Here is a 144,179-nt window from a genome sequence, read left to right on the forward strand (position 1 = left end):
ACAAAAGGCTAATAATTATAAAATGGTAGATTTTATTTATTTAATTAATTATTTATTTATAAATGTTCATTTATCTATTTAGAGAGAGAGCATGAGCATAGGAGAGGCAGAGAGAATCCCAAGCATGCTTCACTCTGACAGCATGGAGTCCGACTCAGGGCTCAATCTCATGAATGATGAGATCACGACCTGAGCTGAAATCCAGAGTCGGATGCTTAACCGACTGAGCTACCCAGGCTCCCCTAGAACAGTAGATTTTAAATAGCATATGAAAGCATTTTTTTGGTGCTTCTAATTCTCTAAAAAAAAATAATGATTTCTTCATTGGAAGAGGTGAAACACAGGCTAGATTATCACCTATAGAAAAATGCAGTACAGAAAAATCCTGGGCTAAAATGTTGGATAAACTTTGCAAAATGGTTCGAAGGCTGCTTTCCTACCTTATCTAAAATACATTTGTTCAGTTACCTGCAATAAATAACAGATTTTTAGTAATTCCCTTACATGAACCTCCAAAGTCTTACAGAAGTTTTGTCACAGATGACACAGTGGGCATGTTGCAGATCCGTGAAAAGTAATTAGTGTTTTCCCAATTACATGACCATCTAGAAACAAAGCAGAAAGACAATGTAAGAGCAAAGATACCTCTTGTTCTCCTTATTTTGTGTGAAGATTAAAAAAAAAAAAAGACTTCTCTGGGATAGATTTATTATCTGAAACTAAGGTTCAGATCCAGGGGCACCTAGGTGGCTCGGTTGGTTAAGCGACTTTTGGCTTGGGCTCAGGTCATGATCTCATGGTTTCATTAGTTCGGACCCCTAATCGGGCTCTGTGCTGATCGTGTGGGACCTGCTTGGGATTCTCCCTCTCTCTCTCTCTCTCTCTCTCTCTCTCTCTGCCTCTCCTCTGCTCACACTGTCTCTGTCTCTCTCAAAATGAATAAACTTAAAAAAAAAGTTCAGATCCAGCTTTGGCCTCATTTTAAATGAGATTAGAATGATTTATAAGATTTAAAGTCAACTTGCGTATCATAAAATAAAAAGAATTAGATAAGCATAAATCATTTTCTCCACTGGGAGTCATTTCATTGTGTGTTGTTTGAGATTCACCTAGAGGGTCCATTACATGCCATACATGTAAGGGTTAAGCTTTTAATCAGCTAAACAAAGTCTTATAATTGCTGATGACAGAGTTGGGGGAAAAAATGGAGATTTCTTAATTCTTTTTTTTTTTTTTTACCACAATTTATTGTCAAATTGGCCAACATACAGTGTGTAAAGTGTGCTCTTGGTTTTTGGGGTAGATTCCCGTGGTTCATTGCTTACATACAACACCCAGTGCTCATCCCAAAGAGTGCCCTCCTCAATGCCTGAGGTTTCTTAATTCTTAATGTAATACTCACAGAGCTATATTATTATTTTTTCTTGAAAAATAAAAATACAATTACACAGAAGATGAACTAGTGTCCTCATCCTTAAAAATATCTTAGGAATTATTGCTATGATAATATTCACAATTATAAAAACAATATGTCTGTAATACTTTACTAACTAGATAATTGTGTCTAATGTAATAATATTTTTGAATAGAAATGTGGAAAACAAAACCATAATATTTTACCAATTATTTCTGAAGTTATGAAAGAAGTCTTTCTCAGTTTTACCATCTACAAATTGGGATTGATACTTATGAACAACATATAAGAATGTTATACAAACATTGATTTATCTATTGTGCTTTGAAGATGAAGATTCTCATAATGGTGAAATATTCTTAAAGAACAGTTTCATTTCTCAGATGTATTAACACAGTAACCACATTTCTACTAGAATAATGTATATATATATATATATATTTTTTTTTTTTAATGTTTTTATTTATTTTTGGGACAGAGAGAGACAGAGCATGAACGGGGGAGGGGCAGAGAGAGAGGGAGACACAGAATCGGAAACAGGCTCCAGGCTCCGAGCCATCAGCCCAGAGCCTGACGCGGGGCTCGAACTCACGGACCGCGAGATCGTGACCTGGCTGAAGTCGGACGCTTAACCGACTGCGCCACCCAGGCGCCCCTAGAATAATGTATATTAAAATGCCAACCTTAAGTCTGAAATAAACTTTTTTTTTTTTTTATGTTACACAGACTCAGTGTTCTGAGCTCTTTCCCAAGAATGTAAAAGCCCATTTGTAAGTTGCTGTCTTAGAAAAATCTTATGTTCAAGGTCTTTTCTTATCATTGTTCTCCCAGGCTAAGCCTCCTAAGTTATTTTTCTACCATCATTATTTTCATATTATGGTACCAGTTAGATTAAACAGAAAAATATATAAGGCAAAGTAGTCATAAATACATCAACATTCACACATGAATACTTGCCTTTCAAAATGTTAGTTAATATGCCAAGAGTTTTAGATTGTAGTTTAAAGTTATTAAGTTCTTCACTTTATAACTGAGGGGGAATGACTGCTTTTTTCACTTCTTACAAAATATGTCCCCAGTCTATGAGTCTTCACCAGTCCCGGGGATTCTCTGGGATTAACATTTATCAACTGAAAAATATACAAAAAGCAAAGGGCCAACTCTTTCCAAATAGGTATAAATTTGTTTTCCTTGCATTGGTAAAATGAAGTAATCTTAATTATTATTAAGGAGAAGGGAGAACACTCATTTTCAACACATGCTGCAATTAAATTCAGTTTCCTGAAAAACTGAATTGGTCTGGGTTTAGAATCTGGAAAAGGTATAAGAAAGTATATTTCCGGTAATGATAGGAGTATCCACTTTTAATATTGGATGGCTATTTATATGTGTCAATATTAAATATTTAAAATTCTGAAAGTTTAATGTATTTGGTTTCACTCTCAGAAAGGCTGATGGCTTTTTATTTCTAAAGCCACTGTTAAACTATGTTGAAGGTTTAGTTTTAAGGAAATTATGGCTTGGTCAGATGTCTCAGAATATGGAGTATAATTTTTTATTGATATTTTCTTATTTTCTATAATGGGAGCTAACCTCATATAACTTTAAAAAGAAAATTAATTTCACTTATTTTTGATGAAATTAATTCTAAAATGTAGAATGAATGGATTCCTACTTTCTCAGCTCTCTATAAATTATATGCCAATAACAAAATATCTCATTGCTATTGGGATATAGAATATTTATGAAAGTTCAATATTCCTGTTCTTTAAGTCATAGCTTAAAGTGAATTTTTCACAGTGTTTGACTTCAAAAAAAATTAATCCATTCTCAACTTGTGTCATCCTTAGCCATAATCTATTTCAATTATCATTCTTCCTTAGTGACTCTGATATTTACACTTTCATTTATTGCATGATAATATTTGAAATGATGCCATCAGTACACCTTCATATTTTAGAATATAATTTCATACATACTTTGACACATTATTATAGTTCATAAAAGCCTATGGTTAACCCAGTACATTATAACACTGTAGAAACACACTATTTTAGATGGTGCGGTGGGAAAGAGAGATTCAGTGTGGAAAACACTGATCATTACCAGGAATTCATTCATCACCTATCCTTTTTCTTTATTCTTAAGTAGAAACAAGATCAAAATCATCAACTCAACAGCACAAGTATTAGGATGGCATTTTTGGGGAGAAGTGTTTTAAGGAAAAGAGTTCAGGGAATGCAGTTTGGAACATCTGGCCCATCTGCATACAAATAAATAGTAGTAAATACTTGACTTGGAGCTGCCAGAGTTGACAATTTATATTCTAAACATGCCTTACATGTTGGAAGACTCTAAAACTTTTCTTTAAACTTTGAGCTCCTATGATGGTTTTCCAGAGATTTAAAAAGAAAAAAAAAAAAAAAAAAAAAAAAGGAAGACATGCCACTCCTTTCAGTAAAAGACTTTAGCTTTTTAAATACATAGTTTTCATTTGAAACATAAATATAATTAAATTATTGTGGAAATTTTTATTTTAAAAGGATCAGTATTTGCGAGCTAACTTGGATCTTAATTCTTACTTACGTTTGTATCCCCAATCCTAACAGTATTCAGTACCAGGTAGAAATTCACTAAATAGTATTGAATGAAATATTTCAAAAATAAAACTACATTTTAAGAATATAGCATCTTTGATATTATTAAAATACGGAATTCAATGATAACAGTAAAGTTTATCTTATCTTCAAGGGGCAAATCTATATCATTAAAAATCAACATTTAACAGGCAATCAAGACGAAAACACTTAGGCACAATTGTATAAATACTATTTGTTAATTCCATATTAATTGTTGCTTAAAGATGCTTTTCTGGCTAAAATCCAAAGTATTAAATATAGCAAATAGGAAGCAAATCTAAATGAATTGAGGTTAAGTCACAAATAGCCAAACTATAGAAATGTGTAGCAGAAGTGTGAATTGGTCTCAACATCTGTCACTTGTGTTGCTAACTAGAATAAGTTAGCTTTATTTCATGGACTCTGGAGTTTATTTGCATTTATACCAGACACTTGGAAACCAGCTCTTAAACTGTGATTGGTGATAATGGTTAAGATACTGTGCCAATTTAGTAGGCAGTAATTTCTTGTCTAAAAGTATAAATGTGTGAAAATTAAAACAGAATGGGGATGCTGATAGATGTTCAGCTTCCGTATTACTATCTTGGACTTAGTCTGTTTCCAAATCCTCTTTTCTTCTCAGATGTTTGAAAAAAACTTCCAAATAACCCTTGAAATGACAGTACGTCTTTACTGAGATCTCTCTCCTGAATTCAGCATATTTTTATTCTCAAGTTATGTTGAGTATCCAGATCCACTCTAGGACCACTGACTATATAGAGCTAAGTAATACTAATTTACTAAAAAGAATTGCTCCCTCTAGTGAATTCACAATATTACTTCACTTTTTGGCACTGCTGCTCCGTGTAATTTAATAAATGATATAAATGATGATGACTATTAGGTTGATGATAGTGGTCTGGCCTTCTTTTGTGATATTAAATCTTCATGTTTTCTGTGCTTGAATATAAGGAAGTTTTATAACGATTGATTGGAGCTGCTGGCTGGATATTTTAGAACATGACATTAAAAAAAACGTGTATTGAAAGAAACAATTTTCTTCTAAAACTCTTCAGATTACTTTTGAAACACATTTGGTACCATGTTATTTGATGGCTATGGCCCTGTTGGCATTAGCAAAGTGAAGAGGGGGAATTAAAGCAGTTGTCCTAATAATTAAAAGTTGGTCCTGGTGGAAAAAAGTTTAACTGGAAATCTAAGTCTAGATACAATGCTTATCTTTGCTCTGGTTGTCGTATACCTCAGAAAAGTAATACACTATTAACCTTATTTCTCTCTACTAGTCAGATATGCTGTGTAAGTAATGATACAGATATTAAAATATTTGAAATTTTTTGGAGTGTCATTTAAATTTCCATTACAGTACCTGAATATAAAGTAAGTTAGCTGCGCGGCTATGAACGGAAAAACATTCTTTAACTCCCAATCTGTTAATGCAGACCTTGCTTTCAGGAAGGAGGAATTAAAATAGAGAAGGTGTCCAAAAGTGACTATATGTATACAACTGATTCATTTAAATGTAACAATAATGATTGAACAAAACAAACGAAATCAGTCAAGACTCACTTTTTTCTTCAAAAGCAGGGTTCCATCTGCTGGGGAATTTGAGTTACCTGGATAATTATTTCTGTACTGGACCACTTTGCCTTTGCAAAGCCTTTTCACAATGTAATTTCGGGTAAGATAGCAGATGGCATGGGTTACCAATCCCACCGAGTTATTATCTTTTTTTCTGTATCAGTAAGAGTAACTCCATCAAGTTTTATGTAGTTTTCACCTTTCAAGTGCTTAGCAAATACGAATTCAGCATTGCAGCACTCCTATGAGGAGGTAGCAATTTTTAATAAATAAAAGATAATAAAATATACCCTAGATTAATTAATTTACTTGAAAGCACCTGTGAGAGGCAAGCAGAGCAACTCTAAAAAAATTAAATGATTATTTTAACTATAGGAAAGAAGGTAATATTGTTTTCTGATTCACTCTCCCTTGAAGTAATTTCAGGAGGAACTCATGGGAGTTAGGGGCCTGCCAAGGTTTAGAACATTTTGTCTCCACTCCCCTTTCTCAAGTGAAGGAACAATTAGCAGTATTTCCACGGGGCCGTGACTAAGTGCAGGCAGAGGGCAACCCTCGCCTCACGCAGCACCGGGCCGCCCCTTCCACTTCCCCTTCCCCTTCCTCGGGGTCCCGGGCCCGCCGAGAGCAGAAGCCCCGCCCCGAACACCTGGCGCGCGCCTGCGGCCCCCCCACCCCCCCCACCCCTCGCTTCGTGGGCGAGGCGGGGATTCCGGTCCGGGAAGTCCAGTTCGGTCCCGGCCAGGGTTTCGGTCACCTCTGCGTCTTTCCCGAAGCTTCCTTCTTCCTTTCCACGACCAAGCGGGCCTTTTATTTTGAGAAACCTGGAGCTTCGTCCTCGTGCTCTGGGCCTCGGCGCGCACCTCTCGCTCCCGGTTGCCAGGTGGAGCGGCGCTCTGGCCCGGAGAAGCGGGGCCGGAAGCCGGAGGCCCGCAGTCCCGCGGCAGAGGCCCGCCTCGAGGAACGGGGCCGGTGGAGGCGGCTGCAGCCTGCCGGGCGCGGGCAGGCGGAGGCGCGGGGCCCGCGCTGGGGCCGGACCTCGCAGGCGCGGCCCTGCTGGCGCGTCGCGACCCCAGCGGGGCCGGGCGGAGGAGGGAGCGAAAGAAGGCAGTCATCTGAGGCCGCTGAGACCGAGGAGGTCGAGTCACACGCCGGGAAGACGTGCGAGGCTCCCCACGTTCCCAGAAGTGGAGCCTGATGACAGTCCGGGGAGGCGATGAGATGTGAAGCTGCGTGCGTGGCCTCTCTCGGGGAACGACTTGTGTCTTCCTCGCAGCCCCCAGTTTGTGTTAACGGCTCTCGGTGATTTTCCCAATTCCCTGGCGATGTCTTTCGTGGGAATTTAAAAAGTGCCTACCGCTGGATGTTCGCAGGGTTTCTGACGGTTCCTGTAGACAGTGCGCGGTGTTGAGCGTTGTTAACCCCAAAGCAGTAAAGCTAGCCACAGGGGCAAAACCTCACATCCCAGCACCACTCCAAAGGTAGTATTTCCTCCAAAGGTAATATCGGTGTCTTTGTAGCAGTAACTGATGAGGAAGTACAGTTTATTCGTTCGTTTATTTTTTAACTTTAGAAGTGGTGAGAAACCAAGGCTTGGATGAGTAGATTCGAGTTCCAAGGACAGAGAGGTGCAGGGAAGAAAACATTTATTTGGCCCATTCCCAGCCTTTCTCTTGCACTGTTGGAGAGAGGGGTCCCCTTTGAGAAGATGACATGAGATTTGTTTCTCAGGTGGAAGACATACTTCTCTTTTCCTCTGAGAGTATTTCTGTTTGGGGTGACTCCTGACGTGGAGAGAGAAGGCTAAGTGAGAACTGGACTGCAGTTCATCAAACCTCTCTGTCTTCGTTCAGGTTTTTGTCCGTGGTTTCATTCCTTACAATAAAATACTGCCTTAGATAATTGCTAAAGCAGCTTAACAAACTTTGGCTATGAACTCCCGCAGGTTCCTTGGATGAAATGTATTTTCTGCTCGGAGCAAATAGTAAAAGAAATAGATATTTGGTTTCTGCAAGGTCACTTTGTAAAATCCTTAACCTGCCACTAGAGGCTGCTCTTCATTCTTATTATGTGAGGATTAACGTAGTGAAGAGGTTATTTTTTTCCCCACAGCAAGTGAGAAAACTGGAAATTACTTTGGAAATTGCATTGTTTTCCCATTCACATTTTGAGGTCTTCCCCCCCCCCCCCCCCCCCCGCCCATCACAGTTCTTTTCTTTCTTTGAAAAACTTTATTATTGTTACTAGGTTTGGTTCCTATCAGTTGTGTTTGATGGTTTATTTTTGGTATCCAAATAGAGGATGAAGGCACTCTTGCTTTTGGCTTATGCTTCTGTATTTCAGCACAGTATGTGGTCCTGGGCTGCCTTAGGTCGCTGTCACTGAATTCCCTTTTTGCAATTAGAAAACTCACTTTTATTAAGGCACAATTCATGACTAAAATGCATTGTGTCTATTGCTTTTCTTATTAGCCGTTATAGTGAATTAAATAGTTGTTCTCTTTACCTACTCTCTTTTTAATAAAATAAGGGATGTTCAGAAAGGACTTTTCAAATAGGCAAGATATAATTAGATCTCAAGCAAATACTGAATGAGTACAAGGAGAAGATTTATGAAAAGTTCTAACAGCTGATACAGGCTTTATCCCTCATCAAAGGCATATTGCGTCAAAAATATTTTAATTTCTGACAAGTGATACCAACCCCTTAAGTTCAGATGGCAAAGTATTAATCTGCAACATGAGACTCAAAGTAAACATTCAGCCTTCCTACATAATATACAAGACCTGCCCTTTTTGACTTCCAAATATTGTAATTTGCAAAAGGGACAAATTTTAGTGTTTATTGAGCTCCTGCTATGTGCCAGTACTTTGCCAGGTATCTTATGTGTCATTATCTCATTTATCCTTACAACAGTCTTATGAAGAGATATTAGCACCTTTTTTTTAAAATGAGGAAATAGGCTTAGTGAGAAGTAACTTGTTCAGAATTCAACAGCTATCCAGGGGTGAAGCTGAGATCAGATCTGGTCTGATGCCAAAGCCCATCCTCTTTCAACTCATCACAGTCCAAGAAGTGGAGCAAGAACAAAGGTGGTATTAAGAAATCACTCACAGTTTTCATAAATAATTACAGAATTTTATTTTCATTAGCTAACTTCCATACTTTATTCAGATATCCTTAGTTTTTATCCAATGCCCTTTTCCTGTTCCATGATCCCATCCAGGATACCACATTACATTTAGTTGTTGTATGTCCTCAGACTCCTCTCGATTGTAACAATTTCTCAGACTCTCATTGTTTTTGAATTTTTAAATTCATTTTTTGTCATTATTTTTGACAGTTTTGAGTACTGGTCAGGTATTTTGTAGAATGTCCTTCTATTACAACTTGATGTTTTTCTCATGATTAGCCTGGGATTACAGGTTTTGGGAGGATGACCACAGAGGTGAAGTGCCGTCTCATCACATCATGTCAAGAGTACATACTATCAGTATGACTTATCACTGATGTTGACTGGGAACACCTGGCTGAGATAGTGTTTGTCAAGTTCGCCCCTTAAAGTTGCCTTTTCTCTACCTTAACCTGCTGTACTCTTTGGAAGGAAGCCATTGTGCATAGCCTGCATTTAAGGAGGTGGGGAGCGATGCACCACTTCCCTGAGGGCAGAGTATCCACATCAATTATGTTGGCTTCTGCACAGGAGATTTGTTACTCTTCCCCCGTTGTCAATTTATTTAATCAGTTATTCATATCAGTGTGGATTTGTGGATATTACTTTTATACTTTCGGTTATAATTCATTATGGCTTCATTTATCAAATTAGTACATCTTTAGCCATTGGGAGGCCTTCCACTTGGCTCCTGTGTCCCTCTGACATTCCCACACGCCGTGAGGTTTTTTGTTTTGTTTTTGAGCATCTCTTTACTTGCTGGCACTATAAAATTCTCCATGCTAATCTTGTATATTTTCTGCCCTAGGCCTAAAATCAACCATTTTTCCAAGAAGCCCTGGTTTCTTTTATTAGAAAATAGTATTAGAAACCAAGATATGGATGCTAAGGTGCTCAGTACCACTGAGCTGTCATCGCTTCTAGTCTTTGTCAGCTGACAGGTAAAAGAAAGAATGTGTATATACTGACTTTTCTATATACACACATCTATAAATATCTTTATTTGTAACCATCTGTATCTATATTAAGCTAAACATGAGTTCATACTGATGCCTGAAACTCTTATTCCTTATTGCCTCAAAATAAAGACCTTCCCTTCCCCAACACCAACATGAAATATGAAAATAAAAATATCCATGTGAGAAAATCTAAGTACGACAGAACCTGAATTTAGGGTAGATTCTGGGGCATAGTTACATGAAGCATGAATTTGGTGAATACGAATAGATCAGATACCAGTTGACCACTGAGACTTTTCTCAGCTTTGTGAATCAAGGCCAGCCGCTCTAAATCTACATTTCATGTTGATCCATTCTACTCTTGTTTTATGACTACATATTTGATTTAAAAGTTTAAACTATGATACCTTATATACAGTCATTGACTAATCCTAGCTGGGTCCAGAGTATATTCTATCACTTCATATTTCTTAAAAAGGAGGAAAAAAAGCATAGTGCTTTACTTACCCCAAATTAAGCATTTATTAGTTTACCAGACATTTTTGTCCAATTTTTTATAGCTTTCTTCTTGATGAACTTTATGTTTAGACTTTTCTAAAAAATCAGAACTTATATTCTCTTTATTATTATGTTGTGGATAAATCTTTTAGGAAAAGCATACATTTATTTGAGTTTTTATTGATCCTTAGACCTAGACCATTAATTCCTTAGATAGTAATCAGTTGCACCCCTCAGGGATAATATTCGTTATAATGTTGACATCTATCCTTCCAATTATAATACATCTTCAATTTATCTTAAAGTGTTAATTGCAAAGGTATATTGATTAAAACTATAGATTTTACAATGCTTTATCAAGAGTTGGGTGTTTTTTGTTTTTTGTTTTTTGTTTTTCCTCCCTAAAAGGACATTGCTGAGGAGGAAGCTTGCCAGTATTTTCTTTAAACCTTTTACAGGCTGAAACAGCTGGAGCTATGTTCTACATCCTGTAATTTGGGGACCTTAATAATTAGCCTAGGTATAGAGTAGATAGATGCAAAATTATTTATTTGGGAAAATCTCATCTTTGCACAATGGTTCTAATTTTAGAGTAGACTTCTATTCAGACAGTTGGTTCTCAGCTATCATAAGAATATGTCACCATTTCCTTCAGTTCATCTGACAAAGTAACAAAAGAAAAATCTGTACTCAGACTCAGTACTGTTTTTTTTCAGACTCACTACTATTTTGGTAAAACATCAAAACTCAGTTGAAAATAGTATTTCTGAAATTAAGTGAAGAATATGGCCCATTTCATTTGTCTAGAAGTTCTAAAATTCCAGATTAAGCCAGATATAAATTAGCTGTCTACTGTATGGACACTATTATTTCTGCTTTCTGTAGAATAGAATTGTTTTAATTGAGAATTGACTTTTGAGTTTAGCAAGATGACCTCAACAAGCACAGTTTTAGTGGAAAGCCCTACTAGAATGGGCTCAAGGGAGAAATTTTAGATGAACCTACATAACTCTGTTTTGTTTTTGTCTTTTATTCTCTGATGAAAGAAACCATGCCAGTTTTTAGCACAGACCTTGGACATAAGAAATGTTCTATAATATTGGTTGAACCAATAAAATATCTCTAAGAGAACAAGTATAAGGATTTATCTAAACGGGACCCTAGTAGTACAATTGCTAGGTCTATGGCATAGCCATTTAAAATCCAATACTTTCTGCTAACTTCTCTAAAATAGCTAGCATAGACAATCTTCAGAGAAATTTTGCAATAAATAGGAGATATCTGGAAAGAGAAATGGGGTCAATGTATATATATATTTTTTAACTTTTTGGGAAATATTAGCATGTTTTTCTGCTAATGTAAAGAGCCCATTAGAGAAGAAAACACTGATGGTGTGAAAAAGAAAATGGAGATTTAGTAGTGCAATGCTTTATAAAGTTGAGACCTAGTGCATTGTCCCTGGCCCTGGCCCTAGCTAGGAGTTCATCCATAATAGAAGATATGTTCTATCTTCTTTATTTGGGGGGGGGTTATTTTTTAAAGTTTTTATTTGAATTCCAGTTAGTTAACATACAGTGTTATATTAGTTTCAGGTGTACAGTACGGTGATTTATCACTTACATACAATGCTTGGTGCTCATCACAACAAGTGCCTTCCTTAATCCCATCACCATTTAACCCATGGATATACTGTAATTTATATGAGTTGTTTCCATATTTTGACTATTATGAATACTACTACTATCAACATTTGTGTACAAGTGTTTGTGTGGGCATATGTTTTCATTTCTTTTGGATATATACCTAGGAGTAAAATTGCTGGGTCATATAATAACTCTATGTCTAATATTTTGAAGAACTGCCAAACTGCTTTCCAAAGCAGCTGCAACATTTTACGTTCCCACTAGTGAGGTATGAAGGTTCCAATTTCTCCATATACTTGCCAACAGTTGTTATTGTCTGTCTTTTTTATTAGTGCCATCCTAGTGGGTGTGAAGTGGTATCTCATCATGGTTGTAATTTGTATTTCACTAGTGGCATATGATGTTGAGTATCTTTTCATGTGCTTATTGGATATCTGTATATTTTTAGAGAAATGTCTATTCAAATCTTCAGCCCATTTTTAATTGGGTGATTTGTCTTTTTATTATTGAGTTGTAAGAGTTCTTTATACATTCTGTATGCCAGTCCCTAATCAGATATATAATTTGCAAATATCTTCCTTAATGCTGTAGGTTGTCTTTTCACTTTCTTGATGGTATCATTTGCAGCAGAAATTTTTGAATTTTGATGCAGTCCAATTTATTTTTTCTTTTACTACTTGTGCTTCTGGTGTCATATCTAAGAAATCATTGCCAATCCAAAATCACAAAGATTTACTCCTATGTGTTCTTCTAGCAGTTTTGTAGTTTTAGCGCTTAGGTCCGTGATGCTTTTTGAGTTAATTTTTGTATATGATGGAAGAAATGGGTCCTACTTCATTTTTTAATGTATATCCAGTTATCCCAACACCATTTTTTGAGGAGGCTGTTTTTTTCCCCATTGAGGTGTCTTGGCACCCTTCTCAAAAATCAAATGGCCATAAATGTAAGGATTTATTTCTGGACTGTCAATTCTATTCTGTTGACCTATATTTCTATCTTTATGGCAGTACCACGTTGTATTGATACTGTAGCTATGTATTAAGTTTTAAAATTGAGAAATCTGGGGCAGCCGGCTGGCTCAGTAAGAAGAGCGTCTGACTCTTAATCTCAGGGTTGTAGTTCAAACCGCACAATGGGTGTAGAGATTGCTTAAAAATAAAATCTTTAAAAAAATAAGATTGAGAAATGTGAGCTCTTCAAATTTCTTTTTATTTTTGAGGATTATTTTGGCTATTTTGTGTCCTTTGTATTTCCATACGAATTTTATGATCATGTTGTTAATTTCTGCCAAAAAAAAAAAAAATAAGCTGGGATTTAATAGAGATCATGTTGAATCTGTAGGTCAGTTTGAGGAGGATTGCCGTTGTAACAATATTAAGTCTTCTGGTTTATGAGCCTGAGATGTCTTTCCATTCATTTAGATCTTTAGTTTTTTTCAACAGTGTTTTATAGTTTTAGGCGTAAAAGTTTTAGACCTCTGTTACCAAATTTATTCCCAAGTGTTTTATCCTTTTAGATGGTCTTAGAATGACATTGATTTTAATTTCATTTTCAGATTTTTATTGCTAGTATATAAAAATGCAATTAATTTTTATATATTTACCTTGGATCCTGCAGGCTCTCTGAACTCATTTAGCAGTAAATGTGTGTGCATGTGTATTCCTTACAATTTTTATAAGCATTTCTTTTTTTTTTTTTTTTCAACGTTTATTTATTTTTGGGACAGAGAGAGACAGAGCATGAACGGGGGAGGGGCAGAGAGAGAGGGAGACACAGAATCGGAAACAGGCTCCAGGCTCTGAGCCATCAGCCCAGAGCCTGACGCGGGGCTCGAACTCCCGGACTGCCAGATCGTGACCTGGCTGAAGTCGGATGCTTAACCGACTGCGCCACCCAGGCGCCCCCCTTACAATTTTTTATATACAAGACCATGTCATCTGATAATGGAGATCATTTTAGTTTTTCCCTTTCCAACCTGAATGCTTTTTATTTCTTTTTCTTTCTCAATTCCACTTGCTAGAACCTCCACTACAATGTTAAGTAAAGTAGCAAAAGAGAACATTTTGGCACTGCTACTGACCATTGGGGGAAAGCATTTAGTCTTTTACCTGTGTGATGGTAGCTGTGATGTTTCACAGATGCCTTATATCAGGTGGGGGAAGTTCCCTTTAATTCCTAGCTTGTTGAATATTTTATTATGAAGGGGTGTTGGATTTTGTCAAATGTTTCTTTGGTGTCTGTGGAGATGATTATGTGTATTTTGTTAACATGGCATGTTACACTGATTGATTTTCATAAGTCGGAACAACCTTACTTTCCTGGATAAGGTTCACTTGGCACTGGTCATGATCTTTAATTTTTTTATGTTGCTGCTAGATTTGGTTTGCTAGTAGTTTGTTGAGAATCTTTGTGTCTAGACTCAAAAGGGATATTGATTGGTCTGTAGTTTGGGGGGTTTTTTCTTGTCAGGTCTTTGCCTGGTTTTAATGTCGGAGTAATAATGATGTCATAGAATGATTTGAGAAGTGTTCCCTCCTCTTCTATTTTTTTGCAAGAGTTTGTGAAGGATTGGTGCTAATCTTTCTTTAAAATGTTTGGTAGAATTCACTAGGAAACCATCTTATACTGGGCTTTTTTTTCGTGGAAACTGTTTTATTGCTAAATCAATCTCTTGTTATAGGTCTATTCAGATTTTCTATTTCTTCTTGAGTCAGTTTCATAGTTTGTGTTTTTCTGGGAATTTTTATATTTCATCTAAGTTATCTGATTTGTTGGCACACAGTCGTGTATAGTGTTCTCTTCAATCCTTTTTATCTCTGCAAAATTGGTAAGTAGTGTGGCCCCTCTTTCATTCCTGATTTTGGTCATTTAAGTGTTCTCACTTTTTTTCTTGGTCAGTCTGGCTAAAGATTGTCAATTTTGTTCTTTTCAAAGAATCAACTTTTTGTTTTATTGATTTCTTCTATTGTTTTCTATTCTTTGTTTTGTCAAACATAAATAGCTGAAGTAAAACCGGTGAATCACCAAGGTATTAATTACAATGTATTGTGTGTCTACCAAAAGACAGTTTACAAACTGGGCCACTGAAACCAAAGCATGGAATGAGGTTCACGGGTGTATTGTTACAAAGCAGCTTATATAATAAGAAAACAGTGGCTGTTTATTCTTCACAGTGATTGGTTATAATATTAGAATTTTTTTAAATGATAGGGGGTTGGTCAGTAGTTACCTTATATGAACCTTGGGAAACAGTTTAAATTTTGCTTATGATTTTCAGAGGCATAGGCAAGAAATGGCCCAGGTCAAGTTAGTCTTTTAAAATAAGCTAAATTAAGCTTTATTTGTACAACTTAACTGGTTTTGTCTGCTCAGGGAATTTTCAAGGCTGCTCTGTTTGTTTTTCATTTTAACAACCGCCTGCTTTTGGTCATTCTATCCACAGGCTGAGGGTATGACCAAGCAGTATAGTGTTATTCCCATTTACCACCAGTCAGGCCGGAGAATCACATATCTCCTATTTCTGTTAGTTGAGTTGTCAGGCTGGAGGACCATGTAGTGATCATTTATGTGGCTGTTATTGATTTCATCCAGTTGTCTGATCCTAATGGATACCATTTGGCATGTAAAGGACTGCCAACAGACTTTTAAAAACCTCAAGAGTATACACATTAGAGAAGTTAATATGGTAAGTACACAAAAAACAATAGCCAAGGTTTGAAAAATTTCCTGAAGCACAGATTTCCAGGAGCCAAGATTTAACCAATTAAATAACTCAAATTGGTTCTAATTTTTTAAAGTTGGCATTTTTATGGAAACAAAAGAAAAACAAAGCTAACAGCTTGAGCAAATTATAAATTCAGTTTCTGAATTTAGAGAGTGGTCAGTTGAGAAAACTTCTAGGTGTCAGGTTCTCTAAGCATCTTCAGATGGAGTGACGTCAAGCAGTGACAATCTGATAGGTTTTTCTGGTTTGCAGTTTGAATTGCCCTGGTGATCTTTCTTTTTCTTTCTTTATTTCTTTTTAAGTTTATTTATTTATTTTGAGAGAGAGAAAGAACAAACCAGTGGGGAGGGGGAGAGAAAGGGAGAGAGAGAGAATCCCAAGCAGACTCCTGGCCATCAGCACAGAACAGGGTTCAAACTCACAAACCTAACTGTGAGATCATGACCTGAGCCAAAGTCAAGAGTCAGATGCTTAACCAACTGAGCCACCTGGGTGCCCATTCCCTGGTGATCTTTCTGAGTGCTACTAGCAACAGACATGAAGTTTGTCCACACATGAGCTATTGTGATGATTTTTCTGAAGGTTGTATCAAGTGTCCAGCATTAATTGCATGGCTTTGAGAAAAGAGCAGTTTTAGTTTCCTGGAGGTTCCAAATGGAAAGAGTGGGAGAAAATGGGAAATGTTAGTTTGCAGAGTTCTAGCCTATTATCCAGTCCAGTTTTCCAGTTACAAAACAAAACCTCAATTAACAGCACTAGAATCTGATATCAACAAAGGTGTATGACTGAAACCTAATTTTTCTATAATCATTCCCATTTCTTTCAAAGGCAACCATAGTAAGACTAATTTGTTTACAAATTGAGTCTGGTTTCAATAAACTTGGCCTTATTACTTATATTAGTACAACAAATAAAGTGATAAACTGTAAGCTCTTTTAAATCTGTGTTGCTGGAATTTTTCATAAGGAATTTCAGATTGGACTTTTTAAAGCCTCCTGAGGCTAGGAATCCAAGCCAAGGACTTGTCTAGTTGTGTCCTGTTGCAAAGAGAACAAATTCTTACTGAACTTATGCAAATACATATATTGTCATGAAAAATAATATTTATTTAAAAAATTTTTAATTTAAATTCTAATTAGTTAATATACAGTGCAATATTGGTTTCAGGAGTATAATTTAGTGATTTATCACTTACATACAACATCCAGTGCTCATCACAAGTGCCCTCCTTAGTACCAATCACCCATCTAGCCCATCCCCCACCCACCTGCCTCCATCAAGCCTCAGTTTGGTCTCTATTGTTAAGAGTCTCTCCCTCTCTCTCTTTTGAAAAATAAGAATGTTTAATAGAGTTTCTAAATACTCTATTAGAATAGAATCAGGCAGGGAGAAAAGGATAAATATTTCAACCTTCGTTGCAAAGATCCACTTTCCCAAATTTCTATGAGTTACACATAACTTAAAAGAGAGGAGTAAAGAGAGTCCTTTAAATCTGGAAAACAGAACATTTAAAAATTAGCAACATTTTAAATAAAGTCATAAAAATTATAATTATCTTTCTCAGTTCATTCAGTCTTATTAATTCTTGTTTTGCTCAGTCTTGGGTTAGCAGCTTTATGAGTCAATCAGTTTTCCATTAAAGTTTTAGAAATTCTTACCCAGCTTCAGTGTTACAATCTTCAAGTTATCAGAAACCTGCATTTTAGAGTGCCTGTCTGGGTCTTTTCCATGAATCTCTTTGAAGATAAAGCATTTTTGCTGGAACCCTTTTGCAAAAACATCAGAGTAAAACAATAACTGTATGTAAATGACAAAAGACTTAAATAGCCGTGGTTAAAGATATGGTGAGGGCTCACATACACATACACACAAAAAATGATGCAGTTGATAAGTAAATTTGGTTATTTTTGTGATATACAATATTTTAAGACGATTAGAATTATGACTGATAAGATTTACCAAGACATATCAAATTTTTAAGAATTTCATGTAATTTCTAAAACATTTATATTAATGATATATACTTATGTTACTATAACCCACGAAAGTTAAACATTACTTTTTATTTGACAGTGTTTCCCATTCAATTTAACATATCAAATACACCTAAATAAACATTTCTGTTTCTACTTCATTCAGAATTTGATTTGGGGAAGTTAAAAACGTCGAAAGATTAAAAACACTTAGTCAAATAGGATATAAACAGGTCATCATGAAACAATACTAAGTAATCCATTCAACCAAAGTGACAATAAAAGATTTCAAAGGCAAGTGTAGAAAGCTACATAGTTGTAAAAAAGCATAGTTCTTTTAATAGAGAAGAATCGGTTATTTTTTTAAGGGATCACAGACTTGATAAAAACAATATGAAGCACAGGAAATATTTTCATAAGACACAGAATCTTTGTTTCCTAGGCAGATTATATTAAAGGTAAAGAATTTCTTATTAACAGCAGACCAATAATCTAAAAAAACCTGTGATTTTTTTTTTTAATTTTTTTTCAACGTTTATTTATTTTTGGGACAGAGAGAGACAGAGCATGAATGGGGGAGGGGCAGAGAGAGAGGGAGACACAGAATCGGAAACAGGCTCCAGGCTCTGAGCCATCAGCCCAGAGCCCGACGCGGGGCTCGAACTCACGGACCGGGAGATCGTGACCTGGCTGAAGTCGGACGCTTAACCGACTGCGCCACCCAGGCGCCCCAAAAAACCTGGGTTTTAACAGAGAGAACACCAAATTCTAATTTTGCCCTAGTGTAATTTTAATATTAAAACTCTCCTTTTTTAAAAAAACTTAAATAAATCTATTACAATTTTATTTAGCTTGACTACACATAAAGTTCCTTTTTCACAAACCATCTGCAAATTACTATGTCCATTCAGGTTTTGTCCTTTTTCTTTCTTCTTCTGGAACAACCATTTTACCTTTACCAAAACAAAAACAAACACAAAAACACCTGGAACAAAAAACTATGTCCTTCATACCTTTACGTATCCGAAAACACATTCTATTTTCCTGACCCATGTCTTTTATTCAGTTATTTTCTTTCACCCTTATTATTTCTAGTAGCTTTAATTACATTTATTAATTAGAATTTTTAACCCTTAGAATCCTTAATTCCTAATGAAAACTAAGAAATAAGAAACTGCAAACTGACAAATTTATAAACATATTTTATAATTTCTAAAAGTATACTCTTCCTCATAGTACATTTTCCAGTGTAGTACAAAACATGTTTAGTTATAGACCCAAATATCTTTTGTTTCTCTGAAAAAATTAAAAAGTCAGAAGTAGATACACTTATGTTTAGCATTTAATGTTTATCTCATTTGCAAATTATTTAGTTATGCAAGGAATATCCATTATTCAAAATCTTTATTTTACTTACATTTATTTAAATTACTTGTAGGGCACATGGGTGGCTCAGTGGGTTCAGCATCCCACTTCTGTTGGGGTCATAATCTCACAGTTGGTGGGTTCAAGCCCCATATAGTGCTCTGTGCTGACAGCTGGGAGCCTGGAGCCTGCTTCGGATTCTGTGTCTCCCTCTCTGCCCCTCTCCCACTCATGCTCAGTCTCTCTCTCAAAAATAAATAAACATTAGAAAACTTAAATTACTTGCTTTTAGCAATTATTCCTGGATTAGACATTAACCAGCTAATCATTATCTTAAGTTATTTTTCTTGTTGACAAATTTTGAAGGTATAGAGACAGGATGAGCTTATTTGATTAGTAAACCTAGGTAGAAAAAGTTGTATGTGTGCATTACATTTTAATATTGACAACTTTAAACACATTCCTGTTTTTATTAAACCAACAAACTTATACTAGCTTTTATTTATCAAAGATTATCCCAGATCATGTAAACTTGAAAAACATTTGGGTTAGTTTCTATGTTTCTGAGACTATACTTGATTTATGTAAACGCTTAACTTTTCTTTAAGCCAATTAAGTAGAGCTCTTTACAAATTAATTTTGGCAGTACTATTCAGAAGTAGAAAAATATCACGTATCTGTAACATACATACATAGACATACATAAACATATAGACAAACAGAGATCTTAATAGCTTTTGTTTTAAAATTTCTAGCCATGTCTCAAGTACAAAACTCAAAAGAATAGTTGGATCCAAATTGTGTTTCTGGTGGATGGACTAAATTAAGGTTATGCTCAGATGGCCAAAGAGTTTTTACTAAAGATTTTTTATTTGCATGCTGTAAGGATCCTTTTAGAGATGTTTTTTGAAATCATTTTGTTTTTTAGAAGCTTCCGCATACCAAAGAATGCATTCCATTGTCTCTGAGATGTTTGGTATCCTCTCTTTTAAGGGTGCCCTTTAAGGTGGACTTACCTAAGTTAAAGATTCCCCATAGCGGCCACTACAATTCCACAAGTTCACCCATTTTCCAAAAAGGCCCAAGATCCTGGTCCATAGACCAGGTAGAATCCAACTTTGCCTTCAGATTCCCTAAGACCTTTTAACTATGAGTGGCTCTGTTTACCAACAACTGTTCTAAAACACATAGAATCACACGTTTTCCCCTCTTTTGAACAAAATAGGGGGACTTACCAAGAAGCTTCAACAAACAAAACATAGGCATGCATAATAAAGTTGGAATGCTCAAAATGCAGAGAGAACAGAGCTCAGATCCAAGAGAGATCCTCAGATTCCAGAGTCAGCGAGAAAGTAGTGAGAGTTCAGCGGCTCTGTGGGTACCAGCACTCTTTGCTCACTGGGCTTGGAGTCATTTGGGGTCTTCTTTGTGTCTCACTTCTGATGCCATGAAATGTCCAAAATTTATAAGTAGCAGAAATAAAACCAATGAATTACTGAAGTAGCAATTAGTAAAAGTTTATTGTGCACACATCAATAAGACAATTTGTAAACCGGGAGCACTCAAGTCAAAACGTAGAATGAGACTTGGGTACAGTATTATAAAGCAGCTTACATAGAAAGCAGTAACTGTTTATTCTGCACAGTGATTGATTATAATATTAGAATTTTCTTAAGTGATAGGCAATTGGTCAATGGTTACCTCATATCAACTTTGGGAAGCAATTTAAATTTTACTTTTCATGATTTTCAGAGGCATAGGCAAGAAATGACCCAGGTCAAGTTAGTCTGGCAAAATAAGCTTTGTCTGACTAAATTGGTTTTGTCTGTTCACAGAATTTTCAAGGCTGGTCTTTGTTCTTGTTTTTGTTTTTTTTTTATTTTTTTTTAAATTTTAATAGTTTCGTTTATTACTGCTGTAATTTTTACTATTTCCTTTCCTCTAGTGGCTTTAGTTTACTCTTTTTTTTCTAGTTTTTCAAAGTGGAAGCTTGAGTTACTGATTTGAGAGCTTTCTTGTTTTTAATATACATGTTCATAGTTATGAATTTCTTTCTGAGAACCTCCTATACTGCATCCCGTAAGTTTTAGTGTGTTGTGTTTTTGCTTTCATTCACCTCAAGGTATCTTTTAATTTCTTTTGTGATTTCTCTTTTGATCTATGTTATTTAGGAGGTGTGCTGTTTAATTTCCGCATACTTCTGAATTCCCCAAATTTCCTTTTGTTTTTGATTTCCAAGATAATTTCATTGTGATTGGAGAACACACTTTCTGTGATTTCAGTTCTTCTAGATTTATTGAAGCTTGTTTTATGTCCTCACATGTGGTCAGTCCTCGAGAATGTTGCCTATGCACTTATGAAGAATGTATATTAAACAGTAGTTGGGTGCAATGTTCTATCCATGTCTGTTAGGCGCATTCGTTTTTAATAACTACCATTTTTGTTGTAGGACAGGAAGCTTTAGACTGAGAAAAATAAAGACAGCAGCTCTTTGGTTGAGAGGAACACTGACTATATAAGTTAACATGTATAGAAAATAAGAAAAGCATTATGAGTTACTCTCTAAAAAATATGTTCCCTTCATTTCCATTTCTGGGCTTTATCCCTTCTTAGGGTATAGGATCACATTCTTTTAATTAGACAAGTAGGCAAGGATTCAAAGATACAGAACGAGGCTTTGCAGTTGACAACTCTTTTCCTTCTTATAGAAAAATAACACACTATAAAATTTAAAAAAAATTAAATTGATATCTGTCATAAAAATTAAAATTCTCCCTAGGCATTTGAAAACATATAATATGAGGGGCACCCTGGGTAGCTCAGTCGGTTAAATGCCCGACTTCAGCTCAGGTCATGATCTCACAGTTCCTGAGGTCAAGCCCCACTTCCAGCTTTGTGCTGACAGCTCAGAGGCTGGGACCTGTTTCAGATTCTGTCTCCGTGTCTCTCTGATGCTCCCCAGCTTGCATGCACTCTCTCTCTCTCTCTCTCTCTCTCTCTTTCTCAAAAAATAAACATTAAAAAAATATTAAAAAAATAAAACACGTAACATGACACATGCTTGAATTAACAAACAAGTATCTTATAAGCTGTAGGCTTTATCCTGCTTCATTAAACAGTTTTTTTCCTTCTTCATGTATTTTTTTAGCTTTTTCCCTCAGTTTCTCCTCTCCTCTCAGTTTTTTTCTCCTCTCCTCCTTGCAGGAAGGGGAAGTGGTTATTTTACTTGTTTTTCTCATGACCTTGGAAGTTCAATGATTGATTGCTTTTGTTTTCATGATAATAAGTATAACATTGGTCTTAGTTAATAGGGCTGTTATTTAATTTTTCTAACTCTGAGTTTTCAAGTGGAGAAAAAAATCGTTATGGGAATATCAGAAAACAAATTAGAGACTTTCTTCCATTTACATGCTGATATGTGATGATAATTTATGACAGTTTTCTTACTTTCCCTTCCTTTTCAATTAAAGTGCTTCCTTCCTCTCTCTATACCTCCCTTCTTCCCTTAATTTTGCCTCCCTCCTTCCCTTCCTTCTTTTCTTGCTTTCTTCCATCCTGTAACAATTGTTGACCCTTTCTATTAGGCTTAACAATGTTTATTTCCTTAACATTCTCTTGTAGCTATATAACTTTTCTTGAGAGAATGTGAGGGAACTCTTTTCATTGAAAGTGAGAGAAACTCAATTTAAACTAGTTCAAATGTAGAGAAAATTTATAGGTTCATTTTTTTTCTTCAGAGAACTAGGGGATGCCTAAATACAGACAGATTCAGAGGCTCAAATAATGTAGGCAGGATTCTGTCTCTTTCCTCTCCTGCTCTGCTGTTTCTGCTTGGCTTCTCTCCATGTGGTAGCAAGATGGCCAAGAATGGCCAGGAATCTTCTGGCTTGGAAACCCCAGCAGAAAGAGGACCTCTCTGATATTCACGTATCATAACCCCAGAATATGTTAATCTGCTCTGCTTTGGTCAAGTGGCCACTCCTGAGCTTACCATTGATCGTTGGGATGGGGCACCAAGGTGGGAGGGGTGGCAGGTGGGGGAAATGAGGCACTGTGATTTTTAGTGCTGTCAAGATCACGTGGAATCCTGATGATGAAAAATGCAACTTAAGAACCAGCTTCATCTTTGAATGAAAATATAAGGATCTTTTGGAATTAACGATGCAAATTCTTGAATCTGGAAATAGAAGCAATTTTAAGGAGACAAAAGCACTTGGTGGAATGAGCATTGTCAGTATCCATTGCAGAGAATATAGGACTTTCTCATGAGCCAGTACTACTGTTTAGTGAGTTTTACTGAAGCTCCAAAAGGGGAAGACAGCTTTTTTGGTAAAGCATTATTGAGATATAATTCATATATCATAAAATTCAACCTTGTAAATAGTATTACAACTCAGTGGTTTTCAGTATATTCACAGACTTGGGCACCCATCACTTTATCTAATTCTATTTATTTTAAATTTTTAAGTAGGCTCCACACCCTACGTGGGACTTGACCCTGAGACTAAGAGTCCCATACTCTGTCGATGAGCTAGCCAGGTGCCCCACCATTATCTAATTTTGGAACATCCTCATCATCTCAAAACAAACAAACAAACAAACAACAACAAAAAAAAAACATTACCAATCACTTCCCATGTCCTCCTCCTGAGCCCCTGGCAACTACTTATCTACTTTCTTTCTCTACAGATTTACCTATTTAGGACATTTCATAAAAATAGAATTATACAACATGTGGCGTTCTGTGACTAGCTTCTCTCATTTAGCATAAAGTTTTCAAGTTTCATCCTTGTTAAGGTATATATCATAATACTTCATCCCTCCTTGTGGTATAGTCACACCACCGTTTGTTTTATCCATTCCTTATGAATGATTCTGTGAATATTCACGTATCAGTTTTTGTGTGGACATACATCGTCAGTGCTCTTGGGGTGTTATTAGTAGTGGAATTGTTGGAACATTTGGTAACTCTATGTTTAACATTTGAGGAATGTTTGATGCTTTCTCAGTGATGCATTCTAATATGCCTATGTATCCCAACACAAAAGGAAAATACACTGCTCCAATTTTTTCCCCCTTTATTACAGATATGAATCTGTTTCAAATACTGCCTATCATGATTTTTTCCATGTTCTAAAACTCATCAAGGCTAGAGTGGTCTCTTACAGGGTCAATCCAGTCCACTAGTCTGTGTCAAACAAAGGACCCAGCTTGGAGCTTTTTATATATGAAGGACAGTGGGCAGAAAAAAGAACACTGGGTAAAATGGAAATACAAACCAAAACAAAATCTGTAGTCCACTCGTATCACTCAGGGCTCAGTTCAGAAAGCAGAAAAAGATTGAACACCAAGAATTAGACACTCATACATCACTAAAAGGGCAGGAGGAATAGAAGTTAGAGGGTCAGTGCTAGGCTTCTGGTTTCAGGGTTGCATATCACCACCTCTCTGACCCAGAGATCAGAAACTGCTAGTATCACCCAGAAGTGAGAAAACTATGAATGTCTCATCAGTGTTTCCCTGCATCACAGCGATGGTAAATACACAGGGACATGGAGTTCAGAAGCTGCCAACTCACATCTACCCCAGAAACTTCTTTCCCCTGCACTCTCTTGGAAACAGCCTCTTCTCTCTTTTCCTTCCAAGTCTCATAGAAGTATATATCACTGGCAGAACGTAAATCACGCAGAAGCCAGGGAAGTACAATTTTTGGCATCCCAGCTTGGTAATAGAGGGGGATGAGGACGGAAAAGATGATAGAAATGAAGGCACAGTGACAATAGACAATGTCTTTTTCTTCCAGTTGTCTTCTAAATCCATTCCTGAACCTAGGACAACCAGTACCTAAAACAAGGCTTCTCATACAATAGATATTTTATAAATATTAGTTATTTTTTAAATGTTTTTATTTATTTTTGAGAGAAACAGAGTATGAGTGGGGGAGGGGCAGAGAGAGAGAGGGAGACATAGAATTGGAAGCAAGCTCCAGGCTCCCAGCTGTCAGCACAGAGCCTGACGTAGGGCTTGAACCCATGAACTGCGAGATCATGACCGGAATCGAAGTTTGATGCTTAACCAACTGAGCCACCCAGGCGCCCCTAAATATTAGTTATTTGAATGAATATATGAATGAATGCTTTATTCAGCCTTCTCTTCATCATCAAGCCTTTCCTCTTAACGGTCTTTGAATGTCTGTAGTCTCCTTACCTGTCATTTAAGGTGGCTAAATAATGCCCATAGCATTTATTCGCAAGTTTAATGTTAGGCAGTAATTCTCAACTGGGGAGATTTGGCCTCCTACAGGACATTTGGTCATGTCTAGAGACATGTGGGCTTGGGGGATACACTACTGGCAACTAGAGGATAAAGGCCAGGGATGCTGCTAAACATTTCACGGAGTACAGATCTCCCTCTGCAACAAAGTATTAACAGGCTCAAAAAGGCAATAGTGCTAGTGTTGAGAAACACTGGGTTGGAGTACAGAATAGAGGGGAGAAAGGGGGAAAATAATTGAATGCAAAAGGAGGGAAGAACTAAATATAAGATTAGGGGCCAGCAAACTTTTTTTGGTAAGGGACACAGAGGTAACTATTTTAGGCTTTTTGTGGGCCATAAGATCTCTGGTGGCAACCACTCAGCACTGCGGTTGCAACAGGAAAGCAGCCATACTCAATATGTAAATGAATGCCTGAACTTCTGTTTCAATAAAACTTTAAGGGCACTGACATTTAAACTTCATACAATGTTCACATACCACAAACTATTATTTGTATTTTTCCCAACCATTTAAAAATGTAAAAACTATTTTTGGGGCGCCTGGGTGGCTCAGTCGGTTGAGCGTCCGACTTCGCTCAGGTCACGATCTCACGGTCCGTGAGTTCGAGTCCCGCATCAGGCTCTGTGCTGACAGCTCAGAGCCTGGAGCCTGCTTCAGATTCTGTGTCTCCCTCTCTCTCTGGCCCTCCCCCCGTTCATGCTCTGTCTCTCTCTGTCTCAAAAATAAATAAATGTTAAAAAAAAAAATTTAAAAATGTAAAAACTATTTTTAACTGTAAGTCTTATAAAGATGAGCAGGCAGAAGTTTTCTAACCCCTGATAGAGGAAGGACAAGGTGAGAGAACTGGAACAAAAATAACTATGGGAGAGTATCACATTAGTTTAGTGTTCATACTAGACAGATTAGGCTAGCTTATGCTGAGGTACAGACAACCTTAAAATCTTAATGGTTTACAATAACAAAGGGCATTTCTCACTCACAATGCAGGTGCACTGTGTGCCGGCTACATTCTGCTCCGTGTTGTTTTCATTCTGGAATTCAGACTAATAGAGGTGCCTTTATCTGGGACATCACTGGATCTAGTGGCAGAAGAGAAATGGAGGAGGTGGGAAACCATGTGCCAGCTTTGGACATTTTTGACTAAAATCAACATCGTTCTTACTCATATTTCAGCCAAAGTAGGTCACACACCCATGCTGGACCATGCTAGAGATAATGAGATCCTCATAAGGGAGGGGCAGTGACTGTGAACGACAGCATAGTTTGACACACTGCGTCTCCTTAGTGCCTTCAGTTGCTTAGGTTTGCTTATTCTTGAACCCAAGTTTACTGTGTTATGCAAACTAGTGTCTTAAGTGGGGACTAGGAGATACCATAATAACGACAACAAAAGTGTCTAGTGTTTGTTTATCCAGTGATTATTTCCCATACATTCATCCTTTACATGCATTTTTGCATTTAATCCTCACAATAACCCGTTGAGATAGTCATTTTTATCCCCACTTTATAGATGAGGAAACTGAGCAATAGAGAGATTGAAGGTACTTGACTACCAAGTAGCTGAAATTCAAATCCGGAGCACTCCAATTATAAAGCACATGTTGCTGTTCTAACACTGGGGTTGAGGACAAAGGTTCTGATGATAAATGGCCAAGATTCAAATTCTGGCTGGTGCCAGACACTACTTTAATGACTTGAGCAGGTTCTCCAACTTCTCTTACTGTTTCCGTCTATAACATAAGACATTAACAGTATCTACCTCATGGGGTTTTTATAAATTTAAATATAGAAATTAATGTATGTGGAGTGCTAGTATTTAAAACAGTGCTTGGTTAAAAGAAAAACTTTGCTACTGTTATTAGTAATGTTTTGAAAAGCTCCACTGGTCATTCTATTCCCCTACTTCTGTTCCCTCCTTATTCTCAATTTCCTTTGAGAATTGTGGCACTAAATTTTTGTTGCCACCTTATTATTTTTCGACTTACACTTTACCAACATGGAGGGTAAACTATAGGAATACCATTGCCATCAACCTAGCTGTACATCTCTGCTTCCCAGACCTTCTCCATCTATCACTTTTATGTTTATTATTTGAATTCCTAGTTTATATTCATGTGGGTACATAGCAGTGATCTGGGATACAGTAGACTGCCTAAGTCAAAGGTACTAATACCGGCCCTGCCCCTTGCTACATGACTGTGCCGATCATTTCTTCCAGTTAATTTTTTAAAGTTGATGGTTTACTGTGTTTTAATTTTGGAAACAACATACTAATTTTCCTCCCTTGTGAAAATCATGACAAACCAAGCAAGCAGAGTAGTAAATTGTTCTTGGCATAGGTCTATCGGTCGTCAGCCTTTTAAAAACCAGATGCTTATTGGAAGGGCCCAAAGGGCTAGTGGAGTTATTATGACAGAGGTGTACACATTTCTTTTTCACGTGGGGTAAAGAAAGCTAAGCAATTGATTCTCCATTGTGGTGCTTAAAGTGGAAGGACACAGAATAACTTCTAGGCAAGTTGGAATTTCTTTATTTACCATCGCCCTCAAACTTACATTTTTCTTTAAAAAATTATTTATTACATAAAGCAGGAGGATAAACCATTCCACTCCTTATTTATCCACTTGAAACAATACATAGACTTGAACTGCTGGTTTTGATTATGATTAATCTGAAGTTAGGGTGTTAAGCCTCATGAGGATAGTGGGACTTTCCTGATGATTTATGGTGTTAATGTGTCTTTTCTTCTTTTCTTCTTCTTTAAATATTTTTAAAGTTCTGGTCTGGAAATTTCTTTTTTTTTTTTTTAAATCTTTTTTCCCCCCAGTCCACATTTGAATTTGCCAGTTTAGCAGCGTAGATGGAGAAGCAATAATTATGAAAGAGCAGTAGGAAAGTTTACAAAATTTGGGAGTATTAATGGAGGCACATTATTATGTAAGTAAAGTCAAAGCTAAGATTTTCATTGTTCTTATATGCTTGAATTATCATCAGACCAATCTTAAATTATTTTATACTTCTGAAGGTCCCAAATAAATTTAGATTTTCTAGATATAGCAGACTGGAACATAGTCATTTACCTTCTTTTCTGCCTATTGGACTTACATTGTGGGTCCACTGGGCACCAAATGCCATATTAAACATATTCTTGCCACCGGCTTCTACAAAATTGATGTCTTTAATCAAGTCACGAACATAAATTTGATCGGTGCTATTCTGTATGGATTAGGATCTAAGGGCTTATACATAAAAGTTGTCTGTAAGAAGAAATATCCTCAGATATGCAGAGTCATGCTGGAGACATACATGGGTTTCCTCATTTTCACACTTAGATTGCTAGGTTAGATCAAAGCTAAATTCTAATTCCATTTAGTTTTATGGAATAATCAGCCTTCTCTCTTTCCTGACCAGTTTCCAATTATTTAGCCTTTTTCCTCTAAAATCCATGGAGCAAAGTTAAGCACTATCTTCCCTCTAATTTCATAGCATATTTGAAGGAGCTTTGTAGGGAATGGAACAGGATGACAGAGTACCAAGCATGAAAAAGGCTAGGTTCTTGAATCATATTTGCCTCATGCTAAATTATTTGGGGAACGCTACAGTCATTATTATTCGAGAGTAAAGTGACACTGGAAAACAATACATTTTTTCAAGTTAATCATTCAGATTTATTTTAGAAAGGCAAAGAGAGTTCACTTGTTGATTTTATAGTGAAGGCAAAAGCCATTTATTTGGCTAATTCATGCAATCCTTGAGTAAAATTTAAACCTGGGTTACTTTTTTGGATTTAAAGGAGTAGGACACATGTGAATATAATGATATTAGATATGTGTAATTCTGAATAATAAAATAAAGATTAAGATGGTAATTTTGGTCCCTCAAGTACTGGTATTTAAACTTTAAAAATCAATCAAGAGAGAAGATTAAGTGGTGTTTCTTTGGTACTAAAAATGTAAAGCTAAGACCAAATTGTTCTATTTTCACAGATTTAAGATATAAAGAATGATATTTAAAGACATTAAAATGGCTATTAAATTCTCTTCAGTTTGCAAAGAATCTCCTATGAAGTACACTTAGAAGAAATCCCTGAGTACATTAACTACTCTATTAGTATCTTCCTTCATAAACAAAGAAGAACAATTTAAAAGTTTTGCAAGACATATAAACACACTACTTAGCAAAAGCAGTATCTGGGTATAAGACTCCCTCCATGGTGCTTCTAAATTAGGCCACCAAATGTTTAACAGGAGAAACAACAGATTCACAAAATTAAAACATGATATTTGAACACATTAACCATTCTTAGGTAAATCCAAAAACCATTGTCTTATGGTGTTTCTATTTTGTTTTAACCACTCAATATTGTTCTTCACTGTTTCCAGCACTTGCTGCCTAGGTTTTTCTCCTGCTCCAGCTTCTGGATATTTTTTGAAAAAGCTTTCCATCTAGAAAAGAAAGGGAAATAATGAAGAAAGTCATTTTAAGCCCAACTAGTCTTCCAGACTTTTACTTACAAACTGGATTGGTTTCTTTCTTCCCTGGAAACTCATTATTATTGTACAACACCGAGGTACAGTCTTGGTGCATCGTTTAGATTAAGCCCATCTCTTACATTAGCAGTCATTACTGGACTTCTGGCACCATGTCAAGTCAAAGGAGGCTCTGCCATATTGGAGAAGGAGAAGCACACTAAATTGCTGGCATGGCCTGCTGTGCTTCTGGGGCTTTCTCTGTTTCCTATGCATTCCCCAGGCATTCCCTGGAAAACCTGGTCTGTGGAATGATGGCTTTCCTTATTAGCCTTTCACTTCGGGAGTCTGGAATATGTTAATATACTCTCAATTCACTTATTAAGGACTTCCAATAACATCTCTTTTAACCTTCGTTCTATTTTCCCTCTTCCTTCCAAAGTCTTTCCCCAAATTCAATTATAGTGTTGTTTGCTACTTACAAAAATGAGAATTCTTTTGTTTCTTTCTAAATTAATTAATTAATTAACTAATTAGTTTTTGAGGTGGGGAAGGTGCAGAGAGAGAGGGAGCAGGCTCTGCACTGGTCCATGAACCATGAGATCATGACCTAAGCCGAAATCAAGGGCTGGACACCCAAATGACTAAGCCATCCAGGTACCTGAATTTTGTTTCTTAATACACAGAATATTATCATTCCAACATATAATATGCAGATACTGAAAATTCATATGATCTCTATTTGTCCAACATTGATAAATGTTTTTCCTTCTGGGAACTGAGATAATTTGAAACTGAGATAATTTGAAAGTCTTTAAATTCCAAAACTATAAAGGGGTGCCTGGGTGGCTCAGTTAAGTGTTGGACTTCAGCTCAGGTCATGATCTCAGGGTTTGTGGGTTCAAGCCCCATGATGGGCTCTGCGCTGACAGCCTGGAGCCTGCTTCAGGTTCTGTGTCTCCCTCTCTCTCTGGCCCTCCCCCACTCACACACATTCTCTCCCTCTCTAAAAAATAAATAAACACTAAAAAAATTTAATTCCAAAACTATGAATTTTAAGACGAATCAAATCTTGACCATCTTATTCCAGGCTACATTTACCGGGGGACACATACTATCCAAGCTTTGGTAAGGCAAAAGGTAGCCTTCTAAGCCTCCCAAGGCCTCAGCTTTCTCCACTTTTAAACTTTGTTTCTTGATTATTTGAATGTTTTTCAGTTTAGAAAAAAATAGGTACACATTTAATTAGATATAAGAATTATTTCTTTCTCCCTGTCTTCTGCGACCCGAATAGAGAAAATGCCATTTCTGTTTGAAACAAAGAAAACAGTTAAATTCTTTCTTCCTAGACAAGTCCAGAGGGATTTATGTTCATACCTGCCAGAGCTGCAGTTCGGTGTTGAATGGTTCTGCTATGGTGACAATTCTGCCAAGGTTTCTGTCATTGAGTGTATATCTAAAGAGAAGTTTAAGGAAGTAAAAGGGAATATAAGTGCCTAGAACTTTAAATCATTTCTCTAGATGTAGACATCTGCTTTTGATTTGTGTGTGTGTGTGTGTGTGTGTGCGTGTGTGTGTGTTAAAGTAATTTGCAGAGTAAAACATAGAAACACATTTAATTTAATATTTCTATTCAGGAAACATTCTTAGTAAATCCTTCACTTTTTTTGTAGACAGATCCACAACACTATCCCGGATGTGGTAGACTGCTTGCTGTATTCCCCAAATCTGTTCTTCTTTCCTGCATTGTGAGAACCCGGATAGAGATTACATTTGTCAGCCTCCCTCATAGCGAGGTGCAGATGGGTGGCTCAGTTCGTATCAGTGGAACACGGGCAGAAGCGGTATGTTCAACCACTGCCTCCTTGCTTCGGTAAAGGAAAATCGCTTGCCTCGGACTTCTTTTTCTCCCCTCCCTCCAACCTTCAACCACACCAATCGGATAAGGTCCTATGTCTCATAGAGTAGAACTACTTCAACAACTTAGAATGCTCACTTCAGCAGACTAACGTGAGTGAGAAATAATTACGCACATCCTTTAAGCTGCTGCATGTCTGTATTTTCGATACAGCAGGGTAGCTCTAGTCACCTTTATTCTGACAAATACTCTGTGCATCTTCCCGCAGGTGCAGAAATTTGAATATAAGCTATTCATTCTTCTTTCAAAAAGCTCTATTAGCTACTTGCATACCATATTGGTCTATATTAGTCTATATGATCTATATTAGACTAAGCAAAGACACAGCTCAGTGCAAAGATAGGATTTTAGAGATGATACTCGATTCCTTTCCCTTTTGCACTTTTTCTCTTATAGAGCAAGGATCAGAAATTTCCTTACAGACCGTAATATGAATAATTATGATACAGGTAAAAATCTCATCACAACTAGTCACAGTGTAAGAAAAACAACCACAAGAATTATGTATTAACTTTGAACCACTGGAATGCCAGAAAAGAATAAAAGAAAATATATCACTATATAGAGAGGTAAACAAATGGTAGGAGAAATTCTACACTTAAAAATTGTCACATAACAGAAGCAGAAACCATGGAGATAAAAACTAAGATTATTACACACATCTTAAAAATTGTTTATACTAAAATTCAACCTCATAAAATTAAGTCAAAATTTGTTGTTTTGATGTGAAAACAGCAAATATTTTCACTATGTAAATATTTCACTATACGGTTCTTCACTATACAAATACATTTCACTATATAAATTGGTAAAAGGGAGAAATATGCCAACGTGAAATTATCAAGGAAATGAATCCACAGTTTGCAGAAGAAACATAAAGACAAAATATGCCAATGGGAAAAAACATGAAATGTTCTAATAACTAACCATTGTCAGTGTACCAGGTCCAGTGCCACCAGACCATCAGATCTTCCTTTTCCTTGCACTTATTTTCTTATATAGTTTTGATTCCTTGGTCTACCATTTTCAACATTTTTTTTTCCTAAGCCCTAAACTCCCTTATAGTTTAATAATTTGTTTCCAGCAGAAATCCAGCTTTGGAGAAAATCAACTGCCCATTTCCTCTGTGTTTGCACCAGGTGGCTAATCTGTCAAGGACGGTCACCCAACTTTCTTCATAATGTTTCACTAAAAATTCATGAATATCAATCTTAAATGGACCCTCCACATTGACAGTCCTCCTACATTACCCTGGTCAATTCATTCTCTTTATCCTTGAATTACTTTTTTCAAGTGTTGTCACTCTCTTCCAACCTCCAGACGTTCTCCTGCTTTCCTCCCTCTCCAACAAAAATGACCTTGTCTTCTAATCCACAGAGAAAATATATAGTAACTCCTACACCTTTTAGTTTGCAAATATACAAAGATACCTAGTTTTCTTCTATCATCTGTGCATTGGCTCCGACTTCTCTCCACTTAAAAACTTTATTTTTGAAAGAATCTTTTCTGGGGGCGCCTGGGTGGCTCAGTCAGTTAAGTGTCCGACTTCGGCTCAGGTCATGATCTCGCGGTCCGTGAGTTCGAGCCCCGCGTTGGGCTCTGTGCTGACAGCTCAGAGCCTGGAGCCTGTTTCAGATTCTGTGTCTCCCTCTCTCTCTGGCCTTCCCCCGTTCATGCTCTGTCTCTCTCTGTCTCAAAAATAAATAAATGTTAAAAAAAATTTTTAAAGAATCTTTTCTGTACTACATGTTAAAGCTCTCATTCTTCACTGGGTCTTTCTCATCAGTTTTAAAATATATTAAACATATTAAAATGATCTTCCACATAAAGAAAGAAAAAACTCCTCTTCCTTGATCTGGCATGTCTCTCTTAATATATTTTTTCTCACCTTGACATCCAGAGTTAACTTATTTTTTTAAAGAATTTATTGTTATTTTTGATAAATTTTTTAATGTCTATTTATTTTTGAGAGACAGAGAGAGACAGAGAGAGACAGAGTGGGGGAGGGGCAGAGAGAGAGGGAGACACAGAATCTGAAGCAGGCTCCAGGCTCCGAGCTCCGAGCTATCAGCACAGAGCCCGATGCAAGGTTTGAACCTGTGAACTGTGAGATCATGACTTGAGCCAAAGTCGGACGCTTAACTGACTAGGCCACCCAGGCGCCCCCCAGAGTCAAATTTTTCAGAGTCCTCTACATTTCTTGTCTTCATTTTTTCACCATTGACTGTTTTATTAACTTGCTTCAATTTAGGTTCTGCCCCCATCACTCCACTGAGAAACTAGATCTCTAGAGATATTAATAGCTCTTATGCCAGTAAATATAATGGGCATTTTTTGACCCTGGATTTACTTTAAACTTAAATATTTAAGCATTTGACAAGGGACTATAACTTCCTTGAAACCATCGCTACTTCAACATCTCAAAAGAGACTCAAAGGCATCATAAATCGCAAACTGAAGCCATTGTTCTCCTTCTACAAGCCTTATGTTTTCTAGAAATCTAGGCACTATCCGTGTCCCCTCACGACGGTCCTGTTTCTAATTCACCAAGTTCTAAATGCTGTTCCTATCTCTTCATCTTCATCATTACATCCATCGTCCAATCTGCCACTATCTTTTGCTGGGACTGTTCTAGTAGCTCTCTGACTGCTTCTCTCAAACCCACTCTGGCCCCTATCTAGGTCTGTGACTTACTACCAGAGCTTTCTTTTTAAAGTAAAATCAATCATTTCACTTTCTTACTTAAAACCCTTTAGTGGCTTATCATTGCTCTTATAACAACAGCCCAAATACTAACCTGACCCTGCAAAGGTTGGCCATTATCTTTTTACTTTTCTGATAGTAGGCATTCAGCCAAGAGTGCTTCACCTCCTGTTCACATAAGTCACTCCCACTTTTCCTTTAGAATTCAGCTCAATTGTCACTTCCTTGGGGAAGCCCTTAAAGTCCAACTTCTCCTGACTTGGTCAGTTTCCCTTTTACATTCTTTCAGTGTACATAGAACCTCTTCTATTTGTAGTTATTACAGGTTTAAGTATACATGTATTAGTGTGGTTCTTTAATTAATATTGGACTCCATCACCAGATTCTCAGCTCCATGAGGACAGAGAACCAGGTATGTTTCTACTATCGTATCTTCAATGCCAGGCACGGTGCCTAGCACATAATGGATGTTACACAATATTTACTGGGTGAAAGAATTATATTTAAAATGAGATATCAGTTTTTATATACTCAATTAGCAAGGATAGGAGTAATTTTTTTTCTGGGTGACAGTTCTGCCACATTCATCACAAAGTTTGGAACAATTTTATGATCCAACATATGGAGATTGGCCAAATAAACTAAGATGTATCTACACATTGAAATATGATTGAGCATTAGAAATAACATTGAAGAAGCATACTTAAAGACATGAAAAGACATCCATGATATAGGATGATGCAGGGGAAACAGCAGGTTATAAAATCACATGTATAATATGATTCCATTTTTATAAATAAACAGCCATAGGAAAATAACTCAAGGAAACAGTGGTGTGACAATAAGGGTTATTTCTAAATGGTAGAATTATGAGTGATTTTTGCATCCTTATTTTTGCTTATCTGTATTTTGTGCAATGAAATACATACTCATTTTATAATAAGAAAATGGGGATTTAAAAAAGGAGAATCACACTAAGTTGCTGTAATGATATTCTATAGATTCAAAGAAAGTCTGCTAATTAGAGATAAGAACACAATTTTTCTCAGTGACTTTCTAATAACTCCTGTAATATTCCTCTTCTGCTTTGTTCCTAGTGACTATAAATTAAAGAATATTTTGGGGAACTAGCAATGGAGAGATTGAGTAAAGACTGAAACTACTTGTATAAATACTAAAAATGTCAGAACAAAATATGTTTATCCCAATAAACCAACATCACATAGCCTGTAGCATTTAAAGGGAAATATGCTGTATATTTATCCTATTAATTACTTTTAAAACTAAAATAAAGATTTATCTTAAATATTTTAAAAATAATAGTATATAACAATCCTCTTCTTGGATTTAATATTTACGTAAGTTTTATCATATAATTCAAAAGAAATTATTTCATGCTCATAAAACTTTTAATTAAATTCTAATTAATTTTTTTTGTTTGAGGCAGTCTTTAAATAGTTACAATCATGTCTCTACTGACTTAATTTTCATCCATAGTCATAAATTAAAATCAAACTCTAACACACCACACTACTGACTTACTAAGTTCATTCCCCTTCACAGTTTCATCTAAGACCTTACTGGGATAAACAAAATCAAAGAATAATTGCTGAAGTATCCTTGGAACTTTTTGGTTAAGTCTTAAACTAGAAAGGGCATTAGTGATGTGGCCATCAGTTGTCATAAAAGTCATATGACAAACCCTTTATAAAAAAGCAGCTTATTTATTTTAGGATGACAATAAATTGTTCAGGATCCTAGGCAGGAAAACCACTCATTCGAATTCTGGAAAATATTCAAGTTTGAACATATTTGTATATAGTTTGCTCATTTTTGTTTAATTTATCCTATCCAATTTTAGTGGGAAAATTCTATTTATTCAAACTAACCATAATTAATATTGGGCGTTATTTTTGTGTTCACCATGTGGTTGTAATATAATTTTATGTTTGAGTCTATGTGAAATAATGCCTCATGAGAATTAGATCATTAGACTATGAAGAAATATTAAAAGCCCTGGGCAAGGGTTTTGGAAGTAGCACTGGAAATAGTTTATCATTTTTTTTTTTTAATTTCAGGATTAGGTCTAATTTACTTTAGGACCAGATGGTTATGACTTTTATGACAAAGTAACACCTGTTTTTTTCTAGTTCTTAATTATTAAGAGGAATGACAGTGAACTAATTTTTTAAATGAAATATGCATTATTTGAAATCAATCACACTAGAACTATTCAAATAGGCCTTGAGAAGTATTATATTTAATAAACAATAAGGGAATGGCCACTTTATTATGCAAAATGGAACATTATTTACTTATTTTTTATAATAATTCAAAAGTAAGCACTCTTTATCTGCATAGGTTTCTTGCAGCAAATGCCAAAAAAAAAATGACTTACGGTCTTTTTGATTAAAACAAAAAACTCAGTACATGTCACTAGGCATATAGTAAGCAAATGGAAGGTACTAGCTTGCATAATATGAAGTGTTATCTCCAGATAACAACATGTTCCCAATAGGTAGATTTATTAATTCCATCATGCCTTTCATTGAAATGGTTATACACAGATGGACAGGCATCACACACACATACACACACACACGCACATGCACACGCATCAGTCAAACTTCATAGAGATGGAGCAGTTTCATTCAATAATTACAAGAACAGAAAGGGGAAAAATTCATCACAAATAGGCAAAAGCAATGTAGGGTATTGGGGCTGAAACATACAGATACAATCAATCTCAGAAGGATAAGAAATGTGAAGGAACCTAATGGCAGTCTGATGAATGATGGGGTAAAAAAGAGAACAGAAAATTTTCTTCAGAGTTAGTATCTCTGATAAGTCATTGTCAACTAGGTAGTGCTGATGGGAAAACAGGAGAGATTAGGAGAGGATAACGGCCCATTTCCCACCGTGGGGATTGCACACAGTAAAGGTCTTTTGGTCAATGTTTGCACATTTATTTGGGATCTATTTTTTAATGGGAGTAAGCAATAAATTTAGAAGATTAGCACCACGAATGGCAACATTTCTTCTACATGGGGCTGAAGAAATAAATTTGGGAAAGCATCCCTTTAGTTTGACTTGTTCTCTTGTCCTTTCTATTTCCCATCTTAAGATTGCTATTGCCTGGGAAATATAGGTCCCTTTTTAAGAAGTTTTCAAAATACCTAAAGTTTAATTATCTGGTCAAGGGAGATAAAAATTATCATCCATATAAGCTCAGTAAGATATAGAGCTACAATGTGAACCTAGGTCCAGAAGTTCTCACTTCGTTTTCATTAAATATTAATCGAGAATAAATAATGTGTCTGCAATTATACTAAGTGCTAACACAACAGGGAGATTTATATTAACTTATTTTAACCAAACTAAAAATAATACAATTTAGGCATCTCTCCAGATTTCAGAACTCTGTAGATCAGTTAAAACAATAACTTCCAGAAAAGGAATTAGGCCTAAAATTAACTAGTATATTGCTTCCTTAGGAGGAAACTACCATGATTCTTTAGTTCTAATAATATGCCATTCCAGATAGTGTATAGATGTCAGAGAAAGCACAGCAAAAAGAAACAGAATATGTAGATGATATCAAACAAAGAGAACAACAGACCGTTAGCTGATTATCCCACCTGTTGACTAGATAGTCCCAGTTGAGTTGAATCCAATTCCAGGCCATGGTCTTCCCATAACTGTTATATGAGATATATCGGATGACTGTAAACACATCCTGAGTTTTAATAAGATTTGGGTCCTTGAGAAAATCCAAATATCTAAGAAAATCCAAAGAGAAAAACAATTCAAATTTTAGCTATTAACTTTTAAAAATTAACTGCATTTATTGAATAAAAGCACTTCACCCACTTATTATCCCACTGGGAAAAAAAAAGGGGGAGCCAGTAAATTAAGGGAAAGTATTTATACTTTTATTTTCTAGAGGATAATAGTCACATCTTATTGGTTCTTCCTTAGATTATAGGAAACAACCTTTTAACGTAACCTATATGGTTAGATTAATTACCTATAATTATAGTATAATGCAAATAAGTCCAAGATAAATTAAGTGACCAAATCAATAGATTTTTTATTAACTTTATGCCATGGCTGTACCTAGAGGGCATACCTTGACATACTCTAGACCAGTGAACTTCCAGAAACTGCACTTTAGTGGTGGTCCTGAATTTTTGTGTAACTTATCTTTTATCCTCTAATTCATAAGAGTCTTAGTAAGGCATGTAAGCACTTGTTAATTTTCTCATCAGATAGAACAATGCCATCAAAATAATGGATAAATATCATGTTTTATGGAGTGGCAAAACGATCAAGTTCTTGATAGACTATTTTAGGGCAGCGAGAAGGAGAATTGGCATCTACTTTGAGATAAGATGGTGAAAAACTATTATTGGCTCTGCCAGGTGGATACAAGGCGTTGCCAATAGTCCTTACAAATTGGGTATTGCATTGTAATTTCCCATTTATACTGTGCCTCTCTCATGAGCTATAAGCTTCTCAAGGATAGCTATCACATCTTATTCATTTTTATTCCCACAGTTTATAGACCTATATATAGAAAGGACATCCTCAGTGTCGGTTAAATGAATGAAGTAAATAACTCAGAAACCATAACTGTACAACAAATGAATGAAGACAGATGTTAGTTGATTTGGAGGCATAGGTGTAGTGGGAGAAGATTCATAGATGGTCTTCAAGCAGTCTTTCTGAGTGGAATATAAATGTATTTGTGTGTGTGTGTGTGTGTGTGTGTGTGTGTGTGTGTGTACGCATATTGTGGCAGATACTCCTCTGCTGACAGAAACAATTTTGTTCTGGGCTTGGATCAAGGTATCCCTGATCCTAGGGAAGTAGGTAGGCTCCTACCCCAGCCTCAGAGTATGACGATGGCCCAAATCAGTCAAAGGAATTCAAGTTCTTCTTAGTCAGCAAATGATCAAGTGGTAGACCTAGAGTATAACCCAGAATGATCAAGTGTGATCCAGTTCTAGTTATGAGGGGAAGTGGAGATAATTCAACTTTAGCATAAAAGAAACTTGTGAGGAGAAACTCTTTGCTCTTGTTCTGCTTTCACTTAACATATTTGTGTGAAGACAAAATCCTTGGAGCTCTAGAAGTTATGAGACATCCAATATGTTGAGGATGGCAGAATATAAAGAGAAACACCCCAGGTCCTGGATGAAAATATTGAACCACTGCTCACAACTAGAAACTGCCTACTTCCAGCATGTTTTCATGTGAGGTTACACTTCTTTATTCCACTCTTACATTGATATTTTGTTTCTTGCTGGGAAAATATGTTTTAATAGATGTTCTTGGAAATGTATCTTACTTTAATTAGCATCTTAAAGTGACACATAAGCCATCAAATGCCATTCATATAAGTGAAGAGAAAAGTTACCTGGACAGAAGAGTAACATTCTTCACTGATGCTAATCCATACAGTAGTTTTTCTTTTTCCTGAGCTAATGAAGTTTTCTGGTATTGATCAAGAGTATAGTTCCATGAAGTCTCATTACCAGAGTTCTGCATTCCATACCGATATACCAGAAGCCTGAGGTTTACAGGAAGCCTAGAAGAAGAAACAGTGTTTCAGAGGTTTAAAGTCTTCATTTCTAAGTTTGAAGGCCTCTAGAAATGAACACCTGCTGGACAGTCACCTTACAGTCCCACTCAGCCACTGCTGAAATAATTGGGTAGCATTGTCCAAAGCTTCTCGATCTCCCATCTTGCACGCAAGCCCTAATACGGAAGCACGTAGTAACCTTAAAAAACAAACACACACAAAGCTGGGGCCTTGAGCACTTTTTAACATGTTTTAACATACACTGACAAATAATTAAGTGAAAATTTAAAAATGTAAGAAATAACTTTGTAAGGTGGTCTCCGATATCATTCCATCCCAGAAAATCTGCAATGGGCTTCACTTGACTCTGGAAGTATTCCTGAAATAAAAGCACCATGTACAGTGAGTAAGAATTTACTGTTTATCAAGTTTCTTAATAATTATAATATAAAGCCCCTGTTGTAATCTTCTTTCATACTAGTCCAGAGAACTTTGGGTCTCTCGTTAGGGAAGGGAAGTATTCAGTTCTATCACATTGCAAATTTGCTTCAGTCCTGAAGATAAGAACATCCTGGGTGATTCTCTAATGTTTTATAAAACGTTGGGTGAGCCCCTTTTAAGCTCGACTTTTTAGTTAACATTTGTGATATGTAGAGTAACGCCTGACCTACCTACTGCACTAAGAAGATTAATCAAGTATTGATGACATTAAAATAGTGATAACTAATGTATGTATATTGCTTTTGGATTTACAAAGGGTTTTTATTTTATATGGTCTGCACTATCCCATTGCCATGGACAGTGAAGTGCTGACATTCCTATTGTACGAAGGAAATGAAGATTCACAAATATTAAAACATTTGTCCAAGTTATTGCATTTAGTAAGTAGAAGAGCTACAGATTTGAATCCAGAATTTCCTTAAGATCGCAAATGACCTAGCAAAGTGTGTCAGAAATCACAAGACAAAGTAATCAGAATAACTAGCCCATCATAAACTCTCTACGTGGAAATAACAGCAGTAAGAATAAGGAAATATAATGCTATATTTTGGTAAGAATAAATTCATTTTAACATTGACAAGTCCATTAAAAATAAGATCTAGTTAGTACCTTGTCTATTTTAACTAAAATATTAATTTTTATATTCTTTCCAACACTAAAATATATCATTATGTGGTATACTGAACCAGAAATACGGACATACTTCAAGTTGGAAAAAAACAGAGATAGCATCTCTTTGGTTTGACTAGTCATGTCATTGTACTTTCCTTTCATTTCACTTGGCAGGTAGATGTGCTTTGGAAGCTCCTTCTCTCAGAAATCTCCCTACTCTTCTAATTGCTACACATTTACTTTCATAAGATCTAGCATTAACATCACCTCAATCACAGGGTAAAGCTCTTTATCATCTTCAAACATGCTAATGATATAGGTTACGGCTGAAATTGCTCTCTGCCATGGTAAAAAATCTTCTTCCATTCTGAGATACTTGGTCAAGTTTAGAGCCATCTTATAATCTAGAAGTTGAGCTCTAAGGAAGAGAAAAAAAAACCAGTTAATTTAAAACCAGAGACTAGTACTCATTTGACTGAAAGTACTCATACGGAAATCACAGAATTCAACATTAATGAGAATCCTTCTATTAAACAATTAAGAAAATGGATTTATTTGGGGGGGCAGGTCAAAGAGGTTTGTTCACATGATGCATTAGTGCTTTCATACTTTCAGTAGTAAAGTGGAAGACAGAATATTGAAAAGTACATTTGAAAAATTGCTGAGGTAAAATTTTGGATAAAAGCCATTTAGCTATGGCTAATATTGATGGATAGACATAAGCTGATTGTAATATACACATGTACCGTGATAAATATATCTTATGGAAATTACATTTGATGTGAAGAAGCATGAATGACAACACTCATGAATTATGAATACTTAAAACATTCCAATTTAACTTATATTGCCCATTAAAACATCTTTTTCATACACTTCCAAGTAATACTAATAAATATAGATTTTGTTCTTCCACAAAATCTGAAGTTTCTATTGACATTTCAAAGTTTAAAGAATCCAATTTCTTCCTCCTTCAAAGGGATTCTAGAGCCTTTTGAAATACTGTCTTCAGAAATCTGAATCTAAAATGCCTCACATTTAGACTAGGTTTTAAAAAAGAACCTTAGATGGGAATCCTGCCTTTTCAAATTACATTTTGAAAGTTTAAGTTAAATAATAAATGCTAAATTATTGAATTAGTAATATTGATGTGTTGGCTATTATGTTTGAAATTATTTTGTGAATGAATAAGACAGTAAATATATCTTGATTTCTTCCCAAGTTTGATTACAGGATGTACTAATATTGGACAGATAGAGAAGAATACAAATCTTTGATATCATTTGATTTACATAATGAGATATGATACACAGCTTGTTTTCAGTTCAGAGAGTTGATTTCCCCTATTTTCTCAGTTCCTGATCTTATTTAGAAGGAATTATATTTTGAAGCATTCAACCTCCCTTAATAATAGTATAAATAATATGGAGGAATGGTGTGTTTTATTCAGAATGTTGGTTAAGTAAAAAAAAAAAATGTAGAATTTTGTGTTGATACTTGAAACTTGAGAATTTTCTAATTTTAATGATTCTCTATTTTCCCTGGTGGATAGAGCAACAACCATGTCCAGTTGGTGGTTTTTTAAGGTGGTTATGAAGAATAGTTGTTGCTCTGAGGATTAATTTAGCAAAGAGAACAATGAAAGTTTAGGAAGGATGATAGATTGTTTGGTCAGAAGCCAAGTGGTCTGTACATTTCAGATAGGTGAAGATTGGAAGGAATGAGTCTTGGTTACGAAGGCCAGAAGAATTGGCTAATTAGGTAGCATAAGTAGAAGTAAGAAGGGAATACTATGTATTCAAATGTTGAAAATCAATATCCTATCCCATTGCCTTATATTTTCCAACATGCTTGATAGCTACGCAACAGTTCCATTTTGGTATCACTTGTTTTCTTTAAGTCTGAGTCATGTGGTCAGAACGCTGGACTGGGAGTGAATTTTTGCTGATTATTATAGGGATGACATTTTGAGAAATTAGCTGATGCACCTTTCTTTTTCCACAAATTATGTTACTCCACAGCTCCTACTGGTATTTGATAACTCCAGAGGAAGAGCAGCATCATTTAACGTTTATTTTTGAGAGACAGACAGAGACAGAGTGTGAGCGGGGGTAGGGCAGAGGGGGACACAGAATCCGAAGCAGGCTCCAGGCTCTGAGCTGTCAGCACAGAGTCCGACACAGGGCTTGAACTCATGAGCCCCGAGATCATGACCTCAGCTGAAGTCGGACTCTTAACCTAGGCGCCCTGAAGAGCAGTATCGTTTAGAACTCTGATTCTCAAATTTGAGCATACATCAGCAACACCTGGAAAGTTCATTCAATCACATACTCCTGATTTAGCAGGGGTTCTGATTTGGCAGATTTGGAGTAGAGCCTAAGAATCTGAATTTCTCACAAGCTCCTAGGTAGTATTGATACTGCTGGGACCACATGTGAAGACCTGCTTTTGAGAACAAAGTCATCTCTAGTGCCCTTCTCAAATCCCCTTACAGTCCTGTGTTGGCTCACAGCTGCCACCTTCTTCAGAGAACAGCCCTTGGCCAAATACAGCCATCCTACCTAAAAGGTTATGCAATCCCTGCCCCTGGCCATTAATTTTAGGATTCAGGAATAAAATAAGCCAACCTGTTTCCCTCAAGTTGGACCCACTCTTCAGCACAATTCATAGCTTTCTAGTGGAATCTAGCAAAGCTTGACTCCATCTGAGACCATATTATGGCTTAGCTTTTTATCCCTGTCCCATTCTGTTTCTCATACTCCCTATCTCATGAGAGTTCTCTCTCAATAAACTACACATACATTAACCCACATTTCATACTCTATTTCTAGAAAGGGAACTCAACCTAGGATATCATTCTTAGGCAACTTTGAGTCTCAAATTCCATTAGTTAAATCCATAGACATACAGCATTTCTGAAAGCCAGATGTGGTTAAGAATTTTCTTTATTCATAAATCATCCAGGGGCACCTGGGTGACTCAGTCAGTTGAATGTTTGATTCTTGATTTCGGCTCAGGTCATGACCTCAGGTTCATGAGATGGAGCCATGCGTTGGGATTTGCACTGAAAGTGTGGAGCCTGCTTGGGATTCTCTCTCTCTCCCTCTACCTCTGCCCCTCCTCTGCTCACATTCTCTTTCTCTCTCAAAATCAATAAACATTAAAAAAAAAAAAACTTCCATCAATCTAGCAGAAGCCTAGCTTGATGGACTCAAACTGTCCTATAATCCAGAGAAGAGGGAAGCTAAAATTTAAAGTTTCCACCAAACTCAATGGCCAAGAGGACAAGCAGGTCTAATGAGAGAATTCTTGCTCTCCTATCTTTGGCTAGGGCAGCCAGGAAGTTTGGGGAATCCTGTAACAAAGGGTTTGTTTTTGCTTCCCTGGATGTGACCTGGAAAGACAGCATAGTCCTCAGAGAAGCTGAGGTAAGCATAGTGTCTTGCCAAACATTACTCTTTACTGGGACATTAGAAACAGTTCAGAGAGGTGCCTGGGTGGAAGGAACTGACCTCATGTGCTCATGTTCCCCCGCGAAGCCTTGGGTGGTGTGGAGAATTTCAAAAGTTCCCATGTGTCTGATCTCTCAGGGTTCACTTGCCAATTAAATTCTAATTTCTGGCTTAAAACAGTCTCTTTGCAAACAAATAGATCCTTTTTGGAGTCTTAGTTGATTACTTCTCCTTCTTTAAAAGGGAGTCCATGGGCGGCGTTGGGGTGGGGGGGAGATTGGGAGGGTGAAGTTGCTTATCCAGGTCTGTGTTGTGCTCTGGTCACCTCTCAAACACCTATAAAATGGTAAAACTAGTGACCTAGAGATCTGTAACCTGGCATAGCTGATGTTCACTGGCTGTCTTTATTTGCTAACCTGCTCCTCACTTTGGATGTCACAGGAGCCACTGCTCTGTGAAGCCTGGCTGAAATTCTGTCCACATCATTAGCTTAGGTGGCCCTTTAAGCCATCCTTTCTGCCTTTCTTCACCTAGAGACCCCTGCTCCCGCCCACTGGTTTGCTAGCCAGTACTCTCTGCTTTCCCTCATGTTACTCTTCACCCCTCTCCTGGCTGTAGCACAGAGTGGGCCACAGAGCACAATATAAGCTACTGAAAAGGAAAAACCTACAGTAACAGGTGGACAAAAAAAAAAAAAAAAAAAAAAAGGATTCTTTCTGTCTCAGTTTTGGCAAGGCCCCTTGCCTCACCCCCCTTGGCCTAAATCCCAAAGTAAGATTCAGGCCCACCAAATTGGAACTACCATGGTCAGGATAGATTTTTGTGATTCTTAGCTGATAACCCACCACTAGCATATTACAGGCATTAGAGAGGCTAGGGGGAGAGAGACATTTTAAAAGAAGCCTTTAGGGGGCCACCTGGGTGGCTCAGTCGATTAAGCATCCAACTTCAGCTCAGGTCATGATCTCACGGTGTGTGGGTTTGAGCCCCGTGTCAGGCTCTGTGCTGACAGCTCAGAGCCTGGAGCCTGCTTCGGATTCTGTGTCTCCCTCTCTCTCTGCCCCACCCCCACCCACACTCTGTCTCTTTCTCTCTCTCTCTCAAAAATAAATAAACATTAAAAAAATTTTTTTTAATAAAAATAAAAGAGGGCTTTTGGGAGCGCTGTCAGTGTCCTGTGAATGCTCTCCTTCCACAGGGGAAAGAGGGATACAAGAGGCTTTTCCCCTTATGTCAAGCTTAGGAAAAGAGGCTTTAATGAGACCACTTGACGAGTTTTACCTGTGTAACCCGGAGTTTGGAGGCACAGTGGCCTGGCGTCTGATACCCCAAGAAATCTAAAGGATAAGAGACTATGGTTGACTACTGCTCTGGCCTCACAGTGAAGAGATAAGACTGCATGGGGTGGCCCATCCTTCCAGACTATGCTGGGAAAAAAGATATATGAATACTTCCTGTGGAGCAGAGGTGGTTCTGAGGTTTTCACTTGCTCACCTCAAGGAACTGCAGGAGAAAGACTCTTAGCAATAAAAATGGGTGCGGATGGCAAACACCCGATGAAAACAGCACACAAGGAAAAGAGTCAGTATTCAACATCTACGAAGTTCAGACGGCACCAAATGTGGACAGTAGGTCAGGCTCTTTCTTCCCTTCACCTGTTCTCCCTTCTGGCTCTCCTTGCCTTAGGTCTGGAGGAGGCAGAGGCAGCCCAGTAAGGCGGGGAGAAGTAGAAGTTCCATGCCCAACAATGGGGAGGACATCAAGCACCTTGTTCCTGCTGCAGGTAGCCAGCCTACAACCTGCCTGAGTTGGGGGCAGGGAGGAACTTTAAAGGAAGTTGGTAACTTTGATGGTTTTACTGGACTGGCCATCTACTCAAACTGAGCCTGTCTGGGGGACTTGAAGCGTTGCAAGAATTTTTATTCCTTGTCTTAGACAAATGTACCCATCTGGATATTCATCCAGGGCAGTAAGAGTACTGGCTCCTCAAATTTGGGGACAGGGGAATCAAGAATGCATTTATTTTTAGATGTGCTCTTTTAGTCCTGCTTATGAAACATGATAGTTACATTTCTCTTTGAACAACTGAGCGGAACTGCATGAATTCTTATCCTACCCCAGGCACTTACCTGTGTAACTCCTTTTTTCTCCCTAAAGCTTCAGAGTGATCTGAATGTGTTGTGTGTGAATGTGATGTGTTTCTCCTTTTTTCTCCCTAAAGCTTCAGAGTGATCTGTACCTGGCTGCAGTCAACACTAGTGGACTCTGTTTCCCTGAGTCTTGTTTTCCTCATGTATTACAGAAAGAAATTGGGTGATAGCTCAATAGCCCAGGTGGTAGCTCAGGTATTTTCCAGATGGGTTGCTGTGTGACTCTACATACTTTTTGGTTTTCAGATTTGTTTCACTTTCTTCCTTTCCTTATCTCTTCAAAATTTTACGGGGCTGTGGCCGAGGAGCTGAGCAAATGCGAGAAAGTCTTTCAATCCCATGAGTTATTTGCTTTATACACAGTTCCCCAGAGAGAGCTGTTCAAGAGGCTTTCACTTCTTAAAGCAAAAAGAACTGTCTGCATTGTGTTGTGATGGGAATTAAACCATAAAGAAAGATAGTGCCATTCTGTGTAATTTCTAACAGCCAAGAAGATGCCAAGCTTTGGAAACGGTCATGATGCATTCAGAGGAGAGTTTCCCCCAAAAAGAATTCTTAATGGTTCTATTATGTTTTAAAATATTATCTTCCTTTACCACTTAATTTCCCAGGCCTGTGCAGTGTCTGGGACAGTCAAGGGGTACACTTTAATTAAGTACTTGCTACAGGCCAGACATTGTTTGGGGCGCTTTATGCACATTATTTCATTTATTTCTTACAAGTCTCACCAGGTCACCTCCATTCTACTCAAGAGTCAGAGAGAGGTTAAGAAATTTACTTAAGGTTATACAGAACCAAGATTTTAATCTGGTTCCCCAGCTCCTTTTTTAGCCCTACTCATTCCCTCCTTTAAAACTGTCGAGAAGGTTTTCTGACTTCCAGTGTATTATCGAGGAAGTCTGTGTAAAATAGTTCTCTCATTCCTTTAGTGCTGGCATACTATCCCTCAGGTATGTATTCAGCTCATATTTAATGAGCTTCTGCCATGGGCCAGTCACAGGAGCTGGGAATAAAATACACCGGGAACATGATCTGGGCTCCTACCCTCACTAACTTACAGTTTGGTAGCTTGGTAGGTGAGATGGACAATTAATAAAAGATGACCATATCATATCGTGGTGAAATACAGAGTCTGCAAAAGGGACACCCAACCCAGACAAAGGGGCCAGTGAAGGCTTTTTTATGTCTAGGATGAGGCCACTACAAAGCCACGAAACCAGTGGCTGTGTCCCTAGCTCCTACAAGTATCAGAAATTCAACAATACCAGTTGAATTAGTGGTGTTAGACTACTTGAAAACAAAACAAAACAAAACAAAAACCCTCAAAGGTACTGTGGTTACTACTCCTCCATTTCCCTAATATATGTTGATGATTTTTTTTCTAAGCGTAGGTTACATTCAAGCCATGGGGGAAAAAAAAAAGTCAAATTTCTTAAACGGTACCTTAGTTCTGGTCAATCCTAGAACACCATGTTTCATTCTTTTTACCTTGATTACTTCAACAAGATTTGACAACTCTGGCCATAAAATGATACAATGGGCTTAGTTAGGCTCATAGAACTAAGTTAATGAAATACATTGTCATTTTATTAAATCAAATTATGCAAGTGCACTTTTGAGCATTTGCAAATGTCACTCCTAATTAGCTCAAGGGCTCTGGTATAGTCAAACCCTACTCAAAGGTGAGTTTTTGTGGGTCTGATAAGAGCTAATATCAGTATTTGGGCTATGAGGCTTATATGGGTTTTTAAAAAGAGAGTTAAGGAAAACAATAATGTTATAAATGGTGGTTTTGGATATTTTAAGCTATAACTAATACTTAAACATTGTTGCAACTCATTAAGAAAAGAGATTTGGGATACAATCCATAGTATTTTAAATAGTCTAAACTCATTCCAAAATTCACCTTGCCAAGGCAAAAGCATCATCGATAAGACTTGCGCGGTCAGCAGAAGAAAACCCCTGGGAAGAAGAAGAAAATGAGGTAAGAAGCACAATTTCTAAAACAAAGAATGTTGAAAAAAATTAATATCATTCAAGCTGTTGTTCTTAGAACAAAAATAAAACAATTCACAACCACTGCTACTCTTACCTTGTGGTTGAAGGAAAGATTGGTAGCTATCCATTCCCAAGTTGGTACTTCATAATTTACACGATAAAACCCAATATGATCTGGGTTTATTTTGAGAAAAACATTTCCAGCAGGATTAGAAGAGTTCAAAGTGATTCCTGTGGTAGTAAATAAACACTAATGAGAAACATGTTTGCATATACTGTAAACACAGAGAAATTAGGCCCAGAGGGTCAGAAGAAAAGAAAAGAAATATCAGCTCAAGGAGTCAAGTTTGATTTGGATCCAAAGCCCCAAAGCCTAATTCTTATTTAGTTGCCTAATTTTAGAATGTCACTGTAGTACGTGAGCTGAAAAAGAATAACTTATGTAAATAAGCGTCCTGTGATTTGTGACTTATACTTCTTACTGGTAGTAGCTTGCCAAAGGAGTGAAATAATTCTGTGCTTGTCAATCCTTCAATAAAAGTAAACAATGCCCAAAGACAGAGTGGTTCGTGCTTCTGGGGGTAGTCTGCATATTTCTAATCGTGATGGATGAATTACACAAAGAATATGCACTGGGCAGCCTGGGGAGGCGATAAAAATGTAAACATTTCAAAGAATACTTTATTTATTAGAATCAACATTCAAATTGATGGAAATGGCTATTGCCTAGCAGAACAATGATTTGAGCATCAGTAATGCTTTTAAAATGTCAAGAAGGCTCGCAATAGAACTGAAATCCAAATACGACATTCTTGATTTTGTAATCCATTTCATACTTGCTCTTCCAATTTTATTTATCTTTGTAAAGTCTTCTGTTTCCTTATTTCAGTTGATCACATCAATGCTTTTCAGCAATGGATTTGCCAAATGAACTCTCTTTCTAAAGTAGCATCCAGTATTTACAGAGGGCTCTAGTATATAGATTTTAGAAGCTCAGCATTGAAGGAACAGAGACTTAAGTGTAAGATTAAAAAAATTCACTTAAAATAATAGCTGTGGGGCGTCTGGGTGGCGCAATCGGTTAAGCGTCCGACTTCAGCCAGGTCACGATCTCGCGGTCCGTGAGTTCGAGCCCCGCGTCAGGCTCTGGGCTGATGGCTCAGAGCCTGGAGCCTGTTTCCGATTCTGTGTCTCCCACTCTCTCTGCCTCTCCCCCGTTCATACTCTGTCTCTCTGTCCCAAAATAAATAAATAAACGTTGAAAAATAATAGCTGTGCTCTGACACGACCAGTATTTATTTGTTAGTGTTACTCCTATACTCTTTAATTCATACACTGTCTCGTTTGCATGGACAATATGCAGTGTAAGTAATGGTGTGAGAATAGTTAGTATATTTGAAAATTTTCAATTTTAATGTAGTGAGGATGTAGGATGTGATATCGGAAAATAGAGGATGAAGCTGGAAATAAAGTCTGGCTCTTCAAAGTACAAGAGCCACATGCCACGTGAAGGACTCCGTCTTCTGAGAGACAGAGAAGATTTTTAAGCAGGGAAATAACATGCTCACGTCTGCTTCATAGAAAGATACCTTTGCTAGTGGTGTGAGAGAGATATTGGGAGGAGATTTAGAGTCTCCTGTAATAACATAGGGCAAGGGGGAATAAGGGCTTACTCTAACGTGGAGGCAACGAAAAAAGAAAGGAAGTGATGCATTCAAGAGACACATCACAGGTTAAAAGCAACAGTTGGTTTTCTTACTTGATGTGGAAAGTCAGAGGAGAGGAAAGTGGCTTGCATGATTGGATAAATAATGATGTTGCCATTACTGAGTAGAGGAAGATGAGTTAGTCTGGGAGGAAAGATGATTTAAAATTTGGAAGTGTTCACGAGGGTTGGAAGATCTCCAGGATGCAGTAGTTTTTCATAATACATGAGTAAGCTCTTCAGCAAGACAATACTTTTTTTTAGGAGCGTTCAGAGGAGGTACTTGACAAATTATAAACCTTTACCTCACTCACGTAGTATTTATCTTTCTTTGTCATTCTCCCATGGACAGGTTGTTGAAAGGAAGCTAATCTTTTGGCAACCGTACACTTTGGATGTTTGGATCTGGAGGAGAGCCTCTTGCTAAGCAAAGAGACATATGTTATAGGAGAAAGAGCATGAACTTTCGAGTCTGACAGATCTAGGATAAAACCCTTGCTCTGTGACTGACTAGCTGTGTGATCTTGGCCAAATCACTTGACCTCTCTGTGTCCCAGTTCACCATAAGGGAAATAGGGATAAAAATCCCTCACAGGACTGTTGTGAAGATTAAATAAGATAACATCAGTAAAGCGTTGGTCACATAGTGATTTGTCCAACAGATGGTAGCTATCCTCATTATTATGAAAGGGGATATGGCACAGTTCTATAAATAGCAAGGCAAATATAAATAACATTGAGAAGTTCCTGGCAATCCATCTAAATACTGCAGTATTTTAGTGTGCTTTATATATACCTAGTTAAGCCTGTCTCGGGTTACTGTGATTTTTCTCACTTTATAGATGAGGAAGCTGAGATCCAGGAAGTCAGTAGTTATGGACTTTCCAAGTTCATGCTACCTTCAGAACAGTTGTCAACAGCAAAAGACTGTTGGGTTGTTTAGTTGCATAGTGAAGTAAGTAGGACTAAAAATACTGGTGGCCATTCCCCGTGGCACATGGAAGTCAGGGCATATGTTTCCTTTCCTTTCTCCACTTACCGTTATTTATTTTTTTTTTCTGATTTTAACGGTTGTATGTGTTCCTTACAGTTCCAAATATGTATTTGGAAGATAACAAAAAAAAAGCATAATGAAGAATATAAAAATTACCCACCACTAGTTAATGTAATACTTATTTCTACTGCATGTGTGTCGTCTATATATGTGCATAAATATGCACACAGTACACATAATGGAACTTTACTGTTTTTAGGATTCGTAATCCTTTTCATTTAAAAGTATATTTAGGGGTGGGGCGCCTGGGTGGCGCAGTCGGTTAAGCGTCCGACTTCAGCCAGGTCACGATCTCGCGGTCCGTGAGTTCGAGCCCCGCGTCGGGCTCTGGGCTGATGGCTCAGAGCCTGGAGCCTGTTTCCGATTCTGTGTCTCCCTCTCTCTCTGCCCCTCCCCCGTTCATGCTCTGTCTCTCTCTGTCCCAAAAATAAATAAACGTTGAAAAAAAAAATTTAAAAAAAAATAAATAAAAGTATATTTAGGGGGCGTTTGGGTGGCTCAATCTGTTAAGCAACCGACTCTTGATTTTGGCTCAGGTCATGATCTCAGTTCATGAGTTCGAGCCCCGCATCGGGCTCTGCGCTGACAGCATGGAACCTGCTTGGGAGATTCTCTCTCTCCCTCCATCCTCCCTCTCTCTCTCTCCCTCTTTTTCTGCCCCTCCCTCACTCTTGCTTTCTCACTCTTTCAAAATAAATAAAGAAACTTAAAAAAAATGTATATTGTAAACACCTTGAAATTTTGTTTTCTATGCAGAGATCCCCCACTATCAGGGGGAAAGTAATGCATTCCTGTGAAACCTTTCATAAGCTGAAATGACATAGAAGAGTATCTCCCACTTTCTTTTTTTTTTTTTCAACATTTATTTATTTTGGGGACAGAGAGAGACAGAGCATGAACGGGGGAGGGGCAGAGAGAGAGGGAGACACAGAATCGGAAACAGGCTCCAGGCTCTGAGCCATCAGCCCAGAGCCCGACGCAGGGCTCGAACTCACGGACCGCGAGATCGTGACCTGGCTGAAGTCGGACGCTTAACCGACTGCGCCACCCAGGCGCCCCTCTCCCACTTTCTAAAAGTCTGTATAATACCACTTTGTTTCTACAAAGGATCTATGTTAGTACCTGTTTTTGCCAACCGAAAGAAATCCAAAGAGCACATTCATTTTTATAAAAAAGTCATTACCATACCAATATAGGTCTTGTTTTAACATGAAATGGCAGAATATGAACTTTCAGAAAGCACGGAATACCTGTATGTGAAATGGAAATTTAATGGCCACATAACAACCTGTCATTCAATTTATAAATTGTCTTGTTCTGTTTCTTGCTAGTTTTATGTATAAAAGTGTTGCATGAATTCTTTCTGGGTAGGAGTTCTCTCTAGAAAATTCCCTTTTTCTTTTATTTGTCTGGATGGTGGAGAAGACGGATAATTCCTTTTTCACAATTTCATCCAGGGGCTAATTAATTTCAATCCAGATAACTTCAGTAACAGAACTCATGTAACAGTTCTTTAATACAGGCATACCTCACTTTATTGAAATTTGCTTCATTGTGCTTTGCAGATACTACCTTTTTTTTTTTTTTTTTTTTTTTTTTACAGATTGAAGGTTTGTGGCAACCCTCCATGGAGCAAGTCCATTGGCATCATTTTTCCAAGAGCACTTGCTCACCTATGTCTCTGTGTCACATTTGGGTAATTCTTGCAACATTTTAAACTTTTTCATTATTACTATATTTGTTATGGTGATCTGTGCTCAGTGATTATGACTCACTGAAAGCTCAGATAATGGTTAGTAAATGTAGCAATAAAGTATTGTTTTGATTAAAGTATATCCATTGATTTTTAGATATAATGCTATTGCACACCTAACAGACTACAGTATAGCGTAAATGTAACTTTTATGTTACGTAGTAGGAAACCAAAAGATCTGTTTGACTTCCCTTACTGCCATATTCACTCTGTTGTGGTAGTCTAGAACCAAACCCACAGTATCTCTGAGATGTGCAGGTATACCATTTTATATAAATAATTATAACAAACTTTAGACAACTAGACTATCAAGCTTGTGAGAGTTTGATAATTGTAGAGAAAGAAACATTTTTCTTTAGTGATGCAAATGCTTTGTTGCATTGAACTTTTAAGCAAATTCTTTTTTAGCGTAAAATGACAGTTTGTGCATCACTTAATAGTAAAACAGCTGAAAAATACAAAAGTAGTAATTTTTGACTAATGACACACAATTTACACTTGGGGAGCTAAAATTTTCTAGTAGGATGCAGTATCAGAATTTAGAGTCAAGGAAGAAAGCTTTACTCTCTTAAACTAAGACTACCATGATCTATGATAAAATTGGTTGGTTATACATTGGTGGTAAAATTTTCAACAAATCACTTATTTAAGAAAATATTAATGATTGTGCTAGTAACAATTATAGAGTCCCTCCTAATCTCAGCAAGTGGCTTAAAGAATCTCCCTAAAAAGAAATGTAATATATAATATGTAATATATAATAAACGGGAATCTAGAAAATGCAACCTGGCTACCATGATGAAGGATTATCACTGGTGATGGTTTTGTTGCTTGGAAAAAAATAATTGCAAAGAAGAGTTGGGTAGTAAAGATCTGTCAGTGTGTCTCAGTCTGCCTAGGGAAGCAGGTGCACCGTTGAGCTGGTACATGTGTTTCATATCTTTAACAGATTGCCTCCTATAGAGAACAGTGTATGTGGCAGAGGTCTATTGGTGATTTACCACACTCCTCTCTTCCTCCTGGGTATACAGCTAGACTACATTTATTAGCCTCCCTTGCAGTTAGGTAGCAACATTGGACTGACATCTGGACACAAATTGTGCGCAGAAGTAATAGATGCACTTCTAGACTTGGTCCTTCCATTATCTTCCTCTGTCTTCTGGTCAGATGCAAAGACCTGGCAGAGGAGTCGAAAGTTCAGGGGGTTGGTGGAGCCATAAGAAGGAGAAAGACAGGATTTCTAAGTTATTATTTGGGAGTGAGCCACCTAGAAGAGATGGCAGGTGAGGAATACCTCCATCGGACTGTTGCATGAATAAGAAACTTTTATTGCATCAAAATAGCCTCTAAATACAATAATTAGACTCCCCTGGTTAATGCAATATATAAAGCTATCACAGCTTGATGAAATCTCTAAAATAATTGATCTACCTTAACTCTCTCTCTACTCTTACTAAGTAAACTTTCTTCCTGGAAAGAGATACCTACTTAGCTGGCATGAGTATTCTGGTTCACCTTGGCCAGTATATTTTTATTTGTATAAATTAACAAATTAGCATTCTTATATGTTTGCTTTGTGTGAATAAATCTTTCAAGATTTGGTTGACCAGGGCTGAATTGATGAAACTGAGCTTTTGAATCTGCAAAACTGAATTCATAATGACTGAATCAAAATTCAAACATTCCAAGAGGCTCAGCTTGAAAGAATGAAGTCTCTCCTTCTTTCTCTTTGTGATTAAATTTTAAAAAATATACACCCATAATTATTTTGATATGAAATATACTCAAATATAACTACCATAAAATTCTAGTAATATTCTATTTATATGTAGTCAAAATTTGGCTATCTAAACCATCCAGAATGTATTCTCAGACCTGAAAGATTTATGAAAACGGCTAACACAAAGTCATTACCATCTCTTATGGCCTAGGAGAAACTTAGGCCATTACAAACACCTATCTTATTTTTTTTTAACGTTGATTTATTTTTGAGACAGAGAGAGACAGAGCATGAACGGGGGAGGGTCAGAGAGAGGGAGACACAGAATCTGAAACAGGCTCCGGGCTCTGAGCTGTCAGCACAGGGGCCCGATGCGGGGCTCGAACTCACGGACCGCGAGATCGTGACCTGAGCCGAAGTCGGCGCTCAACCGACTGAGCCACCCAGGCGCCCCCAAACACCTATCTTAAAATACTATGTTTTAGTAGGATTAGTTATGTGGCATCACGTGATGACCTTCAAGTCTTCTAAATGTTAGAAAGCAGCAGATTAAAAAGAAAAAAGGAGGTATACTACTAAATGTAGGTGCACTGACAAAATAGTAGGCAGTACTAAGGATAGAGGCATAAAGTATACACATAATTAAATATACATAACTAAATATACACACGTATCCTCTAAAAGCACAGCAGTCTGAAGGCAAACAAGCCTTCATGAAGCAAGGGCTTACTAAACTCTTAGTAAGTCTTAAGTTGTGCACAGAACCTCATTGGGAGTAGAGTGGTTTCCTGACCTGTCATCAAGGAGTTTGATGTATAGATTGTATCCTCAAGGAGTTTATAATTTACTTAAAAAAGAAAAGACAGAGCATATGGATGTTAAATAATGATATTTAAAATATAAAGCAATAATAGTAGGAATAAGGAAGGATTGGTTAAACTGATTGCACAAAACATACTATAAACAGTGAGAAGAGAGATTATGCAGGGCAGGTTAGAAGAGCCTGAGAAGAGTCTGTGATAGAGGTCCTCTATAAATTACATGTTAAATTTTTTTCATGTTTAAAATACCATGTGCAACACAAATGTAAATAGAAGGCCTTGGGGGAAGTCCCAACATTGCCTGGGAAATCTCTAACTGATGAATCATCAGAGAAACCAAGAGGAGGGTGGTAGGGCTGGTAACCTGAGCTGATTGTCCATTCAGTGCACTTGGGACTTGTTTGTCATCTGTGCTCTGAGTTGAGAACTGAAGATGTCCTTAAACAGGAAACAGGAACTTATTGCATAGCCTAAAAATGGAGCAGGCACTTTGAAGTAGGAAGAGATGTCTAGTTTGCTTCTGGCTAAGGGAGCAGTCATGATTCTGAAATTTCAGATAAAGACATGTTTGTCTTCAAAGCCCTGTAAACATTAGAGCCTCTCCATTCATTCTTTCACTTATTCATTCAATAAACAATTACTGGGTACCTGCTGAATATATAGAACAACCACAACACCAAAACCCAATAAGCTCTATTTCCTCAAGAAATATTCTATGGGGAGGGGAAAGACAGCTAAATCAATAGTTATAGCCACACACAAAAAAAGTGTTCAATGTAAAGACAGAGGGATACAGTTGCTGGGAGAGCCTTCTGTACTCTCAACAGAGTACAGAGGCATGTACTCTGTCAATGTACTCTGTCAATGTAAAGACAGAGGGATACAGTTGCTGGGAAAGCCTCACTTTCCCACTAGCATTCTCTGTCCAGAGCACAGTTCTTGTCTACACTTGGTCAATCCTATCATCCATTTAAACACTATTTCTACCACCCCTAACTCTCAGCCTAGATGTCCTTTTCTTTAGTAAACTTTCCTGAACCCCCAAATCTGGGCTGGTGCTTCCTTCAGTGAGCCCCCATGGCCACACCAGACACTTAGGACACATATTTGCCTGCTGACTCGTCTGCACCTCCCCAGACAGTAAGCACGGAGAGGGTAAGGATTTTTTTCCCCCTCAGCATTATCTCCATGCCTACCACTGTGTCTGGCACATAAGTGAGCTCTCAGTAAATACTTGCTTGAAAGAACTAATTAATTAATAAGGATTAAATTTATTATTCATATATTTTGTCTACCAAGCACATAATTCATGTAAAAAATGTTTATTGTTAACTCTTCAAGTTTATTTTACAAAACACCTGAGTAAGCTTAGTTATCTGGAAAATTCACTTTTACAGAAACCTCATTCCATGAAAATGCTGTTAGCATAGACAAATTATTCATGCTTTTAAACCTGTTAACAGCAAATCAAGAAGCTGCCAAAACATTCCTCTAACCCTCAGTTAACCAATGGTAACCAATGGCAAATATATGTAGTAATATGTTAAACCAAATTCACTGAGAACTTTCCAATGGAATGGTAGCCTCATTTTGTGCTTTATCAGTGGTATTGCACATTTTAAAGTGTCTCTTTTGTCTTCTCCATTTTCCACTGACACATGCTTATGAGTAAGAAAATGGTCAAAAGGCAGATTACAAAAGATAGAGTTCAGTATTCAAGTAAACATAATCATGTAAAAAATAGTAAGACAAAATGGCATTGATCTGGGAAGTCTAGAGGAATTCAGGAGGAATGTTGACCGTAACAATCAAAGTAATTGTTAGTATAAATGATCAAGAGAAAGTTTTATAGCAAAAGCAACAGAAAGGGTGCTTAACCTTGACAGTAACAAAGCTGGTAGAATTTATAGTAAAAATTAATCACATACACACAAATTTATAATAAAAGTAAAAAACCCCAAAGGTGAAAAAAACCTACTGCATTCACAGAAAAATTTGTACACAAATGTTTACAGCGGCATTAACAGCTAAAAAGTAGAAATAATCCAAATGCCCATCAAGTGCTAAATAGATAAATGAGAGGTCGTATATCGATACGATGTGAATATAATTCATCAGTAAAAAAGAATGAAGTATTGACACATGCTATGACATGGATGAACCTTGAAAACATTATTCTAAATGTAAAAAGCTAGCCATGAAATGCTACGTATATCATTTCATTATAGGAAATGTCCAAATAGGCAAATCTATACAGACAGTAGATCCATGGTTGCTTAGGGCTGGGGTATAGAAGGATAGAGGGATTGAGAGCTAAAGGGCATGGAATTTATTTTTGAGGTGACTAAAGTATTCTACACTGGACTGTGGTGATGGTTACACATACCTGTGAATGTAATAAAAAACACTTTAAATGGGTGAATTGCATAATAGGTGAATTTTATCTCAATGAGGTTGTTTTAAAAAATCAACCTCCTGGAAATTGGATGAAAATTTACTTGTTAGGGGAAATCATAATTAATATTTTACACTATTTTGTAGGAGCAAATATGTAAATAAAGGATAGATTATTTACTTTTATCCCTAAGAAGTCACAAGGGAGAGTCCATGCCAAATGCCTTTCTGAAACAAAACCTGCATGGGATGGGGTGAAGAAGAATATCATTTGTCTTCTAAAAGAAATGATTTTGAAATGTAAAACAAGTACAATGGTAAAAGTATAAAAAGTAGCAATCTTCTAGGATGCCCTATTATTTTTTCAGCCATCTGAAAGAGAGAACATGAGATAAGGTCTCCTTGTTTTTATACTACTAAATTTTTTCAAGAAAGGAAAAGACAAACCACAGGGGATAGACTATAGAAACATATTTCCAGTTGATTTAAGTTAGCATAGTAGCCACAGCTGGATTTTAACACAGGTACATACCAAGTAATTCATTTAGGGGGATGGATGGATGGATGGATGGACGGACAGATGGTTGGAAGGGAGGGAGGGAGGGAGGGAGGGAGGGAGGAAGGGAGGAAGGAAGGAAGGAAGGAAGGAAGGAAGGAAGGAAGGAAGGAAGGAAATAGATACAGATAGTGCTTTGAGCTATTGGTGACAATTTACAACTTAGAAAAGAATTTGGAGCCATTAAAAATTCTAATATTATACTGAATTGGAAAAATGATAGGTCTAATTTAATGACAGCATTTTAAGAAACCAGGCTTGGTTTTAAGAAATTCCATGACTTACTTCTCTGTTCTAAAGGAAAAATAGTACAGTTAAGAAAGAAGGAAGAAAGGAAAGGAAGGAAGAAATGAGGAAGGGGGAAAGAAAGAAAGAAAACTTATGCATTAATCATCCAATGACTGGGTGTGTGACACTTCTCCTTTGGGCATGGGTATTTGTTATTAAGTCATGGTAAATCATTAAAAAGAATATCACAAGGTAGAAAATTTCTCATTAGAGATAAGAGCTTGAATTCATTGATAAATTACTTAAGAGTTCTGTTTTAGCTGAAATTTACATTATAAGCTCCAGATTTATTGTTGCTTCTTTACACTTACATTAGTTTAATGTGGTATATTAATGCAAAGAAGAAATAAATCAATTGATGAAATTTACCTCCTGTTTCTGACCTGTTGTAGAATGTAATACTTGATACATTATCTTCAGTCCATTTAACTGGAATATTCCATCTGTAACTAAAGTTTTTTAAAAAGGAAAATTTAACTTTTATTACTAAAAAATAAAAACATTTCCCAAATAAAAATTAAAAAGCAATAGACAAGCATATTTTCCTCATAAACGAATATCCAGTGTATAGGATACAATTAAAGCAATTAATCTAACACTCTTTAGAGATGAAGATAGGCTATATAACTGCTTCCAATTTCTATATATCTCTAAAATTTGGAACCTTGTATCAACAAATTAGCTAAGCATGATGATTATTTCAATAAAATGTGTTGAGGCTTTGGAATAAAGATATTGCATAAATGTAACTCATTATATAATAACATTGACCATTCACACACTTACACATAATCTAATATGGTTTGTTTCTGTCAAGGAACACAAAGCATTTTTCAAATTCAGAAGACAATCTTAAAATGCCACAAAGGAAATAACACATTTTAGATGTTATGTTGAAATTCAAATTATACCACCACCATCATCCCTTAAAGATTCTCATGCTCTTCAAATATCTCCTATTTTACATATGAATCAGGTGTGCTGCAAAGGAAAAATTATCAGACAAACATGTTTCAGGGTTTCTTGGTGTTCTCTTTAGTTACTTAATATTTTCTTGGGGAGCAGGGTAAAGAGGTTATTTTTGTCCTTTGCTTCCATATATATACTTAACGTTTTGTTTTATTTTATTTTATTTTTTTTTATAAATTTTTTTTCAACGTTTTTTTTAAAATTTATTTTTGGGACAGAGAGAGACAGAGCATGAACGGGGGAGGGGCAGAGAGAGAGGGAGACACAGAATCGGAAACAGGCTCCAGGCTCTGAGCCATCAGCCCAGAGCCCGACGCGGGGCTCGAACTCACGGACCGCGAGATCGTGACCTGGCTGAAGTCGGACGCTTAACCGACTGCGCCACCCAGGCGCCCCACGTTTTGTTTTATTTAAAAAAATTTTTTTTAATTTATTTTTGAGGGCAGAGCACAAGCAGGGGAAGGCCAGAGAGAGAAGGAGACACAGAATCTGAAGCAGGCTCCAGGCTCTGAGGAAGCGGTCAGCACAGAGCCTGATGCGGGGCTCAAACCCACAAACCGTGAGACCATGACCTGAATCGAAGTCGGTCACTTAACCAACTGAGCCACCCAGGCGCCCCTATACATAACATTTTATTATTGAAATCTCATAAAAGAGGTCTTAAAGTTTTTTGATTGTTCTCATATCATGTACCATCAATCAGAAAATACAACAGATTTAGAAAGAAGATGAATGTGTGTTTGGATTTGGTTACCAACTCAAAGTTCACCTTGTTTTTCTACATCTGTGATCATTCAAGTCTCTAACAGAGAATGCGGAATGATACTTCTTTTCAATTTATAATAAAATTTATGTAATTCAGGGAGAACACATTTTGCCATCTCCATGAAAGAAGTAATCCTTTGTTTTATAACTGTTGAAATGTTTTATGGGATTGAGTTGTCACTAGCTTTCCTTGAGGATTTTATGGCTGTGGAATGTTTTGGGTTAGAAGTTCCATAGAACCCACGCATAAATTGTTTCTTGGGTCGTGTAGCAAAGATTGTCCCCTTGAATCCCTTTGTCATTTTTGTACACCCTAGATTCCAATGTGCTCTCCTAGCTAACGGCCAAGCACCTGGGGCTGTCTGTCAGAGAACTGCCCTCTAGCTGCCAGAAGTTCTTTGAAATTTACATTCGTGGATGCAGCCCTTCACCAATGATGGATGGCAGGAGAATCTTCTTCGTCCCATCTGTCAGGACCCCTCTATAACAGCATCTCCACAACTTCCCCATGGGGTAGCTATCCTTTACAGCACCTGCTTGATATTTCACTTTTGCTGCTTGACCTCTCACTGCCCACTCCTTTCCCAGTCTTTCCTAGAAACACTTCCTGAGGAGTCGCTTTCACTTAAATCATCACCTCAGCATCTGCTTTTAGGGAAGTCAACCTAAAAGTGATCCCTTGTAGCTTCTCAACAGATAGACAAAGAAGCATTTGGTAAAAATCACACTCTACCTACATGTTTCGCCCTTCCACCACTCTTCTGTTTTGGTGTTGCCACATAAACGAACATTTCTTTCCCTCCCTTTCCCCATTGCCGACCTGACTGAAAGAACAGAGTGCGCAAGTGTCTGGATGCCCTGTGTGCACAGTCAAGACTTCACATTTTGACTACCTCCTGTAAAACATGGTCTCTGAGATGACACTGTGCCCAAAAGTGGGCATAAAATACACTACTAAGTTATGTACAAACGTTGCTCTCAAGTCTGTAAGAGAATCATAAGACTAAAAGGATTGAGGGTTGAGGCTTTATGATTTTCCAGTTTTAGAATCACCTACAGGATCTAATGTAATCTGAGCAAAATAATAGATTTGAGTACAAAATGTCAAGAAATGAAAATTACATAAACGGAATGATGGGAGTCTCCTACAGGACATCTAAAATTTAGGAGGATCAGATTTCATTTTGAAAGGTACAATTTACTTTTTTGTATCTAACAAGATCTGGTAGTATTAAATATGGCCAATCTAATTTTCACTAAAGAAACTGACTTTGGGGGTGCCTGGGTGGCTCAGTCGGTTAAGCATCCGACTTCAGCTCAGGTCACGATCTCGCGGTCCGTGAGTTCGAGCCCCGCATCCGGCTCTGGGCTGATGGCTCAGAGCCTGGAGCCTGCTTCCGATTCTGTGTCTCCCTCTCTCTCTGCCCCTCCCCCATTCATGCTCTGTCTCTCTCTGTCCCCAAAATAAACATTAAAAAAAAAAATTAAAAAAAAAAACTGACTTTGCCCCCAAATAACACACCTACTCCCATCTTCCCCCTGTTAACGCTGAGTGGACTGCCAGAGACATGTAAGCTTGCCTGATGCTTGAGGCCGTAGTGTTAAAACAATAACTCACACATGTGTGTAAGTTTATAAAGATTATAAAGTTTCTCATAAAAATTCCCTCATCTTGAAATATTTAAGCAGTGAGAAAAGGGAGAGGGCCATTCAGTTTATAGTACAGCTTATTCAACCACATTTTTTACCGGACAGGAATATATCTGAACATAGAGTAAGGTGAACACTAGGGTTGGAGAAAGAGCTAATTACCTTCTGGAGGGATGAGGGCATATGTTATGATCTAGTTTTTTAACCAGGTGAAAAATCATGAAGGATCACTTTTGATAGAATGTCATTTTCTCTCCTATTTGTTCAGGAGCTATTATAGATTTTTAACAAATGTTCTCAACAGCATAGCACATAAGGTTTTTCCTATGCATATATAACTTTTTTTATTTACAAAAATGGATCAAGTAGATTGACTTTATAATAAGCGATCACTAAAAATCATGCATCTGTGAATCTAAATAAAAAACAGTATCTGAAGGTAGAAATTAAATACTAGAGAAAAGTGTGAGGGGCGCCTGGGTGGCTCAGTCGGTTGAGCGTCCCACTTCAGCTCAGGTCACGATCTCGCAGCCAGTGAGTTCGAGCCCCGCGTCGGGCTCTGGGCTGACAGCTCAGAGCCTGGAGCCTGTTTCGGATTCTGTGTCTCCCTCTCTCTCTGACCCACCCCGTTCATGCTCTGTCTCTCTCTGTCTCAAAAATAAATAAACGTTAAAAAAAAATTTTTTAATAAAAATAAATACTAGAGAAAAGTGTGAATGTTAATATAGTTCCATGTTCTAAATCTTGATGAATACAATTTAAAGATTTATTATAACTCAAAAAGTGAAGACTTGATAAAATATTTATTTCATTTACTTGCTAATAAATTTTTGTGTTTGTGTGGAGAGAAATCCATAACCAAGGAGTAGTTTAAAAAATGCAATCCCACCGTTTTAAAAACAGTGTTGGGTATGTCTTTGGCTTAACAAATCAGTACATACATATGTCAGAAGAGAACAATTCCTATGAAGCTTTCCTAGTGGAAGTTTGTTCCTCCAGAAAGAAAATTTTTGTTTAATTTTAATATACAAAGGCTATTAAATAGCATATTAAATATGGCCCATCTAATTTGCTAGAACATAAAACAGTAACTATAAAATAAACAGTTTATAGTTAACAGAATGATCACAAGTCATTATGTTGATTTTTGTAACTGAATTATCACCTAAGTCAGATCTAGGTTTCAATTCATTCATATATTATGAAGAGGAAAGAGTGAAAACAAAGCTTTTCTAGCCTAATCTTTCCTTTCCAAAATAAGGAAAAGATAAAGAAGTTTATACTGACACTCTCTGACTGATCTCACTTGGTCTAGGAACTCAAATTTCCTTTGTTTTGGCATGAACTATTAATTTTCCGCATTTGCATACAGCAAGATACCCAGTCACTCTGAATTTCATTTATTGTGACTATCTGACTGTCTGACATTTCCAGAAGCAGAGTCTGATAATGGGCCTCAACAAGGTGAGCACCACTGGCTTTGCTTGATATTCTTCCAGTTCAGGTGCCAGCCAAGATCTTCAAAGTAGTTACTTTATTTTTTAATTTTTTTTTCAAAGTAGTTAGTTTAATAATACTGGGTGCTCTTCATTTTCTGATGCCTTGTACAGAAAGTCCAATTTGAATTTTGGCACTTTGAATTTCTGGAAACACCCGAGTGTGTTATTTATTAGTGTGACTTAATTTTCAAAGCCCTGAATCAGAAGCCAGAAAATAGGTTCTGTTACCCACCATATACAGTACGTGTCATAAGTGTGTCTCTACAGATCTTTCAGTTCTCTAGAAATTTGGTTAGACCACTGTAGAACAAGATGAGAACAGTATTCTAAAATGGGATTGTTACCTGTAAATTCATCCAATTCAGTTCCCTGCATAGTGTTTACTCTTTAATGAGAAATTGTAGCTCAACCCAATCTTTGGAACATTTGCCACACCCCTCCAGCCCATGCCCACTCTGCTAATGCAGACCCCATCTTCGGAATCATCTCCCACGTGAGTCACTTGCTACAATTATCGTAGTAACTGGCCTTCCTGCTTCCACTCTTGCCCTGCTCTGAACTATTCTCTGTAACGCAGCCAAAGAGGAACTTTGAAAAACGTAGAGGTGATCCTACCAATTCTCTCTCTCTGAAGTCCTTAAAGTTGCACACTATTGTTCAAAATCTTCAGTGTGGTCTGCGTGCCTGGCCCCTGCCTCTCTCACCACTGTGCCCAGTGCCTGTCTGCTGTTCAGTTTCTTGGAGCCAGACTTCCCATGTTCAAACCAGAGTTCCATCACTTATACTCTTTGCACCCTTGAATAAGTTATCTAATAAGTTTCAGTCATTTGTCAATTTCCCCACCTGTTATAATAATAAAATACTCTGAAGTGCTTAAAGTAGTGCCAGCTACTTAGTAAATACTTAGTAAGCATTGCATATTATATGTGTAATGCTACTCCCCGCCCCTGCCCCCTCCCCGGCCCAGGGCCTTCCTACATGTTGTAGTTTCTCTTCTGAACATCCCCCATGGTCATCCCCTCCTATCGATTTACTTAGCTTAAATATCACTTCTTCAAGAAAGTCTTCTGTGCCCTTGCCTATTCAAGCACACCTCCTGACCCATTAATTCAGGCTCAGTCTATCCATGGATACACATGACAGGAGACAGTAATTACTCCCCAATGGAAGCTTGTTTCACAAGAGAGAAATATTTTTTTAAGTTTTCATATCTAAATAGTCTCTAGCAGTATTAAATGTGGCCAGTATAATTTATTAGAACATAAAACAGTAACTGTAAAAGAACCAGCTTATAGTTATTCTGGGACACCTTTGTCACACCCTATAATTCTCCTTCCTCATGTTATCTTAATTGCTACTGAATAATTGCTCTTGTGATGATTTATTTATAAGTAACTTTTTGTGTATAAGATCAATGAGACTCTTAAAGAGGAGATAAAGAGGGCAAAGGGCCTTTTCGGTGGAAATTAGGCACTGAAGATTAGAGACCAGCTGAAAGTGACCGTGGGTGCAAAAGTCTCTCTACCCAGACCAAGTATTCAGAAGTTGAAAGATGGGACAATAAAAATTGGCATGGGCGATGAACCTGTTGTGGTAATCGTTTCACAATACACATAAACCAAGCCATCATGTTGTACATCTTAAACTGACATATGACATCTGTCAATTGTTTGTCAATGATATTGGGGGAAAAACTGGCAAGGGTGACATTGGAATGATTTCCAGGGAACTAGTGCTACACAGTGTTGTTCCCATTTATCAGGATGCTGTCTAGGAGCAGGCTCTTCTGGGTAATGCGGGGCTGAGATGACATCCCCAAAGTGGTAAACCCAGGTTTTTGTGGCCAGCCCCATACCAGAGCTCCTGAGATCCTGATTCCATTCTCTTCTGTTGGGAGAGACGGGCATCCCAGAAATGTATACAAAAACAACCAAGTATACAGAAATGGACATAATATTAAGACTTTTTATACAAGCCATATTCATGTAAGTGTGGTAAGTGTGAAATCTTTGGCTGTTTGCACATTTTGTCAGCTTGTACAATATTTGTAGCATCATTCCAATTTCACCCTTGCCAATTTCTAAAAGTCTGGCAAACCGGAGAGAAATAACATATTGTATTTATAATTTTAACTGAAATTCTTAGGATACCTTAACTCAGTAGGCATGTTTAAACGTCTTGAAAACTCTGAGTTTGTAAAGTTAAAGGTTTGATTCTTAATATGTTGAAAATGCCCAATAAATTTGGTATACAGTATGAATTTTCATTACATTCGTAAAAAAACATATAGGTATGTTTTTAAAATTTGATTTATAAATCTGTGCCTTTGGCTGTTTGTATTTTGAAATTATAAATGAGATTTAATAAAATTTTAAGTAGTGATGTTCATAAGTTACTTATAAATGATATATGCAAGAGAATTTGATTGATTGAGTTTATAATTGCTGTTTAAATATTCAGGAGAACTTCATTTGTGCAGTTTGTAAATAAAAAACATTCTTAGCAAAAACTAGACGAACTGCTATTGGAAGCCAGTCTCCTTTTCCACCCTTCCCACAGCCCAGCCCCTCTTGGAAACATCCCCTTTTAAAAATGCTTCTGGGGGCGCCTGCGTGGCTCAGTCGGTTGAGCGTCCGACTTCAGCTCAGGTCACGATCTCTCGGTCCGTGAGTTCGAGCCCCGCATCAGGCTCTGGGCTGATGGCTCAGAGCCTGGAGCCTGTTTCCGATTCTGTGTCTCCCTCTTTCTCTGCCCTCGCCCGTTCATGCTCTGTCTCTCTCTGTCTCAAAAATAAATAAATGTTAAAAAAATAAAATAAAATAAATGCTTCTGGGGTGCCTGGGTGGATCAGTCAGTTAAGCGTCCAGCTCTTGATGTGGCTCAGGTCATAATCTCACGGTTCATGGGTTTGAGCTCTGCATTAGGCTCTGCAACGACAATGCAGGGCCCGCTTGGGATTCTCTCTCCCTCTCTCTCTGCCCCTCCTCTGCTCACGTTCTCCCTCTCTTTTTCTCTCTCTCAAACAAATAAATAAAACTTAAAACAAATTTAAAATGCTTCTGGATTTAATTCTTCTGACGTCTAATTCTATAGCTCTAAATAGCTTTTAAAATTTTTTTTCAGATAGTATTTATTAACTCATCCATGCGAGAGGGTGATTTAGTTTACTTATACTGCTTTCTCTTCCATTTGCCCTTTAACAGTCAAAATTTAGGGAAGTAAAATTATGAGACTTTCTCTAGGTTATAATTGTTCCTTTACAGTAGTGGAATCATGTTGCCATTTCCTGTTTCATAAATTTCAGTGTTGCTACTCTCTCCCAACTGTAAAATAGGAGCAAAATCTCCTACTTTACAATGAGGAGAAACTGTAGGATATCCTATGGAGTTCTGGTAAACAAACAACTGGCTCTTGGGGGAGCGGGGGGGGGGGGGCAGAATGCAGTATTTGCTAGTTTCCATTAATTCAGTGATGGATTTCAAGCTACCAGCATAATGGTGCTGAGTTGGGATTCGAGTCAGCACCAGCCCACCACTGAATTACTATCCTGACACTTTCTGCCACCTTTCCTTCCTCTTCCACCTCGTTTTCTCTGCCAGCCTTTTTTTTTTTTCTTGTTACAATGTTAAGACTGTTTATATTTACAATCTACTCTGCCACTGCAACACAAGTTTTACATGGTGTTCATTGTTGACTATAAAAGTTAAAAGCCAACAAGTAACATTTATGAAATTATACTGTTGTATACGTATGGTTGTCGGAGAGGTGGGTGGGAGTTACGTTTCTTTCTCTATGGGCTGATATCTTGGCCCCCTGAGTCACTTAAATAAAAATTGACCCTAACAGCCTGACATAAGAGTCAAAAGGACTCCTTTTTATTGTATGGATTGTCAGTGGCATAAAATTATTCTACTGGTTTACATTCTTGGATCACAATTTTTACATACAGCCTTGATTTGGTTTCTCTAGTTTTCTTCTTTACAGTTGCCCAACTGATGGGCATTCACAAACTCATAATCTCACCGTTTTCTCAACCATACTTGCTTTCTCATGGCCATCACCTACCTGAACCCAGCATCCTGCTCTTATGCATGGCACTGCGAGCCCCCTGGGTCGCTATTGGCCAGCATTTCCTTTCATGACTTTCCTCTGTTGGATACAATGTTTCCTGGATGTGTTTCTTCTCTTTCTGATTTTTCCTATTTTTTCTCTTCTTCCTCCCCTGGGATGTATGTAGCCTTAGTAACTTTCTAAAAAGTGCTGTGTGGAAAGCATTTTCTGGAGTTGCATGTCTGAAAAGGTCTTTGCTGTTCATTTGCATTTGGTTTAGTTTGGGAAGAGAATTAGAAGTTATTTTTTGCTGCAATCATTTTAGATGATTGTTCCATTTTCTTCTTGCATTCAAGGTTGCTGTGGACAGGTCTAATGTCACTCTAACTCATGTATCCTTGTTTTCTGGAATTTCATGAGAATGTAGCTAGGTTTTTTTTTTTTTTTTTCCTTTTTGTACAGTGACCTCAACGGGGCTTTGTAATCAGAATACTTGTGTCCTTTATTATTTGCCCCTCAAGTTTCTCTGTTTCCTTTTTTGAGAGACGTCTGTTAGTTGGGTGCTGGACATTCAATATTTGTCTTCTCTTTCATATTTGTCAGTTCTCTGCGTTTGCCCTATAACTGTAGAGAATTCCCCACATTTCTTGCCACTTGGTCTATTAATTCTTTGACAACCACACATTTAATCTTTCAGAGCAATTCTATATTCCAAGTTTGTTTTTTCAAAGATACTCTGCTCTGAGCTAATGAGTGTTAATAGCTTCTTTGATCTCTGAATGTATTTCATAAATTTATTTTCTATTTCCTCAATTTTGTTCTTACAGTGACAGGTTTTTGTTTGTTCAACCTTTTATGCTTTTAGATTTTTTTATGTGTCTTGTGATCTTAATTGCCCATTCATATTTCAGGAAGAAGGACTAAATTAATTACTCTTGGTGTCCTGTATGTAACCCCTCTGCTTTTGAGGGGGAAGGTATATTTTTGAAACAGCCTTTTCCTCTGGACAGAAGTCTGACTGGGAGCTCTGAGCATGTATGCAGGGAGCTGGCAGTTCCAGCCCACCCATCCTACAAATGCCATGAGAAGGAAAGCTGTATTCTGGGCATCCTAACCAAGTGGAAATCTTTAGTTCTCCTCCACTGTTTTAGTCCATTTATTTGCGGGGGGTGGGGGGGGGGGTGGGGGAGGTGGGGCAGGGGGTAGAGTCTTTGGATTTTTGCCTTGGGTCATTGCCAGACTTTTGGCAGACTTCTAAGAGCTCCAAACAGAGGAAAGGTTGTTAGTAGATGACGGGAAAGTGGAGTGGGGGTGTGTCTGACTGGCACAATTGTCCTGAGTCTCGACTTCAAATTAATTGTCCTATTTTCAGCCTCACTTCTCACTCCTGTGCTCCACTCTTCATGCTGACAGTCAGCCCGGAGCCTGTCTAGGGATAGGGAAGATGTTTCCACCTCTACAGCAAGTCCCTTTTTATCTGGCCTCATCTTCTTCAGTTTGTTTGTTTTCTATCAATATTTCTCCTTCTGGCTTTCCTTCTAGAATCTATATAGCCCCTCCTCTTTCTTTCTCTTATGAGTTTATTTCTTTTAGCACTTCTTTATTCGGTGATTTCTGGGAAGAACAGGACTTGGAGGCATGTGTTCAGTCCACCATCTTGAACCTGGAGACCATGGACCTATGTTTGAATGCTTTTGGTTCCCTAAAGACATTGTGCTTTAATATTATCAACTATCAATCACGTACTGGAGACTAAGATCTAAGCAAGTGGCCAGTATTTCCATCAAATTTCTGCTTTTTTCTTCAAATGCATTTTAGATCCTTACCCAAGAGCTGAATGTGGCTCAGAAGAATTCGCTTTTGAGTCCAACAGAAAACGTTTCTGTGTGATGTTCCTCATATCTTTCACATTAAGTACAGGATAACCCATCTGTTTGGTCCATGTATCCATTACTTCTTTCACTGGTAAATTACTTGCCTGATATTAAAAAAAAAAAAAGACGAGGAATAATTAACACATTAGGGAAAATAAAAGGATAGAATAATCAGATCAAGAAATGATTGATAAATCATATGTTAATCAAAGAAATACTTGGGGATAGTCTCCATACCTCTTCAAGTGCTCTCCAAAAATGCTCAGTTTTTGCATTCCCAAATTTGTGTTTTTTCAAGTAAATCTGTATGTGAAAGATAACAAGTATTTTAGAAATCAATGTATGCTTTTCTCATACTTCCACACATGAGCTGAATCCATCAACATATTTCACTCTAATGTATAATATGGCAAGTGTACCTGCAATAAAAATCAAATGACACACGGCATGCAAAACATTTTGTAACCTGTAAGAACGTCAAATACTTTATTTGTAAAGCACAAGGAATATTTTTCCTTATTAATGATGTAGCTTGGTTGTTTTTTTTTTTTCATTTTTTATTTTAGAGAAACATAGAGTGTGCAAGCAGAGGAGAGGGACAAAAGGAGAGGCAGAGAGAGAGAGAGAGACAGAGAGAGAGAGACAGAGAGAGAGGGAGAGGGAGAGGGTCTTAAGTAGGCTCAACGCTGAGTGTGGAGCCAGACGCAGGGCTTAATCCCATGACCCTGGGATCATGACCTGAGCTGAAATCAAAAGTCAGATGCTCACCCGACTGAGCCACCCAGGAACCCCTAGCTTGTTCTTTTTTAATAGTCTAATGGGCTTGTGCACAGGAAAGGAAAAGCTTAATTTTTTTTTTCAGGACAAGAAATATGAGATACTTAAGGGCAGTCAAATGTTCAGTAAATAGTCAACAGTCCATAACATTTGTGATCCAGTATGAAGAAAGACCCATAATTCTATGATCTTAAGTTAGAGCTGTCAACCTGTCACCACTGGCTACATCCCTTACCTTCATTTATTAGTGATGTTTTCTCATCTCAGACACTAGATGACCCCACCACACATGAATGACTGAGGCAATATGCAAAATATGCAAAGATAAAACAGGTGAGCTTGTCTCTAAGTCAGGGCTCAGCAAAAAAAAAAAAAACTTTTTTTGTAAAAAGCTATAAAGATTTTAAGGTTTGTGGGCTCTATAATGCCTGTCACAACTACTCAACTCTGCCTCTGTAGCACAAAAGTATCCATAGATAATGTATAAATGAATAACCAATAAAACATTATTTATGCATTCTGATATTTGAATTTCATGTAACTTTCATGTATCATAAAATATTGTTATTCTTGTGATTTTTCAACAGTTCAAAGTTGTAGAAATGATTTTGTTTGCAGACCTTAGCAAAATGAGTGGTGGGCCAGATTTGGCCTGCAAGTCGCTGTTGGTAGACTCCTGCTTTAAGGAAATGGATATACAACCTTTTGAACAGTAAGAATGATAATGATGATCCTGATCATGAATAAATCTGGGAAATTATTCGCTTTAAAGAATGTCTTTACTCTTCAAATGGCTTTAAAATATGAATTATTTTTAACTAGAAAGCTCTCCCCTTTAACGATTTTGTTCACAGAATCTCTCTATACGCGAGTTTTCAGATCCAATGTGGTAGGTCCCTAAAGAAAATCCCCACTTTTCTCCTAGTCTCATAATTGGGTGCCACTTATGCCACTTCTCCTCTGTTGCTGTCAGGAATTGTCCCATGTAATAGGGACATCTTTGGGGCACCTGGGTGGCTCAGTCAGCTGAGCATCTGACTCTTGATTTCAGCTCAGGTCATGATCTCATGGCTGTGGGATGGAGACCTGCATTGGACTCTATGCTGGCTGTGCAGAGCCTGCTTGGGATTCTCTCTCTCCCTCTCCCTCTGCCCCGCCCCTGCTCACGTCACTCTCTTTCAAAAAATAAAATAAAATAACATCACTTTCTTAAGTGTTTCTTGAGCCTTCAAAGAATAACAAGTGGTTGACTTCGCACATGACATTTTCACTCAAAGTGACTATAATTTTCAGGAGGTACTGTGCCTAAGTCACATTATCGTCTAAATTCCTTTCTTTTCAGGCATAGAGAGATAAAACAATATTAGCAGCCAGCTCCAGGAAGCCTGGACTAGGGTTGCGACCAGTTAGGAATGCTGCCTTTGTTTTTGTTCTTTCGATTAGTTCACTGCTCAGCACTACCACTGGAGGGCAGGCAAAGGAAGGGAGAAGAAACGAAAGGCGCTCACTGGATATCAGTTTTAAGCATTTGTTCCAGAGCTTTGCACAAATCATTCATTCTAAATAAAATAAATGGATACTTGAGTATTAGTAATGAATTGTAACCATAGCTACCTGTTAATGACAATTTCTAGTGAGTAGTAGCTTTTTAAAATTAATTTAGAGGAGTTTATTTGTATACTCACAATGCCTTGAGCTTAGAAACATGCCATCTTGGAATTAGAAGGGACTTTAAGTATTATTTAATACAACTCACATTTTGGGGGGTGAAGAAAACTGGTGCCTAGAGAGGCGATGAGATTTTTCTAAGGTAACTTTGAAGGAATTCTGAATCCTTAACCAGTCTGTGTGGTTTCTGTCAGTGGTGTCGTTATTGTTACTGCTTTTTAAACTGCAGTCTCTTGCTTCTTCCGAACTATAGGCTACATAGACATTTATATAAAGAGTATATTAAAAGACATCAATTTTGAGGTGCCTGGGTGGCTCAGTCAGTTAAGTGTCCAACTTTTGATTTTAGCAGCTCAGGATCTCACCCTCATGAGATGAAGCCCCGAGCTCCATGTAAAGCTCCGTGCTGAGTATGAAGCTTGCTTAAGATTTTCTCTTTCCCTCTTATTCTCCCCTCCCCTGCTTGTGTGCACGCGCTCTCTCTCTCTCTTTCAAAAAAGAAGACATCAATTTTATTTTGTCTAGATTAGTGCATTTCTGAATACTCTATATTGAGATATTTCTTTCTTCACCTTGAGTAGTCACAATGTAGTCATTCCACTCAAAATTTCATGATGACCTACATCCCCCAATAATAGTCCCTCATTAGTTGGGTTTGGTGTGGTAAGCACAAAAGGAAAAGAAGACTGTTTCTGTTACTAGTGTCCCAGGAAGGGAAAGGACAAGTTGCAGCTGAGCCATTGCTGTCCCATCAGGGCTATTTCTTATACTAGGAGAAAAAGAAAGGATGGATATATTTCTCAGCTTGATTTCATGACCATATACTGTTACAAATTCCCCATTACCTGTTATCATTTCTTATGCACAAGCACAGCCTTAAAGATTTTCCAGGTGACGGCTTTGATCTTATTTCCCTTCGCTACTACCTACTTTGAGGTCTGAGATAGGGTTTGGGGGAAGGTGATGAGCTTGAAAGAGAACAGACAGCTGGCCATCCCCAGGTTTAGTACCACACCAGGTCAGCTAATGAAGAGTCACTTTGGTCAGAAAGTAGTTGCTAGGGAAAGATCTTGAGCAATATCACAGATTGTGGAATTTAGGGGCAGCAAACATAGAGTGATGCTAATTCAAGTAAAGACACTATTCAGATACCTGAATGAAGTAAAAGAATGTTCCAATTGGCTTGAGAGCTCATTGAGTGTGGTCTATACTGATCATATGCTGTTTTCAGATATTAGCTAGTGTTTGAAGATTGTAGGGGAAAAGTGAGTGTTTTAGTGGCTAGTGGGTTGTGTGTGTGTGTGTGTGTGTTAATTTATTCCACAGCACTATGATGGCATGAAAAAATTAATATCTATTCATTCTAGTTTGGTTTCTAGCTCCATCTGTAGTCACAGGGTCGAGGAAGACATATTTCACTTGAGAAATATTAGTTTTAGATAGGACTAGATTTTTAATTAACTATACCATAGATACCAGGCTAAAGGAAATATGAGAGTATTACTGAATTATTAGAATAGCTATTCACTTTTAAAGACTCCTGGTACATCTCTAGGAGTTGCTTTAAAAATCATTTAATTTGAAGTCAGCTTTGAAAATTCCAAGAATGTGTTATCCATCAGTTTCACTTAGAATGAAACTATGCAAATGGAATTTTAACTTAATTTTTAAAAAATGAATTGTCTTTGTTTTTTTTCTCTGTGTTGTTTCTTACAGGCCATTCATTCATTTAAGAAGCACTGTTTGGATTGTCTATCATGTGTAATGCAGTCTACTAGGGACTGGAATATATACAAAGATACAGAAGACAGAGTCCCCCACTGAAGGTGCTCACAGCGAGAGAAGATAGGATGAAATGTGACTTTGAAGCTGGTGGAAAAGTTACAAGGTGTTCTAATGTACACATAAGAACAGGCGCACGGCTTCTCCCTTTCTTCCAGTGTCCACAGAGAGTATTTTATTAGTAGACAAGAGGAGTAAAATGCATTGATGTACCCCCTGAATATCTCCTAAGTCTTGGTCTTGTGTCTTACGTAAATAGTCACCTAGGAACTTTGCCATTGGGCATAGAGACTGCTAGATGCCACATAAGAAGGCTCAGTGGTGGTAAGAGCTGAAGGAATAGTGAGCGGACATTGTCCTGGGGAATTACATCCAAAAGGAGTACTGGTACTCTTTGGGAAGGCTGGCAGGACGCTGCTCTGACCTGTTTTCTACGTTCTGGACTGGCACCCCAGCACCACTGCTCTGCCTAACCACCCGAGGCCTCACAGTGAGGAGGATGGAGGAGAATGGGAAGAAGCAGGAAGACAATTCCGACTCCAGGCTGCAATGGGCCAACCTACAGACAGGACAGTTACAGGGACAGAGTGTAGCCACACTGATGCCATTAAAACCCTGAGAGATTTGGCTTAGGTTTTCTAGAAAAACAAAAAAGAAGCTGAAATACCCACTGGGGCAGTATGCCTAAGGGGGATGTGTGCAATGCTCTTGAAAATGTATTACCATTTCTGCTTCCAAAAGGAAGCAGGCCCTCTTTATTCCTTGACTCTACACATTCCTTGAATGTGTGTATTTGCCACTTTTAAGTCCAATAATAAGGAAAAAGTCCTTGCACGAACGATAAAGGAAGACTTTTATAGATACACTTAAATCTTTATGTCATGTCACTATGGACTGAGTTATGTTCCCCCAAATTCATACATTGAAGCTTCATCTCTAATGCGATTGTGTTGGCAGATGGGGTCTTTGGGAGGTATTTAGGTTTAGATGAAGTCACGAGGGTGGGACCCTCATGATGGGATCAATGCTTGATGATAAGAGGCACCAGAAAGCTCTCTCCCTCGGCTATGTGAGGACACAGGGAAAGGCAGCCATCTGCAAGCCAGGCAAACAGCCCTCTCTAAAACAGGAATCTGCGGAGCCTTGGTCGGAGACTTCTCAGCCCCCAGAACGGTGAGAAAATAAATTTCTGTTGCTTAAACGACTCAGTCGATGTATTTATTATGGCAGCCTAAGCCAATACACATGTAAAGGATATCAAAAATAACTGAGGACTCCATGTAACTTCTCCATGAAATTTCTGCTAAATGGTAATTAGAGGTAACAGTGTGGGCACTTCACTGGATGCGAAGTCACCTTTCTGTGTTTTGCTGTTTAATCTGTCCCTGCGTAAGGAGAGGAAAAAGTAAAAGAGGAGTAGTTCCTTGATTAATCACATACCGACATTCATCAGCCACGGACCGATGTGGCTCACGCGCAGAACTATTAAAAGTCATAAATCATACCTGACATCCTTTTTGAAACTTCTCTGGGGTTATCCAGTCTTCAAGCATCCTCAGAATGGAAACGCCCTATGGTGGAAAAGAAGAGCAAATTGAACTAGTAAAGGATACCAGTGACCACTGTCGTGACTAGTATTTCATGATCATATGTGTGAGATTATCTCTTCAATATGACTCCACTAAATTACTTGGCTATAGCTCCATGGTTTTAAAATAAAACTAGCATTTGGCACACCTCCTGTATCTATGCTTCTAAAATAACAAAAGGTCAAGAGTAGTTGATAAAGGGGCCATCATTTCAGAGACTTGGGGGTTAAATAATTATTGCACTTCATCAAATGAACCAGCAGATGGAGCTTTTCTAATGAAAGAGAACCGTTAGAAAGACTTCGAAAACTCTTATTTTTCAGTGAATTAGGAAAGTAATTCCATGATAAAATTCTGGCTACTTCTTAAATTTATTTCAATACTTTTCAAAATACTACATTTTGTGGAAATAGTTGAGGAATTATCTGGTCAAATAGTTTAATATAGATACATCATTTAGGTATAAAATCCTTTTCAAAAGTAGTTCATCTCATTTGGTTTTATTTTGTCTGAAGAATCTAATGAATACTTCTGCTCTCTACTTTCTCTGCACATGTTATAAGATTAATACTAAAATGCACTATTGAGGGGCGCCTGGGTGGCGCAGTCGGTTAAGCGTCCGACTTCAGCCAGGTCACGATCTCGCGGTCCGTGAGTTCGAGCCCCGCGTCAGGCTCTGGGCTGATGGCTCGGAGCCTGGAGCCTGTTTCCGATTCTGTGTCTCCCTCTCTCTCTGCCCCTCCCCCATTCATGCTCTGTCTCTCTCTGTCCCAAAAATAAATAAACGTTGAAAAAAAATTATTAAAAAAAAATGCACTATTGATAAATTTTTATATCCATTTTCAAGTAACTTGCCGGAAGAACATGTGCTTCTCCCCATCTGTTAGCAATTTTTACTGCAATTTATTAAGTATAAATTATTTTTGCACAGAGAAGGCTAAAGGCTTAGAACATTTATTTCTGACCTAGTATCTTAAACCCATGGAATATCTAGGACTCGGAAAGAAACCGATTTAATAAAATATAAACATCTCCATGTGAGTAATTAGAATATCCTGTAAGTGGCCTAGAAATGTTCACTTTAACAGAAATATCAAAGAATCATTAGCAATATGAAAGAAAAATGAGAAAAGAAGCCTAAAAAGATGCTGTGGGAATGACAGGGAAAGCCAAAATTATGATGCTATAAATGTGAAGTAGCCATCTATAGAAGGCTTTTCTCACGTAAGCCATTTTATCTAGTATTCATTTTAATAATTAAAATATTTTGTCTTAAACAAAACTAGGTATTATCCAGAATAACAAACTGTATTCATTTCCAGTGGCTTTTGAGCAACTTAGCATAGTGGGTAAACCTTGAGCAGCAAAAGGGAAATAACTACATCATGCTGCATGCAGGCATGAGTACATTTGGAGGAGGAGCTGTAGGAAGGAAACGCTGTGGGAGAAAATGGGTCGCTGCAGACCTTCAGTAGTTTTGCAAAAAAAAAAATTCTTGGATAAAAATGCCCCGTCTGCAACATGCTAATAACGTCATCTTTATGTCTTATATAAAAATGGATGAAAGGAATTCCTTCCAACTGAGTTGGGTTTCAGTTCTGCCTGGAAGCACTAAAAGATTCTATAGAAAAGATGTCCCCATATATGGTGTTTTCCAAAGACCACATAGCAGAAAAAGAAGATTCACTGTCTTTTAAAAAATCAGATAAAAGGATTTTAAATCTGAAGCTTAAAGTGTACATGTTCAGTTAGAATGAGAGAGGCTATAAACAAAAGTGAAGGGAGAAATCTTTCAAAGTCTGATTCAAAGTCTTGTGACAATGACCAGCATCGATCGTTTTGACCGAAAAGTACCAACTACTGAATATTCAGCATCCAGAATAAGTTCCACACTGTTTCCTAAAGCCCATGAGCATAGTCTAACCTTCTTACCGTTTTTAGGCATTTACTAAAAGTCACTAAACAGGAAGATGCTCACAACAATGCCCTATCTTCCCCACCTTGCTATAGGATATTCCATCAAAGACAGATGTTATTTCAGCAGGAGTTGTCACAGTGACAACAATTGGGTGCGAAGACATCAAAGAATCGTCCTCTTGTACAGGTAACACGTCTTCAAGTAACATCTGATCTCTCTGAAACGACACAACGCACCAAAGAAATACAGCACTTCCTCTATACTGGTCCATATTTCAAAATATCAGTGATATAAAATTGGGGGAGAATAAATACAAATCGCTCAAATTACTTAAGACAAGCGTTAGGTGTCCAAATGAATCACATGTTGCACTGATTCATCTGCATGGATTCCATTCCCTTCTTCTAGTATAATTCCTTTGACTTCGCCCCTATGTGACAGGCCAAGAAGACACAAGCATCTGTGAATTCTGTCTCTGCCACTTCTGTGTGACTTTCAGACATGTGCCAAGCTTTTCAAGCCCTATTTCCGCACCTGTGCAATGGGCATGTTACCGCCTCACACCTTTGTTCTCAGAATTAAGTGAGGATACATGTTGATCTGCCAAAAACTAATGTTCGGGATTTCTTTTTTTCAGTCAACTAATCATTAGAATTTGGATGATTCATAATTAATCAAAGAAAATATTAGCTTTTGCCATAGTTCATCATCTTCTCATTCCAATACTATGTTTTCTTGGCAAAATACAGTGGTTGAGAGGTCTAGCCATCTAGTCAGACTTCCACAGCTCATAACTCAATTTTTGCCATTTTCTAGATACGTAGGTTTAAGCAAGCTCCTGCACCCATCAAATAGCGATAATAATGGCATCTACTTTTTGGAATTGTTAGAGAATTCAATGAGATAATGCATGGTAAGCATTTGGCATAGTCTCTGGTGGAGTGAAACCCAACACATTAGCTGCTATTATTATTTTGATTCATAATCAATTAGATTCTGAAATCTCATTCTGTTAAATCATTACTTAAAAAAATCAAAAGCCTTATTGGTCTTCTTTTATTAAAAATATTCCCCAAAGAGGAGCATACTATATTTACATTTTCCAATTTTGTGATTTCCATTTATAATAGACAAGGTACTATTGTCAAGTGATGACTGCCAATCAAGGTAATTTTGATCTGGACTTAAAACTTTGTGCACCTTTTATTTTACTTTTTTTCCAATATATGAAATTTATTGTCAAATTGGTTTCCATACAACACCCAGTGCTCATCCCAAAAGGTGCCCACCTCAATGCCCATCACCCACCCTCCCCTCCCTCCCACCCCCCATCAACCCTCAGTTTGTTCTCAGTTTTTAACAGTCTCTTATCCTTTGGCTCTCTCCCACTCTAACCTCTTTTTTTTTTTTTCCTTCCCCGCCCCCATGGGTTCCTGTTAAGTTTCTCAGGATCCACATAAGAGTGAAACCATATGGTATCTGTCTTTCTCTGTATGGCTTATTTCACTTAGCATCACACTCTCCAGTTCCATCCACGTTGCTACAAAGGGCCGTATTTCGTTCTTTCTCATTGCCATGTAGTACTCCATTGCTTTGTACACCTTTTAGATGCAGAACGCATTCAGGTCTCAGGGTCAGGAAATTTGACTCTAGTCTTAGTTGTGCTACCAATTTTCTATGTGAGATTGGAAAGTTAGATTACCTTCCTGGGCATCAGAGTTTTCACCTGTAAAGTGAAGCTCCACTATTGTGGTACTTATCAGGCTCTCTTACAGTCTGTCTTTTTATTTATCTGTCCCCTCTACCCACCATACCCTTAACTGGGAGCTCCTTGAGGGCAAGAACTATGTTTTTTTCAGTTTTGGATACTCTGTAGTGTTCACTAAAGATAGAAGACTGAATGAGTGGATAAAGAATGAATGAATGGGGGCAACTTGGGTGGCTCAGTTGGTTAAGTGTCCTCTTCTTGGTTTCGGCCCGGGTCAGGATCTCACAGATCGTGATTTTGAGCCCCACATCAGGCTCCATGCTGACAATGCGGAGCTTGCTTGGGATTCGCTCTCTTTCCCTCTCTCTCTGCCCTTCCCCTGCTCATGCTCTCTCACTCTCTCTCTCTCTCTCTCAAAATAAATAAATAAACTTAAAAAAAAAAGGAATGAATGAATGATGATGAATGGGTGAATAAATGAGTTGGACCATGTGATTAAATTTCACTTAAGAACTGCATACTAAATTCTTTTGAAATTTCATTGGTGTTTTGAAATACTGAATTGGAATATTAAAATGTTATATATATATAAATAAAATATATATATATATATGACAGCAATTTAAAATGTTATACTTTCTTGCGATACCTTGATATAAGTATGGCATCAGGATATTTTATACAAAATAAAGGACAACATATTTTTTCATTTATATAGTTTAGTTTCAATAAATTACAAAATCAACAATTTTCAACATATATGAGTGATTCCCAACTAGTGGAAAGTTTGTCCCCCAGGGAACATCTGGAAACATGTGGACACATTTTTGGTTTTACAACTGGGGAGGGAGGGTTACTTGTATCTCTATATGGGCCAGGGATGCTCTTAAATATCCTACAATACACAGGACAGCCTCCACCACTATCAAGCACTCCTGAATTATCTGGGCCAAATGTCAGTAGTTCCATGGTTGGAAAACCCTGATGTAGATTAAAAGTTCTAAAGCAGGAATTGTTGCAAGTTAACTTCTTCATTTTTTAAGATAGCTTGTAGAATCGGCCAAAGGCTTCAAGTTTGTCTTTTTATTTTTTCCAGTAGAGGGCGGTAGTCTTATAGTACACAACTTTCTGTAATTCTCTACTTTTACACATCTACACATTTACACTTTCATATATACTAACAGACAGGCATACCTACACCATCTAAATAGAGATAAAGACAGATTCAGCTTTTCAGAAAAAAATCTTTAGGGTTCCCAGACGCCTTTGTTCCAGGCCCCTCAGGGACATAAGGTAAGATAATGGTAGTTACATGTATTTTTAGGAGCTTTTAAGCTTACAAGAGAGAGAACAATGTTCTTCTTTTATAGAGGAGAGAACCAACTCAGGATACGTCACTTGCTCAAAGTCACATTCTCTGTAACACTAAGTTTATGCTCTTATTTCTTTACCACACTATTTCACCATAAGGTAAGTGGTTTGCAAAATGAGAGATTTTTCAAAGGACTAGCACTACAGACACTTAAATATAGAGCTGCGTTGCCTAAGCTCACTATGTTTTTTTTTTTTCTTACTTTGACACATGTTATTAAGGGACTCTATCAAGGATATCTTCAGACTGGGCTGGTCAATTGCTCTCCGAGACCTTGGCACTCACCCTAAGCCAGATAGAGTTCAGTGGAGCTGACCGATTCTACTCCATACACACAACGGGCTTGGCCCCCCAATTCACCATTGCACCAGGCCCCTGACTCGGGGACATTGTCATTGTGTACAGGTCTCAGTCACTTTCATGAGGAAAATAGACATTTGGAGCTTATGTGTTTAGGGCTCACCATTTGCCACTCTTTTTCTGCTTGGTTTACTCCCAGGAACTCAAAGAAGGAAGCAAAGCCTTCATTCAGCCACAAGTCTTCCCACCATTCCATGGTCACAATATTTCCAAACCACTGGAATGAAAAGTAATAAAGAGATGGTTAAATTTTTATGCTTGTGGTAGAGAGGCCTAGACAATTTCAATACGTTTATTTGTCCATGAAAATGTCACTTGACACAGAAGTGGCAGGCATTGTACTTAATTAGCATTTATTTCCTGCATTATTTCTCCTGATTTTTTTCCACTTCTCCTGATTTTTAAATGATCTTAAATTCTCTTTTGTTTATTGCCTTTATGTTAGTATCACCGGGACTATTTAAAGTCATAGCAAAGACTCCTGTATACTTACTACAGGCAAAACAATGTGTCTTAAAAGGTTTTTATGGTAAAATATTTAGTAGCACTAAGAAAGACTTTCAAGCAGGATTTTCTGGTTGGCCGTTTTTTATTTATCAAGTTATAATTAATTTCAGTTATTCCTATGGTCTTAAGCTACTTTTTTTTTATTTTTTTAATTTTTTTATTTTTTTAATGAAATTTATTGACAAATTGGTTTCCATACAACACCCAGTGCTCATCCCAAAAGGTGCCCTCCTCAATACCCATCACCCACCCTCTCCTCCCTCCCACCCCCCATCAACCCTCAGTTTGTTCTCAGTTTTTAACAGTCTCTTATGCTTTGGCTCTCTCCCACTCTAACCTCTTTTTTTTTTTTTTCCCTTCCCCTCCCCCATGGGTTCCTGTTAAGTTTCTCAGGATCCACATAAGAGTGAACCATATGGTATCTGTCTTTCTCTGTATGGCTTATTTCACTTAGCATCACACTCTCCAGTTCCATCCACGTTGCTACAAAAGGCCATATTTCATTTTTTCTCATTGCCACGTAATATTCCATTGTGTATATAAACCACAATTTCTTTATCCATTCATCAGTTGATGGACATTTAGGCTCTTTCCATAATTTGGCTATTGTTGAGAGTGCTGCTATGAACTGGGGTACAAGTGGCCCTATGCATCAGTGCTCCTGTATCCCTTGGATAAATTCCTAGCAGTGCTATTGCTGGGTCATAGGGTAGGTCTATTTTTAATTTTCTGAGGAACCTCCACACTGCTTTCCAGAGCGGCTGCACCAATTTGCATTCCCACCAACAGTGCAAGAGGGTTCCCGTTTCTCCACATCCTCTCCAGCATCTATAGTCTCCTGATTTGTTCATTTTGGCCACTCTGACTGGCGTGAGGTGATACCTGAGTGTGGTTTTGATTTGTATTTCCCTGATAAGGAGCGACGCTGAACATCTTTTCATGTGCCTGTGGCCATCCGGATGTCTTCTTTAGAGAAGTGTCTATTCATGTTTTCTGCCCATTTCTTCACTGGGTTATTTGTTTTTTGGGTGTGGAGTTTGGTGAGCTCTTTCTAGATTTTGGATACTAGCCCTTTGTCCGATATGTCATTTGCGAATATCTTTTCCCATTCCGTTGGTTGCCTTTTAGTTTTGTTGGTTGTTTCCTTTGCTGTGCAGAAGCTTTTTATCTTCATAAGGTCCCAGTAATTCACTTTTGCTTTTAATTCCCTTGCCTTTGGGGATGTGTCGAGTAAGAGATTGCTACGGCTGAGGTCAGAGAGGTCTTTTCCTGCTTTCTCCTCTAAGGTTTTGATGGTTTCCTGTCTCACATTTAGGTCCTTTATCCATTTTGAGTTTATTTTTGTGAATGGTGTGAGAAAGTGGTCTAGTTTCAACCTTCTGCATGTTGCTGTCCAGTTCTCCCAGCACCATTTGTTAAAGAGGCTGTCTTTTTTCCATTGGATGTTCTTTCCTGCTTTCAAAGATGAGTTGGCCATACGTTTGTGGGTCTAGTTCTGGGGTTTCTATTCTATTCCATTGGTCTATGTGTCTGTTTTTGTGCCAGGTCTTAAGCTACTTTAAAAAACAAGCAAAAATTTGAGGGGCATCTGGGTGGCTCATCGGTTAAGGGTCTGACTCTTGATTTTGGCTCAGGTCATGATTTTGTGGTTTGTGGGTTTGAGACCCGCATCAGGCTCTGCACTGACAGAGCCTGTCTCCCCCTCCCCTGCTTGTGTGTGCACTCATGCTTTCCCTCTCTCTCTCTCTCTCTCTCAAAATAAAAAAAAAATTTTAAAAAAAGCTGATTTGATGCTAAAATTCTATACCTGATGCACAAGTTCATGGGCAACCACACTGGCCACCCTCTGCCGGTTTGATGAAGCTGATTCCTGAGGGTCATAAAGCAAATTTGTTTCTCTGTAAGTGATGAGTCCCCAGTTCTCCATAGCCCCGGTGCCAAAGTCTGGAATAGCGATTTCATCTATGGAAAAAGAAACAGTCCCATGAGAAATACTTCTTTGCATTTGTTTATAACATTTCTTACTAAATTAAGTTCTTTGGATGAATGTGTTTTAAAAAGGCTAAAAATAATTTCTTAGAATAAAAAACAATAATCTATTTGTGTGAACTATTCGATCTTCATGCACTCAAACTTTCCATGGAATGTTTCCTGTTGACTCCAGATATCAATGTGTCTTCTATTTTTCAAAGAAGGATACTAATGGAAATGCTCTTTTCAGTCCTCTATAATTTTATGTCTTTGTCTCTGTCTGTACTTCATTTTTATTAGAAGTGCAGGGCTTCGAAGTACACAGAGATATATTTCTATCCAGGGATGCAGAATATTAGAGAATATAAAATTCCACTTTTTCCCTATTTCTGTACAATTTATCAGCTCGATTCCCTACTAATTGAATAGGGTCCCATCCATTTGTGTGCACTAAAGAAGTTGGGTCAACACGAAATAAACTGTATTCTTTCTCAATTCTCTTCCAGACCTACCATGTCGGGTTCTACCAGGACTTTCTATTCTTTATTTTTGTTTGGGCCCATAATCTTAGATATAATGATAGGAAGAAGCGGTGCTGATCAGTTCCATGTTAAATCGCCAAAGGGAAAATATTGAGCTTGATTAGTGGACAGGATGCAATTTCTTCAGTTAATGAACTATAATAAAAAAATGTAATTTCTCTATTAGCACCCAGAATTTCAATGATTCTAGTTAAAATAAGGATTCCTAAACCTTTTTTTTTTTAATTTTTTTTCAACGTTTATTTATTTTGGGGACAGAGAGAGACAGAGCATGAACGGGGGAAGGGCAGAGAGAGAGGGAGACACAGAATCGGAAACAGGCTCCCGGCTCTGAGCCATCAGCCCAGAGCCCGACGCGGGGCTCGAACTCACAGACCGCGAGATCGTGACCTGGCTGAAGTCGGACGCTTAACCGACTGCGCCACCCAGGCGCCCCCTAAACCTTTTTATAAAGAATGAAAAATGGGTATATTATCTTCAATAAAAATCAAGATTACAGCAGTTTTCTTTTTGTGTCATCGTCATTCTTAGGTTTGGCTATTTTGTCACAAGAACACCCACTTAAAGGGTTTAGAACTATTCCGTCCAAGGACCAATATTTTCTATAACATTATGGAGTATAATCTGTACCTAATCTTTGAACAAAAGGACTTTTTTTGTGTGACCTGGTTTCTCTAGTGAGTATTAACGTTATAATTAATGAACTCTAGTGTAGTGTTTAATAAACACTACACTAGAGATCAGGAGGGAACAAATGCAGAAGTCATCGGTAAAAAAAAAGTCTAGGAAACAGTTAATTCTGAAAGGGTTGAAATGCATTTTAAAGTATAAAGAAGGAGTAAGGGAGAATGAGGAAGAGAAAAGGAGCAGAGAGAATAAATTTCTAAGAGCTCCACTTCCCACTTTATCCTGGGTGGTACAAGTGAGATAAAGAGAGAAGAGACTTTTAAATTGATGTGCTTAACATTTTATTAAATATTATTCTGATTTTGATGAAAATTTGTTTCTCTTCCTGTCTCTCTGTAATAGTTGGGAGCTGATGCCATTGAAGAGAAAACGGACCATCTACAAAGGTGCTCAGAGCCACAGCTATTCCCACTCAGAGAACCTGGTTTCCCAGTCACTTTGCACTGCTAATTTGTTAAGGTACAGGCATAAATTGAAATGGAGAAATAAATTTTGGGTTGGTTGGCGTTCTTGTTGCCTCCATTTTATCCCTACAGACATCTATATGGATGTTTCATTTAAAGTCTTTGCAAATACCACGCAAGCTTACTAATAAAGCATTTTTGCTGTTGGTAGAAGTGTCATGTCCACACCATTTTGATTATAGCCTTATTTTTATTTTAAATTTTTTTTTTCAATGTTTATTTATTTTTGGGACAGAGAGAGACAGAGCATGAACGGGGGAGGGGCAGAGAGAGAGGGAGACACAGAATTGGAAACAGGCTCTAGGCTCTGAGCCATCAGCCCAGAGCCTGACGCGGGGCTCGAACTCACGGACCGCGAGATCGTGACCTGGCTGAAGTCGGACGCTTAACCGACTGCGCCACCCAGGCGCCCCGATTTTAAAAAGAAAACGTTCCCCCCCATTAGAAAATATATATATATATTTTTTCATTCTAACTGCTGGAGAATCTAGAATTAGTCTTGTCCAATGGAAGGACGGGAAGAACATAGGACTCCGATAGCATCATTGATCTCTTTTAGTTATGAACTCATTGATGAGAGAGCAGCAATGTAAGCTATTGGAACAGTAATGACTTTGAAATCAACTAATCTAGGTTGCTATTTCTGGCTCCATTATTATCAGCGTCTGCAGTTCCACACAATACTTTAATCTTTATTTGGAAGTAAAAGTCTTTGCATTTAACAGGTAAGAACAGAGTAAGTATGGACATTATTCTTGGAGGAATCCAAAATGCGTCTTTCAGGGTCTAGTAAATATTAGACACATATTTTAGGCATATAATAAAAAGACTAAGGGGTGACTATTAACTGAAAATGCTAAACCTGGAGGAAATGATTTAACTTAGGTGAAAGCAAAGGCAATATTAAAAATAAGAAAATAAAAAATGAGTCTCACCTAATTTAGGAAGAGCATAATCCATAGCAAAGTATTCTTCAAAATAATCAAACACAATTTTAGTTATGGTTGCAGCATATTCAGCTGTGTGCTTTTGCTCTGGCTGGACATATATAGTGAGCTATTAAACAAAACACAAAAATTCAGTGAAAATTATTCTTTGTTTGATAAAACACAAAAACTATGACATATAACATAGTGGAGAGAAGGTGAGCTTTGGGGCCAGGTAGAGACTTGTTTGAATCCCAGGTCTTTATGGTTTTGGACAAATCACTTCACATCTCTGAGACTGATGTGTAAAGGAAATTATGCTATATAACACTCTGAGTAATTTCAATAACTAGAAATTATGTAAGTCGCAACAGTTGGCATAGTGTCCGATATATTTTTTAAATGTTATTACTTTTTTCTATTTAGAACATATATTCTTAATATCTATGTGTACCTATTTTTCTATCAATTTCTCTCTCTCTCTCTCTCTCTCTCTCTCTCTCTCTCTCTGTGTGTGTGTGTGTGTGTGTGTGTGTGTGTGTGTGTGTAATCTGCCTTTGAGGAAATGAGTCATGTGATTTTCTCATCTAAAGAGCCCTTAGATACATTTTTTTTTGCTTGCATTCTTCATTACTGTCCAAATTACCCTTTTGATATTTTAACTATTTTACTCCCAGAGTCTAAAATATAGTGATTCAAAATTTTCTGAGAGGGAGGCATCTTGACAAACTACACCAATTCTCTATTTGTGTGCCTATGACATGATTTATAAATCAAATCCGAGTATAAACTTTTTACCCCCCAATTTCATGTATGACCAGAATAGCCAACACAATATTGAGGGAGAAAAACTAAGTTGGAAGATTGATACTACCTGACTTAAAGACTTACTATAAAGCTATACTAATCAAGACAATGTGGTATTAGCAAAAGAATAGACAAATAGATCAGTACAACACAGTAGAGGGCCCAGAAATAGACCCAATAAAAATAGTCAAATGATCCTTGACAAGGAAGCAAAGGCAATACAATGGAATACAGATCATGTTTTTAACCAGTGGTGCTGGAACTGAACTTCCACATGCAAAAAAATGAATTTAGGTACTGACCTTACACCCTTCACAAAAATTAACTTAAAATGGATTGCAGACCTAAATGTAAAATGCAAAACTGTAAAATTCCTAGAAGATAACATGGGAGAAAACTTAGATGACCTTGGGTATGAAGATAACTTCTTGCAACACCATGAAAGAAATAATTGATGATTTGGACTTCATTAAAAACTTCTGGTCTGTGAAAGACAATGTCAAGAGAATGAGAAGACAAGCCACAGACTGGGAGAAAATATTTGCAAGAGACATATCTGATAAAGGACTGCTACCCAAAATATACAAAGAGCTCTTAAAATTCAACAAGAAGAAAACAAACAAGCTGATTAAAACATGGGCCAAAGACCTTAACAAACACCTCATCAATGAAGATACAGAGTTTGCAAATACGTACACAAAAAGATGCTCCCCATCGTATGTCATCAAGGAGATGCAACAGTAAGGTACGACTGTACACCCACTAGAATGCCAAAATCTGGAACACTGACAACAACAAATGCTAGCAAGGACATGGAGTTCCCATACATTGCTGCTGGGAATGCAAAATGCTATAGCCGCTTTGGAAGACAATTTGGAAGTTTCTGACAAAACTAAACATACCCTTACTATATGATGCAGTAATTATGCTCCTTTGTATTTACCTAAAGATTTTAAAACATGTCCAACAAATACTTGCACATAAATGTTTATAGCGGCTTCACTCACAATTCCCAACACTTGGAAGCAACCAAGATGTCCTTCAATAGATAAATAAACTGTGGCCCATCCAGACAATGGAATATTACTCTGTGCTAAAAAGAAATGAGCTATCAAGCCATGAAAAGACAGGGAGAAACCTTAAATACATATTACTAACTGAAAGAGGCCAATCTGAAAAGGCCTCGTACTGTATCACTCCAACTATATTAATTTTGGAAGAGGCAAAACTATGGAGACAATAAGGAGATCAGTAGTCGCTAGGGGTTAGGAAGTGGAGGAAGAAGGAAATATGAATAAATGGACAACAGAGGATTTTTAGGGCAGTGAAAGTAATCTGTAGGATATAACAATGATACAAAAATAACATTATACATTTGTCCAAATCCATAGAATGTACAATGCCAAGAGTGAACCCTATGGTAAACTATGGATTTTGGATATTATGATGTGTCAATGTAGGTTCATCTTCGGTAAAAAAAAAAAAATGTACTATTTGGAGGAGTGATAGTGATAATGGGGTAAGGGATGCATATGTGGGGGCAGGAGGTATATGTAAAATCTTCATACCCTCCCTTCAATTTAATTGTACACTTAAAAACTTCCCTAAAAAAAGTCTTTTAAAAGTAACTTTGAGGAATTCAAGTGAAGCGTACTTGCTAAATTTATGGCCAGATTCAAAACCCTCAAGTAAAGCAAAATATGCAGTCATTTGGTAAATCCAATCCCATCTACCTAATGGCACAGGTGACCCATAATTTTAAAAAAGGAAAAAAGAAAGAGAAATTTTGCCTACTTTCTTCCTTTATTATGCCAAAAGCTTTGTTAATTTTGGTATTCTTATAGGCACGGATCTTGAGCCATTTTTTCTCAGCTGTGAACAACAGTGGAAAGATCCAATAATTTAATGGACAAATACCAGAGTGCCTGGGTGGCTCAGTCAGTAAAGCATCTGACTCTTTTTTTTTTTTTTTTTTTTTTTTTTAAATTTTTTTTTTCAACATTTATTTATTTTTGGGACAGAGAGAGACAGAGCATGAACGGGGGAGGAGCAGAGAGAGAGGGAGACACAGAATGGGAAACAGGCTCCAGGCTCTGAGCCATCAGCCCAGAGCCCGACGCGGGGCTCGAACTCACGGACCGCGAGATCGTGACCTGGTTGAAGTCGGACGCTTAACCGACTGCGCCACCCAGGCGCCCCTAAAGCATCTGACTCTTAATTTCGGCTCAGGTCATGATCTCATGGTTAGTGGGATCGAGTCTCGAGTCAGGCTCTGTGCTGACAACTCAGAGCCTGCTTGGGATTCTCTCTCCCCCTCTTGTTCCACCCCTCCCCGACTCATGTGCGCGCACACACACTCTCATTTTCAAAATAAACATTTTGTAAAAAGCAAATAAAGGACAAGTACTGAAAGATCATCCCTGAAATTACCAGTGCTGGTTCACTGTTCCCACATCCACTGGGTCATTGACATTCTTGCTTTATTTGCAAAAGTAAAGATGTGTTCATCTTCATCTCTAAAGGCAACACTATTCACACAACTATCATCGCAACATCCTTTGAGGTTTGTTTTTGTTTTTTTTTCAGCTGTCAGGATAGATGATACATTTTCTCACTGTTTTCTCTTTCTATGGAAACAATGACATGCATTTTCCAAGAAGTTCAGTGAAACTAAGGATCCAGTCAGTGGCCACTGTATAGAGCAGAGGTAGTTGCCCCCTGTAAAATCAAAACTATCATGACTAGACAGGATGGCTCCATTAGATGCAGAAATTCTGAGAATTTTTCATCTGTGAATTAATTAGGGTGTCAAAACTCCCTCAGAATTTCTACTACATCTATTCTCATTAAAAAACTTCAGGAAGATAGTTCCATCATGACTTCCTCCACTGTTATTGACACCCTACTTCTGTGCCACACATAATGTTTGAACAATGAAACGTTGAGAAAGAGGGAGAAAGAGGAAGAAGCGATAACAGTGAGTCCCTAGACTCACCGTTGAGAGTTAAGAGGAAGAAGAGATAACAGTGGGAACCCCAGGTGGAAAATGGGGAAGAGAAAGACTGTGCTCTTTATACCAGATCTTCTTTCCCATGCTAGTGGATCAACTCCCTTTAAGCACAATGCTTCTGAGACAACATATTCTGTTTTTTCTCACTCTCTAGACTTCTGTTGGTAGATTGATATTAATGTGGATTCAATCAATGAAAATAGTCCTTTCTTCTTTTGTTTCTGAGAAACTCAAGCCCCCAGAGCTATGTTCTGTCTTCATAGTCTAACCAGTCTGAAGATCACATGGGATCCATGACCCTTATTTTGAAGGGTCATCGATCATATTTTATGACCATTGCACTGATCAACTGAGCTAAGCAATTGCAGAATATATAGATTCAGACATTAATCTGGTAACATAACCAGCCAAAGTTTATCTACAAGAGTGTCCTATCTGCTATATATAAAAAAAAACCATATTCTTAAAGACGGCCAACTGCCAACATGGTGTGCCATTTGAAGCTTCAAAATCCTCTCATGTGGCATCCATTTCATAGCAGGTCATCTGTGATGTTCAGATTTGCTGATTCAAGCGTTCTTCCCTCTGCTGCTGCCTTCACTTGTCCTCTGCTCAGCCCTTCCTGCTCTCTGACCTCATCTTCAACTCATGCTCCATCTGTATCTCCCGCTCCCGTCTGTGGGCTTTAGTAAAGGTGGCTAGCCTTCCTCCACCATCAGCCACCATCTGTCCACGACAGAGTTCAGGAAATTACCCCGAATTGTCATCACTTTGAAATAATTGCCATCTTTCTTGTTTATGTGTTTGCTTTACTGTGATGATTTTTTTTTAAAGTATATGACTGGCAATATTGAAACAGCTTGGAATGAGAAAGAAGAGATGCGTGCATATTCTTTCTTCTTGCCTTCTGAGTCATATATCTTTTATTATTCAAGGACTCTATTAAAGGTCAAATATCAAGTTTATATACAAGCTTTACAACCTTATATATAAATACAAAGTTTGTAAGGCTCTAAGAACCTAATTTGTATGCATATATTAAGTTTGCAGAGGCAAGTTCCCCAAGTAAATTAAATGACCAAGGTATACCACTGTTGGATACCATGAGTCATATCTCAAAATACTGAATCTATGGAGCTAGTGTCCAATTTAAAGTCTGTGCCTTCTAATGCATATATTCAGCTGATTATTCTTTTGGGAAGAGTGATACATCTGAGTTATCGTTATTGTTGTTACTTTTCTCTGATCATACGGGAACTGCCTGTAAAGAAGGCTTGCAGAGTTCTTAATATTGTCCCTTTCATTCAAGGATCTCCAGGAATTTGAGAGGAGGAATTTACGTCCATGAGAATTAGGAACCTGATTGGTTGCTGCCATTTCCTTTATGTGTCATCATTATGATTAATCATTAGTCCCACGGAGTACTTTAAAATTTCCAGGTAATGGAAGAAGCACTTTCCATGCAGTGTGTCACTCTATGCATCACTTCTGTGAATCTGAGACTATTAACAGTAATAGAATATTTTGCATCACTGACAAGTTTCACTACTCCAGTTTTCACAATGATAAAATCCAAAGAGTTCTGAAAATATAAAGCTTTTTATGTGTTCAGAGCAAACTAATTTTGCAGACTCATCTGACCTGAACAAATGATAGTTTTTTCTAATCTTTATTTTTCTCACCACAAAAACAGTGCTGCAGAAATCAGTATTTCTCTTTGACTGTAAGGTGCTGCCCCAGATCCTGCTGTAGTTATTCAAGACTATGCAGTATTTGTACCATTTGACCTTCACAAATCAGAAAATTGCTGAATTTTAACATGCAACTAGCCACATGGTTTTAGAGAAGAATTGTAGACCTCTACATCAGACTTCACAGTTTGAAGGGTTTTAAAAAGAAACTTCCTTGTGTGTACATGAGACCAATGAAGACTAGGGCGAAACTGACTAGGATTCAGCCCAAAGTTTGGTCTTTACTGTATCATACTGCCTCTTTTCTCTACCCTAAGAATGACACCTGACTTTCCCTAGCTGCACAATAGGAATAACAGCACCTATCTTGTGTGGTTGTGAACATAAAATAAGCTAGTATATGAAGCAGTGTTTGACACGTGAGAGTTTTATGCGTCCCATCGAGAAGACTAGTATCATTGCAGGTAATGTACTGAATTATTAACCTCTGTGATTTTCTTTGTCTGCACTTCCTTATAGGTGAGCGATATCCACATTACCAGTAGAACATTAAGAGAATACAAGGGGGAAAAAAGTGGAGTTTTTCACTTCCAAAATAGGCGTTTCATGCCCACACAATAAACTTGAAAGCCAAAAGCTTTTGACTTGCAAAAGTCTCATTAGAAAGGCTTTTAGGCCTGTTTCCAATTCTGTATCTCCCTCTCTCTCTGCCCCTCCCCCGTTCATGCTCTGTCTCTCTCTGTCCCAAAAATAAAAATAAAAACGTGGAAAAAAAAATTAAAAAAAAAAGGGGGCGCATGGGTGGCGCAGTCGGTTAAGCGTCCGACTTCAGCCAGGTCACGATCTCGCGGTCCGTGAGTTCGAGCCCCGCGTCAGGCTCTGGGCTGATGGCTCAGAGCCTGGAGCCTGTTTCCAATTCTGTGTCTCTCTCTCTCTCTGCCCCTCCCCTGTTCATGCTCTGTCTCTCTCTGTCCCAAAAATAAAAAAAAAAAACGTGGAAAAAAAAGAAAAAAAAATTAAAAAAAAAAAAAAAGAAAGGCTTTTAGGGACTGCTGGGTGGCTCAGGTGGTTAAGGTTAAGCGTCTGACTCTTGATTTTAGCTCAGGTCACCATCTCACTGGGAGATCGAGCCTGGCATCAGGCTCTGTACTGACAGCACAGAACCTACTTCGGATTCTTTTTCTCCCTCTCTCTCTGCCCTTCCCCTGCTCATACTCTCTAAATAGACAGTCAGACAGACAGACAGACAGACAGACATAGAAAGCAAGCAAGCAAGAAAAAAGCTTTTTAGAAAAAAAGCAGAAGGCCAAGAAAAAAGCAAACCATAGAACTTATGCTGTAACAATGGACTGGAACGAGAACAGAGGGAGATCCAGACAGCTTTCCCTCAAAAAATTACAAGAGAGTTACTTGTGCCAGTTCATTTGAGTCAAAATTTAAGTTGTTTGGTGCCTGATGATTACAACTGCTGCAGAATTTTCTTAGAACAAAAACCAAACATTAAAGAAGTCTAACTTACCTCATAGAATTTTATATTTTAAATTAGTATTATGTTTATCTTTTTGTAAATTTAAATAAAGAATATGAATCATTAGCAATTTTCTATGGCTTCCTGGATTGAATACACGCTTTGGGGGAAGATTAAGAGCCATTAATTTTGAATAGCCCTTCCAATAAAGGAAGGCATCTTTTTAAAAAACTCATAAAAATGTTATTGAAATTAAACTCATTCTGAAAACTTTACAAAGCCACAGCAAACATGTCTTTTTAAAATAATAAAATAAACCTATGTCAAAAACAGCTCTGAGGCAGAAAATTGTCATTAGAAGGAGAACTGCTACAGGTAAGATCCACTGGCGAATATGACAATGAGTGGTCAAAGTTTTAAGGAGAAATAGGATATGTACATAACCTTTAATTATCTCTCCCTGCATATACTTATTAATTGCTGAGGTGGCTATAATATATATCCATAAATTCTTTGATAGTCCTCCCTCCAGGAAGTGGAGTTTAATCCCTTTCCTCTTGGGAATGGGCTATACTTAGTGATCATTTGTAACACATAGAATATGGAAAAGAAAAATAGTAATTTATACTAGGGAAACCTGGCAGATACCACCTGAACCAAATGACCAAAGCTGGCATCACCAACAATAAGTTGTGTTGATAGCATGTGTCCCCTGATATGATCTAATGAGAAGTGTACCTTTTCTCTGAGGTATTTTCCCTCCAAATCCAAAACCCCACTCTAATCATGAGAAAACTTCAGGGATATTGAGGGATATTGTACAAAATATCTGACCAGTCCTCTTCAATAATATGCAGATTATTAAAAACAAGGAAAGATGGAGAAAATGTTGTAGACTAGACAAAATTAAGGAGACATCATGACTAAATACGATGTAGTATCATCTATTGGATCCTGGAACAGAAAAAACACATTAGTGGAAAAACTGGTAAAATTAAAATAAAGTCTGTAGTCTAGTTAATAGTTTTGTACAATTGCTAATATCTTAGTTTCGATGAATGTATGATAAATGGTTTTGTAAGACGTTAACTTTGGAGGAAGCTGGGTAAATGTTACATGGGAATTCTTTTGTATCTTTGCAACACCTGTACATCTAAAATTATTTCAAAATAAGAAGTTTAAAAATATATAGGGGCGCCTGGGTGGCACAGTCGGTTGGGCGTCCGACTTCAGCCAGGTCACGATCTCGCAGTCCGTGAGTTCGAGCCCCGCGTCGGGCTCTGGGCTGATGGCTCGGAGCCTGGAGCCTGTTTCCGATTCTGTGTCTCCCTCTCTCTCTGCCCCTCCCTCGTTCATGCTCTGTCTCTCTCTGTCCCAAAAATAAATAAACGTTGAAAAAAAAAATTAAAAAAAATATATGAGTATGAAAACAATAAAAACTTATTTCTAAGAAGACTATTTTCATGTAGGAGAATGCATAAATTAAAATCCATGGCATAAAACCAAAAATTGCTCTAAAATATAAAGTTTATTTTAAAAAGCCCCATGATATACATATTCCCTTCCCTCAATCTTTCCAATCCAGACAAATGGACCAAGCCAGAAGCAAGTAAGAAGACACAGGCAGTAGGAAGGATTCATTCAAAGGTATAATTCTATTCAGAAATCATCCTATAACATTTTGGAAGCAGGCACAATACAACCTCTTCCACTGAGTCAATCAAATTAATATGGTTATAGTATAAAACTAATTAAATGGACAATACCAGCCTCTCTTAGTGAGTAGTCCCCCTCAACTTCCTCCGTCTGATCATGAAAGCCAGGGAATTTGACTACAGTTGAATTAATCTCTAGCAAAGTAACTGCTCCTTTTTTGCACATCCCTCTTTACAAAAGACGGAGGTCAAAAGCCCAAAGAAACCCAAGTCCTAGTTAGAACCTACTGTTTCTCAGGAACGGGGTCACTCTTACCATTTAATTTGTCCTGAATTTGGTTCCTGGAAGACTAGTGCCAAGCTAAAAAGTCTAGCAAAGTTATTGAGGTCATAGGTCAAATGTACTTCAGATGGCATCACAAAACTAATAACTTAGAATGATTTTTACATATGGTAATATAGGCAATTTTCCTTTTTTTTTTTTTAACATTTATTTGTTATTGAGAGACAGAGACAAAGCATGAGCATGGGAGGGGCAGAGAGAGTGGGAGACACAGAATCCGAAGCAGGCTCCAGGCTCTGAGCTGTCAGCACAGAGCTTGAACTCACAAACTGTGAGATCATGACCTGAACTGAACACGGACACTCAACTGACTGAGCCACCCAGGCACCCCTAATTTTCCTTTTTTCTACTTGCTTTCTTCCAGCCACATTTTCTATAATGTATGGGTATTAAACCTATAACTTAAAAATATATTCATAATCCACGTTGTTGTGGATTTGAAAATGGAATGCAATACAGCCCAATAGAAGACTTTGAACTAACCTAAGAGGTTAATGACATGTTTATCAAGGATATTGCTTCCCAAATTTGACTCCTATATAAACAATAGAAGTACATTTTATTGATAGTTCGGGAGTTAATTCAGAAGTCATATAATCTCTACATTTTGTACTAATTGTTTTTCTAGAGTAGAATCCAGTGATTTCATTTATTTTATTTTTTCATCCCCCATAAATTATTTATTTTATAACTGTAGTTTGTACCTTGTGACCCCCTTCACCCATTATATGTACCTCCCACACCCTCCTCTGGCAACAACCAATATATTCTCTGTATCTACAAGCCTGTTTTTTTGGTTTGTTTTTATTTTTGTTTTTTAGCTTCCACATGTAAGTGAAATCATACAGTGTTTGTCTTTCTCTGACTTATTTCACTTAGCATAATGCCTTTGAGATCCACCTATGTTGTAACAGGTGGCAAGACTTCTTTAATGGCTGAATAATATTTCTGAGTGTGTGTGTGTGTGTGTATTTATATACTTGTCCATCAACAGACACTTAAGTTGTTCACATATCTTGGCTATTGTAAATAATGCTACAATGCAATGGAAAAAAGACAGTCTCTTCAGCAAGTGGTGTTGGGAAAACTGGACAGCAACATGCAGAACAATGAACCTGGACCACTTTCTTACACCATACACAAAAATAAACTCAAAATGGATGAAAGACCTAATTGTAAGACAGGAAACCATCAAAATGCTGGAGGAGAAAACAGGTAACAACCTCTTTGACCCTGGCCATAGCAACTTCTTACTACACATGTCTCTGGAGGCAAGGAAAACAAAAGCAAAAGTGAACTATTGAACTTCATCAAGATAAAAAGCTTCTGCACAGCGAAGGGAAGAATCAACAAAACTAAAAGGCAGCCTACAGAATGGGAGAAGATATTTGCAAATGACATATCAGATAAAGGGTTAGTATCCAAAAATCTATAAGGGACTTATCAAACTCTACACCCTCCAAAAAACAAATAATCCAGTGAAGAAATGGGAAGAAGACATGAATAAACATTTTTCCAAAGAAGGCCTCCAGATGGCTAACAGACACATGAAAAGATGTTCAACATCCCTCATCATCAGGGAAATACAAATCAAAACCACAATGAGATACCCCCTCACACCTGTCAGAATAGCTAAAATTAACAACTCAGGAAACAACAGATGTTGGCAAGGATGCAAAGAAAGGGGAACACTTTGCACTGTTGGTGAGAATGCAAACTGGTGCAATCACTCTGGAAAACGGTATGGAGGTTCCTCAAAAAATTCAAAATAGAACTACCCCACAACCCAGCAATCATACTACTAAGTATTTTTCCAAAGGATACAGATGTGCTGATTTGAAGGGTCACATGCACCCCAATGCTTACAGAAGCACTATCAATAATAGCTAAATTATGGAAGGAGCCCAAATGTCCATCAACTGATAAATGGATAAAGATGTGGAATATTACTCGGCCATCAAAAAGAATGAAATCTTGCCATTTACAACAATGCAGATGGAACTAGAATGTATTATGCTAAGCAAAAAAAGTCAGAGAAGGACAAATACTATTTGATTTCACTCATATGTGGAATTTAAGAAATAAAACATATGAACATAGGGAAGGAGACAAACCATAAGAAACCCTTAAATACAGAGAACAAACTGAGGGTTGCTGGAGGGGAGGTGGGTGGGGGGAATGGGCTGAATGGGTACTAAGGAAGACATTTGTTGGGATGAGCACTAGGTGTTATACATAACTGAAACCATTATTACACTATATCTTAATTAACTTGGATTGAAATAAAATTTAAAAATAAAAATAAATAAAATATAGTAAATTAAATTTTAAAAATAATGCAGCAATGAACACAGGGGTGCATATATCTGTTCAAGTTAGTATTTTCATTTTCTTTGGATAAATACCTGAAGATATTACTTAAAGATTTTACTGACTTTAAAACCCTGAAACAATCAACTAAACCTAAAAAAGTCCTCAGGAGATTTCTTACCAACAGAGTTGTAAGAAGTCTTTCCATCAAAGGCTAGCCTCAATTATTGCTAAATTTTATTTTTCAGGACTGAATCAAAATGCATGCAAATAATATTCAATAAAGGAGATATACAAAGTTAAAAGTCTTTTGAGCTACCTTCCAAACTCAGTTACCTTTCTTCTTAACAGTTTTTTTGGGATGAATCCTCTATTCCAATTTTTTCTCATGAGCAGCAAGGACATTTTAAGCATAACGAATGGTTCAACTACTAATACCTGCTGTGTAAATAATACCTGCTAGTAAACAATTCAGAAGAATATAGGTCTGGATTCTATGTTTATTGATATAAAGGAACTTTTGCCAGAATGGTGAACATACCCAAGGGTTTAATCAGGGTACTACTGATTGTTGATTGCACAATATAATCCGATTATGAATAGCAAGTGATTAATGTACCAAAATAATACTGTCAGAAGCAAAGTATCTTTTGATTCATGAAATTTCTACTAAAAGTATCGCATTACACAAAAGCTACCTGGTTCCATTTTTTAAAAACTGAAATAGAAGTATAGGGACTTTGGGTCAAGATGGTACAGTAAATTAAAAATTTGATGTACCCCCACATACTGAAATGATAGATGCAATGGAAAAATGGGAAACCAACAAGACATATCAGGACTTTAAACAACACAAATATCTCCATGAACTTGATAAAAATACAAAGCAGATGGCAGGACTGAAGCCATAAGCTTATCGGTAATTAGTAACGGGTTACTGGGGATCAGAGTCAGATTATGCTTTGGAAATCGTGTTTTATTTTAAACTCGAACTACTGATTTCTGATTGTTTTCTCATAGCTTTCTACTTTATGGTGATCATATCTTCTTGAATCTGAGAGTAATAATTAAAGGTTGTACAGGTGAGAAAGTTTAATTTTTTATGGCTTTTTTTGGAATTCTCTTTAGTTTCCCCAATCATTACTTTTGGCCCCCAGAGTGTTTTTTTGTTTATTTGCCTTGGATTTTCTTTTATGTTGTTTGTTTTCCTCAGATGCCTGTTTATCTTAAGCTGTCTGTTCAGCTCTAAGAATGTAGTACTGAGGCTGGTTTGCATTTCCATTGATGTCACATTTAAGTATATTTAAGTAGGTCGGTTTCCCCTTAATTTTTTCTAGAATGGGAGACTGTACTGGGGTACCTGTGCTTGAGTGTTAACTGTTAGATTTCAATTTAGAGTGAGTGGGTAGGAAAAGCCAGGCAGGGAACCTCTCAAATGCCAATGAGGCAGAATTTACCATAAATTGGCATTCATACTAGATGCCTTGCAAGTTCTCTAGTAAGGGTTCTGTCTACCTTTTGTAGAAAACAGCCCTACCAGATTTTGCAGGAGGGAAAAATCTGGTTGCCTGTCTTCTGTAGATGGGGTGGAAGGGAAGGGCCCCTACTTTGTTTAGCTCCATGTTTCACTTTCACTGAATTCTCCCAACCCAGAGTCTCTGGGACGTGTCCAAAGAGATTATAGCATTCTGTTTCCCTTTTACCAAATAGATCATCAGAAAGCAATATATTATGACAATATTCATTTCCCACCCAAATGGTGAAAACTTAACCAAATTTACAACAGAATAGTATGCAGTCAGCTTTGATACTTAAGAAATATTTACCACTCAAAGATACCATTGGGATCTTCTGCCAAATTGTATTTTCCATTATGTCATCTAAAACCTTTATACAAAATCCACCATTAGAGCTCAGCTAACTAACTGGTATGGGCTCTGATGACTCATCCAGCCACTATCACACCTTACAAATAAATATCCTTGGTCAGAGGACCAGGTGCATTGGAAATGCAAACTCACCGTCACTATAGGAAATAACTCCAAGTACACTGTCGGTTGCTGATGAGTTGACTGCATTTTCTTTTTCTTTTTCTTTTATTATTATTATTTTTTTAAATGCTTATTTATTTTTGAGGGAAAGAGAGCATGAGTGGGGGAGGGGCAGAGAGAGGGGAACAGAGGATCTGAAGCAGGCTCTGGGCTGACAGCATACAGCTGGAGTTCATGAACCATGAGTTCATGACCTGAGCCGAAGTCAGACGCTTACCCAAGTGAGCCACCCAGGTGCCCCTACATTTTCTTTTTATGCAATTACATCATCACTAGTGAATTGTTTAAGCCTTCTGCTTTGCCTTGTCATTTCCACCCAAAATAAAAAACTTGCCCAAAAAGCAATCATTAGGTTTTTAAAAAATTGGTGTAGAACACACCAGCACATGATGAAAAACATTCATGCAACTGAATTGCAGGTGATGAAGAAAGCACCTGCAGATAAAAATTCTATGACTGTGAGGAGTCTGTAAGAAAAACCAAGCTGAACTACTGCTTTCACCTCTATGTTAAGCAGGAGGAGTGCCAGCAAGGACATTCAGCACAATATAGAAAAAACAATTTCCTCTTTCTAGCAGCATTTCTTTCTTACCCCTACTATTATCTATTAGCCCCCGGCAGTGCTCTTTATCGTGACTGAAGGTCACATCAAAGCAACACGTGTGGCAAGGGATGACAAAATTCATCATGATATACAACCCCTTTGAAAAGGTGTTAGGACATTCCCTCATTTGCTATAATTTGGTTACAGTAAAGGCAGCATGCTGGAAACCACGCTCGACTCCTACTATACCAACATTAAGGTAAATTTCCTTAGGAGATAGTGTCACAGGAAATGGAGGAATTCATCCCTTCCCTCCAGTGATTGGTGAAGAGGTAAAGATATTTTCAGAATATCATATTTCAGAAGGTTTAGCAGCATACAGTATCCACCACTTGCCAGTTGGGTGATCTTGAGCAAATTACTTAAACATATTAAGTTTCGACTCTCTCATCTGTAAAATAGGAGTGATGATTTTTTTTCCTTATAAAGTTATATTGCAAATATATATATATATGTGTGTGTGTGTGTGTGTATATATATATATATATATACATATATATATATATATATAATAGATAGCACAGAGGTGGACTAACGGAAAGAAAATCAGATTAAGCAAGTGTTTAGGGCATGAGCAAAATGGGAGCCTTCAGAATGAGAAGAACAATTAGGTAAAAGTATTTGTGTTTTCAAAAGAAAATTATTGAATTAATCATCTTGATTTCTAAAAGCTTATTTATCTCTTACACTGTAAAAATATGCTTTTTGACACTTTGTTGTTATCTTATTTTGAATTGCATATAGGAATGGCATCACAAACTTTGAAGGATATTCATCTTCCTATGGTTTCCTCCTTCCTCTCTGGCCTCCATTCAGGACCCCACCCAAACACATATACTAACTACTTCACTAAACTGGGCATGCTCAAATATTTTAATATACTTGTGCTGATATACTTGGGAGCTAGCTTTAGATTTATAGTGAATTTTCCCTTTGAAAGCATTCAGAACTATTCATTCCTATGTCTGTCGTGTTTATTTTTCACATGTGTCCTTTAAGCTTATGATTTTCGATATTTTCAGTGCATCTATCATCAAGCTCATAGACCCTGATGACGAATGGGCTTTCTTAGTCTGTTAAGTCGGGGGGGGGGGGACATTAAAAAAATAGAAAATTAATTACAAATCCCTAGGTAGGAAATTTTTAAAAATATAATGGGACTCGGGGCACCTGGGTGGCTCAGTCAGGTAAGGCTCAGGTCATGATCTCATGGTTCATGGGTTCAAGCCCCGCATTGGGCTCTGTGCTGATGCTGTGGAGCCTGCTTGGGATTCTCTCTCTCTCCCTCTCTCTCTGCCCTTCCTCTGCTCTCTCGCTCTCTCTCTCTCAAAATAAATACATAAACTTAAAAAAATAAAAAATATATAATGGGACTCACAGGTACTCCCCTTTTAGATATTCTGTCAACGCGGTCAAATTGATGTACAGCAAAGCACACCAGGTAGGTGCTCATAGGGACGGACTTCTTGAAAGTTGTTCTATTCCATTTATGGTCCAGTGACTCTTCTTTCTATTGAAAACAAAAGATAATCTTTTATTTATCAAAAGATCAGTCACAGACAAGACAAACAAATGATTCCTCCAAACCTGGGGTTTTAGTCAGAAGTCCTTTGTCAAAGCTTAGGGGTAAAACTTCCTCTTACCCATGAATGGTGATATTGAAAAAGACTAACGGAAATGGCACTTAATTTTTAGACCTGTGAAAGAGTGATTGAACTATACACTGTACGAGGTTTCTCAGGGAAAACACAACTTTGACTAGGATATAGGAATTCGTTTGTCTTTCTACATTAAATATACAATCCCAACCATGATATTTGAGGGGATAGCAGATCTGTCAATGAAGAAAAGGCTAGTGCCCAATGCCTCACACAAAGGAAGAACTAAGCAAATGTTTGTTCAGGGAGGGCAATTGCTGTACCAGGCATAGCAGGATGTTGGGTTCTCTTTTCCATCTCTGATGCCTACATCAAAGACCCAAGGTATCATCACTAAAGTCACTGTCTTGATTATCACGGACAGAAGAATTTCATTACTGATGCCACTACTGACTCCATCTGTCTGGTTTTCTGCCCATGCCGGCTTTGCCTGCCTCTTCCCCAATCACCAGGCCTAATATTCCATCCACATATACTTGCCCAATTCGTGCTACCCACTGTTTAAATATTTCCATGTGCCTTGTAGTCACACAGTAAGTCACCGCAGTGGGAAGCTTTCAAAGGGGCTTAAGTGAGGAAGGTTGGACTAGAATCGATGCCTCATTGACAAGTAAGCATGGGTGTGCAAGTGCTTGTAGAGAAGTATCTGAACGCCAGCAAAGTTACTCTAGTAACCACTACTAGTGAGAACTCCTAATGACCCAATATCCTTCTTCTTCCAGGACTATTGTCTGGAACTAGTAAGAGGTGAAGAATATATTCTGCAAAATGAAAAGGTCCTCTGAGAGGTCTTAAGCAGAAGTTGGTAAGGTTTGCATCCTTTCTCCTCCCACCTGCCCTTCCCATCCCGACCAAACATTGAAAGGATCTTTTACCCTGGCCCAGCCTTTTGGGTCAGTGTGCCAGACTCTTTTAGTTTATCCTTTTCTCTTTCTTCTCCAGTCAAAGCTCAACTGCTCAGGTGCCTGACACCAGAATAAAACAAATTGATCAACTAATTCACATTGCAAGGCATGGATAGCTGACAATTTACTTTTGAACCCTCTTAAAGCTTTTGTTGGTTTTACTTTGTTCTTGCTTTTCTGAGGAATACTGGTCATTAAGAGGGATGAATTTCAATGATGACATTTCAGACAGTGGATCAGAACAATGGCAGATATAATTTAAGCAGGGTTTTTTTCTGGTATCAGTTAGAGGACAATTATATATAAGGATGGGACTGACCCTTTTACATGTCAATATATGTGCATTTATTCTATGTATAAGGTACAATAATCCCCAACTTTAGTTAGCTGCATTACTCTTTCTGTGGTTGAGGGGCAGTAATGGAGGAAAAAGTCTTATGCCAGTAATTACACAGACAGAACTTACTGGAGCCTACTTTTTTTTTTTTTTTAACATTTCATGATCACTATTTGTTCACTAGAAAATCCTTGGGCATGAGTTTCCCTGGAGTTGGCTTCTTTACTCCAATATTTAAGTGATGGATTTCTGCAGCAGGTCAATCTTAAACACTGGGCTTCTATTTATCTGAAAATCAAGAATAGGCACTGGGCCCAAGAATGTTTTTAAGTCTCTAATTCCGTGAGTTTGCCATTAGTCTGTCATGACTAGGGGGTTGTTTCAGTTAAGCAGAGCCCAGCCAATGAGGGTCAACTGTATTCACTCTTGCTTGGAACCCAACCATGGTTTTTTGACTAGACTAGGATATGTCAGGTTAAAGACTTCTAGGACTCCAAGAAAAGAGATTGTCAAAATGAATTTTCAAGCCTCTAATGAACTATGAGGGCACATTTAATTTTATAATTCATTGGGTTCTCTCATAGTAAATAAGATAATTTACCTGCTATTTTAAACAGACGATCTGCAGAAACAAAAAAATTTTTAAAGGACTTACCTCCACTGGCATATTTGAAATTGCCCTATATTCTTTGAGGTGGGTGATGGATATCGTATAGGTTGCCTTTTTGTTGGGCTCATCAAAACAAGGGAAGGATTTCCTGGCATCTGTTGGTTCATGATCAGTGGCTGCTATGCTCCTTAGAAACAAACACACAAACAAAATACATGTCACCTCTTACCACAGTCCCTGTGTTTCTATGCCTATAGAAAAAGTCAACTATGTAATTACAGCTGCATGAATTTATAACTACTATGTAATTATATTGCAGGTCTTAAAATGACCTTCTATCCAGAAAACTATCAAATAGTTGTCAAAGCCTTTCTTGGAATTTTTAGGTCAACAAATAAATGAAAATCTGGAAGTTTCCAGATTTAGATATTTTATATGAATAGTTTGATATTTTGGTGCCATAACTAAAAATCTGTGAACTGTAGATAAGCAGAGATAAATCCAATTATGAACTGTCACTTTTTCCACTCAAAAGCCATCAAGCAACAAGTAGATAAACAACAAAGCCAAACTCAAGGAGTTGTTTCTAATTGTCCTTCTGAGAGTGAACAGCTGTGTCCTGTCCCAGAGCAGAGGAGTATCTTCCAGAGTCCCCAGCTCCTGTCCCTAATGGCACATTCTTTCTTATTTATGTTGCACCGGGGACAGACTCCAATTTCATTTCTATGCAAAGGCAGTGCTCTGAGTAATTTCCCAGGTGAAATAACCTTTGACCAGGTGGAAAACCTGCTTTTGAAAAAAGAGCATTTTGAAAAGCAGGAAAACCCACTTTTGAAAAGAGCATTTTTTATGGCTCTAACTAGGCAAATGCCTTTGTAAATTAAAATGTTAATGTTTAATATTTCCATCATTTCAAAGTGGAAATAACATTTTTTTTTCTGAGTAACTGCTCAAAAAATCAATGAATATATACTTTTTAAAGGTAGTTATATGACAGTAAAATATTGCACACTTGCTCATTAGAAGAGTAAGCAAAGTAAAAAGCATAAAAGAAAGGGGGAGTACAGAAATGTTGACATATTTGTTAATAATTTGGCTAAGGAAAATATTTTGTCCTTCAGGCATATCATAAAGAATATGAAGCTAAAGTATTAGATCATTCATTCATCCAATATTTATCAAACCCTTTCCTTCCACACTCCTTACCCACCCACCCCATCCCTCTCCCTGCTGTACACACACAAATACATTTGCCAGGCATTATTCTAGGTGCTGAGGGAACAACAAAGACCAAATAAGCACATAGGAGAGTGATAAGAGGTATACGGAAAATAAAACAGGGGAAGTGACAGAGAAAAACCTAGGAAAAGTTGTGGGCACCGTTAGGTAAAATAGTCAGGGACAATCTCTTGGAGTAGGTAATGGTTTACTGAGGTCTGAATGATGAGAAAAAGCCAGACAGGGGAAGCATAAGAAAATTGTATCCTAGCAGAGAGAACAGAAAAGTGCACAGGCTCTAGAGTGGAAAAGAACTTCATGTGGTTGAGGACCTGAATAGTGTCCAGTGTGGCTGAAAGGTGTCCGCTGAACTAGAGGGACTGGGGCCAAAGAAGTTTGGTCAGCAGAGGTCATGCTAAGAGTCTGCATTTCATTTTGGCTTTAAGGATGTATTATATACATTAATTTATCCAAAAGATAATATGCCATAGGTCAACATCCACATATAAGAAATATTTTTTTTAATTTCTTAAAAAAAACCCTCTCTAGATATAATAATTTCCTGTTAAAAACTCAGCCAAGGGGCACCTGGGTGGCTCAGCCAGTTAGGCGGCTGACTTCGGCTCAGGTCATGATCTCGCGGTCCTTGAGTTCGAGCCCCGAGTCGGGCTCTGTGCTGACAGCTCAGAGCCTGAAGCCTGTTTCAGATTCTGTGTCTCCCTCTCTCTGACCCTCCCCCGTTCATGCTCTGTCTCTCTCTGTCTCAAAAATAAATAAAAGCATTAAAAAAAAAACTCAGCCAAGAAAACTAATCTGTAAAAAGTAAAACCAGAAAAGTGGCTGTCTTTTGGGAGACTGTTGCCTGAGGGAGGGAACTTTCTTGGATGACTGAAAAAAATTTCTATCTTATTAGAGATATGGGTAACAAAGATGTGTGCATTTTTGTCAAAATTCATTGAACTGTGTCCATTAGATTTGTGTGTTTAACATACGAACATTTTCCCTAAAAATAATTCTAAGTGAATACTAAGTTCCAGTAAGTAAGTTTGTGTTTTCTAGTGGTATGTGTTAGCAATTCAGAAACAACATTCTCTGTGTCCTAATGGCTTGAGCAAATGAAAATAAATAAATAAAAGAGGATAATGGAAAGCAGGTTTCCCACTGTTGGGGAAGAGAGTTATAAATCTGGAAAGGGAAAAGACTAGAATGTCTCTCCATATTAAATTATAATTGCAGGTTTGGTGTAAATTCAATGATTTTTGTGTGTAGATATAGGTAGGTGGATATAAAAATACAAACTGAGTTCGCTCTGCTGAGCGGGAGTAGCAGCACTGACAAGCTTGGAGCAAATGAGCAAAGCTAGTTCCCAGATGATGAGTTCTAAATACCACTCCCCACTAAAAGGAACCAGGACTCCTTAGAGAAATGGCCAATTCCAGTGATGAGTCAGCAAGAGTCCAAGATGATCCTGGAACGTCTTTGCTTTGCCCAAAAGTAAGGAAGTTCTCAAAGAACCATGGGAACGAGTCAAAAGGACACAGGGGCCCACTTGAGTGGACTACCATGGTCGAATCTGGGAGAATTAGAATGTCAAAATTAATAATGAAATTATAACCCATTGACTAAAATAAGAATCCATGAATCCTTACTCTGATATAGATACAGATATAGATATTTATGGGTGGTAAGGAGAAGGGAAAGTTGTGTTTTTTTTCCACATAGATTGCCTATTAGTGATTTTAGGAGGAATGATGGCCTTAGAAAATCGTCAGTGGATGCCAAAACATATGGGTGACAGTTTGATGAGGAAAGGTGTATCTGAATGGTTTCAAAGAATCTCTGGAAATTACTTACAAAGAGATAAATTGTAACTTTACAGTGGAGGAAGTATTAGGTACCACCTTAAGCAAGTGATCAATGACAGCATCACTAATAATGGTCAAACCAATGGAATCTGTCTCCTGATAGGATTTCCTGAGAGGGACACAGCACCACTTTTGTGAAATGCCTGACCCAAAAAAAAAAAAAAAAAAAAAAAATGCTTAACCTGTATTTTTAAATCATGAGGAAAGTCAGATAAACTAAAACTGGGGGACATTCTCAAAATAACTGTACTCTCCAAAAATATCAAGGTTATGAAAGACAAAGAGAGGCTAAGGGACTGTTCCAGTTTGAAGGAATCTAACAAGGCATAACATTAAATGTAATGCATGCATTCAGACTGGATACAGGACTGAGAAAAATAGCTCAGAAGGACATTTTGGGTTAATTGATGAAGTTTGATTATGACTGTGGATTGGATAATCATATTATATCAATGTTAAATTTTCTGATTTTGATAACTGCACTGTAGTTATGTTAGAGAATGTCCCTTAAGAAACATATACTGAATGTTAAAATGTAAAGGGAAATAATGTATCAAAATACTCTAACGGGAAGGGGGGCATGAGTGGGAGGGGGGTAGGACAAAATGTTAACATTGGTGAATCTGAGTAGAATGTTTCTAGGAGATCTTTGTACTATTGTAATTTTTCTGTAAGTTTGAAATTCGTTCAAAATAATAGTTATCCTAAAAAGCTTCAAGAATGTATTCTTCTTCAACAGAGGTAATTCCTGATTAGTTTTGTGATAATAGCTTAGTCAATTGAAGTTTCTAATACAGTTCAGACAGTAGAGAATTACAAACACATCAGGATATAAAGAAACCTGCACACTTTCCCAGGGTACTAAGGTTTTATAATCAGCTCCACCAAGCCCCAGCCCCATGTTTAGTCAGCTGCCTTTTCTTCTGAATTCTTCGGGCTTCTGATTTCTTCCAGAGGCAGAAGAAAAAGAAAAAATCACTCTCTGCAAGAATGTTTCAGTTTGGTCACACCTCAGAAATAAGCCAATTAACTAATTTGGGAATAGGAGTGGGTTGGGGGAGGGGGTGGGGCTGGGGGGGGGGGAGAGAGAGAGAGAAAGAAAGAAGGGGAGAGGGTACAGGGGCAGGGTGAGGAGGGAGGAAGGAGTGGGATTCCACTGTCCTAAGCAATAGCCGTTGGTAGATTTTTTAAATGCTCTGTTTCAGTTTCTGCTCTGGGCAAGAGCACATACACCCCCACCCCCCACCCCAAGCACCCACAGAGAGAACTTTCAGTTTTTCCTCACCTTCTCTCTTTAAAAGAGGCTGTGCTTGATTGTATGCAAAAAATCCTTCCCTAAATTAGGGTATCTCAGACTTGCCTTTGGAAATGGAACAGAACAGTGTTGATGGTGTCACTGGGTGCTGTGTTTGGTCTATCTTGGTGGCCCTATCAGTGAACGTTAATCACACCAAGTGTAGCTCAATTAGAGTGACCTGTACTTACACTGATGTAAGGTAAAGTGACACTCAACAAGCAGAAGGGCTACAAAATGCGTATTGTTTTCTGGCTTATTCCCCATGATTTCATGGGGAAAACCCTCTTCTAAGAGTAAAAATTCCTAGGGGCGCCTGGGTGGCGCAGTCGGTTAAGAGTCCGACTTCAGCCAGGTCACGATCTCGCGGTCCGTGAGTTCGAGCCCCGCGTCGGGCTCTGGGCTGATGGCTCAGAGGCTGGAGCCTGTTTCCGATTCTGTGTCTCCCTCTCTCTCTGCCCCTCCCCCGTTCGTGCTCTGTCTCTCTCTGTCCCAAAAATAAATAAACGTTGAAAAAAATTAAAAAAAAAAAAAAAAAGAGTAAAAATTCCTAGATTCCAATCCTACTTCAGCCCTTTAAAGTGCGATCTTGGGCCAGTCACAAAACATACTGATTCTTAGTGTCCTGATCTATAAAGCCTGGTAACCAAAGCACATCTGTCCCCATCACAGGGTTATGTGGGGGTAATAAGGGATAGATCACGTGTAGTAATATATTTGAAATTCCCTTCATATTTACATAATGGGATTAGGATACACCTCACCCTATTTCCTTTAACTCTAGAAGGCTAACTATGCTGTATGTTAATGCACTTTCCACAATGAACAGACTTCAAAATTCATTCATTAAACAAGAGTATCTGTCCTGGAACAAAAGTACTTGGTATATAAATACTGTAGGCAACATAACAATATTTTTCAATGGTAACTTGTTATTTTTTCTCATGAACTCCTATAGAACTCAAAAGCCCCTATTTATATCTGCTAAATGTCATCCAACGTTACTGAAGTTTTCTAAATATATGCAAATTTTAAACAAGGTATAGAAGATGCAAAACAATTTTAGGTCATACCTTCTTGGGGGAGGTTTTACTCGGTGATTAAAACCTCTTCTTTTTAGAATCAGTTGTGTTGTGCTGCAAATTAATGGGGAAAGCCTGGCCAAGTGCACGATGTGTTCAGGAGTGACTCGTGAGCATGTCCTGAATAATTATAATGCCAGGCAAATGTGCTGAGCTAAACCATTTTTCCGTAGGGGCCTCTCTCTATGTCATGTTAATAAGTCACTTACTAGACCAGCACATTAAAAATACAATTCTGTGTAGCTTATTAATTCACAAAAGGGAAGAAATCCCTCTGACTTCTCAGAGTACATCAGATCAAGGTGACTTTAGAGAAAGCTGGAGGAAGAGGAGGTGAGATGCAAGTCACAGACCAGTTCACTCTGAATCTACTTAAAAAAATTTTTCCTTGATTACCTCATATATCATCTGGCATCTCCAGTGAAGACTCTCAGGCTATGTTCAGCAATTTAGTAACTTAAACCAGCAAAATAAATGGCAAGATCTGTGTGAAAACCTTCAACAAAGGCCTTCTGATGGAGACGAGGCAGCCACAATTGCCAAGAGGCTGTGCAGACTAAGGAAAGGACTGCAGAATTAAATAGGGGAGCTGATTAGCGCCAAGACAACCCATCTAGATTATTCAGACTCCAACATATTTTCATGGTGGTTTGAATGAACCAGTATTTTTTAAATGTATCATGGTTTAGCTTTGCTTTCTTTTTTATTTATTTATTTAGTTTTGAGAGAGAGAGAGAGAGAGAGAGAGAGACAGGGAGAGAGAGAGTGAGCCCACAAGTGAAGGAGAGGCAGAGAGAGAGAGAGACAGAGACACAGAATTTGAAGCAGGCTCCAGGCTCTGAGCCGTCAGAGCAAACACCGATGCAGGGCTCGAACTCGTGAACCATGAGATCATGACCTGAGCCTAAGTCAGATACTTAACCGAGCCACCCCAGACACCGCACCAGTTAATTATTTAAATGTATTTCCCAGTTGCTTTTTTTCTATGTAGAAGACATTCAAGGTCAAGTAAAATTTGTTTCCTTGCTTCCAAAATAAAGGAAATTACCATGCCTCCTGCAACAGGCAACAAGACCAAAAATAGATATATTGTTTATTGATAATAGGTATACTGATAGCTCAACATATCAGTCTAAGAATATAATGAACAAACTGACCTACAACTAAAACTTCAAGATTAAACCTACAAATGAGTACACATCTCCATGCATGTGCAAATATATCATACACACACACACACACACACACACACACACTTAACTAGAACCATCTCACTGGTTTCTTTCTTTCTTTCTTTCTTTTTTTAATGTTTACTCACTTTTGAAAGATAGAGACAGAGCACGAGCAGGGGAGAGGCAGAGAGAGAGGGAGACACAGAATTTGAAGCAGTCTCCAGGCTCTGAGCTGTCAGCACAGAGCCTGACGCGGGGCTCGAACTCATGAACCATAAGATCATGACCTGAGCCGAAGTCGGACACTCAACCGACTGAGCCACACAGGCACCCCTCACTGGTTTCTGTTTTGCCATGTTTTCACATTAATTCCTAATCTTTCTTATAAGCCCTAACCTTGTGCTTCAGACTTATGTATCCAAATGCCTATTGGACATGTCTTCCTAGATGTCTGATAGGCATCTGACAACAAAGTCATGACCTTACCCCCCAAACCAGGTTCTACCATTCTATTTCCAGTATCAGTTAAAGGTGTGAGCTATCACACCTGTGATATATTGTGGCATATTGTACACATAACTAACTCACCTCTTTCTCACAGTCAAGCAGTCTTCAAAGCCTGACCATGTCACCTCCAAACGATTTTCTCCACTGTGTCCTCTTCTGTCTGTCCTGAAATCACTGTTCTACCTGATCCCCATCTTCTTTCTCCTGGATCACTGCAAGATCTCCCATGTGCCCCCGCAGGGACTTAACTCTTTCCCTCACCATCCAACTAAATAGCTGCTAGTTAATTTTTCCTACATGCCTGCCATCAGCTAGCCTTTCTTTCCCACGCCCCGCAATAAAATTTCCAGAGTTATCTCCAGCTCACCTCTTCATCTAAACCTCTCCTACAAGCTAATTTCTTTTCCTCACTCTGCTTTTCTCACTTGTGCCTTTCCTTTTTTATCTGCTTTTATGTTCTTGCTTGCCTCTGCCTTTTGACATCCCACCATTATATCAGAATTCAGCTTCAATCCTAGCAATGCTGTGAATACCCAGAAAACCCAAACTAGCCTCCATCTGTCCCCCTTGTAAATTCTAATTGTAATTCCTGCTAATTCCAATGATTCTCAGTCCTTGAAATATGAAGACTGCAGTCCTAAGTTAAAAAATTTTTTTTTACCAATTCCTCTTCCTTCTGAGGAGATGGGGAGAACAGGAACCCAGAAAAAATGTCCGTCCTGACTGAGTGGGAAGACAGAGAGGTTACTGGTAGACGTTGGACTGCATAACGGGAAAAGGGCTCTGGCTACGCAGCATGTCCCAGCATGTGCCAGAGGACAATAGTCATGTGAGAGCCTACATAAAAATGCTTCTTTATATTCATTCAGTAATATCGAAGTATTCACTGTGTGCTAGACAGTGAACAAGAGAGGGACAGCCCTGCTCTCAGGGACCCACAGAAGATTTCACAGCCTCACACAGTTGGGAAACTGCATACTCCAGAGATTCATGGCAGTCTCTAGAGATTCATAATGTATGTTATTCTATAAAAGTCTCTCAGAAGTTCCATCGTTAAAAAAAAAAAAAAGGAAACACACTTTTTTTTTTTTGTATTTAGTATTATTGCCCAAACTGATTTGGCCACAGAATCCCTCCCCTGATTTTGTTCTGGAAATATCTGTTAATATCCTGTTCAACTAGAGCTCTGTGGAACAGCAAGCTGGGAAATGCTGTGTGAGAGTAGCTCAAACACCAAGAAGGAAATGCTGACCCTTAAAGAGAAGAAAACAGTATATACTTTGGAGACAAGAGTAGAAGGCAACTCTGTTTGGGAAGAGAACCACTGGAAATGCTTGCTACACAACACAGTGAGAGGGTGGCGGGTATTAGCGGTATGCACAGAAAAACATTCCAAAGGTTCTGACCCTTTTAAAAGTAGTTTCTTCCCATCACAAAGAACAGACCAGAAAGTAGGAAAAAGTGACTTTTACGTTTCTCAAACTTTCTTCTCCTAAGCCTCACTATAGCTCTGTCCCCAGCAAGATGACAGGTGGGTATTAATGCCAGGGAGCTCTAAACTGACTCTACCTTCTTCTCCAACTCTCCTCTTGCCTCCGAATCTGAGGGAAAGCAGCCCAGACGGTTGGTTCCTCTCTGTGACATTCAAGTTCAAGTCCTGGTTGTATATGCAGAAATCAGGAAATGTTGGTTGCTACTGAGCACACTCGTGTTGAGTTTGCGTTGTGATGGCAACGATAATATCCCAATGATAATATGCAACAGCCAGTACTCAGTCCTGGAGTTTAATTTTACAATAAGACAGAAGAGGCAGAAAATACCATTGGACTGTATACTTAAAAAGCGTACTGCTATGATGGTATTTTAAATTGCATGTGCATCAAATATCACGCAGCTCGCTCTAGAATATGAAAGAAAGGTGCTGCTCCCAATGAACTCACTCCTGCGTCCTTATATGGACACTGTGGATGAGAACCCCTATAGGCCTGCATTGTCAAAATGTTATGTAGAGGCTGGAATAAAAAAATGTATGGACTTTCCTCATACGCTTGAAATATTTCAAAACAAGATCAACAAAGAGGGGTCCATTTAGCCTAACTAAGGCTCCTGAGTACGTGCCAGGACTGTTCCCAAACCATGTATGCAGTGAAGAACTGACAGCATCCTGTGTAATGTGATAGCGTCAACTACTACTGATAAAAGCAGACAACCTTGGGCTCCCAATCCTCCACGAGAACCTGAGCCCCCCTATCTCGCCAATCTTGCTGTAACTTAGATTTGCTGAACAACAATCACAGACAGCTGAGTTTCAGAATAGCGGCTCTCGGGTGTATATATCTTACGGTAAAATTACCTGGCCAGTAAAACAATCCAGAGTTGAATGAATACTATATATGTTCGCACATAGTGCTTTTTTAAACTTGTGAACTACAGAACAGAAATTTATTAATGGAATCTTGTTCCATCTTTGTTGGCCTTCGGTCGTGCACAGAATTTTTATAATATTTTGCTGGCTTTACTCAGATGAAATCTCTATTGTTTTCTCAACCCAAGCAACAATTTTAACGTCTTAGCAACAATCACTTAAAAGTTTTGACTTGTTTTCACCTTAACTAATGAATTTTTAGAATCTCTTGAAAGTGAGTATTCTTCCAAATACTAGGCCTTTCCCCCCCAAATTGGAAAGTCTAAAAACTCATTTAATCACTAGCGAAGGTCAGAGAAATAGACACTGTTACTCATCATCTGTGGAAAGGAAATCTGGGACAGATCTTTCAAATTCAGTTTGGAGACACATGCACACACATGGACATGCCTTATATATATGCATATGTGTGTATACATACACACCTGCATACATACATATGTACTTTGTAGTTTGGGCCAATTTCCTAGGAAGTTTCCTATAGAAATATTAGAAAGCGTTACACATATTTTTGTAAGGATGTTATTACATTTTTATGGGTATTTATTAAAAAAGGTAAAAAAGTAGGAGAAACGCCAATGCCCAAATTTAATGGAAAAGTTGATTATATTCATATAATCGATGATCATGTATCCATTAAACCATCTACAAACCACGTAAAGGGGGGGATATATTCTAAAAGCTTGTTACATGATACTATGTACAACATAAGGCCATGTTTATCTGTGCTCAGAAAAAATACTAGAAGAATACCTACTTAAATATTAACAATGACTATACCTGAGTGAGAGCAATTTTCTCTGGTTCAAGTGTTCTGCGGTGAATGTGTGTCATTTATGAAATAAGCAAAATAAATGTTACAAGTTTCTCGATATATTTGTACTCTTTGAGCCAGCAATTAATTCTATTTTATTGGATATCTCCTAACATAAGGAAATAAACAGATATATACCTTAAAGGCTTACTTACAACTATGGTCTTTTCTGACTTGTTTATTGTAATACTGAAAGCAACTTAAATGTCCAGTATTAGGAAACAGGGGTTAAATAATAATGCACTATTATTAGTGCATTGCTAATATTTAATTTAGCGCATGCTGAGTCTTTAAAATCAGATTCTTGAAAATATAGAAGAATGAGAGGAAATGCTTATATGAAGTTAAAAAGGTATGTAGATACATAGACATAATATGATTACAATTTGATTGCCTAAAAAATATTCATTAACATGTTACCAAAGTTACCACTGGATGTGAAAATTCTCTTTATTTTTTTTTTATTTTCCATCTTTATAATTTTCCATGCTTTCATTATTTTTAATTTTTGTAAGGAGAAAAAAATGTCAGCCAAAAAGAAGCTTGTTTTATTACTAACGATATTAAGATATCGTATCTAAATGAGCGTGCTCTCCAAATATTTTCTCAAATTATCATTTCTGCTCAATTTACTAGTGTACCTCACAGTAAGACAGAGATACTTAAACATTTCATTTTAGTCCCTGGGTCTCTCTGACAAACAGTAGGAGGAATTTTGACCAAAAGGCTTACTTTGCTCCAATGGTTTCCAAGATGCTTAAAACAACATAGGGCAGGGATATTCAGTGGGCTGGCCCGGACTCACATTTGTGAATGGTGACACTTAATCATTTACTTGTCAAGAATCCATGTAAGCAAGGTCAAAGCAGTTTCAAGTTCAGTGATACCTCAGTACACCTTTCCTTCCTGATGCAAGGGTCACACCCACAGAGTGAAGGGTTTTTTAAAATTCATTGAGAGAGTTTATGCCTTTAACATAGTTCTGGTAATAGCATCTGATTGATTGTCAAGGCAAGTAACCATCTTTGCTAAACATGGAAATGTACAAATACGTATATTAATTACTTAATATATTTTTATGTCTTTAATTACTTAATATATCTTTTATATTGCACTATATCGTTTATGGAGCATTACCATTGCATACTGCATGATGGACAATAAGCCCAAAGATTTATCCGTGTGCTGCCACTAATGGGTGGACTCAGTGAGTGTTTATTAAAAATTTATCAGTGAAACATGGTTCTGGCCATTATAAAACAAAGACATGATCCTGCCTTCCTTCCTAGATACAGACACAGAGACAATTCCACGGATTCTACATACTCTTTCAACATCTTTTCTCCAAAAAAAATACTCAAGATTATAATTGACATTTACTGACTTTCACTTGAATTTAGTGTAATACATTTTTTAAACTTCAGTTTAAAATCACTGTCCTACAGCCCAAGACTAATGGCAGTGAAATTTGCCAAACACGTGTATTTTAAAAATCTGAGGTAGTTTCTGTAGGTAGTTTCTGCATTCCGACAGGATGCAGTACATTATGATTTCTCCCGATGAAACAAAAGAGTTACACTGATTTTTTTGAACTCCATGCAGCTCACTCAATACTTTCAAGTTTTAGGACAGGCTTTGAAAATACAGCAGGGCATGGGTTTTTGTCTCCCAGGCGAACAGGCAGAATTGAAACCAAGTTTAGAAAACAGTCAGACCAACGAAACAATTAAAAAGTGGAAAGTGAAAAGGAAAGGAAAAGAAATGAAAAACAAGTAGGCGAGCCGAGGGTAAAGGAAGCAAAAGTTAATATTTACTTGATCTGTCCGTTCTCCACGTAAGTCGTTCTGTAAAACCCCACGAGCGAGCCGTTCAGCCAGCCGGCGAACTCCATGGTCAGGAGATAGACATCCTGGCCACTGCTGGGTGCAAGCTCCTCTCCCGCCTCCACCACCACGTACTCCTGCTTTTTGTACTCGAAGCACCGCCTGACTTGCACCTGCTCCCCCGAGGGCCTCCTCAGCTGCGGGAGCCGGGTGAGCCTGGTCTCCCGCAGGTGCAGCCACAGGTGCTGGGTGGGCGCGCTCACGTTGATGGAGATGGTCACGCTGCCTGTGTACGTGTCCTCCTCCAGCAGGGGCTTCACCTGCAGGTCGTAGTGCACTGGGTTGATGAAGTCCGGCAGCCTGAAGTTTTTCCAGTCCCCACTTTCATCTTCGCTGGCAGGGCAGACCCCCTGGTCCTGTGGCGGGCTCTCGGTGGAAGGAGAGTGGGAAGGAGCCGGAGCTGTGCCCTGCCCAGCGTCCCCGCTGGAGTGATTCGACCTGGTCAAGCCCACGGAAAGTCCTACTATTAATCCTACCCCCACCACCACCGCACAGATAATAGCCACATGTTTCGTTTTAATGCAGTATCTCTTGGAGGCCTCTTCCTCCGCAAAGTTCATTTTTGTTTCCAAAGTCAAATATTGCACATAAAAGGATGTTAAATTTAACTAACTAACGTCAGCTGACTTCCTTTTTAAATTGTTAGGAATTCCCTGGCTTGGCAGCCTGTGTTCCTTTTTCCCACACCCCTCTCTGACAGCCTTGCGTCTTTCCTCTCCCCTCACGTTCCCCACCGGCCACTGAAGGATGAAGGCGGAAACCAGGGGGTGGGATAAGGGCTCCAGAAGACAGGCTGAGCTGGAGGAAGAGGACTGACGAGAAGACTGTCACAGCTCCCCTTATAAACGAGGCATCCCCACCCCACCCCTCGTGCTCAGGAGTGAGTTAAATATAAAGTAGGGCTTAGCTTATCAGGGAACGGGAGGATGAGTCTTTGCCAAAGCTCTGTCAGCAGCTTTCAGAGAGAGGGCGTATGGAAAAAGAAGTGTGCTTGCGATAGGAAAACTCAACCTTTGCTACTGGGTCTATGGCTTCTTCCTGTTGTGCTCACAGTCTCTCTCCTCACCAGAGGGCTTCTTGAATTTCAGCTCTTTAATCAGATAGCTTGCCAAAGAAGCTGTTTTCTTTTCGGTTTTCTTCCCCCCCTCATGTTAGGAAAACATTCAGACTCTGCCTTTACCGGAGTCATATCCTGGGCTTGCATGTTCAAAGCGATACCTAAATTCAAGGACCACTTAGGTGCTCAGTAACTATTTGTTAAATTGCTGGGTTAACAAAGCATAGCCAAGTTGCCTGAAATCAGTTCAGTATAATGCTGGATAGAAGGAGGGAGGGGAACACAAAATCAGCCAAAGCAGTACTACAGCTGAAAAGCATAACAAGAAGTAAGTAAAAAATAATAATAATAATAGTAAATAAAATAAAAAGGAAAGGATTGAAAGGACAGAATGACAAGGGAGATAAACTTGTTAAGTTAGATAGCTAAACTGGTGTAGATAAACTCCTCTCTGCAGTTTGCCTGTGAGTGAGATTGGCTTCATTAGACTTCAAAGTGTAGATCATGTTTGGAGCAGGTTCCAGATGGGAAAGCTGGCTTGTTGGGAGATCCATTATCTGTGCAAATCTATCGCCTCTGAATGATAAGGTCAAGATGGAAATCACAGCAGAGACCTGAATGTTTATGAGTAGCTAAGGTGTAGACCCCAAGCCACCTCTAATAATGACAATACAATAATAATTATCAAAAATTTGAGAGCTTTCTCTGTGCCAAGCACTCTGCTAAGTACGTTATCGAAGCTATTAGTGAAGTCTTCCGACAACTCTGTAAGGTTGGTACTATTTTGATGGCCATCTTAGAGATGGGAAAACTGACATTTAAAGAGGTTAAGGCACTTGCTCAAGGTCACCCAATCAGTAAATAGCAGACTTGGAGCTTGTACCCAAGTTGTCTGAGTCCAAAGTCCATACATCTAACTACACTGTTCTTTTACTACCTTCTATTCTCTCAGAGCTTCCAGATGGTAACATACATTGTAAATCTCCAGACAAGGATATACTATTGAATAATTTCTACATTTAACTGGTGATGAACATTTTTAGTGAGGTAACTTTTGTGGGACTTGTGTTCCGTGGAACTCCCTGAGAAATGGTACTTTATACTGTTCCAAAGTACCAACTAAACAAAAGGGCAGGGGGGGGGGGAGACTTTAAAAGCAAGAGAGTCCATTTTGCTCTGTACATTTCTATTGTTTTCTTATAAAATAGTAGTAAAAATAGAAATAAAGGGAAGAGGGATATATTTTTCTAGATTACAAGTTCATCTTGTGTTTGTTAACTTCACATTCTGAAACAATCCTGGACTTTTTAAATCATAGTGTGTTTAATTTTGAAAAATCAAATCCCGGGGCGCCTGGGTGGGTCGGTCGGTTAAGCATCCGACTTCAGCTCAGGTCATGATCTCACAGACCGTGAGTTCGAGCCCCGCATCGGGCTCTGGGCTGATGGCTCAGAGCCTGGAGCCTGCTTCCGGTTCTGTGTCTCCCTCTCTCTCTGCCCCTCCCCCATTCATGCTCTGTCTCTCTCTGTCTCAAAAATAAATGTAAAAAAAAATTTTTTTTTAAATAAAAAAAAAAGAAAAATCAAATCCCTGTGTTTTAGCCCTTAAGAGATCCCCTTTTTATTGGAAAGATCACCTGACATTTCATTAGATGAAAGGGAAAATGTGGATCATATTTATCTCAACATAATGACTAAAATTAAAAGTATTTGGAAGAATGTACATAAAATTGTGTTAAACTGGAAGCATTTCTAAAAAGTCTCAGCTGAGGCAAACACACCTGAAGCTCTTAAATTCAACCTCACCTAGAAAGACAGCAATGTTCCCACCAGGCCCTATGCTTGTGGCTAGATTGAACAAAGTAGCTAATAGACTTTTGGGATAAAGTGAACTTAAGGGGCTAAGAATGGTCAACTGCTGGGGCGCCTGGGTGGCTCGGTCGGTTGAGCCTCCGACTTCGGCTCAGGTCATGATCTCGCAGTCTGTGAGTTCGAGCCCCGCGTCGGGCTCTGTGCTGACAGCTCAGAGCCTGGAGCCTGTTTCACATTCTATGTCTTCCTCTCTCTCTGCCCCTGCCCCACTCATGCCCTGTCATAAATGAACATTATCTCTCTCTCTGTGTCAAAAAAAAAAAAAAGAATGGGGCGCCTGGGTGGCGCAGTCGGTTAAGCGTCCGACTTCAGCCAGGTCACGATCTCGCCGTCCGTGAGTTCGAGCCCCGCGTCGGGCTCTGGGCTGATGGCTCAGAGCCTGGAGCCTGTTTCCGATTCTGTGTCTCCCTCTCTCTCTGCCCCTCCCCCATTCATGCTCTGTCTCTCTCTGTCCCAAAAATAAATAAAAAACGTTGAAAAAAAATTAAAAAAAAAAAAAAGAATGGTCAACTGATTTAAAACTCTCCCCCGTTCTGCCCAAAATTCCGCCACATGGGGCCCATTATTTAAATGTAGTATTTTTGATGGAGGAAATGAAATACCTTAAACCCATGTATGTAGTGTGTGTGCATACCCACACGCACCCATTTGTGTAAATTTTGAGTCTCAGCCCCAGTTCTTACCACAGCATCTTGGTATCAACCCGTAAGGGCTGCCTAGACCCCATGAAGGGCACTGCATCTTATCAGTATCACATGTTAGAGGGTTGCCTGATGTTGTAGTTGTAAAACATCCAGCCAGCTACGTGGGGATAGCAGAGCCAGCATGTGCACTGAACACATCTAGGAACAAATTATTAGGGGTTACTAAATACAAAGCCCCTAGCTCTCATAATTTGATGACACTGCACTTCATTGCAGTAGCACTTGCTATCCTTCCTCTCCTTGACACTGAAGTTATCGAGTCTGTGGCAGGAGGCTCTTGATCTTGAAAGCCAAATCTAATCCACAGCAACGGTCAAGGGCAGCCACTGATGGAGGAGAGAGAGAGACAAAGAGAATCTATTCCCACAAGGAGACCAATCAACCATCATAGGCACTCACCTAGATTAAACAGTTTATACTGATGAATCTTGTGTTGAAAAATCTGCATTAGACATAGGTACCTTGAAAAGGCTACCTCTGGTCAGTTTCCATTTAGCAGATTCAAGCCAGTGGAGTGAACGCAAAGCCATTCATTATGGATCGTAGACCACACTCCCCCTGCCCATACCTTTTGACAATGTGTGTTATCATTTTGTACCCAGGGAAGTAAGTCCAATATCTGTCCCCTATAGAGCATAAGTGTTCATTGTTTGCTTATCGAATAAACAAATAGATAAATAGAATGGAGGGTAGAGAACACCAAGGATCCAGAATGGGAAGCGTTCACGGACATAATATGCCAGAAATGTTGAGATAAAATAAACTCAGTTCAAATTTCAAGAACGGTCAGAAAGAAATTCCCTAGAGGTGAGGACATGGAAATCATACCTGGTCTTGAGTAGGTAAGGGACTTCCTGGCTAATTCCTTTCCAGAGCAGGTAGATTGATGCAAGAGACCCACTATAATACTGAATAGACGATGCGTACCTCCCTTTTACACTTGGAGCTTTAATTTAAAGATTTTTGTTAGGTCCCAGGAATTACATGTACTCCAGAGACTACTGGCACTTGTATGGACATAGGATGCTGCCAACTCACCAGAGAACTAGGAACAACTCCAAAAATGTCAGTAATTAATACAACAGTGTGACTATTTGTCTAGTTCTTTACTCCTATTAGTTGATCAGAGCTGAACTCCATGGTTTAGCAGAATAACAGGCAATAATGACAAGCTAGAGTCATGACGGAGGAAGCAGAATCTGCAAGTCGGGCTGTATAACATAGGGAACAGGGAGGAGGGAAACCCGTTGGTCTTTGCCTTGCCACAGGGTCACTCTTATCAGGCATGTCAATTCTATAAACCCATGGTCAATCCAGGCATTTCCAAATGGTAAAGGTTTCACTAGAGTCGAAAAAGGAGAGTGACATTGCATATGACTTAGCTGATCGGGAAGGCTAAACCCATGCTGGTGATGTTCACTGTGACCTTGGTCAGTGATATTTTATTTCCTATTCTTCATATTTCATTTGGCCTCAGCAAAAGTTATAAGGGGTTCAATTGGTTTTCAGATTAAGTGATCTCAACTATCTTTTTCCAACAGTTGAAAATAGCTGCACATATCAGGACAGAAAATGTTCAGCATGCCACACCGAACTTGGGTTGGCCGGTCATAATGAATTTGTCCAATGACTGGCACAATATGGAGAACTACACTGCAGTGAAGATGAGGAAGAGGAGAGTGAAAAAGACGGTCAAGAGGCAAGGAAGAAGAGAGGGAGAGAGGAAGAAGAAGGATGTTTCAAAGATAATGATGAGAAGAAACCTCCAACACGTATCCAAATGTAATTCAATATAAATAGTGAATTTATTCAATTTATTTGATATTTTAATAATTTTTAATAATTTTATTTTAATAATTTTAAATAAATTTTTATATTTTAAATATTTAAATATTTTTAATTAATTATATTTAATTAAATATATTTAATTAAATATATTTAAATTTTTAAATATTAAATTTAAAAAATTTTTAAATTTAAAATATTTACATAATTTTAATAATTATCAATTTATGCAATATAAATATTGAATTGAATTCAATATAAATCCAAATGTAATTCAATATAAGATAAAAATCAATGAAACAACAGGCTTGTGTCCTCTCTATTCCGTATTGTTTCCGGACTGATTCTGAATGGCTTTCTGCAGGTTTTTCTGGGATACACAGATCGTGTTCATGAAGTCAACACCCACGTGACCCACGGGCACCAGGGTTTCGCGAGTCACAAGCAACAATCTTTTTGTTTCTTTTACTCGTTTGGATCGCCCCGGAAAAAATCAGTTCACTTTACCCACCTCTCAAAAAGTGTCTGCAGGCCACTATTCAGTCATTCAACAAATATATATTGACTCAATAAATATTTAAAATTTTTTTCATTTTTATTTATTTATGTATTTATTATTATTTTAGAGAGAGAGAGCATGTGAGTGGGGGAGAGAAGCAGAGGGAGAGAGAGAATCTTAAGCAGTCTCCACATTCAGTCCACACTGGGCTCAATCCCATTAAACCAGGATCATGACCTGAGCTGAAATCAGGAGTTGGATGCTCAACTGACTAAGCCACCCGGGCACCCCAATAAATATTTAATTTTTAACAAAAATTTACTGGACAAGGAATTCTAGAATAAACTTTAAAAGATGGACATTTTTTTTTAATGTTTATTCTTGAGAGAGAGAGAGACAGAGCACGAGCAGGGGGGAGGGGCAGAGATAGAGGGAGACACAGAATCCCAAGCAGGTCCCAGGCTCTTCGCTGTCAGCATAGAGCCCAACACGGGGCTCGAACTCACGGACCAGGAGATCATGACCTGAGCTGAAGTCAGAGGCTTAACTGGCTGACCCACCCAGGTACCCCAAAATATGGACATTTAAAAAAATTTTTAGTATATACTTCTAAAGGCATGTGTTTACACCCCTGCTTTGTTCTTAGAATGTAGAGATTTTGAAAATATTCAGAAAAGCAAAGAAAATAAACCAAAAGGATTTATTATTTCTGTAATTTTAAACTACTTTGATATTGGGTTCCCTAATGTGCAGTAATACACTGGGCGACTGTGGTAGGATAGAGAAGCAACAAAAGAAAAATAGTGATAATATAGGCTAGATTTCTGTTGTTCTAAGAATTTCAAAATTATCTTTATAAATTTTCTCAGTGCACTAAGCAATGGCTGTATATTCTGAGTGTTAAAACCTCCTAGAGTTCTTAATTCATTCAACATTCCCTTCCAGTCTTTGTAGTGTCAAAATTCTTGGCAATATTTTCTCTGTCCCTTCTCTCCTATCTGCAGAAGTCTGCAAAAAATCATGTTAATGTAGGGAAAACATCTCACCCAATGTTCTTTCAGTCTATGAGAGGGCCAAGTGAATTATACTAGCAATGATGATTTGGGAGCCTGTTTCCCAGAAAAATCCTAGTAGATCCATTCTTCATCTTCAGGAATATCACTTATTTCTTTCAGAGGAAAGGACTATAATTTTCCAATTTTTATTTATTAACATTGGTTTGAAGATCTCTTTATTAATTACCACATTAATTTTATCAAATAAAGTTGTCTTTGATTGTTGTTTCCTTTGGGAGTAAAGACTTGAGCTGCATTAAAATGATCAAAGTCATCCTTGGGGGAACAGGGATGTTGTTTCTCCTGTTGGTGCTCTCTTTTCTTAGCATGTCTTCTGGTTTTTGTTTATCACTCTTTTCAGTATGCTTTTGTCTTAAGCATTACTCTTGCTCACAAGAGTTACTTAAGCATTATTCTGGCTCAGTCGCCAGAAATAGTCACATGACTCCCTTTAAAAGCCAAGAGGCTGGGACAGGCAGGCAGCCAACAACCCTACCCTTCAGGAGAGGGGCGTGCATCTTTGGGGGTCAGCTAGCCATGTCTGCCCTATGCTGTCCTCCCCTCATTGTAGGATTTATTTTGCTGCAGTATATTTCACTGCAGTAACTCAGAAGAAGAAAAAAGGCCATCCATAGATGAAAAATACTGTGCCAATTGCTGTCAACATTTTTATAAAGACCTGAAGGCCATAGCCAAGGCAAGGTGCCTTCTCTCTTCACGTTCTTATAAAGATTATTCAGCTGCATGCTGATAGTTTATGCTTATTTTTCATCATCACTGTTCTGTATGTCTATTTCAACTTGATTGTTTTCTGAACAGACTTGTACTGGGAGGGGAATATATTTTTATTTTGCTTTCCAAAGGTCATTTTATTTGCACTTCAGACTAATGTAGAAACAAATGTAAGTAAATGTAATTGCATTCAAGTGGAAGGAAAGAAGAAGAAAATGGAATGACCCGGAACCAACCTTCATGGTACATACTTGGGACCAGATGTCTTTTATTTGCTGTCTTTTTAATGAATCCAGCAGTTCTGTGAGTTAGTTATTATGAGCCCCAGCTGCTACTTACCACACCGTGCTGCCTCCAAATGTAACAGAAGGAATTTAATACTATTTGTGGGTTAGTCCAGGCTCCTCCATGAATAATTTTGTATTTTGGTTACATTGAGACTGTGTAGATCTTGCAACCAGCCTGGGCAACAAATCACAATATTGTTTCTAAGAAGCCATGTACTACAAGGTCCAATATATAAGGTATGCTTATTTATCTGGTCTTCCAACCTATCAGGTCATCGGGAGTGCCCCTTCCTGAACATGTGGGGTGGCTCTTGCATTACTTTGTGCCTTCTAATGCCCTGAGGGTGCTTTTCCTGCCCTGGGGTGCTGAGAAATTGGTTTGGTGATCTACGTAGTATAGGTACTGTCTAGCTTATTAGTTAAATGATGAGAAATATTAGCCTAGTGAAAGAACAAAAAATAAACATGAGAGGTGTGCCACACTAATGCTGTTTAATGCAAACTATTTGTTATTCTATGTTTCACATAAGTCATGGATTTGAGAAGCCGAGTGAGTTATCATCTCAGAAGATTTTAATGAAGCTGTTTCATTTTCCTGATGATGGATGGATCCTGTGTCTCAATTCCAGCATGACAGACATGAAGTAACTATACCCGGATCCATATCCAGAAAGTCAGCCATGTGACTTTCCTGAGGTAACCCTGGCTGTCAGTTCAAGTCCCCATCCAATCTGTGATTTCAGTCATAACATTTAATATTCCATCCTGCATCTCTCTGAAGGGCAGCATTGCTCATTTGTCCTAAGCGCTTACAAAACTATTTGCATGATGAGTGTGCGTTGTTCAGTATAGAAACCCCAATTCGTTTTGTTGCTTTCCCTTAGCAACTGAAACCCAAGACTGCCAACCCTAAAGCAACAGTGTCTGTACATGGCAATAAGACACGTGGAGATTTAGCTAACAATTTTATCAAGTTGACTGTTGTAGATATTCAAATCTGATAATAAGGACAAGGTTACATTTGAGATCTAAGGTAATTGTGGCTTATTGGCAGTGACTGGCTAATTGCTCATAAAGCACATTTCCCTTTCCTTCTGGGTTCACAGTGGCGCCAACACTTTTAAGCCTTCTTTGCTGTGGAAATGGAATGCCATGTTAGCTAATAGAATGTGGAAAGGAATGATCGTATTCTCTTCAGACCTGGTCCGTGAATACCACCTATGTGACCCCACACTCTCTCTTCCTTGGCCTGCCAGCTAAATGTTGACACCCAGGGAAATCTGAAGTCATATATTGAAAATGGAAGAGTCACAAGATGGAAAGAATCTCAACTTCCCAATGATCACATACCCCTTCCCAACTCCATACTACCAATGGACCCTCCTACGAATAAGAAGTTAAATTCTATTTATTAAGCTATCAAAAGTTGAAGGACATATCCTCCAGCATGATTTTAACTAGTATTATTTACCATACATAATCATTTTAATTGCTGAATTTTTACTTCAGGCTGGTAGTTGTCAACCATGAACCATTTTGCCCTCCCCTCAGGGCACATCTGGCAATATCTGGCAACATCTTTGATTGCCAAGACTCAGGGAGGGAAAGTGAGGGGATTTCTATTAGCATCTAAGGGGTAGAGGCCTTGGATGCTGCTGAACAGCCTACAAAGCACAGGACAGCCTCCTCGTGCATTAGCCAGTCCGACTGTCAATGGTGCTGGGGTTTGGCACCTGCTTTATACTATATCTATATGCCAAACATAAATATAATTAAATATTTTATTGACTTCATTATATGCCTTATTCAGTATCCCTCTCATGCCGTTTTGATTCGTTTCTGTTCTTGTGTTGATTCTGTGATACACTGATAGCTTTGTTGACTAAATGTCATTTGTGCAAAGCTTTAGAATCTATTTGTCTCTCCACCGTCATAGCCTCCTCACCCAGTCCTCCCTCCCTCTACACTATACTATTTTCACCACGAATGTTTATTGCCATGTCTCCAGCAAGCCTCACAATATCTGGCATAGAGTAGGCGTTCATTAAATGTTTGGTGAATGAAGACTGAAGGCATATAAATAAAAGCACTGGAGGAAAAAAGAATGAACCATTCCTTGCCCTCAACCCTTTTCTCCCTCAGCATCAATGACACTATATTGCTTTGGTTTTTGTCTCCCTATTCTGTCTTCTTAAGTTTCTCTCCTCTTTTCCCCTAAATGTAGTTCTTCCACAAGTCACACATTTTTCTTTCTTTCTCTTCCCCCTTGTATAATCCAGTCACCACATCTGTTCAGAAAACTCCCAAATTTCATCGCCAGTCCCAATTTTCTCCTGAGATTCAAGGTCAAAGCTATGCCAGTCTGTGTGCACTTGGGTATCCCACCATCACCTGTAATAATTTGTCTAAAGCTAAGTATCATCACTCGCCGCAAAAACATTGCACCTCCTCCTTCCTTTCCGTGTTTGATTGGTTTATGAGAATGACAATTCTTTATTGGTATTAGCCAAGACTCTTCCCTCCCCCTCACATACTGCTGAATGGATTGTAGCTGCCCAACAGCCTCAGCTTCTCTTTCCTGCCTCCCTGCATTTGGCAGAGCTTGTCTTGTGTGGCTTCAACTTGCCATTTTCTTGTTCAGATTTTAAAAGTCCAGAGCAGCACTGATTAATAGAAGGCATGATGTGAGCCACAGATGTAGCTTTCCATTTTCTAGTGGCCACCTTAAAAAATGAAAAAGAAACCAGCGACACTAACTTTAGTAATATAGCGAATTCATGCAATAGGTCCCAAGCATTATCATTTCATTTACTCAAAATTTAAAACTGAACTCAATATAAAAAAATTAAGGACCCATGTTACATTTTCTTCACGCTATCAAACTCCAGTGTATTTTAGGTTGGCAACACACCTTAATTTGGACTAGCCACATTTGGGGGCTCTGTACGTACATGTAGCTAGTGGCTACTCCAGTGGACAGCACAACTCTAGAACTTCAGGATTGTATCTCTTGCTGTTTTGGGTTCATAGTATCTGGTCCAACGTCTGGTACATGTGTTCAACTAAAGAAACTAATTTTGGAAATTGCTTTTCTTTACTCTAAAGTGCTGTGGAATGTGTACAGCACCGTCTTTTTAAAAATTTTTTACATTTAAATTTAAATTTTTTAAATGTTGTCCATTCCCTCCCAATCTTCTCTCCCACATCCCCCCACCCTGCCCATCCTGGGCTCTCTTTTGGGCATCATTTAACATTACTCCTTCCCTAGGAGATTGTTTCTTACAACGTGGGTCACAGGGCAGTACATAGCAAATGTGCCTTATTAAGCCTTTATTGAAGACATCTGACAGGCAGATACACATGCAGATAGAGTGAATGTTTCACATTTTAAATCTGATTTTTCTTTTTTATTAAAGAAAAGCTTTATGAAATTTTTCTGTGTAAAATTTATTTTTTCCTTTCTCAATCCCACACAATACAAAATACACAGCAGCCGGAGTAATGTTTTTAAAAGGCAAGTACTCGGGGTGCCTAGGTGGCTCAGTCAGTTAAGCGTCCGACTTCAGCTCAGGTCATGATCTCGCGGTCCGGTCCGTGAGTTCAAGCCCCGCGTGGGGCTCTGGGCTGATGGCTCAGAGCCTGGAGCCTGTTTCAGATTCTGTGTCTCCCTCTCTCTCTGCCCCTCCCCCGTTCATGCTCTGTCTCTCTCTCTCTCTCTCTCTCAAAAATAAATAAACATTAAAAAAAAATTAAAAGGCAAGTACTATTACTTCTTCCTTAAAACTCTCAATGAATTCCCAATGCAATTGAAACAATGCTGAAACTCTTTTTCCATAGCCCGCAAGTACCACAAGTTGTCTTTTCATCCCCTGGGGTTCCATCGTCTAGAGCTCTCTTTCTGTTCCTTTTTTTTTTTTTTAAGTTTATATATTTATTTTTAGAGGGGGGGGGGGTGCGAACCGGGGAAGGGCAGAAAGAGAGGGAGACACAGAATCGGACGCAGCCTCCAGGCTCTGAGCTGTCAGCACAGAACTCAGAGCCCAAGCAAGCGAGGCTCAAACCCAGAAACTGGGAGATCAGGACCTGAGCAGAAGTCGAAGTCCGAGGCTTAACCCAGGAGCCACCCAGGCACCCCAGGGCTTGCTTTCTGTTTCTGTTTCCTGAGCACTCCAGAGTCCCATTTCTGGGCTATTTCTTTAAAACGCATTTCCCCAACACCTTTGCAAGTCTGCCTCCTTCTTGCCACTCATGCGTCATCTCGAATGGCACTTGTGCAGAGGCACTTTGCTGACTACCTTAGTGTCATTATTCCTGCCCTTCTCCCTCCTTCCTCGCACTTTCTATCCCATTATGCTGTTTCCTAGTTTCCACAACCTTCTCTGGACCTGGAGCTGTTCCACTTAGTTATTCATTCATGTGTATTGTCTGTCTCCCCAACTAGAATGTAAGCTCCACCAAGCGGGGACTTTTCCTTGTATCCCCATTGCTAGAAGGGTGCCAGGTACACAGAAGGCACAAAATAAATATCTCTTGTTTGAGGATCTAAACAAAAATTGGCTTTGAACAATGCACAGTACCTGTGCCTTGTTTTCTCCCTCAAATGGTCACAAGATCGACTCCACATAACATAGGAGCGCACCTCCCATCTCTACATAGAGAAAGCCTTTTCTCCCGGTTTCCTCAGCTTCTCACTGTCACCATTCTCAAACTGTCAGCACCTTGCCAGGTAGCCACCAAAAGGGCAATTATCCTGATTCCACTTTCCCTTTCTGCCTTTCACCAAGTTCCTTGAGAGACTTCCTTATTAGTTTCTATAATGGAATATCAACTTGAATCAATGAATCTCAGTGTTGTCCTTTGGTCTACAAAGGTGAAATCATGGTGCTATCTTTGTAGGGCTTGGGTTTGTGGTTGAATTGCCACTTATCTGTCACACCCACGCCCTAAACTTGAATCAGAGCTCTTGTCTGCAAAGCTGGTGTGAGTCTGTTTTAGGCTTTAGGTCAAAATGGAAATTATGAGCCTGGTTTCATTAGCATCAGAGCCTACCCATTTTTTTTTTCTAGTTTGTCCTAAAACTTTATCCAACCATAACTTATTTAAAAATAAAGGCGAATATGTTTTTCATAAGAATATGGCAACTTAGGCTGCAAAGCAATTTTAGGTATAATCTCACTTACCGATAAGGAAACTAAAATCAAGGTGAGATTTAGTAACCTTCCAAAGGTCACTAAGCCGGATGAGGAAAGAGCCACATTTAGACATCCAGCCCAAGGTTCTTCCCACTACATTTAATAAAATTCCGTGTTTATTATTATAAGATTAACCATTTTGCAATATTTAATAATTCCTTCTCTGTCACAGTATTTGGCACATAGAAGGTTATTGATAAATTTGGCAATACATGAATGAACAGTTAACATGAAGGTTTAAAAACATTTTTGTGTTTATGAATTGGCTTCAAATAAATATTGTTAAAATGTCCATACGACCCAAAGCAATCTCCACATTCAATTCAATCCCAATCAAATTGCACCAGCAGTCTTCTCGAAGCTATAACAAGCAATCCTAAAATTTGTATGGAACCACAAAAGACCCCGAATAGCCAAAGTAATATTGAAAAGAAAACCAAAGCGGGAGGCATCACAATCCCAGACTTTAGCCTCTACTACAAAGCTGTAATCATCAAGAAAGCATGGTATTGGCACAAAACCAGACACACAGACCAATGGAATAGAATAGAGTCTCCAGAATTGGACCCGCAAATGTATGGCCAACTAATTTTTGACAAAGCAGGAAAGAATATCCAATGGAAAGAAGACAGTCTCTTTAACAAATGGTGCTGGGAGAACTGGACAGCAACATGCAGAAGAATGAAACTAGACCACTTTCTTACACCATTCACAAAAATAAACTCAAAACAGATGAAGGACCTGAATGTGAGACAGGAAACCATCAAAACCCTAGAAGAGAAAACAGGAAAAAACCTCTCTGACCTCAGCCACAGCAACTTCTTACTTGACACATCTCCAAAGGCAAGGGAATTAAAAGCAAAAATGAACTATTGGGACCTCATCAAGATAAAAAGTTTCTGCACTGCAAAGGAAACAATCAACAAAACTAAAAGGCAACCAACAGAATGGGAAAAGATATTTGTAAATGATATATTGGATAAAGGGCTAGTATCCAAAATCTATAAAGAACTCACCAAACTCCACACCTGAAAAACAAATAATCCAGTGAAAAAATGGGCAGAAAACATGAATAGACACTTTTCTAAAGAAGACATCCAGATGGCCAACAGACACATGAAAAGATGCTCAACGTCACTCCTCATCAGGGAAATACAAATCAAAACCACACTGAGATACCACCTCACACCAGTGAGAGTGCCTAAAATGAACAAATCAGGAGGCTATCGATGCTGGCGAGGATGTGGAAAAATGGGAACCCTCTTGCACTGTTGGTGGGAAGGTAAACTGGTGCAGCCACTCTGGAAAACAGTGTGGAGGTTCCTCAAAAAATTAAATATAGATCTACCCTATGACCCAACAATAGCACTGCTAGGAATTTACCCAAGGGATACAGGAGTGCTGATGCATAGGGGCACTTGTACCCCAATGTTCATAGCAGCACTTTCAACAATAGCCAAATTATGGAAACAGCCTAAATGTCCATCAACTGACAAATGGATAAAGATGTGGTTTACATATACAGTGGAATACTACTTGGCAATGAGAAAGAATGAAATCTGGCCATTTGCAGCAACGTGGATGGAACTGGAGGGTATTATGCTAAGTGAAATAATTCAGGCAGAGAAAGACAGATACCATATGTTTTCACTCATATGTGGATCCTGAGAAACTTAACAGAAGACCATGGGGGAGGGAAAGGGGGAAAAAGTTACAGAGAGGGAGGGAGGCAAACCATAACAGACTCTTGGATACTGAGAACAAACTGAGGGTTGATGGGGAGTGGGGGAGAGGGGAAAGTGGGTGTTGGGTATTGAGGAGGGCATCTATTGGGATGAGCACTGGGAGTTGTATGGAAACCAATGTGACAATAAATTATATTTAATTAAAAAAAAGGAACTGGCTTCAGTTTGGAATAGTGGTTATAATGTCTTGGTGTTTTTCATTTATCTGCATTACTGCATTCCTTTAGCAGTAAAGCATAAGTTGACTGTTACACACAACAATTTAAACAATATTAACTTATATGATTATCTGTCTCTCACATGCTTCATTTTGCAATCACTTCTGCCTGATGAACACCCTATGTAATAGGTCTCCATCTTAATATTCATAATGGAACATATAAAAATCCACTTCTGATGTGAACAGTAATGTTACTTCATTTACTTACTGGTACTTAGTTCTAAAAAGGGAATAAATTACAATGGGATTGCCGGATTTAATTATCAATACTTACTTTTCACATAGAAATGGTTTGAAAATATTCAGGCACTGGAATAATAGAAACAAAGATTTGGCATTATATCTTCGAATGCTCTCTTCCCGTACTCACGGTATTTGAAAATTTACATGATAAATGTGAGAAAAAATTTTAAGTTGACATTAAATGTTGGATGTTGTAGGAAGTGGGAAATAAAATAAAGACTTCCTGAAATTTCAATCTGAAGAGTAATTATAATGGTGACGATAACTCTATGGAATAAAATGCCAATCTTTGTTTAATATGTTTTGAAGCTTATGCTCTAAATTTTTAATGACACAGTCGAGCCAACTCCAGAAACGGTCTCATAATCTGATCACTTACAAGCCCTGCAGGGGGTGAGCGCCTCCCTCCTGCTCCAATTGGAATACCCACCCCGCACTCCTCACCGGCTGTGCGCGCCCTTGTCCAACTTGCCCCAATTTGCCTTTGCACACAGCATTGTCCTTTCCTTCCCCATGGGCTTAATTGTCTTTATTTCTTCAATTCCATGTGTCTTCATTTTCTCTAGCTGTATTAAAATTCCTCTTGGTACGTGCAGAACATTTTTGCTCTTCTGTGTCCGGGGTAGGGCAGGGGAGGAGTAAGCAGCATCCTCTCTCCGCTTCACTGGCAAGCAGTCCCGCGTTCAGCAGTTTTCCAGGCATCCAGTCTAGAAGATACTTCCACAGACAGCAGAAAAATGATGCTACCAGTCTGGCCTGAACATACACAGCAGTTCTGGAACAGCTTTGGGTCTTGTCCGTCAGTCGTGTTCACTGACTCGGGTAATGATCAGAATGATGGGTGATTCCTCGCACTATTTCCTACTCAATGAAACGGTTCCCACCTTGTGAATGATGGCTCTCCTTCCTCGCCTTGGTGGAGGTTAAGAGTCTGCAAGCAGTTTTGTGGGACTGCCACAGCTTGAGAACCAGGAGCATCTGGGACTCACCTTTCTCTAGGACTTAATGTTTTACCGTTTCGACTGTGAGAAATGCAGAATGTCATAATGGTTGCCGCTCTCCCTTTCTTGAAACTCTCCTTTTCCTCTGAAGGTGATCTGGTGAAATGCAAGTTCTATGGAAATGAGTCAGAATGGCTCTTGGGGAGGGGGTAGCGGGGGGATTCAAAATCTGTTCATTGAAATCCTCTCAAGCTCAGCATAAGCCTCATTTTTTTTCCACGAGGCCTTTTTAAGCCATGCCAGCCAGTGACTACACAGCCTTTTGAGCTGGAAAACGTTTTTTTTTTTCTCTACCACATATTTGATTACCTTTGACATTTCTTCTGTTGCCACGTGATATTGTTATTGACCTCTCCTTCTCTCGTGCTACTTTTAATAAATATGTGACTTATTTCCCTCCTAGATCACAGGCACTTTCATGCCAGACACTTCTATATTTCTCACAGCATGTAAAGCTGCCATTCTTGTGAACTTTCCTTAAAAATTTAAAGATGCATTTATTTTTTAAAATCCATTCATTTAAATTCAAGTTATTTAACATACAGTGTAGTATTGGCTTCAAGAGTAAAACCCAGTGATTCATCATTTGCATATGACACCCAGTGCTCATCCCAACAAGTGCCCTCCTTAATGCCTATCACCCATTTAACTCATCCCACACCTACCTCCCCTCTAGCAACCCTCAGTTTGTTCTCTGTATTTAACAGTCTCTTACAGTTTGCTTCCCTCTCTCTTTTTATCTTATTTTTTTCTTCCCTTCCCCCATGGTCATCTGTTGAGTGTCTCTAATTCCACATATGAGTGAAATCATATGGTATTTGTCTTTCTCCGACTGACTTATTTTGCTTAGCATAATATATGCTGGTTCCATCCACATTGTTGCAAATGGCAAGATTTCATCCTTTTTGATCACCGAGTGATATTCCACATTATACATATGCCACATCTTCTTTCTCCATTCTTCAGTAGATGGACATTTGGGCTTTTCCCATACTTTGGCTATTGTTAATAGTGCTGCTATAAACATTGGGGTGCAGGTGGCCCTTCAAATCAGCACATCTGTACCCTTTGGATAAGTACCTACTAGTGCAATTGTTGGGTCATGGGGTAGCTCTATTTTGAATTTCTTGAGGAACCTCCATACTGTTCTCCAGAGCGGCTGCACCGGTTTGTATTCTCACCAACAGTGCAAAAGTGTTCCTGTTTCTCCACATCCTCACTAACATCTATTGTTTCCCGAGTTGTTAATTTTACCCATTCTGACCAGTGTGAGGTGATATCTCATTGTGGTTTTGATTTGTATTTCCCTGGTGATGAGTGATGTTGAGCATCTTTTCATATGTCTGTTGACCATCTGTTATGTCTTCTTTGGAAAAGTGTCGGGGCGCCTGGGTGGCACAGTCGGTTAAGCGTCCGACTTCAGCCAGGTCACGATCTCGCGGTCCGGGAGTTCGAGCCCCGCGTCAGGCTCTGGGCTGATGGCTCGGAGCCTGGAGCCTGTTTCCGATTCTGTGTCTCCCTCTCTCTCTGCCCCTCCCCCGTTCATGCTCTGTCTCTCTCTGTCGCAAAAATAAATAAATGTTGGAAAAGTGTCTGTTCATGTCTTCTTCCCATTTCTTCACTGGATTATTTGGTTTTGGGGGGTGTAGAGTTTGATAAGTTCTTTATAGATTTTGGATACTAACCTTCTATCTGATATGTCATTTGCAAATATCTTCTCCCATCCTGTAGGCTGCCTTTTAGTTTTGCTGATTGTTTGCTTCACTGTACAGAAGCCTTTTTTATCTTGATGAGGTCCGAATAGTTCATGTTTGCTTTTGTTTCCCCTGCCTCCAGCAACTTGTCTAGTAAGAAGTTACTATGGCTGAGGTCAAAGAGGTTGCTGCCTATTTTCTCCTGTAGGATTTTGGTCATTTCCTGTCTCATATTCAGGTCTTTCAGCCATTTTGGATTTATTTTTCTGTATGGTTTCCACACCATTTTTTGAAGCTACTGTCTTTTTTTCCATTGGATATTCTTTCTTGCTTTGTTTAAGATTAGGTGACCACATGGTTGTGGCTCCGTTTCTGTGTTCTCTATCCTCTTCCATTCATCTATGTATCTGTTTTTGTGCCAATATCATACTGTCCCAATGACTACAGTTTTGTAATGCAGCTTGAAGTCCAGGATTGTGATGCCTCCCGCTTTGGTTTTCTTTTTCAACATTTGGCTATTTCTGGCTCTTTCTGGCTATTTCCTTTTAGGCTATTTCTGGCTCCAAAATGTATTTATTTCCATGTGGGTGAGTCCGTGGGTTCTTGCAAAATATGGTGTCTGCTTTAGAGGTGCCAGAAACTGTAGCTTTTGTAAGAACTCAGGTGGAAAGCAGGTGTTTCTTTTTTTTTAACGTTTATTTATTTTTGAGACAGAGAGAGACAGAGCATGAACAGGGGAGGGGCAGAGAGAGAGGGAGACACAGAATCTGAAGCAGGCTCCAGGCTCCAAGCTGTCAGCACAGAGCTGGATGCAGGGCTCGAACTCGTGAACCGTGAAATCATGACCTGAGCTTAAGTCGGACACTTAACTGAGCCACCCAGGTGCCCCATGGCAGGTGTTTCTTAAATCAGTGTGTCCTCGTGCGTGGAAGGAAAAATAAATTCTCTGTCTTTCTCTGATGGTCCCTACAACTCTACTCTGGAGCATCACCCAGGCTTCATAAAGGCACAGGCTGGGCTGCTTTATCGCCATGTAAAATATGGATAGTGCAATAAATCTGGCAAATGTAACCAATATTTTCAGCAGGAGTATGCTTGTTGGCTTCATTCCACTCCTGAGGTACCTCACACTGTGTTCCCTTTTGCACTGCATCCCAGATACACAACTAATAAGCCAGTCTATGCAAAGTTCCAAGGCAGAAGGACCTGATATATTTATTACATACTACCAAGTATTGTCCTCTCCACGGGTGAAGTTGTTGAGAAGGGGTGGGTACAATTTTAATTTTGTGTGGGTGAAACTTTTCAAATATGATGTCTGAACCTGCTGTTGTTATGGAGGAAAGATTTCATAAGAATCCCATGGGCTTATTGGTAGAACAAACATTGAGACCCCAACCCAATGGCAGCACCAAGAGTAGGGTTAGCCACCCCCCCAATCTCCCTCATTCATTGATAGAATGTGAATTTTTTTCAATCTTATGTAAAATACTATGTAAACACAGCTTTAGGTCCTTTCTTCTAATAAGATTGCTAGCTCTCTTATTCAGACAATCTCAAAACATCACTTCTTCAGATCTTCCTTTCCAAGATGGAAAATTTTTGAAGTCTGTCTGATATTCAAAATTGGGTGGATTTACACTTTCATCCAAGACTGAATAACAGGTACTGGATTTATGCTTCCATCTGAAACTACAAAAAATGGGGAGAAAGGAAATACGTGATTTTCAGGACAGCAGACATCAGGCAACTTAGGATAGTTACCCTTGCAAGAGAGGAAACAAGTTAGATGAGCCCATTTTTTTTCCCCAGAAAAAGTGAGTTTCCAGGCCGTGGTTCAGAGAAGGGGAACACAGGAGGAGCCTAACAGATTCCAGGTGTTGAAAAATGGAGCTAAGAAGCCTGTTTCCAATTCTGTGTCTCCCTCTCTCTCTGCCTCTCCCCCGTTCATGCTCTGTCTCTCTCTGTCCCAAAAATAAATAAACATTAAAAAAAATTATTTAAAAAAAAAGGGGGCGCCTGGGTGGCGCAGTCGGTTAAGCGTCCGACTTCAGCCAGGTCACGATCTCGCGGTCTGGGAGTTCGAGCCCCGCGTCGGGCTCTGGGCTGATGGCTCAGAGCCTGGAGCCTGTTTCCGATTCTGTGTCTCCCTCTCTCTCTGCCCCTCCCCCGTTCATGCTCTGTCTCTCTCTGTCCCAAAAATAAATAAACATTAAAAAAAAATTATTTAGAAAAGATGGAGCTAAGAATCCAGGAAGCCAAGGCAACTAGAGGTCACAGGGCAGGGTACCAAAGAGGAGTGGGAAACCCAGAGATCTACAGTGTGTCCCCCTGACTGTGTGACACAATACTCGGTGTATCTATGTAAGGAAACTGTTAGAGACAAGGGAAAGAACCAGAGAGGATAATACAAGCACACATAGGCTGGGTATAGTTTCTGAGTGTCAGTCAAATGGGAAATCTCTATGTGCACAGGGCATTGGATAGATTGAAGGGTTTAGTCAGAGCCATGGGAAATAATTAGCCAAAGACTAAACATGGCTTTGGTCTCACCTGATAAATCTTAAAAACAAGACCCAGAGGATCGAAGTGTTTTCCTACTATCTTAACTATATCCCAGAACAAAGCTCAAAAATATTGATAGGAATACAAAAATATCCAGCACTCAACATGATTTACAACACCTGGCATCCAGTCAAAGATTGCTAGGCATGCAGAGGAGTGGGAAACAGGAACGCTAGATGGATGAAAAATCTATCAATTAAAACCAGAACTGACATACATGTTAGAAATAGCAGACAAGGGGCACCTGGGTGGCTCAATTGGTAAAGCGTCCAACTTCGGTTCAGGTCATGATCTCACAGTTTGTGAGTTCAAGCCCCGCATCGGGCTCTGTGCTGAGCTCAGAGCCTGGAGCCTGCTTCAGATTCTGTGTCTCCCTCTCTCTCTCTGCTCCTCCCCCACTTGCTCTCTCTCTCTCAAGAATACACAAACATTAAAAAAATTTAAAAAAGAAATAGACAAAAACAGTAAAACAATTATTATAACTATATTCTGTATGTTCAAAAAGTTAAGTAGATGTGGAAGAAGTAAAAATAGCCAAATTGAACTTCTAGGATGAAAACTACAATGTCTGGATTCAGAAATACACTGGACAGGATTAATGGTAGCTCACACATTGCAGCAGAAAAGATTAGTGAATTTGAAGGCATGACAGTAGAAACTGTCCAAAATTAATGGATCCATGTGCTCTGACTAGGTCAGGGAAGGGCATGGAAGGTCCTAGGGAAAAAAGTTTCTATGAAGGTAGAAAGGGAATTGGTGAGCTGATCTGTGCTCCAACTGTGTAGTCAGGGGGAGCTGTAGGTTTGGGTTTATGGCTGGAAGACATTAGTACCACTCCCAGATTAGTCATCCATTTCCATGGGGTGGGAGTGTGGGACTTTCATATCTAAAGGACGGTAGTCTGAGTGACATTAAGAACTGTCACATTTGAAGCTCAGACCAGTGTTAATGCTAATACTTGTGGCTTGATGATGGCGATCCTTTCTTGCACCTTGAAGAACGACTCTGGTGATTGCAGCAACCACCATGAAGGCACCAGTAACATGATCCAATGCTGGCTAGGATTAATGGAGAATTTCCTTAGACTATACAGGTTTTAACTCCATTAACATGTAGAAACAGCATAGCACGTTTTAGACACCCAGCTTCTCACAGCATTTGTGGAGCTTGTCATTCTCAGAGACAGAACAATCTGAGTTCTGATTCTAGCAGCAAGCCAAAGGCAAATATAGCTGGTCTTTCATAATAAGTAAGCATCCTGTGAAATTCTGGAATATACCAAGGAAGGCAGAACCTAGCATAGAAGAGAATTGATCTTCTTGTTAACGTGAGCGTGAGTGTTATGTTTTTGAATGCTCCTGGGGGTAGTTATTATGTGTGCAATTGAAACTTAGACCCTCCAATTGCAGAGGAGAAGTCAAAGATGTGTCTGTTATCTCTTTATCTGCTAAAGCATTATTAGAGATATGTACCAAAATAAGACAAGAACAAATAGTCCTGGAATAGACATTTTGGGGAAATCTGCCCCATTTAAAATTACTTACTTGCAGGTTTCACGTGATGAAACTTTATTTGTACTTTCTTTTGCGAAACCTTACAGTGCAAGCACATAAACATGCTTACAATTGCATATAATGATTTAGGACCTATTACACAAAGGTAGTTGCAACTATTTAAAGCCATGTAAAACATTAGATCTAGAAAAATGCTTTCCCCTAAAGTGCACATAAAATAAATGAGACTAAGAGGGAGTGGTAGGAAGAGATTGCACTAATTTGAACAGAACTGCCCATGCACACAAATCCCAAGAATTCCAACAGTTTGTTATTTTCAGGTAAATCTCCTTCCGAATATGTAGTCTCCTCTGCCTCATTACAATGGAAATTGTATCCAACCATTTTGTAAATTAAAAAAAAAAATGTATCCCCTAATTATGATTTATATAATTATATATAGTTCTATAGTCCAAAGCAAAAATGTCAACTATACCTTCCTTTTACTATTTTAAAAAATACCATTCGTAATATTTCTTTTGTACTCAAAGAATAGCTTTCTAAGTGAATAATTTTAAGACCATGAGAACTAAAAAGACATTAACTTAGCAAATATACTATGTTTGAGAATTCATGGGTCTTGGTTCTTTGTGGGTTGTATTTTTAGAAGAAATACCTTTTCAGTGAGTGTTCTTGAATTATGACACTTTCAAACCAAATCATAAAACACTGCAGAATTGGAAGTAACTTTTTAAAATATGTTAATTCAAAAAAATAAAATTCTCAGGTAATTGTATACTTTACCTATGGCTAGTATTTCCACATATACAGATTATGTTTAAAAAAGCAGACAAATGACCACCTTACACTTGTCAGAATGGCTAACATTAACAACTCAGGCAACAACAGATGTTGGCGAGGATGCGGAGAAAGAGGATCTCTTTTGCATTGTTGGTGGGAATGCATGCTGGTGCAGCCACTCTGGAAAACAGTATGGAGGTTCCTCAAAAAACTAAAAATAGAACTACCCTACGACCCAGCAGTTGCACTACTAGGCATTTATCCAAGGGAGACAGGTGTGCTGTTTTGAAGAGACATATGCATCCCCCATGTTTATAGCAGCACTATCAACAATAGCCAAAGTATGGAAAGAGCCCAAATGTCCATGGATGGATGAATGGATAAAGAAGATGGAGTATATATATACAATGGAGTATTACTCGGCAATCAAAAAGAATGAAATCTTGCCATTTGCAACTACATGGATGGAACTGGAGAGTATTATGCTAAGTGAAATTAGTGAGTCAGAGAAAGACAAAACTCATATGACTTCACTCATATGAGGACTTTAAGAGACAAAACAGATGAACATAAAGGAAGGGAAACAAAAATAATATAAAAACAGGGAGGGGTACAAAACAGAAGAGACTCATAAATATGGAGAACAAACAGGGTTGCTGGAAGGGTTATGGGAGGGGAGATGGGCTAAATGGGTAAGAGGCATTAAGGAATCTACTCCTGAAATCATTGTTGCACTATGTGCTAACTAATTGGATGTAAATTGTAAAAAAATAAAATAAAAAATAAAAGTAGAAATAAAAAAATTTAAACATAAAAAAAATCAGACAAATGAGCATCTCAGATTTAAAGGAAAACTACTCAATTTTCCATGCTTTTCTTGTCATCCTCAATAGGGTGAGAGCCTACTCACTAGTAAATTTCTTAATAGGTAAAAATAAATAATGACATGAAGTATATTCAATTCTTTTGGCCACTTACTAAGATTCAACCCTAATGTACTAAGTAAAAAGTGGATGTAATATTAGGAAAAATAAAAATAAGAAGCTAAGGGAAACAGCTTTGATTCACTCATGGGAATATGACCAAGAAACCAAAACAAAAATCATAATTATACTTGTTAATTTGCTTTATTTTAAAATGTTAATACAAACTATTCCAAGAGATTATGCCTTACTGCTCCAGAAACAATAGCATACTGAAAATCATACAGAAGCAGGAAATTGTACTAAACAGGCAGCTCTCCCTAATGAAGTATCCCAAGCTTCAATACCAACATAAACTTTTTTAGAGTATCAAGGTGAAAGTCAGCCCACGATTTCTTGTGAAAGTCATTCTTTCCCCTGTATATGAAAATACCATTTATCAGAATCAGAACCACCAGAAAAATACTTTTCAAGTCTGTTGTTATTCATGTAATATGGATAATAGTGCTAGTTACATGAGTTTGATGTCAATGTATTGCCCAGTCTACACAGTCACATCTAGGGACCAGTGCCAAACAGCACTCGGTTCTTAAAATAACATTTTTGTGGGGTATCTCAGCTTACATTTAATAGAACTTAAGGGAATTTCTCAAACTTATCTCAAGAAGTCAAGAGACTGAGGACTGGTGATGCAGAGACACCAAGAGTCTATTTACATCTGGACTGAATGACCTCTTTTAAAACATTTTTCTTAATGCTTATTTATTTTTGAGAGAGACAGAGACAGAGTGTGAGCAGGGGAGGGGCAGAGAGAAAGCGAAACAGAATCCGAAGCAGGCTCCAGGCTCTGAGCTGTCAGCACAGAGCCCGACGCAGGGCTCTGTGTGAGATCATGACCTGAGCCAAAGTCAGACACTTAACCAACTGAGCTACCCAGGCACCCCTGGATTGAATGACCTCTTGAAGCAAAAGTCATCGTAAGGGAAGAGAGAGCCCTCAAGTATATTCTGGCGCAGTACTCCACATCAAGAGAAGGGTGATTTCTGAAGACAGCTGTGTCTGTTTGACTCAGGTTGCCCACCTTGACTTTTGGCTGAGGCCATGCAGTGACAGAGAGACAGAGAGGCCTGACCCAGTTCAGCACTCTTGCTGACAGGGTGGGACGTCTGCCAGCAACAGAAGATTTTGCCAGGGATGGCGGCACCGACCCCGCTGGGTGTTAGTGGCTGTACCTGCAACTGGGCATAAGGACCAATGGCATGAGAGGGTCAGCAGTAGAGTACTACACCATCAACAGCCAGTGCCTTCCTGAGGCTTGGCCGATTGAGGGGCCGTAACCATGGGGACCAGAACAGAGCAGGAATGTTAGAGAAAATGGTGGCTATGACGCAGCAGCTGAAAGTCCTATCTGCACGGGTCACATGCTTGCAAATTCCTAGATATAACTAGAGGACTTTGAATGGGCCTGAGGGAATCCAAAGAGTGGGTTGTGGGAAAATACTGTTTGGAATGCGGCACGGACTGTAGAAACAGGCTGTCTGGGTTTAAATCTTGCTTCCGCTGCTTGTCAGCTATGTCAGCAAATTAATAGTCGGTTTTCTCATTAGTAGTACTTACCTACCCCATCAGGCTGTTATGAGGGAGAACGAAATAGATTCTGTCTGCACAGAAAACTTTCACAATTTTGCCTCATTAGGACTGTGATATAGCCAACTGTCCTGGTGAATCAGAATATGAACTTTTGGTGATTAATGTCCCTTCACAAGCACACATTATTTTTTTCTCAAGCTGTTTTATTTAAATTTACTTTAATTTGGGCATTGCGAAGACTTTCATTATAAACTAGATCTAAAATAGAGGTTTTGCTTTCAATGACTCCTTTTATTTCTGTTTCTTGTTTAGCATGCCTTTTGCTTCTCACAATGTATTTAGGTAAGGATAAGGAAGTTATAATGATATAAAGGTATACTATGTTTAAATCCATATCTGGATCCATATACACATCTCTGCTTCTCTCTCTCTCTATTTTCAGTCTATATCTTTTCACACTGTGAGCGATTGCTGGCAAGATGATTGCAACAGTTCTCCTGTACCTCTATGCTTGCCTATTAGCGTTGCAACTTTGTGTCAGATTTCCCATCAAGAGGTAGGGCTTATGTTCCCAACTTCTTAACATGGCTGGCCTTGTGATTCACCTTGACCAATAGAATGAGTCAGAAGTGATGCTGTGTGGCTTTAAGGAAGTCCTTGCAGAGGACTTCCAGAATGGCCATAAAGAAGATCCTCTCCTCTCAGAGACAAGCTTAGCACATACTTGCCTCAAAGAGTAATGTTAAAAACTAGATACAATTTTTCAAAAATGATGATTTCAAAACTATGGAAATTCACCACAGTTATATAACAATTTGAGAAGCATAGATTCAACAAAAATTACTGAACCACTGTACCGGCAGCGGGAATTTGTGAAGTTTTAGGCTGAGGCTGCATCCTTTCTGTAACCCATGTCCCATCAGCTTCGTGGCACAGAGTTCTACCAGGGCAGAACAGGCTGTGAAGATGGGCAGCCCCAGTGCCTGAGCAGACTGATTGATCTGAAACAGAATGCAGAAAAACACATGCCCACTGGTATTGATGATAATAATAATGATCTCTGGCAAATATGCAGGGAAGCCAACATTGCAGTTAGCCTGAGATCACACTAGTTGGAACAAGTAACAGATTAGCAGAACAGCAAGAAATGTAACAAGGAGATCTGGAAAATGAGATAGAATAGTGGGTCTTGGTAAGCTCCCATGTATTTCTAGGGCTCAGGAAGATTGCATTCATACACAAGGACATGCTTACACACTAGAAAGACTGGAGAAGGCTATCTGTCATTGGCTGAACATGGGGCCTTGTGCACGCAGAAAGTAAAATCTGGGGCAGACTTGTAAACTGCCTGTAGTTTCAAAGCATTCCCCAAGCCACATACAGGGCCAATGGCAAAGAGTAGAAGCCTCAAAGCAAACCTCTGACCTGTTATAGGCTGAGAGTTATGCTGATCCAGGGGAAATTCTAGGAAGCCAGATCTAAAAATAAAAAAAATTAAAACAAACAAACAACTAGTCAGAGACATCAATTTCCTGGGGGGGGGGGGCGGGCGGGCAGGGGGAGGGCTGTTCAAAAGCAGATATGAGCGGGCAGAGAAAAAGAATCAGGAAATTTGGAGATAGATCAATAGAAATGATCCAATCTGAAGAAAGTTTAGAAAAAAGAATAAAGAAAAATGACAGAGCCTCTGAGACCTGTGAACATATTAAACATACCCCCATATGTGTAATGGGAGTCCCAGAAGGAGAGAAGAGAGGAAAAACCCCAAAATTTTGGAGGAAATAATAGCCAAAAATTTCTCAGATTTGATGCAAATCATTCCATATCCAAGAAGCCTGAAGAACTCCAAATGGGATAAACAGAAAGATATCCACATCTAGAGATATCATAATCAAGTTGTTGAAGCCAAAGGCAAGGAGAAAACCTTGAAAACAGCAAGAGGAAAACAACTAATTATGTACAAGGAAACCACATTGATATTAACAGTTGACTTCTCATTAGAAATAGTGGTGACCAAAAGGCAGTGGCATTACATATTTAAATTTCTAGGAGTAAAAAATCTGTGCCAGCAGGTGCCGTGCCAAACTATATGGGAGCCTGAGGCGAAATGAAAAATCCGTAATACTCATCTTGCTTTTGTTTGAAATTTTGACGTTTTGCTCATCGTGGATTTTACTGCACCAATTTTGGTTTTAAAATATTGCATCAGAATATTTTTCTTGATTCCTGAGATTTTTGGTTTCCCTTAAATTTTGTGCCCAACGTGAGTGACGCACTTGCCTCACCTTAATCCCAGTCCTAACCAGCAAAACCGTGTTTCAAAAATGAAGGTGAGGGGCGCCTGGGTGGCGCAGTCGGTTAAGCGTCCGACTTCAGCCAGGTCACGATCTCGCAGTCCGTGAGTTCGAGCCCCGTGTCAGGCTCTGGGCTGATGGCTCGGAGCCTGGAGCCTGTTTCCGATTCTGTGTCTCCCTCTCTCTCTGCCCCTCCCCCGTTCATGCTCTGTCTCTCTCTGTCCCAAAAATAAAAATAAACCTTGAAAAAAAAATTTTTTTTTAAATGGTAAATATGTGGATTAATATAAAAGACTCTATGTCCTCTCTTCTCTTCTTTAAAAGACATAGAATGTACAAAGAAATAATTATGACCTATAAGACAATAATAGCACAGAAGAGGGGAGAGAGAATCCAGTTCCCTTGGAACAAAGTTTATATCTTTCATTTTCACACTCATGGAACACTGCCCGTGACCATGACGACAGAGAACAATAAAGCTTTGGAGAATTTACCCTACCTAATTTCCAGATTGTTATCAAGCTACAGTAACGACAAAGGTGAGGTATTGATATAAGAAAAGAGTGGTGCCGGGGTGGCTCAGTTGGTTAAGCATTCAGCTCTTGGTTTTGGCTCAGGTAATGATCTTGCAGTTTCGTGGGTTCCAGCCCCACAGTGGGCTCTGTGCTGACAGTGGGATTCTCTCTCTCTTCTCTCTCTGCCCTTCCCCCTCTCGCACTGTC

The 144,179-nt window shown here is 38.4% G+C and overlaps 1 protein-coding gene across 1 annotated transcript; it reads right to left on the minus strand.

Annotated features, from left to right (window-relative positions):
• Positions 1 to 27,748: 27,748 nt before the first annotated feature.
• Positions 27,749 to 116,534, minus strand: LOC122477426 (glutamyl aminopeptidase). Its single transcript, XM_043570406.1, has 20 exons — positions 115,638 to 116,534; positions 103,492 to 103,633; positions 101,315 to 101,446; positions 86,007 to 86,127; positions 83,215 to 83,369; positions 81,004 to 81,117; positions 77,543 to 77,677; positions 75,459 to 75,524; positions 69,964 to 70,029; positions 69,679 to 69,830; positions 59,289 to 59,368; positions 48,723 to 48,859; positions 48,537 to 48,592; positions 41,296 to 41,446; positions 40,221 to 40,294; positions 40,010 to 40,114; positions 39,751 to 39,921; positions 37,970 to 38,110; positions 31,088 to 31,166; positions 27,749 to 29,686 (listed from the first exon to the last, which is right to left on the minus strand). The coding sequence occupies exons 1-20, from the start codon at positions 116,264 to 116,266 to the stop codon at positions 29,534 to 29,536; spliced, it is 2,859 nt and encodes a 952-aa protein (XP_043426341.1). The 5' UTR covers positions 116,267 to 116,534; the 3' UTR covers positions 27,749 to 29,533.
• Positions 116,535 to 144,179: the final 27,645 nt, after the last annotated feature.

This window comes from Prionailurus bengalensis, chromosome B1 (assembly GCF_016509475.1).
Source record: "Prionailurus bengalensis isolate Pbe53 chromosome B1, Fcat_Pben_1.1_paternal_pri, whole genome shotgun sequence".
Lineage (NCBI taxonomy): Eukaryota > Metazoa > Chordata > Mammalia > Carnivora > Felidae > Prionailurus > Prionailurus bengalensis.

Bases quoted from the DNA above. Each gene is read 5' to 3' on its own strand.
- LOC122477426 (XM_043570406.1), bottom strand. From the start codon at position 116,266: ATGAACTTTGCGGAGGAAGAGGCCTCCAAGAGATACTGCATTAAAACG. The intron at 83,370-86,006 runs GTGAGACTCATT...CTTTTTCCATAG, and splicing joins TTATGCTCTTCCTAAATTAG to ATGAAATCGCTATTCCAGAC. The intron at 39,922-40,009 runs GTGACTGTCCAG...TTCTTCTTCTAG, and splicing joins TGGCTGAGTGGGACTGTAAG to GCTTCCTGTAAACCTCAGGC.